The following is a 141559-nucleotide window of genomic DNA, read 5'->3' on the forward strand; positions in this document are numbered from 1 at the left end:
GTAAATAGAGTAATAAATTGTATACCATTTCCATGCACATATTATAATGTAATTTATATAATTATATGTTATATATATAAATATATATATATAATGTATAAGCAGTATATCAGCCTACCAAAGTCAATGCATGGGAATAGCTGATTTGAGGAATATTTTCTTCATTGTTAAAAGACTGACTGATAGTTTGTGCCACCAGACTCGGGACTTGAAGACACATTTCTTGCTCCTTTTACATTAACTGTCCCCAAACTGGCCTAAAATAAGAATGTGGGCCCTGATTTTCACAGGCAGTAGCATAGATGCAATCAGCACTGGGTTTGGGGCACAAGGTGGTTGTATTCAATGAACTCTGTGTGAAACAGTTGGGGATTTTGTGTGTCAGTCTAGCCCAGGCTGCAGGTTCTGTCCTCTGCTAAACTGGAATTCCCTTTCATCGCAGTATGAACTCTGTTCTACCGGGGAGTGCTATGATTTATGCTGAATTCCTGTTCTGTTTCTTCCATCTTTGAACAAGTTTGAGCATTATTTGACCAAACAAAGAGATGAATGACTGTTTTGATGTTAGATTGAAAAAAGTCTTAAGTGTTCTGGCACGGAGAATTTCCAGCTTCAACAATGCTCCAGGCAAAACGGAAGCTTAATTCCTTACAGAAAGTGCTGTATTTATGATTCTATATGTCCCTTGTAGTGTTCTGTAAAGAAAGCTTGATCTCTCATTTAATGAGAGAGAGTGTAGAAAACTAAAGTGCAGCTCTGGTCAGAAGTGTAAGAAACAAATTTACAAGATTTCTCCTCTCAAACATGTACTGTTAACTTTCAACACAGGAGAGTGAAGAAAAGGAGAGTAGGGAAGGGAGAAATCACTTTTAATCTCAGGAAGTTTACCAACCTGACCAAATTTCATAGTACTGTTAATAGCAGTTAGTTCAAATCTGTTTGTCAAGGACATTCAGAAGATAAATTTTATGTCAGTGCTATGGTCTTAAAATCCTACTGAACTAATCTAAGTGAATCTAAGTTAATGAGTCACAGACTGAGTGAAGGAGTACAGGAAGACTTGGCGTCTATCTGATTGTATGCGGACTTGCATAAGAAACATGGCCAAGAGGAAAGTACTCTTAGGACTGTTTTGCAGCCCTACGCAGTGATCCAGAGCTCTTGCTGTCCTCAAACCAGGCTGTCCCAGGGGACAGCGCTGGAAGCACAGCAATGATGAGAAGGGCAGATGGGAGGGAAATGCAGAAACTAGTGGCAGAGAAAGCAAACGCTGAGGGGACGAAAGAAGGTCACCGTCGTGGCTGCTGCTTGGAACTTGAAATGGTCCTCTGTCTAAAACAAATAGATCCGAAAGATAGGCGAAGGCGGGAGTACCAGTTCTGATACTGGGCGAGAACGGCGTAGCTCCGCGGACAGCGGTGTAGCCAAACCAGCAGTGCCGGGTCAGAGGTGGCCCTGTCCTTGAGCCCGTGCCCGGGGCAGCTGCGCGCCCAGCGCAGCCCAGCGCAGCCCGAGCGGGCGCTCCCGGTGCCGGCGGAGCGCACCGCGCTGTGCGGAGCGGCTTCGGCGCCTGCACCGCTGCCGGGCGCGGAAAAGTCCCCGACGCTTCCCGGGATCTGTCAACTTGCTCACGTTTCGCTTCGGGGAAACAACATCTGCTTATTCACGGTGCCCCGCAGTGGAAACGGGACACGGACGCCGTGTTAGACCCGCCGCGCCCTGCCACGTTCCGCAGTGCTCCTGTCACGGTTTCCTACACCAGTATACCTGGCTCACGCTGCGGCCGGGCAGCCGCTGCCCACGCGGTGGCCGGAGCCCCCGGGCTGAGCTCGGGCCGAGGCCGGGGGTGGTCGGAACCCCCCGAGCGGAGCCCGAGCCGGGGGCGGTCGGGGCTCCGGGGGTGACCCCGGGCCGGGGGGGCGGGGCCGCGCGGCTCCAGCTGTCCCCGACGGCCGCCGAGGAGCGCGCTCCGGCCGCGGGCGCGCGCACCACCCCTCACCGCCCCCGACTAGGAAGCGGCGTTGATTGGCAGCCACGGGGAGCCAATAGGCGGTGGGGGGCGGGAGCTTGCCCGCGCTCTCAGCCAATGGGCAGGCGGCTGGGCGGGCGCCAGGGGGCGGGCGGGGGCGGTGGCCGCAGTGGCGGCGCTGAGCGGAGCGCAGGGGTCCGGTCGGTTCCGCCGCGCTCTCGCCGTCTCGTCACCCCGCACCCCCGCCGGGCACGGGCGACAGGCAGGTCCCGGCGCCGCAGGTGAGGGCTGCGCCGCGCTCCGGGGCCCTGCCTTCGGGAGAGGCTCGAGCTGGAGGCCGGGTTGGGATCCCCGTCGGAGCCGTTGGGCAATGGCGGGCGGTGGGTCCGGGCGGGGGGAGCCGCTGGTGCCGCTGCCCATGCTGGGGCCGGGCCGGGCCGGGGGAACACCCCCAGGGACCCCGCTGGATGCGGGCCGCCCACCCCGCCGGCGCTCCGGGGCTGCCGCTGCGGCGGGCGCGGGGAAGGTGAAGCTCTCCTTGCACGGCGCCAGGGGAAGGGCAGGGCTGGGGCTTGCGAGGGATGACGACACTGGCTCGGTTCCTGTAGGAGGGGAGAGCTCCCTGCTCGGGGAAGTTTAGTGACCCACTCGGTCGGTGGTGGTGACCGCTTTGGTTTGGAGAGGGGAGGAAAAGAAGGCAAGGATGGACTCCTAAACTTGAGCAGCTGGGTTTTTCCTCCCAGCTTTGAAATCCCGGCGCCCCGGATGATGGCAGGTAACGATGCTGGTTTGGTGGGAGGAGGTGTTTCTACGGGGGCGAGTGAGGGTTTAAACTGCTCAGGGCCTCCTGAGTACCGGTTATGACCCAGCTCAGTCAAGCTTCTTGGTCTTGCCGTTGCTGCCTTCTGTCTTGACTTTCCCTTTTTTGGCCTGTGGAAAGAATCTCCTCATCTCCTAGACCGAAACTTCTGTGTGAGAGACAGACATCTCTTTATGTGCACTGAGGCTACCTGGTTAGGGAAGAGCAGGATGTGTACAGTGTCTGCCTGGCTTGCTGTATGTCTTTCTCAGCTGTCTCTGCTTGGAGTGACTCAGAAGCTGATAGATTCAGTCTTCTGAGCCGTCATCCTTTTGCCTGAGCAGTAAAGGAAGCCAGAAAGACACAAGTGGCATACGTTGTCCTTTGTAAACTGAACAGTTTGAAAACTAAATGCAGTCTCTCAGTTTTAAACGCTTGGATTACTTGATTAAAATCGTAGATTAGCTAGGATAATTTAAAACTAGTACACCACTGCTCACGTTTCCTGTACCTGTTTGTGTAAGTCTGATCATTTGACCCAGATTTGGGTAAGAAATGAGCCTTGGATATGCTATGCACTTTCGTTTCTGTTGTGCTCTACGACCTCCTGTTCAAAAGGCTGCCACGAGACTGTTTTCTCTTGCTATTGGGGAGTGGGTGAGGGATAACCTTCTGCTAATTTGGATTTAATGCCAGCATCTGATCAGCTCTTCTTTAAAGCCAAAAACCTTTCCCCTGCTTTTAAAAGTTAAAACAGTAGTAGTGCATTATTACAATAGCCATAGTGAAGGCTACGTTATGTAAGCAGCTGAGTTTTCATTCTGATTTTAGTGCAACAAAAGGATCATTCTCATCTGCGATGAGACAAGCACCACTTTGTTGCTTTCTTGGGCAGGGTGGGCACACATGACATTATGACTCTTATTTCTGCTTAAAGGTGAGCAGTAACTACAAGAGTTTGCCAGCTGTGTTTCAGATGGTCAAAACTTGTTAATTGCATTCTTTACTATTAAAGTTATTATTACCAAGGGCTGATGTGCTGGCTGTTTTATACCTGTACCTGCCTGAAATTATATTTTTTCAAACTTGCAATTTGCCTTCAAAGATAGTAGTTATATTCTGCCAATTATGACTGAATCAGCTGAAGCAGGAGCACATATTAGCGTAAGGAGCATGTCTGTTTAGCACAGTGCAGCATCATTTTGGAGATCCCTGATCTCTGATACACCACAGCTTCAGTGTGGTGAGCAGGAGAGGTGTGGAGGTGCCACCTTGCCGTGGCTGTTCTATGCTCAAGTGCTCCAAACTCCCTTTGGGAATGAGTTTACAAATCTGGATCAAATTTTTCTTTTTTATGCCTTTGAAATACCATCATAATAAAATGGCTTTTTGACTGTGGTCTAGATCGTTGTGATCTATGAATGCTTTTAAACAGTGCCTTCAGAAGATGCCTAGATGATATATTTATCTAGTGGGTAGATGTCTGCTTTCTTTCCTTTTGATGAGCCACTTGAATGTTGGTCTGAAAATCAGTGAATCTGTTATTTTTACCAGGTGACATGTTTGGATGATTTAGTGTCAGGCATGAGAAGTTTTGTTCCCCTGCTCTGTCTGTGGAGCATATGGGCACCTTTTCCAGCTCTACAGGTGAGTGAGCTACGTGCTTAAAGATGTCCATATGTCAGCTCTGTGCTTCCCTGTGTGTGGTTAAAATGAGCTTGAAGGTGACTGTGAGTTGAATGCCTATAAATGGAGGCCAAGAAGATGCTGTGCTTATTGCAGGAATTGGATGAAACGCTTAGCAGTGCTGCCAGTCAAAAGTTGCCTGTGCTTGTACAAATCTGTGTCGTAATACAAAGTAGCTAAAAGGTAGCTTTCTGTTTCTGAGTTGGTGCCTGCTTTTCTTAGCGTAGCAGTTCCTGGAAAAAGTGCATCTTGTCATACAATAAACCAGGAGAACAGTAGATGCAGATTGAAGATGGGTTTTGTTTAGGTGGGGTTTTTTGTTGGTGGTGGTTTTTCTTGTTGTTTTTGTTGTTGTTTTGGTTTTTAATATGTATTTTTAAACATCCATATAAAGTAATATATGAGTGCCTTTTTTGGTTCTTGGAATCTCTGCTTTTTTAAAAAAATACTAGGATTTAATGACTTTCTTGTTGCCTGGGACCTGGAATGAAGTATCTAATGCTTGAATTTAAGACTAGTCTGTGAGATGAACAACTTCTTTGTAACATGGGATTTAATTCAAGCTCCCCCAGAAATAATCCCCAGAACTTCAAGAGGTGACACTGTTCTTTTCAACTAAACTCAGTTACTGATTTTTGACTCAATGTAATGATGGCTTATTCCCAGGAGATGAAAAGAAAGAAGTAGGGAATAAAACAGTGAGGTAACTGTGCTGAGATAAACCAAGCTAAGTGTTCTGTGGTTGAATAGAATGCTGTATTTAGTATGAATGTTACCTGGCTGGTTGGCTCACTGGGGTTGAGAAGAATAACCTGGAGTTGACAGTAAAATAGCTGCTGTATTCTGGGGTTGGTTTGCAGTCTCCATAGTCCAATTTGTCACGAGACTTGAATGTTATTCCTTTATGTGTTATCCTTTAAGATGCTTTTCTTAGGGGAGGGGAATAATCCAAATTTCTCTAATAATGTTGGTCTAGAATCTGCCTTGATGAGTGCTCCTTGGAGTGTGAGGGATTCTGCTTGAGCCGCTGGTGCACTTGCTTAGAGTCCTGTGGATCTTGGTGGACAGGATGTGTCAATATTTGAGGAAGTTCCCAGCCCTAATTAGTAAATAGGGGTAGAACTAACATGGCTATTGTAACACTGCACAGTAATCAGCTCCAAGGCAAAAAGAAAATGTCTCTTGGGCTTTAAGTAAGGTGGTTTGCTTCAAATTCTTAGAATATGCAAATATTTTAAAACTGTTCTGGCTTACACAAGGTATTGTAAATATTTTGGTAGTATTGGAAACCTGTATATTGAACTGTTTGGCTCTGGGCTAGTGCATATTGTTAACTCTTTTTGCTTGTGTAGGACTCTTCTTTAAGAACTAATTCCAAGGCATCTGTAGACCAAAATTTTTAAACAACCTTCTGTGCCTTTTATCACATACCCTAGAGCAGTGAACGACAAGCCAGACTACAGTATAACAGCAGAAATGGTGAGAATGAGAACTCTGTACGGTATTATGAAGTATTTCTTTGAAAGAGTTTTACTGAAACCAAAAAGGCTGGATTTTATGTAATCTTTTGACATAAACTTGTAACATAAATGGGCACCACTCAGACTTTAAGTGACACTGTGAACTCAGAGGAGTTCACAAGTATGTTCTAAGTATCTTCTTCTGCCTGTTGTGATTAATATCCTGATGTACTTGCAAGCTCTTAGCTTTTGATATAAAGTAATAAGTTGTTTGTGACTACTAAAACTGGCTGACCTTGGTGTTACTCTACTGTTCATTATGAAGTCTCTTGTTACAGAAGTGTGATATTCTTTCTGCTTTATTTTGTTGTGTCTTTGTGCATGAGTAGCACAAATAGGGCTCAAATCTGACTTTCATGTATGATGGTGCATTAATCTCTCCCACATACCAGGTGAATGTACTGCTACCTAGTGATTGTAGCAACAAAATGTTGTTGACTGGGCTCTGAAAAGACTAGCAGAGTTTTTTGTACCTGGCATCTCACAGCCAGGGTTTTGGGTTACAAAACCAACTTGCACAGAACTTCTTACGTGGCATAGTAATAGTAGCTGAATATTGAAATAAGATTTTTTTTGTTGTTGTTCTCAATAGCAGATGCACAGCCACACTTGATTAATTTAAAAATAATATGACAAAGAATATAATGAGCTGAGTTTTTTTTCTAATTTCTGACTTAATAGGTTAAATAAAAAGTGCAGGGTGAATATGCTTAATGTGCCCTTTTTTAAAGGGGTAATGTGAAGTACAGATTTCAATAAATAATCTGCCATGAGTCACAGCACAGGACAAACGGGACGTGGTTTTGGTTTGCCCTACGTCTCTCATCCTCTCCCTTAACTGAGACTTTCTTAGCAATTTGACAGATACCTACCTCCCTGCTGAGTGGAACAATGCTGCTTTCTTTTTGGGAGAACTGATAAATGGGTAATAAACAGGTATAGATCTGTTAAATGAACTCTATGTATTTAATGGAACCACGTGCATACATCATCAACTTGTAGGCATGCTTACTTCCACAGTCTTTGAATAATATTCTTAAAAACATTTCTTCCAAAGTCTTCAGGTTCTCTCTGTCCCTTAGTAGTTAGAGATAAAAGCTTCAAAACTCTAATTTTTTCATTTACCTGTAATAATCTAACCACTCAAAGTCATCTGATATCTCGTCAACATAGAATTGTGCTTAACTTGTAGGAGCTGCTGAACAGCTTGCTTTAAGCTCTAGAGGGAATTCATCTGAAGGACATTGTTCTTAAATTCTTGCTGTGTTGAATGAGGTTATGGTTCCATTCCAAAATGTGAACATGCTGTTTTACACAGGAGAAACTGGGTAACCATTTCATTTACACAACTTTTCTTTAGTTTTTGTGTGTTAGAGAGCTTCATATAAAGAATGCTGTCGGTGTAGTGTCATTCAGATACAGAGAGAAATAAATTGAGTGGCTAGCTCTTCCTCTTTTGGGCAATTAAATTCTTGGAAACTATTACACCCACACCTGGGAGTATTGCCATCTCACTGTCTGTTATTTTAGGGCTCTGAGAGTTGACGTTTTTGTCATTTTTGAAAGCTTGTGCAACTGAAAGTGGTAACAGCCAGCACATATGGATAAAGTATAATCAACCAATAATGTTTGATTCATAGTGCCACTTCCCAAAGCACACTTCCATGCTGTCTTAAGCAGAGTCCTAAATGGAAAGTTAAGTGAAAAAAAGTTGTATTTTGTTACTGTGTCATTGATGGCCTATGGTGAGATGGCCGTGGTTGGATGCCAGGTGCCCACCAAGCAACTCTGTCACTCTCCTCATCTGGACAGGGCAGAGAAACTGTAACAAAAGACTCACAAGTTGAGATAAGGACAGGGAGAGTTCACACCCCAGTTATGATCATGGGCAAAACATACTCAATTCAGGGAAATTAATTTAACTTACTGCCAATCAAATCAGAGTAGGGTAGTGAGAAATAAACCCAAATCTTAAAACTCTTTTGACCAATCCTTCCTTTTTTCACAGGCTCAACTTCACTCCTGATTTTTCTGCCTGAGTGGCACTGGGTGACAGGGAATGGGGATTGCAGTCAGTTCCTCATACATTTATCTCAGCTGCTCTTTGCTCTTCACACTCTTTATCTGCTCCATCATGGGGTGCCTTCCATAGGAGATGGCTCTCCACAAACTTCTCCAACATGAGTCCTTCTCTCAGGCTGCAGTTCTTCACAAACTGTTCCAGTGTGGGTCCTTTCCAGGGGGTCAGTCCTTCAGGAACAGCCTGCTCCAGTGTGGGTCCCCCACAGGATCACAAGTCCTGCCAGCAAACCTGTTTCAGCCTGAGCTCCTCTCTCCATGGGGTCACAGGTCCTGCCAGGAGCCTGCTCCAGCCTGGGGTTCCCATGGGGTCACAGTCTCCCTTGGGCTTTAATGGCTGCACTGCGGGGTCCTCCATGGGCTGCAAATTTGGCTGTATCCTCAGGAGCATGTGTTGGAGATGGCTTTAATGAATAGGCAGTTTTGGTATGTGGATCATGCATTAGCATTCTGTAGACATTTCAAGATATTATCATTTGATTAAAGAGATTTTAATTGCTGCGGCTCTTAAAATCTTTAAGTAGGTTGATTATCCAGGTGCTAATAGCATGCAGAAGAAATGCAAAAGGATGATTAATAGATTTTAATCCAGGAAAGAACCATTTGTAATCATGTGATCTTTTCTGAAAAAGACCATCCGTAGGACTTGTGTGAATGAATCCCTGTTGGAATTTGATACAACCACAAGGAAAACTTCCTATTTAGAAAAAAAGGATGTATAGTCTACCACAACCCTATTAGGTGCCCAGTTAGCTAATTAGTCCTGCTGTCTCTAACAGGGTAATCTCTCTGATGTATAGTCAGACAATATACACTTCTAGCTGCCTACCTAACAGCACTTTATTTATATCCTGTGATTCATTGAGCACGTTCAACTGAGCATTCTGCTCCATTTCAGAATTCCTCAAACGTGATGCTTAAAATATTCATATTTATGAGATAGGGAGATTAAACTTTGTCTTGGTACAGTCCAATGCAATTTGCAAATTAGGATCTTTAGGTTATGCTCATTTCAGCAAACAGTCCAGATAGGTTTGTTAGCACTGGTTTTGGTCTTATTTACTATTTCCTCAGGCTTTTGTGAAGATTGTCTGGGCAGTAGATCAGTCATGATTCCTGATCTGTTCCCAGGTCACCAGTAATAATGGTAAAGAGCTTAGCAGTAGCTTGGTGAACACATCCAGTTTTGTAATATTTCTTGACTCTGTCTTTTCAGGGCTTAAAATAAACATAACATCAGACTGAGCTTGTGCTATTCTGCATCTTGATCAGAATACCTTGTGAAAGCAAGGTCAGGGCTGTGTTGAGACTTAAGTCCTCAGCATAGTCACCATCACTCAGGATGGTGTCCTCATAAAAAGAAGGTGATGCTAAGAATTTGGTTGTATTGTATTTTTCTTTTTACTATGTAATAATAATTATCAACTTGGTATGCTCAGATGGAATCTTACTTCTTCTATTTTTGACTTGTCCTGGTTCTGGCCAGGACAGGATTAAATTTTGCAGTAAAATTTAACTGGCAGGAGGGGCATGGCCAGGACCTGGAGGTTATTCTGTACCACCTCAGGTCACTTTCCAGGGATGGGGGAAAGGCTCCCTTCAGGAGCGTGAAGGAGGGATGCCTGGGCATTGTTAGGGTTTTTCTGCGTGCTGAGTGTGCTAGAGCATCCCAAATGATATTTTAAAATTCTTGAACAAAAGCTGGTTTGGGCTCCTAAGTCCTTTTAATTTCTAGTTTGAGGGCTAATAATCATATCACTCAAATAAGATTATTTGTCAGTATTCACAGATCTTCTGCCTCTGTCCTACATTAAAGTGAGTAATAGCATTGTTGCAAAGGTTGTTACAGTAAGGATAATAAAGGAGCTTTAAATATGATTGCAGTCTACCAATACAACTATTTCTGTGTTCATTCTGCTATCTTTTGTCATTTCTAGCTTTTGTTATATTTGTTACTGTGCACATCCCCTCTTTTCCACTTCACCTAGAGGTATTTCTGTAGGTTATGTGGTTTTCTTCAAATGTGGCTTTGGGGACAGCTATTAAAAAGTCTTGTGTGATTCCCTGTTATTCTTGGATGGTATATTACTATTAAAATAATACTGAAGTAATATTTTATCAGATCGCCAAAGCTGAGCTTCTCAGGACAGGTAGTCACTCCTAGTTCTGTCATCCATTCTCTTTTGAGGTATGGATGCATGGTGTTCCTTTGTGGTGAATGCAGTGTGCTGTTTGAGTTAGGACATTGTCACCTATGAATCCCATACAAATTTTGGAGTTGGGAAGGTGAAACATGGAACATACATGGATGGGACCAAAGGGCCCCACAATAATGTGGCATTCTCCTTCTCACAGCAGCTTGTTGCAGAAGGAGCTGTGTGTGCTGTGTTGTTTAGTGTGCATTAGTGGCCTCTGGTAGATACCACTTAGTGCTCATGTGGTGCAGAATGTCTGTGGAGGGTTAAATGTTCTTTAAAGTTGCTAATATTTCAAGTGAGCAATGAATATTATTGCAGAAGTGTCACCACTCGTTTCTTGACCAATCCTCTCTCCCTACGTAACCACGTACAAACGCTTCCGTTGTGTGACATGTACAGTGAAGTTTCAGTGTTATAAAATGAGCTTGATTTATGTTCCCAAAGGCAATAATATAATCTCTTACTTGTATGCCTACTGCTTACACATAAGCAATGAAAAGATCTTTTTGCCTTTCTTTCAGGGTGTCAGCCTTTTTCTGAAGGGTATCTTGTGTGTGGTCTTTGTACTTGCCTACTCTTTGTGTTAGCATAACATCTTGGTGCTTGTTAAACTGGCTCCAAAGTTTGTTGCTACTTCTACTCCAGTGATAAGTTACTTCAAAACAAGTGATAGTCTGTGTTGTGACTAAAACAGGAAATCATGTTTTTTTTGGTGGTGCTCAGCTATTTGTTCAGCTATGTGTTCCGTGGTGGTCGTGTTTATCTGGCTGTGCTGTGTCTGGGGTTGGTTCTCTGGTTCAGCAAGAAACCTTTTATTTTTGCAGAGTCATTTTCAGCTGGATAAAGCTTAGCACCTGACTTCCCAAACAGAATCGATGGCATAGGAATGGGTCAGGAGGGATGACTGGGGATGCGGCACAAACAAGATCAGCCACTGTCAGTGGAATGAATTTATGCCATAACAAAGCGATCAGACTATGTACTAAGCGATGTAGAACAGTGAATAATTTCTATAAAGTTGACCTGTAAAGTGAATGTTGAATGTAAACAAGTCTCTGTATAAGTGCTTTTATAATCAGATGTATGCCAAAGATGGTCGGGTGTAATAAAGTGAGGAAAATGGAATGGATATAAATGCAGCATCATTGTTTGCCCTGGCAGCTGAAGCTGTGCTACCTGAGCTGCTGAAATACAACTCAGAAAGATGTGACATCTTCACTCAGACTCTACCCTTACACTGTCCACAGTTAAGGGAATTGCAGATGAACTTTTCTTGATTTTTACCAATTTTAAATGCATGGATGAATACAAAATAAGTATTAAATGATATTAAATCAATAAATTTTAAGGTCAACTTGCTGGTGTTTTCTTGATTTTTTTTTTTTTTTTGCTTAAATATTTTGGAGTGGAAGTACCAGAAGACAATTGAAATACTTTTTCAAGTTAAACAAGTTCCAAGTAGAAAGGAGTCAAAAATCCTTGCCTTTTTACCTTCAAAATATTCACTTGTAAATAGTGTAGGTGTTGCTAAGGTTTAAAGCTGATATTTTATTCTTATGTAATGAAATACAGTATTTGTAGAAAAAAAAAGTGAATGCTAAATAATTGTTTTGAAGCTCCTAGCAGATGATTTAGATTAATCTGTTAGCACATTATTGTTAAACCAAGTTTTGAAGAAGTAGCTTTAAATTTCAATTCAATACTTAATTTCCAAAATTGATGCAATTTTGTGGAAAGAATCAAGTGTGTTTTTATAATGTTAGTATCTTCTTTCCTTTTTTTTTTTTTTTTTTTCTTTCTCCCAGGGTAAAATCTAGGTGTACAAAAAACCCATGCCATTGATGTAGTTTCCTAGACTGAAATAGAAAAACTGCTTGCCTACCTTATTGAAACCTCTTTGGGTTTGGCTTTTTGGGTGTTTGTTCTTTGTTCTTCTTGGTTTTGTGAGGGTTTTTTGTTCATTTGGTTTTTTTGTTTGGGTTTGGTTTTTTTCGGTTGATTGGTTGGTTGGTTTTGTGTTTTTTTAAGAATTATTAGAATTCAAGAAGTAGATTTAGTGAGACTCCTGTTACTTTTGTACTACAATACTGTCCAATCTACTTTATTGGCTATTCTCAGTAAACTACTATTCCAGCAGATTTTTTTTTTTTTAGCAGGTGCTTAGATTGGCTAGCAGAGAACATCTTAGAACAGTATTGCAGAACATTTTGTGGTTTTCTTTGTTTAATTGTTGTCTGCACTGGGAAAGGTGCCTGGGATATCATGAATGTCTTGTCTGTTCATTGAGCTAGGACCAAATTTATTATTTATGTTCATATGCACAAATTTGAGGAGATTAAAGGACAATCCATGTAGTTTTAAAGGATCTGTAGGTGAACCTTAAAATTTATTTGAAATGAGATTTGATCTTAAAATTGGTTTGAATTTGGCTAAGAAATCCTTTGTCCAAAGTAGCATATTAAGCAACTGCTTTTGCTTTGGCTTGTTGTATCCCTATATCAGAGAGCAACATGTGGGTTTAGTCTGTATCAAGTTACTGTATTTTTAGTACTTGGTTTAGCATAAACTATCATAGTTTCTGGTAGAATGTAAATCCTGTGAGTGGTATGGGTGTCATGAGTAAAATCTGTGCTGTGCAATGTTAATCATTGTCAGGTCAGTACCAAGCAGTTCCGTAACTGAAGAACACAGATAAAACCAAGTATCATACAGTGATTCTGAATTTATTTGGGGTTCTGCAAGATAACCTATAGGTTCTTTGCTTTAGACTTTGATCAGTCTGATAAAATATGATGTTGTTTCTCTTTCTACAGAGATCCACTCAGCTGGGGTTTTTTACTAGTCCTGTACAGAAACTAAAATTGTGATTGGAGATCTCTCCTTTATCCCTCCTCCCCTTTCTTGCCAAAGAGGCTGGATAGGAAGCACCTTCGTGTCTACTTGTTGTTAGGTATTGCAGAAACATTTTGTGTAATTAAGGAAAAGTAGTGCTAAATTTAGCATGTAATTAATGTGTTGTGAACAAAATTACTAGTTTTACAGTAATAATTTTAGCAGCTTTTATGCCACCTTATTGCATAGCAGGAAAGAGATGAACAGGTTTCGATGTTTTCAAGTACCTCTGAAGGTATTTTCATTGGGCACCCTTTATGGGTTTTATTTTTTGCACTTGCGGTATTTATTTCACGTATGGATTATTTCATACACATGGATCAAATACTACATTCTCTGAGTGAATATTGCTGTCCCAGTATAGTATCTTTTGATATGATTTGTCTGAGTTGTGAATGATGTAAGTATTTCAGGTTTGAAGTTTATAGTGTGTTTGGTTTTTTCAGTTTTCAGGGATATGTAAAGTATCTAATTTAGCTAGCATACTCACTGGAACACAATTTATTAGGTAGGAGAAATACCATCAAAATCTGTTGTACAAATTAGATCTTTAAAGCTGAAGGTTTTATAAACATGCTTCTCAAAATATATTTTGAATTTGCCAAGGAAAAATGTATCACACAAACTCTTCCATTTTTTTATTGCAATGAATAGTTAGAGAATGAAGTTATGTAATCTCATTTCAGAAAAAAAAGCTTCTATGAAAATCTTGTGAAACACTCTTTGTAATGCAATAGCAATTAACTTGTGCAGTGTTCAACCCTGCAAATGGGGAGAAATGAGCAATGTAGAACTTACAGCTCTTGTTAAATTGCTGTGTCAACTGTTGTTGCAATCCTCCAGGAATCTCTGCATTGCTTCCCAGAATGAATTAAATTTGAGCTACTTTCTCCAGTTATGCAGCTGAAGCGGCTCATGAGAATTATTGGAATGTGCAAAGAATAGCATATTGCACCTAAGCTTTTACGTTAGAATTTCTGTAGCTGTGAATACTGAAAGGGCTGCAGGAAGTCCAACTATATAAGCTTTAAAAGATGTTTTTATATCTTCTTTCACAGTTGTTTTTCTGTCCTAAGGGGAAAAAGAAATCATCATCTCAGGTGAAAGACAAGTACAAGTAGGGATTTGGCATATATGTGTCAAAATGAAAATGCAACAGCTTCAAGTTTTGTCTAAAGCTAGCCTGCTGAAACTTAAATATTCAAGCAAGAAGTTAGGTTTTTGAAAATTCATTTAGCAATCTGTTACTTGATTTCTTCTGGTTTTGTCTACAATTTAGAACTTCATGCAGAATTACTGGTTATCCGTGTTAAGCTGAATAAGCCTTACAGTAGTGACTTGCCTCCAAATCCTGAAATCATTGAATATATTCTGCAATATTACTGTTGAAATGTCCCAACTAGAGGACTGTAAAATGTGAGTTTAAATGTTTTTTAAATTTGGATAAGCTTGCAGTGCCTTTAACTTATAGGCAAAAGTGCTGGCTTTTTACTTGGATATATTGGATCCCTTGAGCCAGAAGCTTTTTGCATAGCTAAAAGAACCCTTTCTATATCATTGTGTCCCGATTACTTTGTATCAGTGACATTAGGAGGACCTTTTTTCAACCTATGTTGGCGCTGCCTTCCATTGACTTTCGCCTTTCCAAACACAAGGAAATGGACAGTGGTGATGCATTTTGATTGTCAATTGGAACCCTGGGGAGTTAGTAAAAGTAATTTCAATGTTAATTTTGCTAGGACTTAGTCACAGCTGTGAGCCAGTACTAAACCTGTTCGAATGGCCTTCTTTATTGCTGAACTATTTTTAGGTTGAAAAGGCTAACTTTAGAAACTTCTTTGGTGAACATTGCAGGGATACAGTTCACATATTCTCATACAAGCATCCAGGGAGAATTTTGAAAAAAACCTTAGGATTCTTCTGATATTACATAACATGCTGCAGTTCTAAATTGTTCCAGTTAGTACCAGGCATCATTATTGAGAGCCTCAGATGGAAGACCAACAGAAGATTTGTGTGGCAGCTACTATATCTTCTTTTACAAAAAGTTCTTGAAACTGAACTGCAGGTGGATGCTAGTTCTAACAAAATGTTGGCTAGACTGGTTTGGTGTCATTAAAATTCTTCAGTCTGTGTATCAATAAGACTAGACAAATATTTCTGAAAGAATAGCTGCCTTCCTTTGAAAGGAGTTTTAGGTACCAGTGGTAGAAATGCAAGTCTGAAGTAGTTTGGATTTAGAGCTTTATCTCATGCCAGTGGATGTTACAATAAAAATATGTTCAAATGATAAGGAACAGATTATACCAGGAGGTACCATGCCCAGGACAAAGACTAATTGTTGAACATGGGTATACCAAATGAATGTTTTTTCAAGCTTAGTTACTTGAGTACCTGCAATTTATGTCATGCAAAATGGACTATAGCAAAAAACCTGTGTCATTACATGGATTAAGTATAATGTCAACTTTGTGTTGTACCAATACCATGAAATTTTTCTTCAGGTATTAGAATTCTTAGTTAAAGGATTAGTGGATGGCTTTGGCTGCAAGATTCAACTGTGTAGCCTTGTACTTCAGCATAAGAAAAAAAGAAAAGTGGACTACAATTGTGTGTGTGCAGAAGGTAAAGAAGCCAATGAAATGTAACTGGCCATGAGAATGGCACTGTAGTTTTTGTCTTTCAGAAGTTGCATGATGTCTTGTGAATTGGTAGATAATTGATTGTAGAGTCCCCATCACGGAAGACTTTGTGACTGGACAGGGTGCTAGGTAATCTCAGCAAGGCTCCCTTTGCCGTCAAAGACTGGACTAGAGAGGTCAGGCTGTTGCATGGTTCTGTGATCCTTGTAACTCGACAAATACTCAGCTGAAGTATTTCTTATGGGATCTGATTACTGTAGGAAAGTGTGGCTGTTGATCACTCTTTGAAGAGATACTGTGTAATCCAGCCTCATCTGCTCCCAGGACTTGTTTTTAGGATCCTGTGACCCTCACTATAACCCTCATCTTTTCCCAGTTAAAATCTGGCATAAAAAATACAAACAGATCTAACTTTTATCTTCTGTGGAACTGAAAAGTAATGCATTTTTTTTTCCTGATGAAAACAAATTCTGGTAGACTGTCCTCTGTCACAGTTAACTAGATCATCGATTGTCAGACTCAAATGAGCAGAATTTCCAATGCTAAAGTGTCACTGGTCCATGACAGGATCAGTAAACATTAGCCTTCTTTGGTTTAAAATTGGTGTTTTCAGCTGGAATTACGGCTACAGGCTTTTTAAGATAGTATGACAAAGTAGATAATAAAGTGCCAAGAGTTGGACATTGCATTTTCAGTTTCATAAATAACAAGGTAGAGAATAAATGTGTGTTGTCTACTGAATCAAGGTTATTCAGCTCTTGAATACTCTATATAGCGCATTCTTTACTAATGCTATTTTTTAGATGCGGTAAATTAGAACTGTTTTTTAAGTGTATTATCTGTTTTCATAATTTTGGGTGACTGATGCATCAACTAGATATTTTGCATCAGTGAAGCAGCTATTTTATCTTTCAGATGTAGACAGTTGCATAAGGTTTTTCAATATAAACTGAATTTCAAGTTAAACACAAAAGGAAAGAAAGAAACTGCTATAGGAGTATTTGTGTGTGTACCCTTTAGATACTTGTGCCACAGGTTAATAATACGTAATGACAAGAAAATCCATACAGCTGGACTCACCATCTCTTTGTGCTTTTAGTGTTCTCCTTTTAAATTGCACATATGTCTTAAACACGACTTTGCCTGTTCTGAGATAACCTTAGTAAATACTCCAAAGTATATTTAAAAAATATTTTTGAAAATTGTTCTTTCATGTGCTCTGTACCCTTAAGCTTCAGGAGTAAGGACAAAACAACTTTTAAACAGCTGTGGTCTGAGACCTGATGTGATTGTGTGAAGGTTCCTTGTGACCCTGACTCTTCAGCTGTTGAGCTGCCTTTATTAGGAGCAAGTGTTACTGAGCTTGAGGCTGGAGTTGCTGAAGGGATTCTCTTCCTGGGTTAGAGAAACTTCTGGCCTTCTCCAGAAAACTTAAAATGACTGAGGAGTTACCATGGGTAGTACTCTTTATTACTGGAGTTGACATTAGCTTTGTGGGTTCAGGAGACTTTCTAGAGGTGGGCCTAATTTTTCCAATAGTGTTTATATTAAGGCTTTAAGCCTTCAGAACCAGAAGTGAAAAATGTCTGTACTTAAGTTTCACAGGTGTTCTCTCCTGAAATGCTCTTGGCTTGAACTGTGATGTTAAAGAGTGTGATTATGAGAAGTATCGTGTGTTGCTTGTAAAATATTATAAATAATATCTTTTAATGTGCAATTTCTGTCATGTATTTTTCATTGTCTAAGGTTTTTTCTGCAGTATTTCTTATATATCTATTTCTATATATCTATTCAAAATCTTATATATCTATTTTATTCCACCATATGATAAAGACAGTTAAATGTGAAATTTATTATTCATTGAGTAAGCACATCACTTGGTTTTCTTATTCTTGGGGAAATAGAAATCTTATTTTCAGTTAAACTTTGAAGTTATTTTTGCATAATTGAAGCTTTCATCATGCAGCTGTTTCAGCTGTTGAACCATTTAATCCTTTTTTTGATTCCTTTGCTGCTCAGCCTCTTAACTCGTGAGCCATATGGAGATACGGCTTTATAATGGCAGTCATATGTAGACAGGTGACTCATTTCAGTAACCACAAACTATTCTAGAGCACTGGCTGAGATGATCCTGAGAGCAGGGACACAGAGCCTTGCCTGCAGTGTCATGGTACAGTTCTGTCTGTGTTCGTTGTCACCCTGCCCTGGCCTTGGACAGGAGAGTGGGGATATCCCAGCTGTCAGCTCAGACACAAACCTTGGGAGACAAATGTGGGATGGAATCTAGTGAGACATTCAAGCTGGACTCAGAAGCACAAGATCACTTGCTAGGTTGTAAAATCCCTTGGAGGTGGTAGTACTGGTAGTGCTTTTTATAAAATGGCTGAAAATCTCAGTGTGTTAACCATTGCTCTAGGCTATAACTCTAGTGGCTGGGTTTATATGTTTGTGTGCAAATAGACCATTATATATGTGGTTTATGCACAAAGTACATGTTAGAAATCCAGCTCAAGCTGTTCCTTTTGAGTGTGTGCAAGTTCGATGTTGTAATTCCAGAACGATTTTATTCCATGATACTAACTTTATTCAGATTACTTCATGTTATTATGCATCATGCAAAAATGAATTCTGTTGAATTATATCTTCATTTAAAAGATGATGTTGCATTGAATATAATGGCTCCAGGCTTTCTGGAGTCTAACATAATGCAGTTTTTCAGTTTGATGATCATGTGTAGAATGATTTGCAGTAAACTAAATAGCTTAAGAAATTTGATCACTTTATTCTGAAGCTACTTGTGCCTGCTTTTCTCAGCTGTTACAACTATCATACTGCTATTTGGTGAATGTAGAGGTCACTGACATATGAATTAAGTTAAATTCAAAAAGAAAAAAGGTAAGTTATTGTACCTTTAGCAGGAATTGTTTCTGGGTTTGAGAATGGTGTAACCATTTAAAATGCTGAAGTTACTCAGCAGTATATATGATGAAAAAAGTCAGTTGAGTAATTGATGCTTTTACTAAGACTTTCTTTCAGTACTGTGATCAGCTTTGGTCCTATTTGATATTAGTCTTGAATTTTCAGCAGTAGGGTTTTTGAGACTCTCGAGAGAGCACTAAATTGAGCTTGGTTGGGATTATCTACCTTTCTTTTTTCTGTCTTCTGATTGTTCCCCATGTGCAGGTTACATGCTGCTGTTTCAATGCTCCACAGTGGTGGCACAGCTTTATTAACTGCAAAAGCACAATGGTGATGGTGATGCAAGAACTGTCAGTTAATGGGGCCTCTTGTTCCACTTTCCTTGAACTTCAGTCCAATTTAGGTTGCAGAGTAGATGGCTGACCTACTTGTATTTTGGTCAAGCATTAATTTAAAATGGCATAAAAAGCTTTCCTTTTCCTGAAAAGCAGGAGCAGGGTAGAAAAGACCACTCTTTCTGAGGTTGGCCAAATTTAAGCATTCATTTCACGTTGTTACGTTTAGGGATTCCACGTTTAAGTGATTTGTGTGTTTGAGAGCTGTATAAGGTCATGTAACATGTATCCAGATCGCTGAAAATCATGAGGAAGACTGGCTGCTCTGCTGTGCTTTCTTTTCTAAACCCTTAATAAGATTAGTGAAACCTTTGCAAACCAAAGAAAAGCTTTCACCTCCTCTCTTGCCTAACCTGGATCCCATGTGCCTCTTTTAAAGCAGCACCTTGTTTTGCACACTGAAAACTCTAGGTTTTTCAGTTGCATTAGGATTAAAGTAGGTTTAAGTGTACTGTGTATGTTTAAAAAAACCCCAAACAAATCAAAACCAACAACCCCTCCCACTTCTGCCTTTGCTTGTCAAATTACATATACAGGGAAGGCCATAAAGTATGATCTCTGATCCTAATATTTAAGAATGACCTTCCAGGTAGCTTAGACCAATGAGTTTAGTACATGGTAAGGAGCCAGTTCATTATATGTATTACAAAAAATAATTACATGTTTTTAGGGAATATTTAATTCTACTAACTTAGAAGCTCATGTTGTCTAGATTACTAAATTGTAAGTAGAGGTATTCTGACCTTGTTGCAGTAATTACCATTTCAGGACCAGAAAATTAAATTGCCTAGAAACATGAGAATTCCTGGCTAAAGTTTAGCTCAGATTCACTGAGCTGAAAATCTGTTTAAATAGAATTCAAGAGTTTCTTTTTTTAGTGACCGTGTTAATGCAACTAAGTATTGAGTAACCTTCTCTCCAACTTTAACACAAGCAAACAATTTAAACTCTCCTAATAGTTCTTCAGAAGCTGCACTCAGTTTGCTTTAAAATCTGAATTAATCTTATTTAATCTTAAATATGAAATACAGTCACGTGCTCTTTTGTACTTTTACAGTATAGCATTGATTTTGAAACACTTGAACAGACCTTTTATTGTTTCTAAATGAATAATTACTTATTTCACTTACTGTAAAGAAAGATAGTTGAAGTTAAATATGCCTCTGGTTGTTTTCTTTCTGCATTTATGAATTGTATTCTGCAGAGGTCTGTACATTTTGTATCAGTTCCAGAAATGAAACTAATGAAATGGGGCATAATCTGATGACTATCACAGCCGAAGATGTTGCTTTTAAGTTGTAAGGCTATCTTCCTTAGCAGTTTTTACATTGATAGTGTTTTCCCCAAATACTGAACTACCCTTTAATGTATTTTGAGGGTTGAGGAATGTTGCATGATTATTTGACCCACTTTTTGTCAGCAGGGCTATGACAGTGAGGGGATAATGACTGCAGAAAGAATTGGTAATTACGGAAGCTACTGTTTAGAGCCTTTTCACAGCTTTGATCTAAGCCAAAAATTATGGCAGGAGTCATTTAATTTCTGCTATAGGGTACAAGTCCTGGGGTACAGTTCTTTGCTAGCTTTGGCTGTCCCTTGCACAAAAGCTATACTAGCAAATAATTTCTGGTGTTACAGGGTACTTGTGTTGAGGAGCTATCCTAGAAAATTGCTGGGTTTGCTTACTAGAGAGTAATCCATTCAGCTCCAAGGAGTTTTGTGTGGAAATGTGATGTCTCTGTGCTGTTTATATCAAGTATAACATGAGCACATTGTGGTCTGTTGTTTTACTGGGTTTGGGGATCTTCTCTTTCACCTTCAGCAATGTCCATCTGAGACAGGAAGGTCTTCTATAGGAAGGTCTGTTATTCTTTGTGCTTTCTCTTTATCCATGGTAAGGAGATCATCACTTCCCCTTTTCCTTTTATTTATATTTCCAAAAAGTGACAGAAAAATTCACTAATATGTGAAGAGTGCACAGATTTTCCTGGGTTCGCCCAGGCAGCTTCCCTGCCCCAGTCAGCCTTCCTAGTTTTTGCCAAGTATAGTCATCTGTATCCCGCTAAGATAAGCAGAAGGTGGGGTATGCTGACATCTTAATGCACAGATTTAGTTTCTAACAGTGATTTAGGCTTTGGAAACAAGTATGAGTTAAAGACAGGGCTGAATTTGGTTCCAATAAGGTATCTGAATTGGTTCTCTTCTGAAGTAAAGAACAGTAGCTCCTCAGTGCAACTTTCAGATTCAGGAGGACTGCCCTGTTTCACCTTAATTTAAGGGTTTAGATCTGCTTCCATTCAATGCATGTCAGTATTTCATTAATTAATATTACAGCCCTGTATTTCCTGAGGTGGAAAAATACAGCTTTTGACTGTGAAACAGTGAAACAACACATCTGTTTCCTAAGTGACTCATCTGCAAAGTGTGCCTACGTGTTTCACTGAGATATTTAAAAACACTCTCCTCCAGTGAAGCCAGTTGTATGATAAAAATACCTTCCCTTAAAATGGGCTATCCATGGCCTTTCCTAAAGGTTATAGTACACCAAATACTCAGCTTTGCAGCTATACAGAACCATATTATGACTGAAAACCCTGTGTTATTTTGAGTGTTGCGGTGTGGAGGGGGGCAAAAAAGACATTGCTTGAGCTACAAGGTTTTCATCAGCCCACAGGAAGTGCTAAAGTACACGCTGATGAGAGAGCTGTGTTTGTGGAAATGGAGATCAGGCAGTGCTGTGCAGGTTCTGTGGTTATCTGTGCAGTTATGCTGCCCAGCTCCAGAGCTGGAAACAATGCAAGTGAATTAAGGCATGCCTTTTCAGGTGAATAGCTTGTAAACAGAATGGGGAATGACTTTCCAAACAACTGTCATAGTTGCTTTTTCCTACCAAAATGTACTCTACTGTGTCACAGCTGATACAAAACTATTTTTGGCTGAGTGTGGTATTTTGCAATGTTTGTTTGAATGTAAGAGAGTGCATTTATCATGTTTGAACTGACGGTTCTGGGCTCATACAGCCTGCTGTCCACAGCACACATCGTTTCTAGAATGGTTATTGTACTGCTTTTTATTTATGTCCTTTTGTGGGGTTTCTGTTTTGAAGTAGAGCAGTGTTCTTGCTGGGTGGTCACATAAGTAAGTTTTGATGTCTGAGGCAGTGCTTCTTGTAATGTTCTATTTTGCTTCTTCATTATATGCCATTTTAGAACAGTTGTGTACATGTCACTTGTCTCTGCAACTGCTTTGCCAGTGCAGCTGTAAATGCTGTTTCATGGTTTCTTTCCTGGAGAATCCATCAGTATCACTCCTCTGCACTGTCCTTGTTTGTGCACTGTTGTAAAATTCTACTTGAACTAAATATTAAGTGTGTATGCTTTAGATATTTCCCTTGACATTTTACAAAAATTAGTTTTCATTATGAGTGTATATAACAAGCCATCTAATTCCACTAGGTAAAGGGTCAATTATTTATTTTTAAAGTATCTGGAGACTTAAAGATTTCTTGCTAACTAAATGCTTACAAAGTGTAATTTGCAATTTGAAGATGTGATCTTTTGCCCCCTTCATGGTTTTTTTGAAACAAATCTAAAAGGATATTAATCTCAATTTTATTTATTTAGGAAGGATGCCAAGATATTATGGTTAATTTAATTTTGGGAGACTTTGACAGGACATATGAATTAGTGTGTGATGTCACAGGCATTACAAAGGTGAACGTTAGAAAAGGGTGAACGTTTGTAATTAAAAAGTTCTTCCTGCGCTTTATCATTTTGATCACTCGATCCAAAACAGTGGAAAACCTCTGATTTGAAAAATCAGAGAGTATTTTTTGATGTTATTTTAACTGACAAATAATCCCGAGTTCTTCAGCTGGTTTTCTGGCAAAATTTACTCAAAGCCAAATTTTATTTCCTTTTTTTTTTCCTGCAGTGAAGAAAATGTTAATGTGGATTTTTCTCTCATACCTCCAGATAAAAAAAAAGTATAGTCTGAAAATGTTAAGGTTTGTTTTAGATATATGCAAGTATTTTAAAGCTCCCCACATCACTCTGTCAACTTTGCATCCTTAGCTGGTAGATCTATGCCATTTAAAGCATGTATTTTGCAGTGTTAATAATTTCTGTGGTCAGTGTCTGTTTAACTTAAAATAGAAACCTCTGCAAAGCCTCTGAAGGCAATTACTAGCTTCCCTGGTTAGAACAAAAATTGCAGAATGAAAGTACTACACCTACACACATTGGCTTGTCAAGCTGAGAATAAAAAATAATTTTTCCCCAAAGTCAGTGTTGTGCTATTTAAGGTATCTATCTCCTGGTTAGTTGGAAAAACACAGAGGAAGGCTGTGCTGGCAGGATGGTTAGGTTGTGAATGTGCAAAAAACCAGCACGTGTAACAGCAACATGTCTAACCAGCATGTCTGGCCACTAATGATGGGGAAGGAGGACAGGAGATAAGAGCTGCCAGCTCCAGGGCTCTGCCAGTCTTCTTTAGAGTGTGAGAGTGAGGTAGTATTTGTACATTGTACAAAATGTGCAGGCTAAGAGTCCTTTTGACTACGTTGGGTCATTGCCTCGTGTTGCAGGTGTGTTACTTCTGCAACACTTCTGTGCTGTGTGTTATTCAAATTGCTTGATCAGTAATTTTAAGTTTCATTTATTTAATAAAGTAATCAGACTGTTATGACTAAAATGGCTGTTCTTACTCCTTTTATTATGCATTGTGAAATTTATATGCTGTAGGATTGCATCACAGAGTGTTAATGTGCCTGAAGAGTTTAATTTTAGAGACTGTCTCCTCACTAGAGTTGTGTGGGATTTTTTTACATGTGGTAATTATCACAGAAGTTTAATCTCTTTAGCGATCTGATGTGTGCTGAAACTATGGCTTAAGTGTGTGTTCATGACTTGTATATTTAGGGCAGTGAATGAGTGCTACTTTCAGTGGTTTCACACACAGCATTTAGCAAACTTGGGCATGGGTGAATATAATCCAATACCAAGGAGGTTGTTGTGGACCAAGCAACCTTCAACTCAGGGGTTTCCTTAATTGACAGAAGTGCAAAGAGTCTCTTGTTAGTCAGGGTTATGAATAACTACTATGAACTGATAGCTTTTTGTTATTTAATGTCATTTTATGTTATCTGCTAACTGAAAAATGTCTAGGTGGCAAATAATTCAGGTATCCAAACTAGAAAATCTAGGAATAAACATTGCTCCCAGTCTCAGAGGAGTGTGCCTGGTAGGAAATAAGCTTGCACAGTCTGTAACAGCGTGCATTTCCTAGATTCCTTCCTTTCGTGCTCACGGTTCACCAAATAGGTTGCTGTCAACTTCTTTCCGAAAATCATTTGGTCCATGGCTCTGCCAACTATAACACAGAGGCTGAATTCCCAAAGAAGTAGTGATTCAATTTCCTTTTACGGACTTTTCTCTGGTGTTTGTTGCTGTAGTTGTTTTCTTGATGGAGACTAAGGGATTATCTTAAATCCCTGTGGAAAAGGGTACTATTCTCCCTGTTTTATGGATTGAAGAAGAACTAGGCCCAAGTCATTGATTTGAGACTCTACCTTTAAAAAGCTAAAGCCTAACTTCTGTTAATAAAATGCAGTCATGTCTGCTGATCGCAATTAGAAGACTTCACAGCACTGAGTAGCAGTGATTAATCATGGTTTGATGCATTTCTTCCCTGCACCCAGGGGCTGGAATTTTTTGGTGTCACTTGGATGTGTAAACCAAAGCATACTTTTTTCCTATGTTTACTTTTCATATTAATTTATGGACTTTTTAGTGTCAGTAGCTGTGAATCTTAACAGCTTTTGTTACATGATTTCACAATATTGCTAAAGAAGTTATGTCACTTTCTTCTGTGTAAATAGTAAACAGATTGAACCCTGAAGAAACTGGAAACTCTTATAGAGCAAGCTCTTTGGACAAAATAGAAAAAAAAGTAATATCTAAATTGCTTTATTTAACCAGGGAATATGAGATTGAGCATATTCATGGTGGGTACACTTGGTAGCAAACCACAGTAGTTTGCACTTAAAGCACAGATTGTATTTGTTTCTGTACAATGGAGTCTTGTTTCCTTCCTATTCCGTGTGGAACAAAACCTGAGACTTCAGTGAGTAATAAGGCAAAATACTATAGCTGAAAGTTCTTAGGAGCTGCTAATTGAAGTTGAGTCATGTTCTTATACATAAGTAGTTCACTCCTTAGTCATGAAACTTGGAATCCTGACAGGTTGGATCCATGGTGACAAATCCTGTCATTCCAAAAATAAGTTTAAAAGGTAGTGTGACCAGGTGCTTTTCTCTTCTAGAGGCTGCTAGACTGTCTCAGCTTGCATCTGTAGAGTCCTTGGAGACAATGCATGGCAATGCCATTTGGCTTTCTAAATACGGATTAATTTCTTTCTTCTGTATGTCATCTTGAGGACAGTTAAACACTGGAATAGGCTGAAGAGAGAGGGTGTGCCATCTCCATCCCTGGTGGTTTCAAGATCCATCTGTATAAAAGCCCTGAACAACCTGGGCTGATCATGCTTGGAAGGTTCTGTCACTCTCTGATTGAGATGTTTCTCTGTTGTGGACCAGTTTGTCACCTAGGGCCACAGTTTAGTGATTGCTGTGCTTTAAAGGCCATTGTACACAGGACTGTAATTAGATTTTTTTTTTTTTTTAATGCTATCTTTTTGAGTATAGTGAAATATATTTTCAAAATAAACATAACCTTCCTAAAGAGATCAGAATGTTAAAATCTCACTTTCAACAACCTCACCTGTTTCACAGTGAGAGTTCATCGGAGTTAATTGTTATTACAAGCTTGAAGGGGTTTAACTGAAGGATTTCTTTAAAAGCTTTTCCCCATCTTCCTGTTGAAAAATGCCTTAAGAGAAATTTTGGATTTCACTGGAGTATTTTAGCTTCTTAATAGTCTGCATTTGTTGCACTGAAAAAAAACCCAAGTATTTCAACATGAACAAAGCAAGGAACTTTGCAAATTGCTTTCAAAGTAACAACATCAAAACCAACTTCTTGAGAGCAGAGGCAGCATATTGTGTTCAGCTGGTTTTGTGTGTGGTATCTGAAGGTCTGCTTGCTCATTATTAGTTAATATTTCCTAAAATCCTTGTGTGTTAAGCCTCCAGGATGTTTATAGCACTTCTTTTCACACAGTAGGGCACTAGCAGTGAGGAAGAAATTCAAGGTCTTTAGTATAAAGCATGGCTAGAATGTTCCCTAAGAGGAAGCTTTAAAAAAAAAAGCCACATTTATTTATTGGTCCGTTTCCTTGTGTCAAAGATCAATGTATCCTAATTTACAAGAATTGCTTAAAGGCCAGGGCCAAGAAACTGGAGCCTTGTTTGTTTGCATCATTTCCGTAGCTATTACAGTATGTACTGTTCAGTATGGAGTTACTTTCTGCAGTTGGACTTTGTGGTTTATTTTTAGCCTATATAAGCTCTCGTGGCTAAAGTGTGCTTGTGACAAAAGGCAGCAGGGGCTCTGAACTGGTAAGGCTTTCTCTGTGCTGCTTTTTTTGGTGGCCGCAGCACTGTGCTTAGCAGTTGGGAGACAAGAAAAAGGTGCTAAAGAGATGGGCCTGGAGTTGTGGAATGAGAAGAAAAAGAGTGGATGAAGCCAAACTGTTGTGGGAATATAGGAAGTGGGCGTGTGCACTGTGCTTTCCTATGGAGTTACAGGTTCTGCTGCAATCCAGCTGACCAAAGAACCCCCGGCCCTGGGAGACACAGGTGATCATTTGTGGAGAATCTATGCAGAACTCATCTTTCTTGTTGTATCTGTCTAAATTTTCTAGATTTTACATAACAGCTGTAGTTGTTCATATGTTTACAGTGAAATGGAAGACCCTGCAAAACAAAAAAAGAGTGCAATGAACTTTACTTGTGAAACCTCTGCAAATTCACTTGGAGGATGGGAGGACCAAACCCTGACGAAAAATGTGCTAAAGGCCTGGCTGCTGTAATAATTCTATTTTGTGAGGGTAGCATGACTCACACCACTTAATGTTCCTATCTCAGTATACAGTTTATTTTTAAGTAGGGCTGTAAAAAATAGTGTTTTTCTGTTCCAGTTGTTGCTATGACTTCACAATATTTCCCTAAATACGCTTGCTCATACTTTCTCACAGCATAGTATTTGGCATATTAAAACCTTAATTCCATCAGTATTTCCTGAGTGCTGATCATTTTCATGCTTCTATGGAAAAAAAGGATAACTCTGTGTATTATGTAGTTCTAGTTGAGGAGGAATAAAAGGGTTTTTTTAAAAACCTAGTCACCACACAACCTGTTCCCTCATTTAAGAAAATATTCCTGTGTTTGAGCTTTTTCAGTTTTTCCATTTGACTTTTCAGGGTAAATTTGCAGGAATGATATAGTTTAAGCTCTTTTGTTAAAGGTAAGTGGACACTGTATTATTACTTCAGAACACTTTCATTGTCTTTTCTATCTGTAATCGGAGGGGAAAAATACTGCTTGTGTGGTTTGGGAGAGTGGGGTGGATGACTTGCTGAAACTTCCCTTCAGGTTTATACTTCAGGGTTTCTTTTACCAAGATGCTGAACTCTACAGCTGTCTTCCAGATCTCTTCCAAATGGCAGTGAACACTTTGGTTGAAAGGTCTTGGTGTAGTGGAGAAAAGCTGCCCTAACCCTTCCTGACAACCTTCAGAACCTCATTCGTCCCTTGTTCCGTGTGGTGTGCCCGGCTGTTTAATTTTAAACTATTCTTTTGAATTTGTCCAGCTAGTTGCAAGCTTACTGCACTTTGATTTCTTCCTTATGCTGCTTATAGCTGTCTAAAAAAGGGCATGAGAAAATATCAACACTTACAAATGAGATCTTTGCTTACCTTAATGTATTGTAAAAATTGCAAGGGACAAAATTTATCTGGAAAGAATACATTCCAGGTAAAGGTGTGCTTCTAGAGAAACTGACAATTGAATAGTGGTTTAGCTTTTCCCTCTTGGCTCAGTAAAAGCACAGGTGGAAATGCTGGTTTTTTGGTAATTACTAATTAAATAATTTGAAGATTGTTACACTAACAAGTAAAAATAATTTGTCTCTATATGATTTTCCCTTCTAGTTTGCCATTTTGCAGAACCCTTCTTACATTTCGGCTGTCTTTTAAAAATAAAATTCTAACAACTGGTGTTCCTGTTGTGGTTTTTAGTTTCATATTCACCATTAAGGTTATGTAAGCTTTTTGGGAACTGCATTATGTAAATGAATTGGATGAAAAACTGGTAAGAAGAAACAGCTTGTCTTCCCAGCCAGAGTAATTTTGTTATGTTTGTGCTGCAACTGTCCAAAGAACTGTTTTGTTTCAGTAGCTGGGTTTTGTTATAAACAAGTGCCTACCCTTATGGCACCATTATTTTCAGTGTATCCCAGAAATGCTAATTTAGTGTTGAATTCTCCTTGCCTGGGAGGCTTTCAATGCCATTTCTCTCAGCAGCTTGTCATAACCACTGGGGCAGCAAGGTCAGGTTTGAAGACGTTTTCTGCCCCCTTTTGAGGGGCCATGGTCCATTAAGGGAAGCAAGATTGCTAGGGCAAAAAAAGAGAGGGAGCTTCAACTTACAGTCTACTGATAAAAGTATTTATCCCACAAAGGGTGGTAAAATCTGTTTACCTGTATGTATCCCTGGTAGTAGTTAGAGATAAACTTGGCAGGAGACATCCAAACAGGAGAACCTGGCGAAGTATCTGTAGAGATCAGACAGGGATTTGTGCATGTGTTTTGGGAGGCAGCTGTTTCCTCTCTCTCCTACCTCTTGGTCTCCAGCCCACAAACTGCATTTGTGGATGCAAGTGCCTGGATTTTTGTCTCAGTTATGTTTTTGATGTTAATCTTACATGTTAGCTTAGGGTAACCCTAACCTTTTTCATAGCTGGTGATTTATAAAGTCATCTGCTTCGATGAGGATAGATTATATTTTTCTTCCTTGCAGCTGTGTCAATAAAAGTGAAAATGCCTGAATTGTTAAAGTAATTACTTACTTCTAATAAAGCACAGAATTCAGAGCTGATGGGAGTTCTGTTTTTTTGTTTTGCTAAAATAGAAAAATGACAAGAAGACATTTATTTTTCTTTAAATCAACAAATTTTGGCCTTAAATATTTCCGGTGGGTTTCATAACACAGATTCCAGTGGAAAAGAAATAGGAGTCAGTGCAGGTGGTTGTTGCAGAAGCAAAGGTCAGTTGATTGTCTCATAGGAATGCTTTGAAAGTGGAGTAGTTAATGAGTAAGCATCTCACTGCTCAATCTTTTCTTTTGGTTGTAATAGGAAATTTTATCATTAAATAAACTCAAGAGTAGTGAAATGTGATATAAGCAGATGCATTGAGTGTTTTCTGGACAACCAAAATCATGATAAGAACCACAAACTTTGTATGGTAGAAGTTTTCTGTTCCAAAATGCCCTGTGTGGTTACTTCTTGTTTTTATGTGGCACCTCTAGATATGAATATTAAATGACGTTGCCTAACATAATTTTTTTCTCATAACTTCATAATTCCACTGCATTAATAATGCTCATAAATGTTTTTTTTTTCCTGTTTTTACAGATTCTGAAGGTGTTTAAGCTCTGAATACTTACAAGCTCATCATACGTAGCAATGTCTGGCTCATACGATGATTCCGTTGGCGTAGAAGTTTCTAGTGATAGCTTCTGGGAGGTAATCCAAATGTTTTATTCAATATTTTGATTTTATTTTTTATTCTCACTGTAGAAAATCTGATTTTTGTGCACTGTAAATTGTGGAAAGAGTTGCAATACAAGACACATTGGTAATTGTGATCTGCAGAAATAGCCTTCGGGGTAGAAATTACCTTTTGGATTTTGACCTAGTTCTGTTGAGGGCTTTAATGGGCACAAACTTGAGGATCATCCATGTGGGTAAGGTATGGAATTCAGAATTGAACCTTTGTCAATTTTTACTGTCAAGGAAGGGCATGTGTGAGTAGCTTTTAAAATGATCAGTATTAAATCTAAAGTAACTGTTCCAGGCTACTGTAAGTGTACATAAGTTACAAATGTGTAAGACAGCGTGTGAATGTACTGCCTGTTTCCTGTTTGTATCTGGATATAAATGTAAACTTTTTTGAGAGAAGTTATGCTTATCTCAGTGTAAAAGGGTACATGCAGAAAGACAATATAAAGTACTTCATAATACCAGTAATTTGTGCTGCCCCAGTCTGACAGAGGCTTTCAGATGCTGTGCTAATTTAAGGTCTAAAGAAAGGAAACTTCAGAAAGCAGAAATACTTTTACAAAACCAGATCTTTTTCTTAGAGCAAAAAGAAAGGTTTGACAGCGCCAACACTGGCACAATTGGAGGTAAGTACACTGTTCAAATTAGCTGTATTCAGTAGGACAAACTTCTGCCATTTGAGAGGGAGCTCTTTGGAGTTTGAACTATAGCAAACATGAAAACAGCTCAGGGGAACCTGTCTGAATATTTCTGTTGCCAGAGATCTGTGTGTGACAGCTTGATTTTGGTGACCTGGTACTGTATTTCCTTTTAAATGTAAGCTTTTCTAGACCACTAAACTGTGCTCTTTGTAATGGCAGCATATTACATTTTGATGCAGATCTCCCATGGTTTTTCAATATATTTTCTAAAGGACCTAATGCCAATGAGGTTCTTGTTGAGTAGACAGGTACCGTTTTTTGAGGAGACATATTAACTATTATGTTAAATATATCTGTCTTATTTATAAAGAAGTTCTTTTAAAATCACTGTATTCTAAGCCTTGACCCCTTTTGTTGTAGGGGTACTCTGTAGGATGACTGCAGAGAGGCTGTGGGACCTCTACTCACAGAGCTGGCTGTGATCCTGAGCAATCTGAGCTATCACACCTGCTCTGAGCAGGGGATTGGATTACCTGATCTCCAGAGGGTCCTTCCAACCTCAATTTTACTGTATGGTTTGTTTTATGCTGAGGCAACTTCCTGAGCAGGCTTCCTTGCTACGAGTGTTTCAAAATAAAATGAGGCAAGTCAGGAAAAAAAGAATTCTGGACCAAAGGGGATATTTTGATGTGTGTTGGGCATCATATACTTGGCAGCAGAATGTGATTTCTGGCTGGCTGTTCCGTACCAAGCTGTTGTCTTCCATCAAGTAATCATGTCTGGAAGCATAAAAGCTGAGTGAATAAGAATGAAAATTCTGTAAACTAGGATGATTATGTTTGGACAAATTTGAACTCAAAGAATTAAATCCAATAAAGGATGATCAGAAATGACAATTACCTTAAATGAGGGCCTTCACGAAGATTTGCTTAAATGTATTTGATGCTTATTATAGGTGGCTTATTTGTGTTTGTGCTTTTGGTGATTTATTTTACATCATTTTGTAAACACTACTACTTAAGTCTGTTTCTTTGGAATTTTCTGTGTATTCTTTCCAAAAGGGCAGGACTGCAGTCTGTTTCATAAGCAATGTGAGTAGGCTAATGTATAATGCATGAGCATACCTTTCTTTATCCTTGGATAAGGAAATGTTAGACTTCTGCATAGCAATCAGTTGGTTTCCATATAGGGTTTTCTATGCTTTCTCTTTTTTGATTTATAACCACAAAGGTTGTTCTTTGCTGTTGAAGTGCTACTTGGAAAGTCATGGCAATCAGGTGAAATTCCAGGTGACAGGAAAGAAATGTTGTACCTGTCTTTAGAAGCGGTGGGAAGAAGGACCCTGGGAACTACGGACCTGTCAAACTCACCTGCGTGCCTGGGAAGATCATGGGACAGACCCTCTCAGAAGCTCTGATAAGGCACAGGGACGACAGGAAGGTTATTTGAGACAACCAAGGGCAAATCTTGTGTGACCAACCTTGTGGCCTTTTCCAGTGGAGTGGCTCCATCAGTGGACAAGAGAAGGGGTACAGGTGTCATTTATGTGGATTGCTGTAAAGCCTTTGACTCCCACAACATCCTTCTCTCCAAATTGAAGAGACATGGATTCCATGGGTGGATTGCTGGATGGAAAAGGAATTACTTGGGTGGTTGTATCCAGAGGGAAGCAGTCAGTGGCTCAGAATCCCAATGGAGATCAGTTACAAGTGCTGTCTCTCAGGTGACCATACTGGGACCGGTGTTACTTAATATCATAATTAATGGCATATTGGGATCGAGGGCACCCTCAGCAGGTCTGCAGATGACACCAGGCTGAGGGTGCAGTGACAATCCAGAGGGACCAGGACAAGCTCGGGCAGTGGCCCATGGGAATCTCATAAGGTTTAACAAGAGCAAGTGCTGGTGCTGCACCTGGGTCGGGGGAACCCCTGGGTTCAATCCAGGTGGGGATGAGCAGAGGGAGCAGCCCTGGCAGGAGGACCTGGGGGTGCTGTGGGTGAGAGCTCAACATACCCCAACCCAGAACCCCCCTGTGCTGGGCTGAGCCCCCAGCGTGGGCAGCAGGGGAGGGGGGATTCTGTCCCTCTGCCCCGCTCTGCTGAGACCCCCCTGCAGGGCTGCATCCAGCCCTGGGATCCCAGCACAGGAAGGACAGGGAGCTGCTGGAGCCAGTCCAGAGCAGGGACACCAAAGGGAGCAGAGGGATGGAGCAGCTCTGCTGGGAGGAAAGGCTGAGGGAACTGGGATTGTTCAGCCTGGAGAAGAGAAGGCTTTGGGGTGACCTCACTGTGGCCTTGCAGTGCCTGAAGGGAGCCCACAGGAAAGATGGAGAGAGACTCTTGACAAGGGCCTGGAGTGACAGGACAAGGGGAATGGCTTCACACTGACAGAGGGTGGGTTTAGATGGGGTATGAGGAAGAAATTCTTCCCTGTGAGGGTGGGGAGGCGCTGGCACAGGTTGCCCAGAGAAGCTGTGGCTGCCCCAGCCTTGGAGGTGTCCAAGGCCAGGTTGGATGGCACTTGGAGCAAGCTGGGATAGTGGAAGGTGTCCCTGCCCATGGCAGGAGGTTGGAACAAGATGATCTTTAAGATCCCTTCCAACCCAAACCATTCCATGATACATCTGGTTTGGAGTCATCTTTCCAAAGTAAATTTGACTGATATTTAGTCTAAAGCTCATCCTTTTTTATATGTTCTAAATTGGTTGTTTTATTTCTGAAGATTGTGACTTTGAATTTTGGTCTTAGTCTTTCTCGATAGGGTTAAACAGCTTTGATCGATGTGTTCTGTTTGATTCCATTAAAAAAGATGTGGTGCATTTGGAATGCTAGCTGAGTGCTTCATGCCTCAGGTCACAGAAGTAAAGAACTCTTAAATCAATTTGGAAGTTTTGTTACTACAGATTCTCTCATTTACATTCTTGTTAGAGGTTTCTCAAGATTTTTGACACAATAAGATTTTTTTCTTTGTTTTTGAAGTCAGCTTGCAGTTTGTTAAAAGGTACTTTGCTATATTTTACTGCCACAGCTGAAAGCAGTGAATGTATTTAAACTGGGCTGTGGCACAAAAGTGACAGTCTGGCAGGGTAAGCTCTTGAGTTTGTTCCCTTGCACTCCAAAATAGCTCAGATTTATTTACCTTTGAACTGTGGTACAAAGCCCATCTTTTTCTTGAAAGGCATTTAGGATAGAGTGGGGTGGCTGGCTGTGGGACCTAGCTGAAAAACTGACTGTGAAAGCTGTTTTTTGCTCACTATATATCTGTTGAAACTAAGACAACAACTTTTAGTTGTTGAAAGTTGTTGTTCTGTTGTGCTGATGAGAACTGTACTTAATAAAACTTTGATAAGTGAACTTCAAAGCTTTTGCCATTGCATTGACAGAAATTTCATTGTGTTTAGGAAATGAAACACTTTGTTCTCTATCAGTTTTCTGACTTTAGAAGGCTTTGTTTTCTTTTGGAACTGTCACTGCCTTTGCTATGGTTTCTTACTGAAAAATATGAATCTAGATTCTGTCATTGCCTGGTAGTAGATGTACTGCTCTAACCTTGTCTGGGTGCATATGCTCAGACTGTCCATGGAGCAATTCAATGCAGGTTACTTCATCTGTTAAGCTTTTTTTATTAAGTTGCTATTTCAATACTGTTCATGGAAACTTCCAGTTCCAGCACTGAGAGTTAAGCTCAGTGCTGGAAATACAATACGAATAGTAACTTGTTTCCTCTAAAGGTCAGTATTTTTTATTGCAACACAGATATTGTTATCAGGTTCTGATTTGTGGTTGGGAAATTGTTGCCTTGTTGAAAGGGAATTGGAGAAGTTGCTGTTTGGACTCGTGTTCTTGGTGATGGTTTGCTGTAGATCTGGCAGTCAAAAAATGTGGGTAGATCAAGGCTTAGGCAGAGGTAGTATATTGCATCAGAACAGCTGATACGACTGAATAAAACAGGCTTTCAGAATTATACGTGTTGTTTTAGCATGCAGTAGAAATAGCAGCAGCTTTCACAATTAAATTGAATCTTTTTTTCTTATTTGCTTAACCCAAGATATTACTTAAAAGCTTTTTGTCTTCTAGCAGGATGATAAAATCCTTTTCAGAAGAACAAATCCTTTCCTTTTCCTCTACTTTCTTCAGGTGTTTAGTCAACAAAACTACTGTAGGAGTGAGAGAATTTTGTACATATTTTAATAAAGGGTGCTTGGAGAACAAAGAATTGAAAAATAATAAGAAAATACTTTCTGAAAGGTAATTACCATGATAACAGTGGAGGATTTCATCAAAGTTTCAGTTGTAGTACTGTCTTAGATTACTCAAGAAATGGAGGTTTCTCTCAATTTATTTTTCTGTCAAGCTTCAGGGTACCTTGATGTGTCTAGTTAAGCTCATAACTCTCTCTAGCTGCAGAAATCTTAAAGACTGAGCCATATTGTTGATAGGATGTTGAAGGAATTCCTTCATCGGTGTTACTTAGCTGACAAGGATATGCTTTGGGTAATCAAAGGTTATTGCTGATAGCCTGAAGCAGGGTGGCAGCAAGTTTTCCAAGGGAAAGCAGAAAATGTACAAATTGAAACCCTTTGTATTTCTTTTTCATCTATTATATGGAGTCTAAGCTTTTGCATGACTGCTGTAAATGCATCTTAGTTTGTCATAATTATTTAGGGCACTTTCTGCATCCAAAAATAGACCGTGGCAAAACTGGTTAGTTCCAACATTGTGTTGCTTTAGTGAAACACGAGAAGTGGGCAAACCTATTGGCCTTGTCCTATTGAAGTAGTTTTGGAATGCCCGTGAAAGAATTTGTTATATTAATAATTAACGAAATACATCATAAAATTTGCCTTCTGCTTATTAAGCCCCAGTCTTATGCTTGGTAATCACTATCAGGGGCATATTAAAAGAAAAGTGCCTTGGGCAAGATGAGACCAATGCTCTTGCTCAGTTACATACCTGTGAAGGTAAGAAAGCCAATGAGTGAGTGTTCCTAGAGATCAAAGTGGAAGTGTATGCATATCTTGCAAGGTAAGACATCAAAAGGAGCAGCTACCCTGTCTGTGGAGGCACTTACTTTAAATGAGCTCTAGGTCCCCCAGAGACTGTGTGCTCCTTATCCCCTAGGTGTGCTTCCTTATCTCCCTGACTTTCTGCTAACATCAGCAATATGGAGCCCATTTATTGCAGGGGTGTTTAAAACACCTACTACCCAAACAGAAATAGTCACTCTGAACAGCTGCTAAACCTGCAGCTGGGATTATTTTAGTGCTGTGAGCGATTCCCTTGGAGGACAGGACCTGGTGTGCATTTCGAAGTGCTGAACACAGGGCTTTTGTTGCATTCTGAAGGATTTGCTGAGAATCCACTAGCAATATAAGATTTCCAGCCTCAGACAGTGGAAGCTGATCCCCTGTGTAGGATGAGTGAATCAAATTTGGCCACTGTTTGCATTGCCATTGTCCCCTGCCCCCTTCTAACCACATTAAAAAAAACAAAACAAACCACTAAAAAAATTCTACCGAAAAAAAACCCCCCCAAACCAACCAAAGCAAGGCCCAAATGAAACACTCTGGATAAAAAATATTTGGACTCTGCAATAGTAGATTCCTGTCACATAGACATTTTTTAAATCTCCTCCTAACTTTGAGCAACAGAATATTTTTCATTTATAGTGCCAGGTGTTTGCTTTACTGGTGTATTTGGCTTAAGATTTTGTGTGTTTAAGAGCTTCCTCAGGATTTTTCTTGTAACCAGTGGTGAATTTATATGCATAAACTTCCCCAGAGCTAGCACTCATAGGTACTGGGACTGTGTATGTGCAAATTATGCAGCAAGATAATTATTTTTATTTATAAAAACCACACAGTGGTTATAGATGTTAATGCTGGTTGAAATGTTTGGAAACTTCCTGTTTGACGTAGCTGGAAAGAAATTTTGCTCATGGTTCAATGGAATGCTGGAAATAGTGTGTGTCCCCATGCTGGCCACTGATGTGTGGGTTTCACTGTGAACCTCTAGAGCTTATTATTCTGTTTCATGCCTAGGAGTATTTGCCCCTAAAAATACCCTTGTTGGCTTTCTTTTGAATGGTTCCAGTTCATAAGGGCTGACTTGTTATGAATAAGCTCTGCAAGCTTGGAAAAAGAGTTGACATCAACTCTATCTTCAGGCATTTGAAACTCCTGAAGTATTTGTGGTTATAGTGATTATCATGATATGCTGAAATTACTTAAGAGGAGTTTAGCAATAGCTGAACGTTTGCCACCTTCTGGGCTGCTAACAAATGAAAATACTCTTCTTTTTTCTCTGTGTACCAGAAAAACCTGCAAAGTATGTTTAACACTCTAGGCTTTTATGCTGCTCTATGAATATGCCTTAAAATAAAAGTCTAACAGTTGAGGTAAAGGAGCCTACATAATTTAAGACTCCTTTGTGTTTAGTGCGTTGAAATTGTAGAATAATGAGGTTGTAAACTCTTAGATATTCCCACTAAAGATCCTGTCAGTGACAGTGCTTGGCTCCCTTGGTCTAAAGAAAGCTGCCTGGACTGCCAAGTATAGGATGATCAATGCCTCATCAGAGGGTGCCTCTGTGTTATTTTCTGGATATTACTGAGTCCCTAAATCTTAGATTTGGCAGAGGGTTTGAGGTGACATTGCTGTGCTCATGCCTGAGAGGAAATTATAAAATCAGAAGGAATGCTTTCTTGATTAAGTTAAGTGGAGACCTGATGCCATCTATAATGCCTGTGAGAGATAAATGGGCAAAATAGGATCAACTGAGGTTTATTAGTAGCAAAGTTCAGTATTTTTTGCAGTGGAAAAGAGTTAAAACAGATAGTTACTTCAAATTAGAACAGGTAGGGAGAGTGACAAAAAACTATGAATCACAATTTTCACAGAATTAACTGATTGCATCAAAAAAGTGACCATTATAGTGGTATTTTTAAGAAATAAACTCTTGGTTATTTCCTTTTGAAGTGTTTCTGAAAAATGAGGGTAAACAGCAACTGATTTTGATATCCTATAATAAACTATCTCTTTCAGATGGATGTAATGTTGATACTAAAATGAAAGTAGGGTATAGTTTTTAAATATCTATTTTTCTTCTTGAAATGGTAAGAAAGTTTGTAATCTTACAATTTACTTTTCTGAAACAAATATTTTATTTGTAGGACATGGAAACTTAGAACGTCATGTCATAATTTCATTCATGTCTTAGTTGTCTGCTGTCTGTTTAACAGGAAATAGCCCAATGCTCAGAATGATCAGAAAGTTATTCTAACTAGCAAAATCACATCTGTTCATGTACTGTAGAGGGCTCACTGAGAAATCTGAAAATTGCCGGGCATTATGTAAATGTGGCTCTGACTGAAACCTGAAACAAAGAAGCACAGGATTTTTTTTTGTTTGTGTTGTTCCTGGCCAGTTGCTACAAATAGAAGAATTTTTCATTTTTAATTTGCTCAAATAGTTGTTGTGAAGGGGAAGGGGGAAGTCTTGCAGAATGTTTGCCAGTAACCTCAGAAACTGGAAAAAGGAGTCTTGAATAAACAATGTATAACATAATGCTTTTCAGAGTTCAGGATGTCTTGAGTGTGTTTCTGGGTTTTTCATTTATTGTTTTAACTTATCTACAGTTAATCTGGTAGTTCCTTGGTGACATAAAAGCTGGAATTCTTTTCCCTTTACTTGGCTCTGTGGTCTAAGGACCTTGTGCCTCAAACCTCATCTCCTACAGTGACAAGGCTGCACATTCCTCTTCTCAAAGATTTGTCATTGCAGCGTCCATAACTTAAAATGCAATTTTTTTTAAGAAACCACTAGGTTTTTAAAGTGTTACATGCCAAGTTATATAACTTATGTTCTCTGTCATGAAACACAGAAGAAATGCTGTATTTCCAAAATTCTAGCATTCTTCATAGGGCAAATTTCAGTGTAAAAGGCTTTCTTTGCAAGACTAGGTTATTTTCTAGTATTGTAGGCCTGGTTGCTCCTTATGCTGATTCTAAACTGTGATGCTGAGTTCCTTCAGTCCTCCTGGGAGGAGGAGGGAGTGTGAGTGAATTATCCGTGGTGTGCATGCAGCTCTTTAAAGGTGGCCTAATGAGATAACAGTGAATGGACCATCATAGGTAAGCTCGGTTCAGTTCTCTGAATACCTGCCTGAAATTTGGCAACTGCTAGATGTTACCATGAGATTAGAGTTTGCTCAGGCAATGCAAAATGAAAGGATTAAATGTACCACAAGGCAGCCAGCTCTCATTCAATATTAGCATTTAAAATGCTAATTTAATAGTGAAGATTTATGAAAGGAAATGTTCATGTTACAGACATAAATCCCTGGGCGCATAGCTGGAGACACAAATTGATGCTGATATAAGGCTTCAGTAGTTGTGCCAAGCTAACCTGTTTTGAAAATCTGCTTGTCTGTGAACCTACAGATGGAGTAATTTTGAGCAGATGAATGATTTGTCTTTCATTACAAAGACTGTAGAAAGTATTCTTGGAGGTATTTAATTTCCTTAACACTTTGATGACGTAGGTATAACTGCCTGCTCCTCGATCTGCACTTCTCCTGAAAACAGGAGGTTATCTTTCATGCTTTCTTGGTAATAGATGCAATCAGTTGACATGGATGCATTGACTCTCTCTGGTAGCTTCTTATCTTCAGTTCTATTGTGGCTTATGTTTAAATGTGCAGGGGGTATGTGTATGCATTTGTTTACATGATTTAGATGAATCAGTGACTGCTAACTAATGCATTACTTAGATGCTAACTAAATTCCTTTGATCTGTTGAAGTGGATCTAGTCCAAATGAAAAAACGTGCTCAAATGAATTCTTTGAAGCCACTGTCTAAGAGAAATGGTTTTGTCATTGATAGTTTTGATTTTATTTTTTTCCCAGATTTAATGAGAAGTCCTAACATCTGTCTGTATTTATTAGTGTAGTCATGTATTCTTCCAGCATTTAATATAGGGATTATTTTCCCTTTTAAGAATATTCCCCTGTATACCATTTTTCTCAAGCAAATGGCTTGCATGTACATCAGCTGACAAAGTTCTGAGTAAATGAACCTAAAAGTTGGATGTATTTCTGTATGTAAGAATGACTAGCGTGCTTTGAGTATTTGAATGTTTATCTACTGCCTTGCTGCTAATCTTCATTTTTCAGTCAGGTGGTTAGGGCAGATAAGAAACTGGCTGTGATATTTAATAGGCTGTGCAAATTCTCTTAACAGAGTTCTTAGGTCTTGTTTAATGTTTACAAAAGCCAGGCTGAGTGACCTTGAATTCAGTGGAAATGTTACTCTGGGAGCAGTGTGTAAGGCTTTTTTTCCTTTCAGACGTTTAGATTTGCTATTCCATGTTGGTGTGTGAAAAGGGAGTGTTAATTATATAGTGGATGTTCATTATATAGTGTGCATTTTGCTCCATGTCCTCATTTTATTGTAGCTTGTACATTGAGCAGCTGTGGGGTTTTTAGTATTTACAATTCTAAGTATGGGAGCTCCACGTCATTGCTGTCAGTATCTTCCCACATTAAATTCTAGAGTATACTTTGGAAATAATTGCTATCTGGTTTGTCAGCAGTGAGTGCATTCTTAAAAACTATTATTATGGTTGATAGAGATGTTGCAATGCTCCTTTGCATGTCTGTGCAGTTTTATTAATCCTGAAAGATTAAACACAGCATAAAATTAAGGTATTAGGTACTTGATAATAAACAATGAAGAGGGGAAGAAATACTCTATTATTTCTCTTCATTTTCTCCACTATCTAGAACATTACCAAGAAATAATAATGCAGAACAATTGTGGTGACTGCCCATAATTACATTGCAGGCCTAATAAAATATAATAAAGCTTTCACTTTTAAAATTAACAACTATTTTTTACAGAGGAGCTTGTAGCCTTTGTTATATTCTTGCAGTTAGGTTTTATGATTAATTGATTTAAGATTAATGAACCGAATTCCATAATGGATTATTTCCTGCTGTATTATCTTACTCTTAGTTAACAGTATTTGTGTTAATTAGAGATTTATCTTGTTTTCAGAGCTTTCAAGCAGAAATTAAGTATTTTTCTCTTGGTAGGTTGGAAATTACAAGAGGACAGTAAAACGAATTGATGATGGCCACAGACTTTGCAATGATCTTATGAATTGTATTCATGAGCGGGCACGGATAGAGAAGGTCTATGCTCAGCAGCTCACAGAATGGGCTAAAAGGTGGAAGCAGCTTGTGGAGAAAGGTAATGCCTTCTGAGTTTGAACTCTGACAACTTTCTCAAATGGAAAAAAATGTTTCTGTATATCTTTGTTTTGGTAAGTACAAAGTAGAAATATTGTGTGTTTTAGCCTATAATGGAGTCTTTGCAAGAGGCTCAGTAATGTGACAAATGACCAAGCTTTTTTTGATAAAAACCCAACCAAGCAAAGGCCTGCTCTTTTGCAAGTTTGCTTGTTTCTTGCTGAAGCAGATGAATCTTGCCTCCAGGGCTGAGTTATGTTCTAGAGAACTGTCTGTTTCTGGATAATTAACTGTATAGTTTGTAAAGGGATTCTGAATAACAAGGGGGCAGTGATTGTGGGGGAAAGACTAGTAATTAAAGACCTAGACATTGCTCTAAGGAAGGCTAAACTGACACCCATTTAATATATTCTGCAATAGTTTGTCCTTTCATGGTTATTCACCCTTCAAAAAGTACACTGAGAAACTGAAGGCAGTTAATAGAGGAGCTCACATGTGGAACACTGAGAATTGTGGTACAGGGGTAAGGACTCCAGACTAAATGAATATTATTTTTTCTGGCTTAAAAGTTTATAATACTCTAAATTTATATGAAAAGCAATTGTTCCCTTTTCTAGGTTTGCATCAACGTTGCTGTTTACAAGTGAATATAAGTCAATAGTTTCAGGTAGTTTCTTGGGAATATAAGTTCCATGTGGGTGATGGTTACTGAGAATGACACTTTTTGTTGTGTTTAGGCCCACAGTATGGAACAGTAGAAAGGGCTTGGTGTGCTTTTATGTCAGAAGCTGAAAAAGTGAGTGAACTACATCTAGAAGTAAAAGGTTCACTGATGAATGAAGATTTTGAAAAAATCAAGAACTGGCAGAAGGAAGCGTTTCATAAGCAAATGATGGGAGGATTTAAGGAAACCAAAGAAGCAGAAGATGGATTTAGGAAAGCTCAGAAACCCTGGGCAAAAAAGCTGAAAGAGGTACAGCAGTAGATTATGTATTAGATATCCTGTGTTATAATATACTAATGTTTCAAATCTCTATAAGGGAGTAAACTCCCTATTCTTTCTGCTGGACCCTCCTTTCTCTTAAAGATCTCTTGCTTTCTGTCCTCTTCTGAAAATAAATATTTTTCTCTTGGTCTCTCCTAATCTTGGTGAGTTCAGTGAAAATCTGGAAAAAGTGGAACTTAAGCTATCATTTTAACAGTATCTGATCTCATGCAATTGAAAATTACAAATTGCTCAAATAAATGAAGGAATAATTGTTTGTGGGTTTTTTCCCCTCTCATGTAACATTATTCTTAAGTAACAGGTTGGCAGAAGAAGGGGAGCAGGTAAACATGGGCATGAGGGAAAAGTGTTCAGTCGGGGACTTTCTGTAAACCTTTTATTGAGTCTGTTCAACACTTCTCTAAGCTGTATGAGTGACCTTTCTTGTATGGTGAAAGAATGCTCCAGTAATTTCCTGATGTTGATTCTTACATGTTGTTCATTCTTTGGCCTAAATGAAAACAATTTCAGCCCCCAAAAAAGAAAAAACATCCTGAAACAAAACCTGACAGTTTCTTCATTGCAACATGATTTTATGGCAAAGATTTTATGATTGCTGTAGACTGTCCCAGATGCAAAGACTCAAATCTCCTTTGTAGGTGGAAGCTGCAAAGAAAGCTTACCATGCAGCCTGCAAGGAGGAGAAGCTGGCTATATCCAGAGAAACAAACAGCAAAGCTGATCCAGCTCTGAATCCTGAACAGCTCAAGAAATTACAAGACAAAGTGGAAAAAAGCAAACAAGACGTACTAAAGGTATATACTGTATGTTTTTTTTAACCTATAGCTTGGTCTTATTGAAGCTCTTTTTTCTCCTGAATGTGCTGTGAACACCAGTTCACATAGCTCTCTGTCAGTTACAGTCCTGCACCAAAGTTCAGCTTTCTCCCAAGAATGTGTTCTTGCCAAATTTTTCTACTCTGAAGATGAATAATGTATGGCCTCCATTTAAGTACTTTCAGCAGGGAACTAAGCACAGTAGGCCAGCAAACTTCTAGGGCAGAGTTCCACTTGTTTATTAGTGAGGGCTGAGCTATTTCACTTGAGAGTCTGAGAGACAGATGCCTAAAACTTGATGACATCTAAATACATCATCATTCTTGACTGCAGAGTGCATTTTTTTTTTTAATCAAGCTGCTATAATTCTTTTAGATCAATGCTGTTCTGTTGCACAGTTTGCTTTATCTCTTCAGTGGGCTGCTACTGAGAAGCTTTTAACGTGTGACTCCTCAAGGATGTCCTTATCCTTTGAGAATGCTGTTCTGGGATCTGGAATGTTATGTTCCATCAGTTGGGATCTTTAAGTTCCTGTCTGTGGACTGCTTCTGTAGATCAGTGCAGAGTCTGAGGTTGTATCTGTTAGCTGAGCTCACAGTGTATGCAATTTATGTTCACAAGGATGTACACAACGTTTGGGGTTTTGGTCATAACTCAGTGCACTATGTAAACTACTAAAGGAGAAAAGGCAGCACTTTAAAAGGTCTCCAAATACCTTCAATAACTTGAAAGACTTTCTGCTCTGATCTACTCCGTAGCTCCTTTGGTTTTTATCTTTGGTGTTACATTAACATTTGTCATGATTTCTGATAAAAAGCCAGAGAAGATGCTTGGAGGTTTATTGTAACTGTTTCTGCAGTTTACTTAGAGAACTCTCGTTGTGCCCTAATGTGGTACAGTGGTCATGGACAGAGATTGCAGCTTGGCAACTTCTGGCCTAAACCTTGGCCATTAGTGCATCGATAAGTCTGTATTGTAGGGCAGTAATAAAACATATTGCTAACAGTTTGGTTTTGTGCCCCCAGACAAAAGAAAAGTATGAAAAATCACTGAAAGAATTAGATAATGCTACTCCTCAGTATATGGAGAACATGGAGCAGGTATTTGAACAGTGCCAGCAGTTTGAGGAAAAACGGTTGCGTTTCTTCCGAGAGGTGCTCCTGGAAGTTCAGAAACACCTTGACTTGTCCAACGTTGCAAGGTAAAGCTGAACAACTTCAAAATTAATGTTTACTATACTTCTCTGTGAAAAGTAACAAATGCTTCAAATACGTCAGAGTTCAGAGTTCTGATTTGTTTCTAATGTGTTGCTTCAGTTTGAAAGTGTAAGATTAATTCTTTGTTTTGTCTGAGATTAGCACCTATCTCTAACATTTGCCAGAACCAGCAAACCTTCATTCTTGTGGTATTTTATAATGAAATGTGTTCCAATTAGAAAGGATTCAGGGCTTAGAATCAAAAAATGCTGGATCAAAGACTGAGAAAAGAGGGTTTTGGTGTATTATGTGTCTTTCATGTTTATTGGAGAACAAACTAGAATTTATTAGTGTAGGACGGCATGAAATTTGTAGTCAATACATTTATTGTTAAAATATTAGAGTTCAGTAATGAAATTACCTTAATCTGGGGATAAATTTAAGATCCATAAGTTAACCATTGCTGAACTCTTGTCCATCTTAATTTCAAAATCTGCTCTTTATACTGTCATATGTATCAAGCGTGTCTTGTACTTTGCTCTTTCTGCATGAGCCCTCACTGTATTCCAAGAAAGCTAAACTTTTGCTAGGGAACTCCAGACACAGGAATACTTGCAGTGAGTGCTGTAACAATAGTGGAATTTTACGTCCCACTTCTAATAGCAGAGATCACATGCACTCTGGTTAGCACTTCAAGTGCAAGGAGAAAAGGAAAAACTGAGTTTGGTTTTAACCCTGAGCAGTGTCCCAAACTGGCTTGCTATGCTGTCACACAAATGTTAAGGCTGGAATGAGTGAAGAGGGTGATATAGAGGCAAGAAGGAAAACAGAGCAGGCAATAGATATGGTCAAAACCACTTATTTTGGCATCATTATCATTTTGGGTTGCTTCAAAGTTCGTATGGAACTGCTGTGGGAGACAGGTTCTTTTTACTCTGAGTAGATAGATGGTAGAATTGCTGCCCATTTGATTCAGTTTCATCAGGTTAAAGGAAACTACAAAACAGAAATAAATGAGAAATAGTTGACTTAATGGACAAGGCTGGGGGAAGACCACAGAAAATGACCAAGTGGAAAGGCAATGATTTCATTTTAAGATACTTAAAATTCCAGGAGTGGTCATAATAAGGTGCAAACAAAGAACAGAACTATTTGGGTGAAACTAGGAAAAAAGCAGCTGTAACTGTTTATCTATTTCCTTACCTTTGCCTCTTTTAGTACAGAGATAAAAGATGTAGAATTAGTCTTGAAAAGAAAGTTTGATTTTTAACTTTAATGATGCTAAAGAGCACAGTCCAGAAAACAGCCTGCTGTGCTTTCTACAGATGTAGGCCTAAAGTTTATTGTTGATTTAACTGATGGCTAGTGAGTCATTCAAAAGGATGTATTCCCTTTCTCAAAATACATGCCTCTCTATTGCTTAAATGCAATGAAATGACTGCTGATGTAGAATAAACCTCATACTGTGCATATGTTAAAGCAGTCAAGTATTATATAGAAAGTGAGAAATGTAGAAGTGTATTTTGAGAAAGTTTGACTCCTTGACAATGTAGCACTAATGAATTCTAGTTCTAAATTTTGTGTGATTTGGTCTGGAAGGATTTTCACAAATTCTCTATCTTGAGTATAATAACAGCTTAACTATGTATATAACAATATAATAGCAGTTCTGTGTCACTTATTTTAAGCCTTGTGACTGTTGTGTTGATATTTTTTTATACTCTGAGTTCCATATTGCACCATATTGGTGGCTTTGATGTAAATGTATTGTCATGTACATTACCATGTGCATGGTCTAGGATCAGGGGATCAGAGTTGTATCTGCAGCATGACTTCTATTCTGTTAATGAAAAACAACTAGAGTAAGAGATAAGAAAAAGTACTGCGGTTCTTTTTCATAACATTTGATATAAATAGTACTGTTAGTAAAATCAGAGAGTACCCAAACCAGTCAGTACAAGCAGTTAGCAGGTATTATACCTGCACAGGAAAATGTGTAACGCATTTACCTCTGCTTCAAGTTTGGGATTTTTTATTTTTATAATTGCTTACAATTCTTATTGGATTAAAACAGGAGTTTTCACAGAGTCCAATGGACTTGGCAAAAAACCAGTTTCTACTGTCCTGTAGATAAGCTTTGAAATTAAAGAAACTTCAAGATTGGCATTCAGTAGTTTAAATAAAGTCCCATATATATATATATTTTTAATGACAGCCAATTAAATTTCTTTACACAAGAGTCATAGTTTTAAAATCTGGCAAACAAGGATTTTATGGTGTGGTGAACTTTTAGCAAGTTTACTTGTTGGACTACTCTTCCCTTTTTACAGGCAGTTAACAGGTCTGTCAGTTTTTAAAAGTCTGTCTTGCTCTAAGTTTTTTCAATACTATTGTGAACTTTGAAATATTAAAAAAATAAACTCTCCAGGGAATTTGCCATGATTCTAAATTAGAAGACAAATTTGTTTTGCAGTTACAAAAATATCTACCGTGAACTGGAGCAGAATATCAAAACAGCAGATGCTGTTGAAGACTTGCGGTGGTTTAGAGCTAATCAAGGTCCAGGGATGTCAATGAATTGGCCTCAGTTTGAGGTAAGGTCACAGTACTTAAACCCCAGAATTGTTTTGTCTATTTTTTCCTCTTTGCTTTTTGTAGTATTTCTTTCTGGTGTAATTCTCAACTTCAGGCTTCCAACACTGCATTTTTTCATTTTACAAGTCATAGTAGTTTTCTTCTCTCAGTTTTCATTGGGCTCTTCTCATCCCACAACTTTTGGAGGTGATTATGTTGAGCACCTATTGAAAGAGAAATTGGGTAAACCAGAAAACTACAGTGACTTTTTTTAAGCTAAAGTCATTACTGTAGTCATCAGCCATCTCTAACACCTGCATGTTATCCTTTGTTTTACTTCTCCCCTTTGGTGGGAGACTTTGGACTTCAATTAGAATTTCCCTGCTGTTAGCAGGTAATTTGTACTGTACGCTGCAAAGACTCTGAGAGAGACTGAATTAAACAGTTCAAAATTTGGAAATTGGTATTTCAAATTCAATACTGCTGTATTAAAAAAAAATCCACCTTGACCCAGTTGGTCATTTTATTGCTGGATGCCATTTTCAAAAGAAAGGAGTTTTTGTAAGTAGTGTTCTGTTAACATAGCCTACAAGAAGTAAGTACAAAAACGTGTCAGTGCAGATCATACTACTTGTGTATGATTGCTGGAAGTGGAATGAGTTGGACCAGAATCATGGGTTTAGTTGAAAGAAGTTCTAGACATTAAATTAATGGATTGGAAGCATAAACTCTGGAGTGTTTCACTGTTCCCTTATTAACCATAATGGAAAACACCACTTGTTTTCAAAATATTGAGGAACTTTAGATTAGAGCGTTTGAGGAAGAAAATTCAGAACAGTAGAATTTCTTTGCCTGAAACACTGAAGTGCAGTTACTTCTGCATGGGGAAATTACCATCCTTTTTCTTAAGCATTGTAATTAACAAATGAAATACTCCTGTTGCTGTTTTCCTAATCAAGTTTTTTCTCATTTACATGCTACAAGGATGACGTAAGTAAAAAAGTCATGATCAAATGACTATGAAATTGCATTATAAACTGCAAATATGCATAGGTCAGTGGTCTTTAAACTATGGTAACTCAGAAATCCAATATGTATTTTACAAAGTTAAAATAATGAGGTATTTGAAGAACTGCAGAAAGCACTGGACTGACCGTGCTACATATATAAACCAGGACTAATAGTAACTCTCGAAACTTCATTTTCTGATAAAAATACTTACCTTAAATGCCATCTTTTGTGTAGCAAACTCTCTCCTGACTCTTTTTTTACCTTTAAGACTTCTGAGAGGAAACATGTCTCAGCATAGGATATTTGCTTGCATCCAGTTTGTTTTCTGTTGGTTCCTGCTTTGTATCAGTATAATATATAGTATAACAGTATAGCAAAGCTTAACTTTGACTTGATGCAGGAGTTGTGTTTAGATCTCACCATGCCTGTCCCATCTGCTCCTGAATGGCTCAAAACTTCAAGGAGGGTCTACAAGTGGCATCATGACTCTTGTCAATACTTGTGTTGATTTGAGCCTTAACTCTTATAGATGGCTTTTTAGGACTATGAATTTCACCAAATCTAGAGTGAAGTACCTTAAGGGCTCAAATCTTAGGGACAGGAGAAGCGATATAAAATGAGTTTAAAAATTAACTTCTTTGTAAGTCATCTGAGAGTGCTTCTTGAGAAGTGAACCCTGTCTTACAAAACCTTTTTTAATTAAATGTAAGAGTTACCTTTTAAATCCAGATGTCTTGGTGTTATTTGAAACTGTGAGCCTTCACAGTACATATTTTAAATATCCGCACTGGCCAGCTCTTTTGATTTCTCCAGTTGTGTACCAGATGTCTGGTATTTTAAGTCTTTTCAAGGGGTTCAGAATACCAAGCAGGGAAGTACAGGTAACCTTGGGATTTTGTGAGTAGCACAGATACCTGTTTGCAGTGCTGGAGCAGGAATTAGATGAGAACTGTAAATGAAACATTTAGCATTTCTCATCTTAAGTAATTATTGGCAGTGTTGTATGTATGGATGTACGTTCCATAACTCAGGTTGAAAATTAAATGTGATAATTACATGTTCAATTAAATTTCTCAATCACGTTTTGCATTCATTGGTAGGAGTGGTCTGCAGACCTGAATCGCACTCTCAGTAGAAGAGAAAAGAAGAAGGCTTCTGATGGAGTGACTCTGACTGGTGTTAACCAGACGGGAGACCAAGTTTCACAACCTAACAAACACAGCAGGTAGGTTTTTTTTATGCCTAAAAACACTAATTGGAAAAGATTGTTGCCTTCAAATACACTAAGCTCTACAGGATCAAAAAGTCACCGTTCAATCAAATGATAATTATCTGCAAGCATTTTTAGTGATGTCTCTGCACTTCACAAATTAATTTGGGAATTATTCTTCATTTTATAGCTCTCTTTCCATTGGGAGCTGAAGGAAACCAAGCTCAATGAGAAACTGAGCTTTCTGTAGCTGATCTGATGGTCTCTTGCTACCTTCCCGTCTCTAGAAATGACAGCAATACTTTGAGATCTTAACTTGCAACACATTTAGTCACATCAGAATTCTGGATGTGATTAATACAAAACTGTTAACATCAACTGCTTTAAAAAGGAGTGAAGCTGGCTAGAAAAATTGCAATGCCTTTTATTTCAGGCAGTAGGGAAAAGAAATTGTGGTCCACAAAGGATATTCTAATTGTGGAGGAATGCTCCATATGTGAGACTTTCCAGGCTTTCTTGAGCCTTATGCTGCACTCAATAGATGTTTGGGTTTTCGTTTAGATGCTTATTTAAATTTTTTTGGCTGAAGGAGGGGTCTTTTAAGAAACTGCTTAGTGGGACACCAGTGACAGTGTTCTCTTATACAGATAGGGTCACCATAATGCTTTTTCTTTTCCAAATTAGCAGTCTTAGTGTCCAGAGTAACACAGTGCAGTCAGTACAATCAAGTTACAATCCCTTTGAAGATGAAGAAGATACTGGGAGTACTGTCAGTGAAAAGGAGGACAATAAGATCAAAAAGTTGGTGAAATGTTGTTTTTTAATTGTTTTCACATTTGCACTTTCTCTATCCAGGGTTTTCTATTTTCGGTTTCTGTAACACTACGCTGGTCAGTGCATGAAGTGTTTTTAAGCAGTTATGTAAGCAACACTGTAACCTGTCTTTCCTAACAGATGCCATATTTGTTGCTTGATCTTTGATTTTAAACTACTGTGGTTATTGGCAGTTGCTAACAGAACTGCTGTTGCTTTTTTTCCTTCCTTTACCAGCCCTATAAAACGTTAAAACTGACGTGTTTTTCTAGTGAAACTGCTTCTGGAGCTTTACTGCTCTGTGTCTTCTCACTGAGTAAACCTGCTTTTAAGATTGCTTTCTTTTTTGTTTAGGACCTTCTCAAACAGCTGCCTGTTGCCTGTTGGTTCAGTGTACACTCTAGGGATATTCCACTCTCTTCACTGGCATGTGCATGCTGAGCAGTGAACTTCCCTTTAAATAATCAAGTTGTTGCAGTATAATGAAGTTTTTTATTGATGGATTGCAATATAGAAAAAGCATTGAAAGCTATTGTAGAGGTTCATAGAGGTTTGGGAGGAAGGTTCTGCAAAGCAATTTAAATACCTTATCCTAAACCAGATAATCCCTCTCCTCAACTACTGCATCCCTTTTACTATTCCAGAATAAGTAATCCCATGGATTATGTGGATTTCTTGATAGAGAAATTTTTCTAGTTTGTGGGGAGATTGATATGTGTTGGTTTTGCCTTTTTCTAACTTTGTAAATGCATTGCAATAATTTTTTTTTTTTAAATGAGGCATTATCAGTTAAAGATAGGTGAGAAAATACCAGAAAGTTAGTTTCCAAACTGGGTCTTAGAGTGGAGTTTAAGCTTGTTCAGGGGTATCTTAGTGGTATTTCTAGTCTCCTATTTTAAAGGCAGTAAAGAATAATTTCAGAATTGATTTTCAGTGTTAGCAGCTATGAGAAAAACCAAAGCTACCCTACAGATTGGTCTGATGAAGAATCCAACAACCCCTTCTCTTCCACTGATGCAAATGGAGACACCAATCCCTTTGATGAAGATACCCCTCCTGCCATGGAGGTGAGAGTACGTGCACTCTATGACTATGAGGGCCAGGAGCAAGATGAGCTCAGCTTTAAAGCTGGTAAGTTTGCAACATTCACTTTAAAATATTTATCAAAAAGGAGAAAGGCAGGGGATTTTTTTTCTCTTCAGGTTTTATTTTCTGAAGTCACCTGTTTCTCTGGATCCTGTATAACCATCACCCCTCCTAATAGTGCTTCTTGGTATCCCCTGTTTGGCAGCACTGACTTCCAAGCTGTTTGGAATGTGTTGGGTTGCCTCTGAGATATTCCTTTCTTACCGTCTTAAGTGAAACAAAATGACCTGCAGACCTGAAAATCCTCTCCCTTTTCTTCCTTGGTGACAGTAACAGGTGCTGCTTTTAGCTGTCTAGAAATGCCAGCTCTACAGAGTTGTTTTTTTAAAGGAAAATACCACAGCAGCTAATCATGAAACTGTATTTAATCAACTGATAGCTTCTCTGTTTAAATGGAAAGCATCCAATTTTTGGCATCCAACTTTCTTCAGTGCTAACTGTTTAGGGTTGAAAATTTAGCCATGGACAGATACTTTCTTTAACTGTCTCTTTCCACCCCTCTTCAGTGTATGTTAAGCAAAGGAATTGTCTTTACCTGGTTTTTTTAGTATTGTGTTGTATTAGGGTACACTTAGTACACCTCTTCCTTCTTAAGGTGGTGTATCTCCCTTGAGCCCTAAACCCTTTTTCCCCCTGTTACAGGAGTTGGGAGAACAGAATAGATGCAACTGGTGGGGGAGGCCCATCACAGTTTCCACACATAGGAAGGTGACATGAGGGTGTGATGGCTGCACACCACAGGTGCTGCTGTCTCCAGCTGAAATCTACCTCCTGTTCATGCTTTTCAAGCCAATTGTTCAATTGTCTTGTCCAGAATTTCAGGAGACATTTTCCAACTAACAATTCCAGGACAAGATTGCTGGAGTAGTTTAGCAGAAGCAAACAGACCTTCTCTTCGTGCAAATGAGAGAGATAGACACTCTTTGAGCTTCTCTCTTTTCCCATTTGCTTGTCATTTATTCCCATCTCCTGTAATAACTAAATTAATTGTAATAGAAAAACAGGATTCAAGTGTTTTAAAACAAGCTCCAGATAGCTTTTGGTTCTGCCTCCCTTTCAGCTGGAGTTAGTAAGAAGTGTGCTATTTCTATACCACCTGCTGTGGTTCTTAGGTGGATGTTAGGGGTAAAAGTTAGGAAATCAGTCAATGTTGTAGCTAATCAGGGAACTGCAGGACATCTGCTCTGCTGATGGAGAAAGGGTGGTGCTCAGAACAGTGTCCCCAGGTCATATTCTAAATGCAGTTTGTGCTTTCTGAACCAAAAAGCCCCCTAGCTCAGGTGGTGCTGCTCTGCCTTTAACTCACCTCCTTCCTTTTTTATTAGTAAAACCACTGAATATCTGACTTCTCTTCTTTGTAGACAAGTATTGTAGGCTTCCAGAGTGGAGAAATGGGTTATTTGTCCGTGAACTTTGCTGAATTGTGCCCTGACAGAAGTACAGTAGTAACAAAACATCTGGTACTTTCTGTGGAATGCACACAAGCCAAAAATTACTTTTCATTCTGTAGACTTCAACTGCTCCTTTTTTCTCAGCAGGGAATGGGAGCATGCTAATCCTCTTGAAATATATGTCTGGTACCTGTGAAGCAGCAAGGGTTTACAGTAACGAGTCTTTCCTTGGCAAAACTGCAATTTTGTAATGGTTAAAGACAAAGTTAGGTATTCTGTGCTGGAGTACCAGCTGTGTGTGCCACTGTGAGGTCTGTAGAAATAAAGTAGAGGAGGTATGAACTGTGAGATGTATGTAGACTTCACTTAAAAAAAGTTTAGTACTTTGAAGGAAGAGCATTAAACAATGTTACACCACCAAATTATGGGATTGATGCAATTGTTGGAAAGGGATGATGTGCTAGACCATTAATCCCCTTACAGATGCTGAATTATAGGATGGCTACTTAGCTTTTAGGCAGAAGTGTTAGTGTGACTAGCTTTACACTGAACACACAGAAAACTAAGGAAAAAGCTCACCAGGCTGGGTGGGAGCCAATTTAAAATGTACTCCATCCTGTGTTCCTCTGTAGATAGGCATAGGCTCCTAAGCAGCTGTCAGCAGAGGATTTAATGCATTTTAAAGATTTGTTCAAATGTACATGGATATTCTCAGATGGGATTTCCTTGGGTATTCAAAGAATTTGCCTACAAAATGCTTCTAGATACGTTACAGAATATATGCTCTGCACAGTGTCCATTAAATGTACTTCAATACATGAAACTAACTTTTTTTAGTGGAGAACTTTTACATGGGGTGGTTTTTCGGGTTTTTTGTCTTGGCAAACAGCTGTGGGAGGCTTCCAAAGAGGAAGAATAACTTTATTCATATCTTGTGAGAGGTTTTATAAGCATGTAAGAGGATGGAACATAATTATTTACAATGTCTATCTCACCCTCCTGTGGCCCTCCACAGCTGAGAATAAATAGGGGCAGTAAATGTTGTCCCTGCAATGTTGTCAGAACATGTTACTGTGTGTGCTGGTTTTATCATCACAGTGGTTTCACTGTAACTGCTGTGCAGATGACACTTAAAAGTGTTAATATTTTCTTAGATCTCCAGCATCACTGGGTTTCCAAGCCCAAGCTTTGATACAAATGCATTTGTTGGAGCTTACTGTCACTGAAATGTGAATTTTTGGTAGTCTTTGTTTCCACTCTTTATTAACACACACTTCATGGAAGTAACAGGAAGGTTTGGAATTGTACTCTCATTCTGCAGCATTAGAAAAAGTGGGAAAAATTGTAAAATGTCTCCGTAAACCAAGTAGAGTCTGAAGTGCCAACATTTGTTCATAATGGTTTTTTATGAGTTTCCTGATAAACTTAAAAACTAGAGGAGATGAAGCTTTAACCTTTTTATCTAAGAGAAAAGCTATAAATATAGATGTCTTGAGAAGATTTAATACAAAGCTTGTCCATTTCTACCAAAGAATTTATAGTCCTGAGGCTAGTTTATATTCTCCTAAATGACACCAAGACTCTCTGCTCTTTGGGACTGTAATAAGTGATTAACATCTTCATCATCTATTTCCTATTGCTGAGATAAAACACAAATCAGTTTTATCTAGGCAAATCACTTGACACAAATAAGTTGCACAGGAGGAAATAATTGTTACTCAGTGTGGCCTTTTTTGCCTGGCTGAGGTGGAGCTTCACTTGCTCCTATGGAGCATCTTGGAGTCTGCAGGCTCTCCACTGTCAAGGTATTCACTAAGGATGTGGAGTATCAGATGTGCACTGTAGTCAAAATGAACCTATGTTATAGTTCATAAATGTCTGAATGGATAGTCAGTAAGTTAGGAAGCAAATTCTGAGTTACTCAATCTTTGTAGCATTTTCTTCCATGTTTCACATAAAACCTTAAGACAATAAGCCTAATGAAATACTTACTTCACTTGCACTGACATAGGTTGGGAGTTACAAATGCAGGGTTATTCTGCTGGTTCAGAGGTAGTTGTATGATCCACAGCTATGTTTTAGTTTCTAAGTAATGATTCTTCCTATTTTCTTGAAATTGGGGACCTCTCATCCAATCTGCAAATCTGTAAATGATAGATACTCTTAGTATCAATGGCATGAAGAGCAGAGAAGGGAGGATTTCTTCTTGGGCCTGGATTGGGCAGGGGAGGAAGAGTGGACATGTAGGTAACTGTCATATAACTTCCTGTTTTACTGAAAAGGATTCAGCTTGTTAACAATATTCCTTCTTTTCTTCAGGGGATGAGTTAACCAAAATGGAGAACGAGGATGAGCAGGGCTGGTGCAAAGGACGCCTGGACAATGGACAAGTTGGTTTATACCCAGCAAACTATGTGGAACCAATCCAGTGACAAAGGACAAAATAAACACAGAAGTGCCACAAGAGCTCTGTAGTCCTGTACAGTGTATTTAGGTAAAGTGAGAGGAAATGGAATGGATGTATAGAGTGTATATATTTTAATGAAAAGGCGAGAGCTTGATACCGAAATAAGGCTGAATTAAAGACAAAAGCTTGACTTTGTTTTCACAACTTGTACACAATGCAAAGGAAAGGAGTTAGGTTGAAAAATAGTATGATAAGAAAAACACTTTTTAAGCTTTTTCTTCCCACATGGTCTGTTATTGTGGATCCTAAACATTTTTTGCATTTTCTATGCTTATGCCTCATCCTACCCCAGGTATGTGGCTTACGCTCACTTTTGTTTAATCAGTTATTTTAAGTGACCTTCAGTAACTTGCAACTTGAATTTTAAAAATTATTAGAGTTAATTTTTTATTTGTTCTTATCAATGTCTGAAAGATGCAGTATTTTTTTATTTAAATGCTATGTAGTTAAGCACCTTTTTGTATGCTTTGATTTATCAATTAATACTTAAATTATGACATAGATTTAGTCACCATTTGACTGAATGAAATCTCTTCCCATGTTGTAGTAATCTTTCTGTCTTGTCAGCATGGCTTGAAGTTGTAAATGGAGTTGTAAAACAAAATACTGTATTTAATAAATATCTGTTACAGAAGGTTATTTGTAGCAGAGGTATCTGCAGGTGTCATAGGCTGGGATTCTATTACAAGTGTTCTTTACGTGGGTTGACACTTTAACTAAGAGTTTTCCATCTAGATCTTAAGTGGCATTCAAAAGAAAGATAAATTGTGCATAAGCCCCAGAAGAGTGGCTATTTCCAGCACATGTTTGCAGGGGGGAAAAAAAAAATCTCCTTTTAACTGCTAATGATTTTTGGGTGATTTGAAATGTTAAATCTGTGAAGGCTGATTATCTTGAACAGAGAAGACTGTAAAATAGACTAAATGCTTTTATTAAGAGCCTATCTATGTTGTGTATATGTACATATAATTTGATATTCCAAAATATGAAGAGCATGGCTATTAGTTATCAAGCCTTTTGGTGTCAATAAGATTTAGACTATTTTAAGAGTTTAAATTTTAGGTATATTTAAATCTGCTTTCCTGCCATATTCATTACTGTACCATAGACAAAGTATTCTGTGATTAGATTTTTCAGAAGTACAGTAAATACACTAATATACTCTAAATCAGTATTTGTGGATCAACTAATGAGTCAAAATAGAAACTAGATTTAGTCCATACATGGATTATTGTAGCAGAACACTGTACAATCTACATTTGTTTGCAGTTACAACTCGGCCAGCTGTAATTGTGTCAAATATGCATTTGTGACATTGAAAACTGGGTTGTAAAATTACAGCAGATTTGTGTTAAAACTAAATATCAGGTAAGTAGATATGCCATGTTAGGAAGCTACACTGTAATGAAGTTAACAAATCTTTTTCCAGGTAACTATAAAACACTGTTGGTAATCTTGGACTTTATCTTTGAGCTTATAGATGTATTTAGTCATCATTTTCAATGAATCCAAGTGTGCAAGCTTAGAAAGTGGATGTATGTATATGTCTGTCAACAAAAACTTACCCACATATTTGTTCATCCACAGGACAGTTACTAAAATTGTCAGGAATTACTGGTTTGGGTCTCTGTATTGTAAAATATTTTAGAAAACAATAAAATCTATTAATCTCTTAAATACACAGAATACACTTTTTACTGTTTCAGTGTATGTCAAAGTAGTCCTATGAAACAAATAATCTGTGCATTTCATTGCAATTCATGGTGACAAAACCTGCATTGTGTAAAAGAGCCACAAACAGGAGTGTGACATGGGTGGATTGTGCCAGTAACAAAAAAAGGGAGGTGCCATGCACAGGAATTCTTGGCAAAACATTCCAGCAAAATCTTCATGGAAGAAGAGGAAACTGTCTTTTATGGGTATGCAGAGTCTACTGTGATGCTGCTTTCTGTGGTGTTGTCAAGTCTCTGATAGTGTGGGTGAGCAGCTAAGCTTTTATTTCTTTTTAAATATAGTATCTGAGTATTTTGTGCCTTTGAGTTTTCTTGTTGGCTGGCAGTGATTAATGCAGTGCCATTTGTGAAGGCTGGCTGAAAGTTTTATCTCATCTCCCCCATCAACACCTGCTGGACAGCAGATCCCAGAGGGTCATAATCAGTGGCACAGGGTCTGGTGGGGGGCCTGTCACCAGTGGTGTCCCCCAGTATTGTTTAATTGTTTAATTTATTCATCAATGCCTTGGGTGAGGGGGTAGGTGGTGACAGAGCTGGGAGGAGCAGCTGATTCCCCTGGGGCTGCACAGCCCTTCCCAAGGACCTCAGCAGGGTGGAGAGATGGGCAGAGGAACTGTCTGAAATCCAGAAAAGACAAATGCAGGGTCCTGCACCTGGGGAAGGACAACCCTGGGCACCAAGACAGGCTGGGGGTGAGCTGCTGGAGAGCAGCTCTGAGGAGAAGGGCCTGAGGGTCCTGGTGGACAATGAGCTGGCCCTGAGGAGACCAATCAGAACTCTGCAAGGTACTTCTGCAGCTGTTTTACACTACTGTGATCATAGGTAACTTATTAAAAAATCAGTAAATAATCAACTGCCACCTTTCTACTTGACCTTTTAATAAATCTACAAGTCCAAATAGGAATCCCTCTGGGGGACACACTGGTATCTTCCCACTGCTTATTACTGTAGTCAGTAACTGATTAAATGTTCATTTATTTCATGGCAGTTTACTTCAGCTTTTATGAAGGACATTAGCAAGGAATTTTGAAGATCAAAGTCACTTGTTACATCTGCGAGATCATCTTGACACATGAAATCTCCAAGCCTGCAAAGTAAAAAACCAGATAAATTGTCAAGTACTGTGGTGACAGACACTTCTAGAATCCCTGTGCAGAAAGCACTGAAATCTGACTGCCCTGGCAGACATGAAACATCATCACGTGGCAAATGCAGGTGGGTTTTGCAGTGGGATGCTACATGCAGCTGGAGCTTTGCAAGTCCCCTGCATTGCTGTGCAAACAGCATCATCACACAGCTGAGTGTTGCTGCTTGTAAATCCCAGTCTGTAGCAAGTGTTTGGCTCTGCACTGGGCAATGGTGTTAGGATGTAGACACTTCCAAGAGTGGAAAGCTCCACGAAACCTCATCTGTTTGAAGTGGTTATGCTTCACGATAGTATCAGGACAAACACTGCATTACTACTAAATAAAAATGTTGAACTGGTTTCATCGACTGGTTTTTAATGTAGATCCTAAACTTCATTTGCGTGTGGTGGGAGAAGCATTTGAACGTTTGATCTTTCTCTTCTAGTGAAGGCTTTTTCTGTATGAATTATTTATGCTGCAGTGATACATCTGTGACTGTGTTATGCCTTTGAGGTTACCATTTGCAGAGGGCCAGCCTGAAACTTGCTGAACTGCAGTTGTCAGGAGGCAACATATTTACATATTGACAACATAGCTGTGAGCAGAGACAGACTGTGCTTAGTGTGACCAAGCTTTCCAAAGGGCATCAAGCAGAATTTATACTTACCTAAGGGACCTTTTGGCACTGAAAACCAGTGAAGATGTAGCTGGCATGACCTGGGACTGTACCTGTATTCCACCATTTCTCAGCAGCACCATGAGGAGAAAGCAAACAAGGAGGGAGGCTTGATAATAACTGGAGAACAGCACTGATAGAATTTTACAGAACTAAAAGCTTTGAATGATGGGAATGGCAGCAAATGTTTTGGAGCTTTGAGAAAGTAGGTGTCCACTGAAGCTGTAATTCCACACAACTCCAGGCAGATGCAAGTGCCAGTTTCTGGTTATCAAGTCAGCCAAAGAACAGACTGTTCTCAAGAGATAACCCCAAATTGTTCTCCTCCTTTGTATTCATATGCCCTGGCAGGGCTGTCTGGCCAGCTCCAGGAGCCCAAGACTTGTTGTGGCAGTTGGATAGGTGAGAGAAGAAGAAAGTTACTTTGCCTGTGCTTCATCAGCTCATGGAGTAGTCCTTGTGCCCAAAAAATGTATATCCACCAAATAATACAGGAAGAACGCCTCCATTTCAGAATGGCTGTGCAGAAAAGGGGGGATTAGCACAGATCAGTCAGGGAGGAAAGGCCTCCAAATGTCTTCAGTCCCATCTCCTGCTCAACACTGAACTAGGAACAGGTTGCTGGGTGTTGCTGAAAACCTCCCAGGACAGAGTTTCCACAGCTGCTGTGAGCAAACTGCTCCAATATCTGTTTGTCCTCATCATGAAATCATCTTCTCTTCATATCACATTGGAACTGTGTTCTGGGTTAGTGTGAATTAAGAGCCCTTGGTTTTTGATTTGCAAACCAGCAATCCCCAACATCATAGTCTGGCTGTGATTTGCTCTCATTTGCATGTGCTTAGAGGGCTCCTAATGCAGGACACGTTGCACTTGCCAGGCATTTGTTTCTGAGCATACACATGTAACAGTGTTCCTCCACGTATATATTTGTCAGATCAGCTGGCATGGAAGCAATTTTTAAGTGATTCTCTCTGCTCTGGGAATACAAATATGTGTTCTGGACATTCTTGGAAAGCACCAGCAAGATGTGATACTGCCACACTGAGGTACCATTGGCAAAGTAGCACTCGTGGGCCACTTCCCCACCACTGCTGCTGTTCTCTCACTGTGCCTTCCCTCTTTCTGCACTCCACTCAAATCACAAACTTGCTGAAGAATGAGACCCACCTCTATTCCCTGGAAAAATTCATCACCTTTCAGGGTTTAGTCTGTTGGCTTCCTTTAGACCAGTTTGCTTCTCCCCTGGACCTGGGCAATCACCATTAGGGGGAGAATAGCATATGGGGGCTATTTCCAAAATTTCTTGAACAAATTGGTGTTCATTCTCATGACAAAAAAATGCCAGCACTGTCCACATGTGGCCTGTGGATAGTGGTACTGGTGAAGGAATCTGTGGCCTTTGCATAGATTTTGTCAAGATGAAACTCTGCTGAGAGTTGAGGACATAAACACTATCAGGCCAGGGGAGTCAGCGATGCTCACTCACAGTGCTGGTCTGCTGCTGGGTCTGAGTAAGGACCTGCACTGCTCACCAGAGAACACTCCTAATCCACAGCCACCCTTGAAGGTAAGCTGCTTGGGATGAGTTGGGGTTTTTTTGTGTTTTAGTTGGTTGGGTTTGGTTTGGGCTTTTTTCTATTTACTCAATGTGCAGAGCAGCCAGTGAATTTTAAGTACTGCCTTTTCCTTGCTGGAGATGAACCAGATCATCCCTTCCTTCATGTTAGCTCCATTCTCTAGATTACCTGTCTTCCCCAGCCTGGAGGCTGCTCTGTGATTGCAGGACCTCCTTCCAGTACCCAAACAGAAATGCTTTTACTCCATCTTGTCCAGAGCTCATCTCCTGGCAATCAGCTGAGCTTGCAGTCTGCAGCAGGAATCTGCAGCATGCACAGCCACAGAGTTGAATTGTGAAGTGTGGCCTTAGGGCAGAGGTGCTGTGTATTTGTGAGCCCTGCATGGGCTCATTCCCCTCTTGCTGCCTGGGCTGCCTGCACAGCAGGGCTTTGAACAGCAGCAGCTTTTTGACATCCCAGCTTGGGACAGAGGTACCACTTCCTGAGGCAGAAGGCCAGCAGAGGAGAGAGAAGCCAGCCCTCCTGTAGTATTACCTGCCTGGGATTCCCAGAGATGCATTTTTGGGGTCTCGGCGTGCTGCAGGGGCAGCACCTTGTTTTTCTCATGTTACATGTTCCAGTTAAATAGCAAGATTGTACCCCTCTCTCTCTTTTTTTAAAAAAACTCTTTTAAATCCTACAGGATAACTAGTGCTGGCTCCTGCGGATAAGCCAGGAGCTCCAAGGGCAGGGCACAGCTGCGGGTTGCCATGCCGAGTGCTCGGGGCTGTGCTCCTCTGTGGCTGCCTCAGGCACCATGGCCAGCACTGGCAGTGACTGGGTGTCACCACCCCCAGCAGCTTCCCCTGAGACCGCTGAGAACTGGGGCTTCTGAGCTGCTGGGGGCCACGAGGAATCTGCTGCATTTCAGGCACTGAAGGTGGTGCAGGGCTGAGGCTGGGGGAGGCAAAGATCTGGAACTCATTATTTAGAGAACTGGATAACCCAGGCTGTGGAGGGGAGGGGATCCCAAAACTTGTGTTTGCAATGGGCTAAAAAGTGTATCAAGGAAAGGGCCTATCACAGACAAGATATTTTACATAAGGTATTTAGCTCCTGAAAGTCACTGGCACTGCGTCTAAGAGACCAGGTAGTTCTGTAAGGCCATTGTGATGCTTTTTCTGTATTGGTAACACAAGAGAATTGGAAAGTGCCACCCACAGCTGGTAAGGGTGGCAAGCCTGAGGATGGAGTGCCTCAGTTCCCCTGGCCTGAACTCACGAGACTCTCGAAGGTGGATATGGTGCCTGGGGTCACTCAAGCAGATCTGTCTCTCCTTGTAGTCACAGCAGATGCCACACAGGAATTCAGTGCTGATATCAACAAAGCCACATTAGCACGTGTTGTGCTGCCACTCACAGGGGGTCAGCGGGACAGAAGCACCTCAGGCACAGAGAACTCGATAAGGGGAGCCTTGCTGACCTGCAAAGACGGAGAGGAAGGAGAGTGAGAAACAGCAGCAGCTTTGATCTCACAGCTCACCCATGAATTGTAATAATTCTGCATTATCCTTGTTATAGACAATATAGCTCCCATCACCAACTTCAGAGCATACTTCTTTTGACCTGTTAAATATCTTTAAAGGTAAGACACATCTAAGTAAATATAATATACCATGTGCATTTAAATTGACTAGAAGTTCCCCAAATGACACTTCGAAGATCCGTGGTTTTCTTGCCTCAGTTACAGATTCCATCCAATTTTGTGATATGGATTGTCTATTTATTATTTTAAAATTTTAATAAAGTTAAATTTTTAGTTATATACTGCAAGCTTAAGTGGTTATGTGGTATCTAAATTGCTGAATGAAATTATTCTGCTAATTGGGTTTAGTACCAGCTGTCCTCTCTCCTGTGACATGTTAAAGAATTCCTTGCCTTAGTGATAGTGTTGATTCTTGAATGATAAGCTTGTACTCTTTTTGATAGAGTTCACTATTTTTGGTTGTTTATCTTCTGCATGTAGTAGTAAAAGCCTGGAGGGGTTATTTGCATCTGGGCAATCTCAGGTTATAGTCCTGTCCTGCACGGTGCTAAGAGTGATCTGTGTCCCTGTGGCACTGCCACCCACCCACCCTGAGAGCAGGCACTGCTCCAAAGCTGTTGGCATCAGTCACAACTCTGCTTTAACTGTAGCTGAGGTTTTTGGACTCTGAAATGAGGTGGGAAAATTGGTCACAGGACCAGACCACACTGGTACAATTCTGAAAACGGTTTCCACTGACTGTGAGTGCTTTAGTTCCAGCTGGGTTTGGTTTTGGTTTAGTTTTTTCTTTTCCTTTCCACCTCACCAGCCACATCCTTTAGAGCAGACAAACACTAAAGTGCCCATAAGAAAAAGTGCTTTATTATTATTATTATTATTATTATTATTATTCACTAAAGCACATAAGAAAACAAAGCATTTATGATATTCAGGTGCTAACAAGACATTTCCTGTGTGCACATGAGCAGCAATAGCCAAGGCCCCTGCTGCTCCTGCAGCATGGGAAGAGCAGCTTTGCTGCTCTGTACTTGAGGGAGGGCTTGGGATCCACTTCCTGGAGGACTGTGCCAATGGGAAGCAGATGCCATCCTCATCAGGGACAGTAAGATGAAGAAGCACAGGCCTGCTGGGCTCTCTCTTCCAGCTTTCTATTCCATCTTTGCTCTTTGCCCTCCTCATTGCACTTCCCAAGTCAGGAACAAGTCAATAAAGCCTTTGCACCTTATTGTGAGACCACAAAAACCAACCCTGCCTGCAGAGAAGGCTTGGGTGGCTCTGTTTGTGCATGACACAAACATAAATGTACATAAATGGAGACCAAAACCCAATGGTTTTGATATTTCCCTGCAGCTGTCCAGCACTTACACAACCTTAAGGGTAGGATTTGCCATTCAGCCACAGCCCTTGTTCCAGCACTGTCAGTTAACCCCAGCAGATCCAATTCAAATGCAAACCTCGTAGCTCAACCCCAGAAAGATCTCTTGTAACCCATACCTTAGCCTGGTATTCACTTTTAACACTCCTCCAGAGCCCTGCTGATCCCCAAACTTCAGAAAGCACCTGGCAAACAAAGCCACCTCCCCAGCAGAGAGCAAAGAGAACCTGGTGACAGGAGACAAGACACTGCTGGTATTAAATATTGCATTCCTACTTTCTACACTGCAATTCACGTTTTATACAAGCACAATGCAAGTGCAGCTCAGACATCACGTGGGCAAGAGACAAGACTTTTACTGAGCCCGTGATGGGCACAGAACTGTGTGAGTGATGGTTGTCAGTGAGTGGCTTAAGGAGCTGCCATGACTGAGACTTTGCTTGCATTCAAGAGCTTTTTGGTTGTCCCACTTACAGGGTTTTATCAGATTTCTCAGCCCTAAAAGAAAATCTGAGTGATTTTATTCAAGTTTAAGTTAGCCCTGCTCTAAGCAGGGAGTGGGACTTGATGACCTTCCCATGTAAATTTTTCTGAGGCTCTAAAGTGGTGATGGTTGTGAAAAGGAGAGGAAAAGAACCAACAGGATATATTTAGATTTTTAATGTATTTTAATTGCACTAACTCTATTGATTCTATATTTAATATAGAATAATAATGGTGTTCATTTTCACTGCACTTTACAAAACTGTTACATTTATCATAGCTGGATCATGATACTACATGTGATAATCTGAGGGTATTTATGAGGTGAAATATGAGGAGAATAAACCAGAGAGTTCTGCTCCACAAGTTCTGGCTTTGTATCAAAGTGCATGGTTTGGGCTTTGACAACCACACTGGCTCAAGGTCTCAGGATGTATTTTTCTCTGTAAAATTCAATTTATTCATCCAAATGCTGCTCAGACATTACTGGGGACCAGTGGGTTCTCAGTTCCTGAGCTGGCTGTGCATATTGCACTCTTCCCTTTCTCCATCAGCTGCTGTGCAGCTGCTGGATCACCCCCACCAGTTACTGCTGAGGAGGAGCTGACTTTCAGCAGTTCCTGTGTGGTCCTACCTGTGGACTGGGTACTGTGCTTGCAACTCCTCTTCAGGGAATCTTATTTGTGGGGTTGAATCATGAAAATATGAATTTACTGAGCAGATACACTGGAGTTTCCTGTGTGCCCAAAGCACCCAGGGAAAAAGGCATTGGACAAGACAAAAATGGCACTCCAAGAAACCATTCCTTTGTGCATGGAAACAGGGCATGGCACCAGTTTGGGGAAGTCTCTGCAGTGAAAGGAGAACTCACCTGCTGTTTCCCAATTACAGGTTTAATTTTTTTTTTCCTTATGCCCCATCTTTTACTGCCATCTACTGGTTCTGACTGAATGGCTTCTTCGTTGGCCCTGGAGTAAATATCTTTGGTGTACTCTATTCATTTATAAAGAGCTACAAGTTTTGACAAGGGACCCTCAGAGAGGGCTTTAGGGATGGATTAACTGAAAAACATAATTAACTGAGAAACAACACTTGTGGAATGGTAAGCTCAGGCCATAACTGGGAAGAAATCATGGATAAAGAAAGGAGAAGACAATACTGAGAAGTCAGCCCTTCAGTATTGCATTTCAGCATTTTGAAAACAAATAATTTTGGATTTGTTTATTTATTTTGAAGAAAAGCTTTTGTTTGGAAAACAACCCCCCAGAACCCTCCCAATGTTTCATTTAAAACAGGTCTATACAAAAGGGGCCAAAATGCATCTTGAGAGTCAATTACATTTTTGTGGCCTTACCTGCAGCCAGGACTTGCAAAATGGCTCCAAGCAGCACCTCAAAGCTCTCCCAGGTGAAGGAAAGCAACTGTTCGCTTGGGCAAGAGTATCCTGTAGTTTGTCTCTGTCTGAATGTGCTGTCAGGGAATAACATCCTGCAGGTATTGGCTGTTTCATGGCTCCAGGAAACTGCAGGTAATGTTATAACTATCAGTGTCTTGTAAATGATCAGTTGGGCACTGAGTCAGGCAGAAATCACGCAGAAAAGCTCAATGCTTTGATTTTGCTGCTGATAAAGGGGGAGAACATCAGAAGGGTTTTTATTATGCTTGGGCCCTGATGAATTTCTTCTTCTCTCCTCTTACACACAGCCTCTGGATAAACCCACCTGAAGACACTGGTGCCCCTGTTCTCAGAACAGGAAAGGAGAGAAGGCTCCAAATCCAGCCCCTTCCACGTTGCTGCAACACAGCCAAGTATGGAACCACTTAGCTGTCAGCAGGTCTCCTTCTACCAGGAGCAGAGCTGGGACCTCCCTCTGGGTAGGGACCATGTGGGCCAGGATTATCTTTTTTATTCCAGTACTTCCCTTCCTAATTATAACCCTTTTGTACTGGCTCAGACAATTCCCCTCTTCACTTGTCACTTCCAACTTTTAAAACCTTTAATGACTTGCTGCAAACCCTTGAACTGACTGTGTCCTGTTATCTCCCCACTCATTTTCCCTGTAGAATGTGCTACATTCCAGCTGGTTGGGAACAGGCTCAGAGGAAAAGGAGAAAGCTCTTTCCAGAAGGGCAGGCCTCAGCTTTAAGAACTGAATCACAGTATCCAAGTCTGCTTTGACACACACCTCCTCCATGAAACTCCTCAAGGACAAGAAAGAAAAAAACCTGATGGCATACTCAGAAGCAGAGAAGGAACTTCTTAACTCTGTGGTCTCTAATCACCACAGGAGGCAAGAGGAGAAAACAGTGCCATAGGGAGATGTCAGAGTATCCTTAACCCCACAGCATCCTTAATCCTGGTATAGTATTTACATAAAACTCACTTTGTACAGCATTCATGAGTAGAGGACACCCACAGCAACAAACACCCTTCTCTGAGTGCATTATTGATGCTGTGTCAGAGACTTGTTTACATTCCTTTTACACTTTTCCACAGAGAACAATCGTGAACATGATGTGATTATTCAACCCCATGGCAGGGGAGCACAGTTATTGCTATTGCCAGTTTTAAAAACAGTGGGGAAAAGAGGAGGTCCACCTCAAGCCACTCCTCTTGGTGGAGATAAAGGGTTTGGATCCACCAGTCTTAACAATGGAGCCAAAGGCCAAATGGCTTTCCCGAACCAGCTGAAGTCATAGCTCTGGGGAAAGACAATACTGTCTGAATCATGGAATCTGGGCAAGAAAAATGGGAATATGTCCCTACAACCAAGTGTTCTATTTGAGAATAACTTAGTGTTGCAGATTCCTGTGTTACAGATCAGCACAACTAAATCTACCTGATTGTTCTGATGCCTGGGGTGGCCACCTAAAAACAGGGACTAGACAAAAATAAGGGAATAAAGGTTGGTATTTATGTGAAGGGCCTTCAAAGGTACACCCTGGGCAGGTCATGAGTTCTTCACACTTTTATAAGTTTGGTTCATTTGCATAGCAGGGTTAATTCTCCAATTAAAACTTCAGTTAATGATGTAATTTGCTCAAGTTTATCCCCCTTCTTAAGATGTTAGTTTACACATTTTGGGCCTAGGACAGTGTGGGTGTCATTGGAGATCAAGCTTGGAGAGGTTTGTTATGTCTAACCAGCATGAGAGAACAGTCGTTACCAGGCTGCAAGAAGTAACCTGTTGGAGTTACACACTAGGAGTGCAGGATTTGAAAAATACACAAGTTAAAACCTAAGGCATCAGTTCCAATAATCCATCTGGAATGGGATATTATCTGTGTGATGGGAATGGACCATGGAGCAGGGATGGTGCCAGCAGAGGGGTGACCATCCAGAGGGTCCCACCTGTCCATCCCTGCTGCTCAGCTTTGGGATGAGCAGGTTGGGGACTGCCCCCTGTGTTTGCTCTGCAGGATGAGGAAGCCAACCCTACCAAGGAGGAAGATGAGGAGGTGTGGGAGGATGGAAACAGCGGCCACCAAAGGCTAGGGAAGGCACAGGCCCAGGTAAGAGCTGTTGCCTTCCAAGGAGAGGGACTTGTCTGTCTCAATTCCCGTTGGAATTGAGGGTGTGAGGCCAATGGAACAAAGGGTTTGAGTCCATCTTCTTACTGGAGTTCTAATGTGCCTTAAGAGAGGTTAGTGAAAAGCTCATTATCCCTGATGGAATCTCTGAAAACCAGGGCTTGAGGCTTTCTGAAGTGGCCCAAACCTGCCTGCATGTATCCAACTGCAGCCCCCAATCCCTGGTTTTGTGTACAGTTGGGATCAGACCTCAGCTGCTGTTACTTGCCAGCTCACAAGTTGTGGAGCTCAGAGTCTGCAGCCATGAAGGGCCAGGCTGTGTTTAAACAGCCTGAGGTACCAGAGAGCTGGAGTCAATTCCTAGCAGGTAACCTGACTTGGAAGCTGCATTCCAAACTTTTGTCCACATTTATTTTCTCTCCTATATGGAGACGCCTCAAGAAGCAGAGGTGGGGTGTTCCTAACAAAAGGACATCCACATTCATGGGTGGTAGAGGGCTTAAAACTAAAGTATGAGAGGAAGTGCCTTTAGGACACTTCCAATTCCTTGGTGTGAATGGAACTCAAATGTTAAGTGTCCAAATCCTGACAAGCCTGTATGAACTCCAAAGTTTCTGCAAGCGTTTTACAGCCAAGGAGGGAGACAAGAGTCTGGAGTCTCTCTCCAAAACCTGCCTGCTGGTTTGTTTGACCAGGCATAGGAATAACTGTGTATTCCCTGGGGCTGGCCTTATGGAGAAAGGTTTATTTATGTGCCCTGGGTTTACTCAGTGTATCTCCAAAACGATGGAAATGGATTTTATTGAAATGCCAGAGGTGCCAAACGCTTTCCCCAGGCAGAGCTCAGAGCCAGCCCAGTGGGAAGGGGTTTAATGCCCATTTTCCCACTCCCTTGAGGCAGCAGCACTGGAGCACTTGCCCCCAAACACACCTGAGGTGCTGAGCGCTGGCAGGAGGCAAAGCCAGGGACTGGGCAGCAGGAGCTTGCAGTGCTCCTGGAATCGCAGGCCTGGAGCTGTGGGTTAGAAATCCCAGGAGATGCTGCCTCACTCAAACCCCATTTAAAGCTCAGCATCCCTCCTGCTCCCTTGGAGTGATTGTTGCTTCTGTTGTTGCTCTTTCTCAATAACATTATGATTATTATTGTCAATTCCCACTCCATTTCTTCCATAGCCCTTTGCTTCCCAGAGGTGGTGCTTTAGGCAACCCCCTCCAGCCTGGGAAGGTGCTTTTGGCTCCGGACACATTCCCAGTCCCCAGGAGCAGCTGCACCTGTGCTGTCCCCAGCAGGTGAGGCAGAGGTGCCTTTCCTTCCTTCCCTCCCTGCTGCACTTTGGCTTTTTGAGGGCTCTCTGGGGGTCTAAGGGAGAAGTTCTTTGTCATTCCAGGCCAGAATTAGCCCTGGTCCCACTAAAAGCAGGAGGAATCATTTTATCCCTGTGTATGGATACACATCTTGTGTTTTCTCTCTTTTGCTGACACCGTGTGGTGAAGCAGCAGCTCCCAACGTTTCAGTGCTGCTCCCTGGAGTAGTTTCTATTTGTAAAAAAATGAATTCCCTGCTGGAATCCCAGTCACAGCCCCCCATACCAATGTGCAGTTTAAGATCTTACACCCTGACCAGGACAAGTTCCTGTCCTTAGACATGGAAAACAGGGGAAAGCTCAGACTGGACTGGAGCCAGACTCCAAAATGGGGAAAGTGAGGCAGCATGCTTGGCATAAACTGGGGCTGGTACAGGGGGTGTTCTTGTTGGATGACACCCTGTGGAACAGATCCTTCTCTTCCTTTGTCCAAAGTCTGATGGCAAAGCATTGAGTAACTCAAAAGTGGGGCCTGGAATAAAAATGGTTCTGTGAAAATTAGGCAAAGAATGCAATAGGAAAAAATGGGCATCCTTTTTGTGTATGAAAAAAGTAGGGGGAAATGCTGAAAAAAGGAGCTTTTATTTGGTGCCACGTCTCATTTTTTATGGATAAAACCCTCCAGTGAGCAATCAGAACAGAAGTGGGAAAGCCAGGAGCCTTTGACTTCCACAATGGACTTAATTTCCATTTTCTCTTCACTTTCAGGACAGGAAAACCCACTTAACTCATCCCATCTTTACCAAAAGCTTTGGTGTTTGAGCAGCCAAACCCAGCGGGCTCCGGCCCTGGCGGAATGTGCTGGAGGGCCCCTGGTGCTGCCCATGGTGTGGGGTGAGTCCCCAGTTGTCCCCAGAGCATTGCAAATCCAGAGGGATCTGCCCTGGTTTCAGGCTGTCCTTGCCCTGGTCCCTGCAGTCCCCTGAGACAGAGAGAGCCCTGGCCAAAGGGCCTTTGGCACCTTGTCAGGAATGTGGCAGCAGCCCCGGGAGCAGGCTGGAGGTGAGAACTGGGGCTGTGTCTGAGACTGATCCAGGTCACCTCAGTGTCTACCTGTGGGGGTTTGGCCCCACACACTGAGTTTAAGCAAGGATCAGGGTGACAGATGCTGCATTTTGGGCACCCTGAGAGTTTCTATCCCCCCTGGAGATTTCCTGCGGGGATGTGGCAGCACGGGGAGCAGAATTAACCCTGCACCTCCCGTGGGCACTGCTGGCCTTTGTCTCTCTGTTGTGCCATCAGGCTGTGGGAATTTGCTGCTGCCGCTGCCACCCCACCTGGGGGCTGCGTGCTCCTGGCAGCCCTTCCCAGCCCCACACCCGAGCTCCAGTGGTGCCTCTGTGCTGTGTTGGGAGTGTTTGCTGGGAATTTGCCTCATCCCTGGGAGCATCCTTTTGCTCCTGAGAGGCTGGACAGAGCTTTTGGGCTTGTCAGCTTCAGAGTTTGGTGGCAAAAGTCACTGAAAAGGGGAATGACAATGAGGTTTGACAAAAGTGCTGCTGTCAGACCCTACCTGACAGTCTGTGCTTTGTGTTGGAACTGGGCGTGAGTCTGCCCTGCAGGGAGTGAATGTCCCCTTCCCAATCCAGCCCAGCAGGTGCCAAGGGCTCTTACAGGAATATTTATCCTTTACTTCCCTTTGTGATAACTTAATATCCACCCTGCCAGGAGCAATTCCTTGATTTCTCCTGTCGAAAACCTCATGGCACAGGCAGTTTGCAAAGGAGCCGACTCCCGGGCTTAGAGCCCCTCGGCCCCGGGGCCCCGCGCACCTGAACCGGGCCCGGCCCCGCCCCTGAGGCCCCGCCCCGGTACCGCCCTGCCCGGGCCGGGACCATCGCTCGCGGCCCCGTCCCTCTCACCTGGGCCGGACCGGGGCTGCTCCCGGCTCTGGGACCGGGCCTTCTGTGTGATCGGCGGTGATTCCAGCTGCTCCCATGGGATTTTCAGCCTTTTTCATTAGTGGTACACTCTAATGGAATGCCAGGTGCTGAGCACGACAGAAAATAATGGAAAAACTCTCTGGATCAGGCAGTGGCCTGAAGAGCTGGCAGTGCCCAGCATTCCTGGCTGGAATTTGGGGGTGCCAGCACAGCCCTTCCAGAATGTTCCTGCGGGCCTGGCACTGCCCAGCATTCCACTGAAATGAGCTTTCAGTGCCTAGCAACGCGCAGGAGCGACAAAGGGATCTGAACCTGGAAATAGGTGAGTTCCGCCTGCCCACCGCTGCTGAGGCAGAGGCTGGGGCTCAGGACAGCTGCACAGCCCTTCCCTGGGGCACCGATCCTGCACTGGGACGTCGTGGTGTTGCCACACTGGGCCTCAAGCCAGGAGAGGAAAAGCCCTGACCATTTCCTCTCCACCCAGGGACACCCACAGCCCTTCCCAGGGTGTTGCGCACTCGTCCCCACCTTCACGGTTTCACTGCAGAGAGTCCGCTGAAGTGGTGCCGAGCTGCGGGCAGGGGGACGGCTCAGGCAGCTCTGGTGGCTGTTCTTTCTCGATGATTCTGTGTTCTCCTGCATTTCCCCGGGCCGGGGAGAGCGCGGGGAGGCGGCGGCGAGGGCCGGGAGCGGGGCCGGGAGCGAGACCCGGCGCCACGTGGGGTCCTCACAGGAGCGGCGAGGCGTGGCCGCGACGAAGGCGTCCCCGCCGCCGCCTGCGCGGCTCCCGCCCGTGACCCCGCCGCCCGCGTTCCCACACCGGGAAACGCCGCGGGAAATCGCGCTGAAAGAGCGGCGTCGGGTTCAGGCAATTGAATAGATGCCTTTGAGAGGCGCGGGGTCCTTCTGGGCGCCGTTTTTCTCGCTACCCAAGGCGCATGCGCAAAATGCTGCCATCTTTGGAAGGCTCAGGCGAGCCTCGTGCCGAATAGCCATCTTTAGTGTGGCACCAACGCGACGCCCAGCAACCCCGCCATCTTGGGTGCTGAGCGACGCTACTTCCGGTTGAGCCGCCATCTTTGGTGTGGCACCAGGAGACTTCCGCCCCTCGTGCCATCTTGGGTGCTGGCAGCAGCCAGTTCCGGTCAGCCGCCATGTCTGGTGCGGTGCTCCTGAGGCCCGCGCCAAGTGCGAAGGTGTCCCCTGGGCTGCCTGAAGCCGCGCCGGCCCCGACGCCGAGCTGGCGCAGGCCGCCGTTCTGCCCCTCATCCTTCCTGCCACGGCGATGCACAGAATGCCACTTTAGACAAGATTGCGAAGGCAGCCGATGGCTTTAGAAATAACCACGAAATTCAAGGGAAAGAGCATTTCCAAGAGAGATGCTGGAGGGGCGAGGGCAGCACGTGCAGTTCTGAGCCGAGCTGCTCGCGCCAAGGCTCTGCCTGGGCTTGGATCTGCAGCTCCCACCTTAGAACAAGATTCCCCACGGGCCCCTGGTGGCTGCTTACAGGTCACCCTTGTCGTCCCTGACCAAGCAGGGAGGTGATGAAGGTTCTGCCCATCTCAGTTCTTGTTCTGTAGTGCAGGCAAATGCATGTTCAGGGCGGTTTTGTGTGTGGTCTCTGTGTTACACGAGTTATTTGTAGAGATGTGGTTTGTGGTCGGAGTGTGCGGCTGAGGAAGGCTGAGTTGAAATTTAGGTACCCTGGACTACGCTTGTTTGTGACTATGCCATAAATTACCACTTGCAAAGCCCTTTGCAAACACAGTTCCTTTGCCTCCTCCCAGGGCCAGTAGCTGGCTGGCATCCAGTCTTTTTCCAATGGTAAATAAAGATCTGGGAGCAAGCCAGAGTGGCTCTCACCACACAATTCAGTGCTCTGGTGAGCTAATTCTTGTCTTGATAAGGTCCTTCCAGCTATACTTTACACTCTGCTAGAACAACACCACCGACTGTGCATTTGCCTCGTGTCACCTTTAGCCCTATGGTGACACAAGGAGCCTTGGCAGGAGCAGTGACACAAAGGAGCATCCAGGGAACAGGAGTGGACAGCAATAACCCCACTTCTCAGGATAAAGCTGCAGCCAGGGACTGCCCACCTGGCCACTGACTGAGCTCAAGAACAGCTTTAACAGGCACAAGTCCAACTCCCTCCTCAGTTTCTTCATTAAAAGTTGTATTTGCATGGCACTACAACAATATCTCTAAGCCTTGTCAGTTCCTAGTTTTTGACATATTCAGAATCTGATCAAAAACTTTGTAGATGTCAATCCAGCAACAGATTTTTCCCTTCACTGACAGCTGGTCAGGTCCTTAATCTCTTAGCAAAGAAATCATCATCATCACCTTTTTTTTCCAGTTTCATGTCTGTCAACTCTGGCCTGGAATTAGGTTCTTCATGTATCACAGACAGCCAGGTACTCAACATTAATTTTTTGCTCAGAAGTTTCTCCTGTGTCTTGCAACACACAAATCCTGATGGCAGTGCCTTAAATCCTTCCATCTGGAAGGATCCAAAATTGCTTATGAACAGTAATTCTTGGCCACTTCAAGTTTGAAACACATCCTCTGTGTGGTAGAGTGAATTCAATCCAGCAATTCCCAGGTTAGTGCCAAGCTCAGGGTTATTTTGGGATGGATTGTTCTTCATTTCCCACAATGGAGCAGATGTATGTAGACCACCTTATACCTACTTAACATATCCAAATAGGTTCTCTGACAAATTTTGAAGTACTTCGTTAATTTTATTTTGCCTAAAATTCTTGACCAATGTGATCTCAGTTTTCAGAATTCTCTCATAAATTGTCCAGTGGGAATTTTATTTCCCAGGTTCAGCTTCATGTTTCTCAGAGTGGGCTGGGAGGTGCTTGCAGAACAACATGAAAATCAAGGAACAATGACTTTCCTCTGGCAGTAACTTTGTTACCTTTTCCCAGATCACCTTTCACAGCTATAATGGGAAATAGTCCTCTACCTGCCTCATGTCTTACTCTGAAGCGTTCTGAAGACAGGGAGGTGGAGCAGCATTTTGCATTTGACTGCTGTACCCTGCAGATATTTAATCTAGAAACCATTTGGACTCCTTTTAGATTAAAGGATTTGCAACATTAGCAATACTTTCCCTTAAAGTCAGTGTCGGGTTTTGGGGTTTCCCCCCTTAATGGAAGTCTTCAAAAAAACCCCAACCCTTAAACATCTCAGTAGATCTTGTAGAACTGCCTCCATTCCAATATTAAAGATATTCTGCAGCTTTAAATGTTCTCCTTTGCAAAAATTGTAAGAAAAATGAATGTTTTGTACAATACATCCATAGAAGAAAACTGTTTACTGTAAAGAAAAAAAAATCAGCATTATTTTTATATTATTTATATTATTTTTATAGGTGAAATAATCTCAGTACATGAAATTATTTGGAAATGCTGTGTTGAAATGTTAGCTTTTGCAATAGTTGAAACAGAACCTTTCTTCTTTATTGAAAGGTGTTACCTCTTTTTTTTATTTTATTTTTTTTCCCAAGAAATACAATTACAGGAATTGATTTGTATCTGCAGAATGTTTATGTGTTGATGAACACCGTGTTTTGTAATTACAAAATCTGGTAGTTCAATCTGTCTTTGAATTACCTTATGGGATCAGTGTGCCCTGCTCCAGACAGGGGAATGCAGGCACCTTGCATAACACCTACCATGTAAAACCTTCAGGAATCCTGTTTTTCCCTTCAGATTACTCACTAGAGCCTGAGGCCCCTGAAGAGACACCTTATAAATAGAAAAAGTTATTCATATCCATAAATGATCAAATAGACTCTACCTATGGGATCCGAAAATCTTATGGGATACTTTTGGCAGTTGCCAGCACTCCAAATTCACTGGGGATGGTTTAAATGATGAAATTTTTAGAACAATGATGAATTTTAGCTTTTCTGATCAGTCTTTTGGTATTTAAGCCTCAAACAGTGCATTTCAAGATCTTTTCTGCAGCCAGCGTGGAGAAAGCTGGAGGAAAGCACAGATTTTCAGGTCATAGCAGAACTCCAGAGGCTAAGGATTGTAAAAGACAGCCCTGCAGGACTCATGTCCCACCTGTGTTTGTAAAAACAGCGAGTTCCCTGGAAAAGAAACTCATGTATGTTCAAGGCAGCTACCCACAATCAGCAGATACAAGAAAACAGTAGCATTAATCCCTTTTTGCCTCCAGAATGGAGATGATAATCCCAGCTGTTGCATGATGGATAAAATGTATTCATTCCTCAGTGCTTGTGATCCGAGGGTACATAATGGTAAAAGCCCCATAGGATCCTGGAGAAAGAAGGGAATGAATAATTCTGCATCCAGTCTGAGGGCTATGTAATATGTTGAATAATTGCACATCAAGTGAGGAGGATGAAAGGGACTATTGAAAACCAGCTCATTTGCTGAAAAAAAAGGCAGCATCCTGTGAGAGGCGGAGTTTGTGATCATCTAATTAAGGAATATGTTATTATCCCTAAACTTAAGGAGTCTGAGCTTCCAGCTTTACAAGTAACTTAATTCCTAGAATTTCTTAATTTTTCCTTTTGTAGTCCTGGAGGTCACCAATGACAAATTCCTGATCCAAGTGAGAGAGAAGCCAGGGAGAACAGAGGCTCCACTGGACTCCACCCTCCTGGACAAGGAAGGGCTCCCTGGGCCCTTGCTGCAGTGACCATGAGATGGTGGAGACCCCGAGAGCAGGGAGAGGGACAAAATGCGAGCTCACCACCCTGAAGAGAGACTGCACTTTGGTCTCTTCAAGGATTTTCTCAGAACAGTCCCATGGGATAAGGCTCTGAGGGGAAGATGGCTCAAGAAAGCTGGCTAATATTCAGCTATCACCTCCTTCAAGCTTGAGTTGTGCATTCTGACAAGCAAGAAGTGAGGCAAAAATGCGTGGATAAACTAGGGGATCCGTGGATAAATTAGGGGCTCCTGGACCACAAAAAGGAAAGCTCACTCAAACTTGAAAATGAAGCAGAGGAAGGGTGGAAGCAGGGATGTGTCATTTGGGGGAAATACAAAGACACTGTCCAGGTACTCAGGGATTATGTTAGGAAAACCAAAAGAAATGCCAAAAGGAAATGAATCTGGTGAAGGGTGTCAAAGGCAAAAAGGAGCACTTCTGTAAGTAAATGGCAAAAGGAACATCAGGGAAGCTGGGAGCCCACTACCAAATGGGACAGGGGACTTGGTGACACAGGACATGGAAAAGACTGAGGTATTGAAGCCACCTTTCCCTCAGCCTTTACAAGGAAGACCAGCCTTCAGGAATCCCAGGTCCCTGAGAGCAGAAAGGCTGTAACGCAGGAGATGCAGCCTTGGTGGAAGAGGATCTGGTCAAGGATACTCAGGCAAATTGGACACGTATGAGTCCATGGGCTTTGATGGGATGTATCCATAAATGCCGAGGGAGCTGGGAGATGTCACTGCAAGGCAACTCTCGATACACTTTGATCATGGCAACTGGCAGAAGTGCCTGAAGGCCTGAAGGAAAGCAAAAGTCACTCCCATCTTCAGTATGGGCAAGAAGAAGGACCAAGGGAACTATGGGCCAGTCAGCCTCACCTAGATCCATGGGAAAGGTAATCCAGGATTTCCAGACACATGAAGGACAAGCAGGTGGGTAGGAGCAGCCAGCAGGGATTCGCCCCTGGCATCTCTCTCAGGACTGCTGAGAAGGCTCAGGGGAATCACCTGAAGGGAGGGTGCAAAGAGGACAGAGCCAGGATTTTTTTCTGTGCTGTCCAGTGAGAGGAGCAGAGGCAGTGGCCACAAATTGGAATTGTTTGGGAAATTTCTTTTTTACAGTGAGGCTGACCCACCGTAAAAAGAGAGAGGCTGTGGAGTCTCCATCCTTGGAGATTGGACCAGATCACCTCCACAGATCCCTGCCAATCTCAACCAATCTGTGATTCTGTATTGTTCTAAATTCTATAAAATAGTAATTTACAAGTTGATGGGAAGTATTCAAAGAATGTAGAGAGGCAGAAATTACTTTCCCCATGCAACAGTCAAGGTCTTTATTACCTGAGTTGGTGGATTGATTTCTTCCAATATAATTATTGAAACGACTTTGAATACTGAAGCAGAGGAAATGTATTGTAATTTGTCAGCAAGAAAAGGAAACATGAGATTACTCTATGATTCTTACTTTTTCATATTACAATAAAAGAAAAAACCCAGGGGAGAACAATGCCAGTTTTCTATCACAGTACAGCTTGTATACTGTAGTTTTTTTGTTGAATGGGTTGGTTTTTGAATAAACTCTAAAGTTAACTTGAGAAAGAAAAACTTAACTAACAACTTCACTGAAAATAAATTTGATGTATCAAGTGCACGTCAGTGTCTTGATTATACATTTGGCATAACATAATAAACCTTCCTCTCAAAATTAATTCCAATGAGCATCCTTTTAGAAATTGGTATGTACCCTGAAAAATGAAAAAGGAAACAGAGTGACTTATTCTTAGAGTAAGGTAATAAACATAGAGTTGAGGATTAAAAGCTATGGGATAAAAAAATAGTTTTTGTTTCTTATGTGTACAGTGGGATGCAGTGAGAACTGCAATAGCAGCAATTTCCACCTGGTACACTGCAAATGGTTTAAGTAATTGCATTGGGAGTAGTGAAGCCTGTCTGGGTGGAAATACCTCTGAATGTGCTGAAAGGAGGTTGAATTTCAAAACAGCTCTCCTGTCCATCATCAGTCTTCACAGTAGCCAAGTTTCTATTTGCATTTGTGGGAGGGTCTGTTTTACAGCGTTGTAGCATTTTTTCCTTTTTGCTCTGTCAACTCTCAAATCCAGGTTTAAGGTTCCTGAAGGGTTTCGGTTTCAGTAGCTTCAAACTTGTGCAGTTTAAGGTCTTCCCAGTGACTGCGTCGTCTGAGACTGCTTTGGAGCTGATGCCGGCACTGCTGTCTGAGGGCTGTTCAGCAAGGGTTGCTCTCCAAAGGCCTTCACTTCAGCTGTAAGAACTATCAAGGAATTGTTGAGAAGTGGAGATCAGGAGGGCAGATAAAGGAAAAAACAACCAGGACCATGCCCTTGAATGTTCAGGTACACAGAGAAGTAAGACAAAACTTTGTGAGTGTAGAAACCCATTTTTTTTTCTTGCCTGTGGAGAGAGTGCTGAAGACCATGTTCCTGAGGCTTCAATTCAGGCATCCATCTGGTAGAAAATGATGGACACAAGCAGAAAGTGATGTAGGGAGAATGTGGAATAAGGATGGGGTGCTGGTGTGTGCAAACTGCAAAAGAGAGCGGAAACATCGCCAAAACGACCCTCGGAGAGGCTGTACAAAAACTGTGAGGACAGGGAAAAGGAAGAAGACACAGAAAAGAAGCCAACAGAGCTATAGGGGCAGTGGCAGGGAAATGCGACAGCAGGGGTGAAAACTAAACACCATGGGGGTGCGAACTGTAGGACACCACGGGAATGAAAGTGCCGACCTGAGAAAAGTGGCAAGAAATAGGAGCGACCGCGCCAATGCGCGCACCCCACAGCGCCTCAGCAGCACCCGCAGCCCCTCGGCACCCGCCAGCCCCTCGGCACCGCGCTCCCACCTCCGCGGAACTCCCGCACCCCAAACCCCGGCGGGACCCGCCCGCCTGCGCGCCCCCGCGCAACCTCCGTCCAGCGCCCGAGCGGGGCCGCGCACAGCCCGAGGCACGGACAGGCACGGACAGCGGCCGGAGAGCGCTCACCCGCGCCGTGCTACTCCGTGTCCCCGAACCACGGAATGTGCCCAAAGCTGGAAGGGACCCGCAAGGATCATCGAGTCCAATTCCCAGCCCTGCGCAGGATAGTTCCCAACAATCCCACACCTGTTCCTGAAAGCGTTGTCCAAACGCTCCTGGAGCTCTGGCAGCCTTGGGGCCGTGCCCATTCCCTGGGGAGCCTGTTCAGTGCCCCAGCACCCTCTGGGGGAAGGAGCTTTTCCTGATACCCAACCTAACCCTCCCTGACACGGCTCGCCTCAGGCCCTGTCCCTGGCCATCAGAGAGCGGAGATCAGTGCCCGGCCCTCCGCTTCCCCTCACGAAGAAGTTGTAGATGGCGTACGAGGAGTTGCAGGCTGCCGCTCTCTCTCTCCCCGTGCCGTGCCGCCCCGCGCGCACCACGGGACGCACACCCAGCACCGCCCTCTGGCTGCCGGCGCGGTCCCTTTAAATGCTAATGAGGCGGCGCGCGTGCCGCGCCGGCCCCCGCTGACTGTGTTAAAACTTCGGCGGGGCCATTTTGGGGGCAGTAAGACCGAGCGCGGCCGAGCCCTCAACACCTCTGCCCGGCACCATGAGCGAGGCGCCGGAGACCAGCGCCGCCAGCCCCGCGCCCGCCGCGCCGCCCGTCCCGGCCGCGGCTGCCGCGCCGCCCGCGCCCGCCGCTCCGGACGCCGCTCCCAAGAGCGCCGCCAGCGCCGCCGCGCCGGGTGCGGCTGTTGCTGAGGCGGCCCCCGGAGCCGCCGCCGCCCCCACAACCGCGGCGGCCGAGCCGGAGAAGAAAGTGCTGGGTGAGTCCCGGTTCCCTCTCCCAACTTGGCGGCGCACCTGCAGCGGGGCTGGGGGTCCGCCCGCGGCCGCCGCCCGCAGCCCGGGCCGGCACGCTCGCCCCCCCGCGGTGAGTCAGGCCGGGCCGCCGCCTCCTCCCTCGCGGGCCGGGGGAGCCGCGCGGCGCCGGCCGTGACGCGCTCGGGAGCTGGGCGGGAGCCCGGGTGTGCCTCATCGGCCCGGAGCGTGCGGGACAGCGAGTGCGGCACAGCCGGGCTCGGCCTCTCCCCGGCACCTGCCGGCGGCATCTCCCCTGGGAAGGGCTGCTGCCAAACCCTCTGTGCCTCCCTTTAATATTAAGGTCCCGGCACAAGTTTTCTATCCGTAAAGAATCCTGCTTGAGTAATGCTTCCAGGTTTAGCGGGGCTTGCTTGTTTTGAGCTTTTGGGGGGGGGCGGGGTTTAGTTTCTACTTTACTATCAGTAAAAAGGTAAACAAAATGCTATGTTGCTATTTCTGTGCTCAAGCCTGGTGCGTAGCAAGTGTGGCTCTTCTTCACTGTAATTAAATGGGATCAGCCTGTTGAAAAGGACAAGACTTCAATCTGCAGGCTACTGCCGATAGGGTCTACTATTTATAAGTGTGTAGCTTCAAGTGTTTGGTAAAGGCAGAGTTGAAGCTGACTTATAGTGTGGAGTCCCAAACTTCCCTAAGGGATAAACAGGACCTTCTCTTCTAAAGGGTAAGACTGAAATCTTACTGCAACAGAGAGAGGAATCAGGTGAAGGATTTCTCTGGAGTGGAGTTAGGAAGAATTCTAGCAAAACAGAGACTGGAGGCACAGCTTTTGTGATTCTTTTTTTTTTCCCCCTTACTTCATTTGTCAGTAATTAGTACACAGGAATCGGCACATTCATACCTGCTGATATATCTGGCTGCTTCTTGCCTTAATGTGGCTTGTTTTGTTCCTGGTAATGTTTTTACCTGGTTCACCTATTTCTGTTGCTTAGAGAGAAGGGGTGGGGGAAGTGAAGGTAGAAGTGCCATTCTTGAACTAGCAGGAAAACGAAAACCACCGTAGTGATGGTTTTGCACAATGGCCTTATTGCTAGGCAAGTTTTTTATTAGGAATGATGAGGAAAATGATCATTGTAAATGCTAATTGAAGATGGACTTATGTTAAAGTCCACCTTGCATGTCCCTGTTAATGGTCACCTGTGTAATTATGTTCACTTAAGCCTTCTTTTACAAAGATCCCGTTAGAAGCACTGTCTTATGCTTGCTCAGGCTATCTAAATGTCTGACTTCTAGGAATATGGGTAAAGGTTACTCAACTTTCTCTTTTCTCCTGGTCACAGGAAGCTTTGGCTCTCCTTGTTAAAAGGCTATTTTGTCATGGGTAGGAGTGGCTGATGATTGTTTCCTCTGATAGCGTCAGAGTACAGCATCTTGTAGAAATATTCGGGCTTCCACTTGCTGGTGGGATGTACGTCAGCCCATCAACTGCCTTCTGTGACTCACCAGTGTAACTGGTTATTGTGTTTTCCTCTGCGCTTGTCCTACTCCTTGCCAGCCTTCCCTGCTCAGGCTTGCCAGTGACTGTGCCATGGATGTTCCGTGTCATGCTGTTGTCTGAGGGTCTTCTGGCCCACAGTGATACTTAGAGGAGACTGTAAATGTCTGCAGGAAATAGTATTTCTCTAGCACACTGTCTTAGGGGGAATGTATTGAACTTTCCCCCCTGGAACAATGTTGTTTTTAAGCTCTGTGCATACTCATCCACTTAGCAGCAGCCAGCTGGCCACAGAGTAAGTTTTTACTACCTCTCCTTCCCCAGCCTCTTGACCCCTCTGAGAGTGTTTGTCATGCTTCCTGGGCTTCTTCCTAATGTGGTTCAAGTAGGCCAACAGATTCCAAAGCTATTTTGCAGGGGAGGGAAAGGATGATGTTGAGGGAAGTAGTGGTATTGGCATTGTTTCTCAAAGCAGGCTGAAACGTGCAGTTACTGTTGGCGCTGTTTCTGTGTTCCCCCTGAACCCCTCCTGTTGACTTGTGTGAGTGCAGGGAGCTCTTGTAGCCAATGCCTTTGTGGTAGCAGGAAGTGTCTGTATGTGGTGATGTCCCTGTGAAACTAAACCTAAAAGCACAGCTATAAATACTGGTGCTGAACACTGTTTACTGAATCACTGTTGGGCCCTGAAACAATGTTTTTCTGTTCCTGTAAACAAGAATTCTTGGGAATGTATGTTGTACTAGGCAGAGTCCTTTCTTCTAAGTAATGTTTCGGTCATGTTAAGACTTCATGCTTCTAAATAAGAACATTTCCTATTAAAAAGTGTATTAAAGGAGACCAAAAACTTCACTTCTAAAAGGGCAGTGAGAAGTGGCCTGTTACTGAAAGTAGTAACAGCAGCAGTGCTACAATGCACTGCTGTTGCCAGACGTTCTTACTTGAGGGGTGTATGAGAATGGCAAGACTACATGAGACTAAAGGTCTGGCTGGCTCTGTCATCTCCTTGTGAGTCTTTAGGAAAGAACACAGGTGTAGAGTAGATGAAGGTAACAATTTACAGTGTGCTCTTGCCTCTAGCAGAGTGGCTTGGACTTGTAAACTGGAGATTCTCTAGTCTGTTTTCCTTTTAATTGCCTCTTGAGTTCCTGCCACCCCCAAAACATGCATGTGAGGTTTTTAGCAAGCAGTCATCTGTAGGTGACTGAACCCTTTTCAAGTAAGTACTGCACAGGTGGTTTAGGTAGTTGTGATCAAGCTGTGGTAACGAGTAACAGCTCTTAAATTACAGAGGCTAAAACTCTTTTACTAGAGGTTTGAAAAATACAAGTTTGTGGTGTCCACCCAGTTGCTGTGAGGTAAGGAGGAGTTGAACTGCCTCCATCAGTGTCGAGTTCCTTCTACACATTCCTGTAAGTTGGAGAAACAGGTTTTGCTAGATCCTATAAGACACTGCAGTGTGGCTTTTAAGTAGATGCTGTTTTACTGTTGAGACAGGAGCTTGCCTTGATCCTGAAAGCCACGGAACATGAAGTTGGTCACTTTATAACTAAGCAATCACAGATTATCTTAGCAGCAGGTGTACTAAAAAATAAAATGTCTTGTGGGGTCTTACTTGGTTAGCATGATGCTGACAATGCAAGAAAGAGCTTTTCCAGAGTAAGGATGTGCTGCCTTTCCACTTGAGAGGGTTGCACAGTACTTGCTACATCTTCTTTGGGCTTTTCTGGTTTCCAAGGAAGAAAGAAGGGCAAGTTTAAGTGAAAGAGAGGAATTTTAAACAGCTTCCTTCAGCTGTGTTTCATGTCTAGCTACTAACCTAAAGAGAACTGAAGAATGGCAGTGGGATTTTCAGGTTTGCTGCCCATTTCTGGGATAAGAAATAAAAAAAGGGTTGGATGGTCAGCTCTGAAAATAGAGCTAGGTTTTGTGCTGTGTGGTAAACTTGTGGCTGAAAAGCAGTGTGTTAAAGCACTGTGTCTTGTTACTGCATTAGAATAAACTGAACTGGGAGGTGAAGGCACACTTTGAGTGTTAAGGGAACAGAGTAAGTCTGGTTGCAACTTCATATGCAATTATAGAAGTATTTTTATAATGTTACTGTGCTTTCTTATGTTTTAGATTAACTTCTTTAACTTTCTTTCCAGCCACCAAAGTTCTTGGTACAGTCAAGTGGTTCAATGTCAGAAATGGATATGGCTTTATCAACAGGTATGTTTAAATTCTGATAATTGTATTTATGCTGTACTAAGACTCGTGGTACATGTGATAGGCCATGTATTACTAATTGTAACAGAGGTCTGAGGACCTGACTACAAGTTCATGCAGTTGATAGTCAGCTTAGGCCAGGCACTCAGCAACTCTTTCTTAAACACCTCAGCCCTCAATCAAAGGTTGTGTGTATGGGGAGAAAACAGAAAGGGTCAAACTCAGTACAGATTTGGTCTGTTACCTGTTTCTCATGTTTACTTCACTACACTCTTAATAAGTTGCATGTTCTTTAGTGGCTGCCTGGCTTTTTTTGAAGGCCTGAGAAAGGTAGGAGGATGAGGGGAAATACTTTCAGGTAAACTTAGTGTTAATTGCTTGGTCAGAATACCTCTTGTGGATACTCATTGAGATTCTCTGATAGTGTCTCACGGAAAATATGCTAGGGCTGTGTTTCATAGAAATTCTGTCTTTGAATCTTTTGGTTTTTTTCCTTCTTCTCTGGGCACAAACAAACCTCTGAATAACATTGAGAGTCCAAACAGCTGTATGTGAGACTGATCATACTGCAACCTTATGTGCAGAAGACCCATGCTTCCAATTTACGGGAGGAAGCTCTGGGTTTTAAGGCTGAAATATCTTTGGGGTTGAGGGGCTTAAATGTCTTATGTGCTTTTTTGAGGAATGAAACTCCTGCATGCTGAACACTTGTCTTCCAAAAATCATACCTGGCAAGTTATTTCACTCTACAAGTCCTTGAGCTGTTACACATCAGGTAGATTTGGGTAAGTTGGACAGTGCAGAAAGGGGTAGAAGACCCCATGTTCATGCATCTGAAGCCAGTTGTGGTATTAATCTCGGTCTCTGGAGATTATTATCCAGGGTTCCACAAGATTGGAAGAAAAGTTTTAATTAGAAGTCCTCTTAAAGTCTGTAATAGCAGTTGATGTAAGAGCCTTCTGCTGGTTATGGTGTAGTAACTTAGTGTTCTTCCTAACATGAAATCTACTGTTGCTTCAATCCAGGACAACAAGTTTGGGATTATGCATTATCTTCACAAACTCTTTGACCCACCTGTTCTGTTCTGAGAGAAGGAATTGAGTGAACAGATGGCAGGGCTTAGGCTCTTTCTTATTGTGTGGGAACACAGATTCAAGGTCTCAGACTTATCTTCGTGTTTTGCACGTGGAAGCCTGAGCTGTCTGGCCTAATCCAGAAAACCTCACATTCATGTCTGGGTTTTCCTCCTGTGGACTCTCCTAACACCTCTTGTGCCTGGTTGCCTTGAGTTTCACTGAAAGGAGATCTGTTAACAGCTGTGCCCAGTCTTGTTTGACCTCTGGGGTAACAGCTCAGGTTGCAGTCCCTCTGGAAGTGTTTTTGGGGAGTTAGAGTAGTGAAAAACAAGCAGTCCAGTCATTAACTCTGCCCTGCATAAAAAGAAAACACTGAGTGTTTGCCAGAAGATTATGGAGAACCTCCCCCGTCCTCTCACGCTTTTGAAGACCCAGGAGTCCTTTCTGTTCTCAAGCAAATGACCACAGAAGTTCAGAGCAGGGTTTTGGTAGCATAGGCTTAGACAGAATGTATGGAATTCAGGGCATGTGCTACAGGCTGAGAGAAGGAGGGTTTCACTTGAAAAGCGAGGAATTTCTAGTTAAGTCTCCTTAGTCTAAACTCTTACGACTTCTCACTTTCTTTTCACAGAAATGATACAAAAGAAGATGTGTTTGTTCACCAGGTAAGACAGCAGTGATTGTGCTTAGAGATGTGTACTATGATAGGTTTCTAATGCAGCTTCCTGCAACAGCTACCCAACCTTGTCCTGGCTTCTCCTTAGAATATTTTCTGCAGATAACTTGAGTGGATGTGCATGTTGAAATTTTCAGGGAGAAATATTAGGTTGTTTTCCTTCTCTGTGAAGGGCTAGGTATTTTAATCCTTCTTAACCCCTTTTGTCTGCTCCAGTTGGAACACTAAAGATGTTTTTTTGGTGTGGTTTTTCTTTGGTTGTCTCCCCTTGGTGAGGTGACTGGTCTGAATATCTTTCTACTTGGTGTCTGTCCTTCCCCTATTTCCTCATGCTCCTTGTGTCCTTTGTTTCTTCCTACCCTCTTTTTGCAGGTCTGTTCTGTCTGCCCTCCCTGGTATTGGAGAGAAAGTGATCTAGTCTGGCTCTTGACCAGCCTGGGTTGCCATCAGCTGTTTCTGCACGAGGCAGCTGCTCTTAGGAAGAAGAGAAGGAAGGCTGTGTGCCAAGTGTGCCCAAGCAGAGAGAGCTTGCCCAGCGGCTTGTTATTGGTTAGCTTTCCTTGGGCTGTCAGGAGGCTGTTCTAAGTTTATACTGTGACTCTCAGGTTGCAGGCAAATAATGGCAAGACAGAGGCTGCTGTCTCCATGCTGATGTCAACTGATTAGTTGGCTTAGATCTGGTTTTGCATCATTCACCAGAAACTGCAATCTTGCCCCTAGAGTTTGTCCTGTATAAAATGTCTGCAGGCTCATGTGATCTTTGAAATCATGCACTTTCTCTGTGGCATAAGTGACACTATTTCTATCAAATGTAACCAGGAAGTTTGTTCCAGAGCTGGTCACAGAGGATTGGGATATGTACACATATCCTTAGCTGATGAATCAACACGGAGAGTTAGTTTAGTTCCTGTGTCTTGATGACTAAATAGTGGTAACTGTTTCTCTGGGTCATAGGGTGTACACCGGTTAGCTGAATCTGGCTGAAGCTGGGAGGGGATAAGTCTAGTGCCTGTTATGAGTAAAGATGATGTTGGTAAGTGTGCACAGTACACATTCCTGGTTCGGCTGGTGGACTTGAGAGCAAGAGCTTTCAATGCATATACCAATTTTCGATGGTCATTTTCCTTCCTTAGCAGCCTGTGCTGTGGGCATGCTGACACATCTGTGGTCTGATGGGATTGTGTCCAGAGGAGGGTGGGAAGAGTTCTGGAAGAGAAATGTGTTCTGGATAGGCAGCACTGCCTTAAAGACAAATGAGGTTTCCTTGATACTTGTGAGACACTGTCCCGGAAAATGGCTGTTGTTCTGATGACAGATAATATGGATTAGTGTTGTTCTGCTTGGGAAGGCTGCCAGCTGAGACCCAAACAGAAAGCTAGTGTTATCTGTGCTGTTTTGTCTCCTTTACCTGTAGAGAAGATTATTCCCCTAAATGTAAACTGGTGGGTGTGTGTGGAGGGGGTGGAGGTGGGCACTTCCCACCTCTTGTGGCTGAAGTCCTTTTGGGGTGAGCAAAACTGGCTTTGTTTCAGAAATACCACATCATGTGCAGGCCTGCATCGGATTAACCCTCCTGGCAGGCTGAGCATGGCAGAGTAGATGCTTCTAGTGCTGCTCTGGCTTGGCTGCAGTCGAATGTTCCTCATCCTGTACATGGATGTGCTCGCTCCCAGAGCCTGGGATGTTCTGGCCAGAGCTCCTGATGGGGCTGTCCGCAAGGGAGGCAAATCCATGCTGTGAGCAAACATCCTGCTTCAAGCTCCCTCTGCACTGATAGTGCCTGCTCTGCCCCTCCCTCGTGCCTGGGAGGAGCTGGATTACACTCCTAATCCCTTCAGAATAAGGCTGACCTAGTTGAATAGATAGAGCTTCCTCCCTGCCTCCCCTGCGTGCATCCGCATGGGGAGGGAACGACGATCTCATGATTGGAATGGGGGTTAGTGCTTGGTGTCTGGCTATTGGATGCTATTTATAACTAGTACAGATTAAAATGCTTTTCTTTTTAGGGCATGCATGGCTTGCTTTGAGTTAACCCTTTGTCTTGCAGGGGCCCCAGGCAGTGTTTTTGGGAAGGGCAGTTCTTCACCTTGCCTGGTTGGTTGGTGCAAGGTGCTGTCCAGGGCGCTGTGTCAGTCAGCTACAGGTGCTGTGAGCAACAGGGATCCATCTGCCTCGCGGGCTGCAGTGTGTCTTGCAATTTAACACCAGGAAAAGTGTCAGCAGCCAGGGAAGTTCCATTTAATTAGAGTTTAAATCAATGAGCAGTGAGGAGTTGTTAATCTCTTTCTCTTGACTTCACTGGCATGAGTTGATTGTGCACAGCCTGGAGTACCTGCACCAGTAATTGGAGTAACAAATTCTGGCTGTTTCTGGGACAATGCTGGATGTGCTGATGATATGATGGTATGAGCATCTGGAAAGAACTCTTTCAAACAAGAACCTGAACTAGCTCTGAAGGCTCTTGTAGCTGCGTGTTAGTCAGTGTCCCCATGGGAAAGGAAAGGCTTTGTTGTTGAGTGTTGTCTGTTAATATGAAACATCTGTCTTCTGAGTTAGAGAAGCTGGAGCCTGCAGGATGCTGGTAAACATAACAGGGAGAATAGTGCTCTCTCCCCTCTGGATACACAGAGTAAAAGTCTTTTCATCAAGCTTAGAGCTTAGGCTTGTTAGAGGCTTATTTCAGCAGTGTTTATCTGCAGCTGAAGTAGTAAAGCTGTATATTTTCTGCTTGGATTTCTAGGATTTATGTGAAATTTTCCTGATTGCCTTTATAAAACAAGCTCCAGCCTACTGCAGCCTCTATCTCCTGTTGGCAATTGCAGATCTGGAATCTCGAAGTTTCTGGCCATAAAGCTGGGAACAGAACAAGTGGAATACTGTTGCTTTTATCTTCCATTATGCTATTTGAAGGATATCTGAGGAGCTTCATCAATCTTAAGTAAACTCTCTGCTGAAAAGAAATTTATTAGTCCTTTCTTCTTCTGTGCTTACAAGGAAGGGGAAGGAGTTTGAAATACAGCTTATTGACATCTGTTGTATGCAAAGCACAAGTCTTCTACGAGTTTTAGTCAGTTGTTTCAGTACAAATAGTACTAAATCATTAACTTTGCTGCAGATTAAGTGTTTTAGTACTAGTATATAACATTTATGGAAAAGCAAACACCTCTTTCTGATTTTTAGAAATGGGACAGTTACACTAAAAGGTCAGCAGAAAGCAAACAAAGTTATCTGAGCTAATTGTGGAGTCTCTGCTTGCTAAAGTAATTCCCAAAGGAATTGACTTGAACAGCTCATTCTGTTTCTGTATTTAAAAAAAAATAAACCTCTTGGAATGTTTTTGCTAATAATAGTATGTACACTCTTGCATCCATCCTTAGGCTGTTCAGGGATGCTACAGGATACAGGGAAAGGTATGGCATGAATGACATGCTGGTCTGTCGCCTGAAACACAAAGGAGACTCTATTCAGCAGCAAGGAAAATAGGTTTCCTAGACTAGTCAAGATGGGCTTTAAACTGAATAAATTTTTCTTTCAGGTGGAAATATTTTTGGGCTGTTGTTGGCTGAATGTTGTTGCTATGCGAAGGTAACAGCTCCATTGATGGTCATGCTGCAGTTTTTCTTGAACTGCAGACAGATAGGGCAACTGGCTCTTCTGTTTCTGCCCTACGTCCCATTTCTTAAGCCGGATTTATGCCCTGTGTTTCCACGTGTGTTTCTCTCTGCTGGCTCTGCACCTCCCTTCTTCCTGCTAACTAAAGATTCCCAGACCAGGAAACTTAATGTGAATTGCTATTTAATAATCTAATGCAAGCTAATAATCTTTCAGTAAGAAAATAGCTACTGGATTAGCTTGTGCAATGCATGTCTTGGTCTTTTCTCCCTGACATCTTCCAGTTCATGAAGCTTTGCCTAATGAACAGATTGTAGGCTTGTCTTGCTAACAGCCTGTTGTGAAATCCTAGAAATACTCCACAGAGTACAAGGTATCTGTAGTTGACAGACTGAAAATTGCTCCTGGAGGTTTGAGTGTTCCTGTGGGTCTGAGGTGGTGTACAACTGGCTTTGATCCAAACCCATGTTGTTATTTTTATATAACAATAATAGTATTATTTATAGCTATTATTGTGGTGCTTTGTGGCTTCTGTCCAGGAGATGGCTAAAATTGCATTTGTCTGTTCTGGTACTATTGTTGTGTTATATAGTAGGAACATATAACCTGAGTTATACTGGGGTCTCCTTTATGATACTTAGATAAAATGCTAATTCATGTTACACCAGAGTTAGAGTAATTCTTTCCTAGTTACCATGACTTGCCATGATACCATATAATTAATGCTTCTACAAAAATGCTCTGGATCTTAAGTTCTCTCTAGATGGTCTGCAGGTCTCCTAATGACTGAAGGCAGGGGTCACACTTGCTGCTAGAGCTGCCTTGGTACAGCTTGGAGGAGATCAAACACTCAGTATGAGCTCTATTCATGCAGGAGATTTGTAATAATTTCCATATTCAGTATGCTGGACAGAACAGATCCTGGGGCAGCTGCTGATTTATAAACTCATAAATAGTGAGAAAAGAGGAAACCTTGAACTGGGTATTGGTGGGCCTGTGAAATAAGAGATGTCTATGTATTTGAAATATCTTGGTGTGGTGACTGCTCTCGTGTGTAGAGTTGGAATTGTAGCAGAAAAATACTGCCCTTCCCTCACCTGTGGGGCTATGAATGTGTAAGATAAGTAACATAAAATAATATATTTTTATGTATCTTCTTCCTTTCAAGACGGCCATAAAGAAAAACAATCCACGGAAGTACCTGCGCAGTGTTGGTGATGGAGAGACTGTAGAATTTGATGTGGTCGAGGGAGAGAAGGTGAGAGATAATGGAGCCTCAGGGTGTGGTCCAACAGAGTTAACATCACACAGAACCTTAGTTGTGTCTCTAGTGTTTCCATCTGATGTGTTTATCCCTGGGTAGATGGCATTCATACAGCTTTTCTGGGGGAGATCTGTTTTTTTAAGACTTCATTAAGACATATTTCTAGGTATGTATCAAAACTCTACAAGTAAACTGCATCCTAGCGTGTCTAGAATCTGCAGTTGTTACTTGATAGAACATTTGAAGCCTACAGCCTGCCCAGTAATTACTAACTGAGGCATATATGGCCCAGAAGAATTTGTCTTGGAGTGTGGTAGCTTAATAACTGTAAGAGCTTTCAATTTCCTTATGCTTCTTTCTTGAACATTTTTGAGGGTTATGAGGTTTTGGGGTTTTTTTTGTCTCTGTAATCAGTTACTTCTTGCTTCCTCTTCTGAACTCAGCCTGTTAGATAGGATTTCAGTATCTTAACTCACGATGATACCCTCTTGGTTAAGGGGTTGGGAATAACAAACCTGCTTTTGCACTCTGTGGGAGAAAGGAATCACTGTAGCTTAGAACTTAGGCAAAAAAGCCTCTTCCCTGTTGCAACTTCTCCCTGTAGATGGTTGTTCTTTTCTTACACCCCCCTGGCTGCCTTTCTTTTGTCCTTTTAGGGTGCAGAAGCAGCTAATGTCACTGGCCCAGATGGAGTCCCCGTGGAAGGCAGCCGCTACGCTGCAGACCGGCGCCGCTATCGACGGGGCTATTTTGGCCGACGCCGGGGACCACCTCGGAGTGTGAGTTCAATTTCCCTGCATTGCTGCTGCCACACACAATGCAGGCAGGGCTGTTTCTCATCTGACTGTCTGAGGCACTTCTGACTGTGCAACATAGGTCTAATAAACTTTCAAGTTATGGTGTACAAAGCATCTTGACAAAAACAGAACAGATTGATGTTGCAAAGTGGATAAGTAGTATAAGGCTGTTGTAAACTGAGAAGTGTAATTTTTTTGAGTTCTGAATCTCTCAGTTACACCTTGACTGCTGTCAAATGCTGCCTGTTCCTACTATCTATCCTAGTTCCTTTGGATGTTTATTTATCCTGATCAGTTTTATACATGAGAGAACATCACAGATGATTGTGGGTTTTTTAATTGAGTATGGTCGTGGTGGTTAAAATGGCTGTGCAGAATGGGAAGGATACATGTCAAACTGAATGTAGACTACCAAGGGCTGTCAGGAGGCTACAGCTTTTCCTTCCTACTGGATCAGATGCAGAAGATGCACTTCTTTTTCTAGATCTCTTGTTAAATTCCTTCTTTTAAAGGGAGGAATACAGTGGGAACTGTAAGTCATGTAACATTTTGTGAAACAGACATTACTGGTGGCTGGCATTTGAAATACAAACCACAAAAAAAACCACTACCCAAAAAAACCAACATGCAGCTTTATCAATTAACAACTAAAGGAGAAAGATAACCACTGTATCTCTGAAAGGTTGAAAAGACTGTGTAGAAAGAGTGATGTGAGGTAATACAATTTTTCTATCTTAAATTTTCTTGATGTTTTTGTGGGGGTTCCCTGTGGAATGGGGCTTTGTGTAGAATGTGAAGTGACCTGTGTTAAGTTTCTGTGTGATGTCTTTGTTAGCTTTCCAAATTCAGAAGTGTCCTGATCAATAGCTGCCTCTCCATAACACATTTACCCCTTACAGTGCATTGTCATTATTGAAATGCACTAAATATGCATCAGAAAGAACTGTTTCTAAGAAGAACAGCTTCTTAGTCTGTGAGGAACAGGGGCAGGACTGTTGGCTCTTGTTTTGTCCTCATTCTAACTTTGCCCAAATTAAAGCCTTTTGAGAATCTGCTGCTTCTTTTTACTCAATATGCTGGGGCTTCTGTCCTGATACATTGTTTTTGGGCTTGCATTCAGGGTTATGGTTACTATACTGCCTGTCAAATATAACACTTTTGTTTTCTTTTGGTGGCAGGGAGGTGAGGGAGAAATCAAGGATGGGGTCACAGAAGGAGGGCAACTTCAGCAAGTGCACAGGAATCCTACCTACCGTCCCCGCTATCGCAGGTCTGTACAGTTCCTCTGCTCAGTTACACAGATGCTTTTGTGTTCTATACAGGCTTCCACGTGTGGGAACACCTACACAAATGGTAGGGACAGTGAGAAGCATTTTGATTACTAGGAGAAATTTGTCTCATGTGCTTGTATGTTCAGAATCATAATGGCCCAGAAAAGGCAAAGAATTCTTTGCATGCCATTACTTTTCACAACTGAGCAGCGTATTGAAGTGAGTTGCAGGGTCCATGTCCTCCCAGCTGAACACTCATTCTTTCCTGGACAAGCAATAAACCAAATCCTTGATCTGGGATGGTGCTCATGGGTGAAAACTGTGTGTGAGCTGGTAAATGTGGAATTGCAGCCCAGAAAGCCACCCACATCCTGGGCTGAAGTCAAATTCCAGCACTGGATTTAGAGATGAACTACAGAAATGATGTAATCCTCATTTTTCATGTGCATGTCTGTTCAAAAACAAAGAGGTAAATAACAGTGCAAGAGCAGCAACAAGCTGAATTTGATAGGGATAATAAGGTTGTTCTTAATTGTAATGACTTGCCTGTTCCATGCACAATGGATCCATCATTTTGGAATCTGGGTCTAAAACCACAAGCCTTCCACCTCTACTTTGAGCTTTTCTGTTTATGAATATTCATGTTCAATTTGGCTCTTTTGTCTAGGACTGTGGGAAATGGGATACCGCTGATGCTTGCTGCTTGTTGGCATTTGAGCTGAATACATTTAATTCCTGAAAGTCTTCATTAGTTTTGGGGAGTCAGAGATAGCACCATAGCAAGTCCAGTGAGTCTTTTGCACGTCATGTGGCTGAATCACAGGCTGAGTAACTTGTCCATGACTAATGGAAACTTGCGAGTTCCTGATGTATTTTTCCTGTGAGAGGAATGGTACGTCCTATCAGTGAGAAATGCTTCTGTTTGAGTTCACAAAGTATTGCTTTTGTTTACAGGCACTAAATCCAATCACACTAGTGCTTTTGTTATGTTCCTTTGGAAAAGCTAAATTGGCTTTTGGGACTAGGTAGCTGTGGATTAGCTAATGGGAATTCAGCTGTGTTTGGACAATTTATAAATATACTTTGTTTATACTGGAAGTGAGGTGAAATGCTCTGTATGCATCAAGAACATGGACTTGGTAGCTTACTGTTAATGAAGTCCAGCTCACCTGTGATAGGCGCTTTTCCTAAATGGTTAAGAGGGACAACATGAGGCAAAGAGGAAAGATCCAGGAATGGTCTGCAGGTAGAAGTGAGGAGGATTGCAGGAACTGCACCATAAATGAGGAATAGAACTGGGCTGGTATATTGCCATGCCAAGGCTAACTTAGCACAATCAGCCCGTGTGGCCACTACTGGCTTGTTTCTTCTCCTAGCCAGCAATTCAAAAGGTCTCACAGCATCTTCGTTGCAGGATACAGTAGAATATGGTGATGGAGCTTCAGCAGGGAAGAGACAACCACCTTCCTAGTCTTTTCTTTCCAGCTATATGCCAGCCAAACCCCAAAGGGATGGTCTGTCAGTGCTCAAAACTGTTGAGGATGATACTTGGTTATGGAAGATTTTGCTGGGTTATAATTACTGTAGTTTAGCCTTTCTTGGGCTTCTTTCATACTTAACACCTCTTTCTGCCCCGTCAGAGGGCCCCCTCGCCCACGCCCTGCCCCGGTGACTGGAGAGGCCGAAAACAAGGAAAACCATCACGAGGCCAATGCCATGAGCCAGCAGCCGCTGCGCCGCGGCTACCGGCGCCCCTACAACTACCGCCGCCGGCCGCGCCCTGCCAGCGCTCCAGCACAGGAGGGCAAAGAGGTAGGGACACCAAGCTGCTCAGAGCCACAAGCACCTCTCCTGGGAGCAAAGGCTGGGAGAATTGGGATGGTTCAGCCTGAAGAAGAGAAAGCTTCAGTGTGACCTCATTGTGGCCTCCCAGTGCCTGAAGGGAGAGATGGGGAAAGACTGTTGCAAGGGCATGGAGTGACAGGACAAGGGGGAATGAGTTAAAATTGAAAGAGTAGGTGTAGATTGGATATGAGGAAAAAAATTCTTCCCTGTGAGGGTGGTGAGGCCCTGGCACAGGTTGCCCAGAGAAGCTGTGGCTGCCCCATCCCTGGCAGTGTCCAAGGCCAGGCTGGATGGGGCTCTGAGCAACCAAGGTATCCCTGCCCATGGCAGGGGGTTGGAATGAGGTGCTCTTCAAGATCCCCTTCCAACCCAAACCATTTTATGACTCTGTGTGGCAGAGACTGAGGTTTTAAGGGGTGAATGCTCAAGACCTTCTGCCCTGTGTGAGTTTTTAATAAGTGAATTCATGTACTGGGTAAGTCTGATGACCAAATCTGATGTGCTGATGTCCTTGTCCGCTTTTTCTGACCTTCTTGGAGAATAAGCACCGTATCTTAAAAGAAACCACCAGTGGGATAGGGATTGCTTCTGGATAGTTCTTAATTGGGGGTCAGACTGTGACGACTTTTTTTTGAAGTGGAAGCAGTTGTGTTTCCCACTTCCTTAAACCTTAATTCTGTATGTAGCATGAGAGATGGATTTGAATGCTCTAGGTCTATTTCTTGAACTGTTTGAACCAGATGATTTCAGGAAACTTTTTTGCAAACACAGCTTCTACTTTATTGAGGAAAGATTTTTTCATCCAGTGTCTACTTCAGGTGTTCCCTTGACAGAATCTGCTGGGTAATACTCAATTACAGGAAATTCAAGAAAAATGAATCTCCAGAAAACACTAAAGTTTAGTGTTTGTTTTAAGACCTGGGTTATGCTGGCTGTACCACTGAATAGAGGAAGGGTGTGGAGGTCAGCCTTTTCCTATAATAAGAGTTTGTTGTGTCTCAGACAAAGGTAACTGAAACACCTGCTGAAAATCCTGCTCCAGTGACAGAGCAGAGTGGTGCTGAGTAATGTCCGGCTCCCCAGGCACCTTTACCATCGCTCAGGTAAGGAGTATGGCTAGTTCCTGTTTTCCAATGGAAGCAGTGTTGTGTATGCTCCTAGGGTTCTGGCCACATCCCCTTATGTATGGCTTGGTATTTGTGATAAGTTCTGAGAGTGCTCTACAGGCAAACCAAGATGCTGCTTTTCTCTTCTTTCTCTCCTCTGCCTCTGTGTTTGTCACAAAGTAAGTTTTGCTTTATAATTGATTTCTTTTTTTCTTGGAAGCTCTCTGATCTGTATAGTAATAGCATCTGCTGATGAGTTATTTTATTTTTGAAAGATCCTGATTATGGGCAGGATAGGCCAGTTATGCTTATCCTGCCTGTTGTAACTATCTTTTCATTTGACATCTTGCCTGTTTAATGAGAGAGTGAAACTTAAATTGCATTGCTTTTTTTAAATTTGGCTCTTCAACAGGTGTCCTAAAATACAACTCAAAAGTAACACCAAAGAAACACACAAGCAATAAATTATCAACAGTGATGACGAAAGCAAAGATTTGAAATACCAAAATGTAAAAGAAAACAAAATTTACCAGCAGCTGAGATCCAGGGAACGCCTACAAGATAGATGCATGAAGAGAGAAAGAGAGCGAGATTCAGAAAGAACAACCTCCCTAGTTTCAACAGCAACTGTGGGGCTTTTTGTTTTTTGGGGTTTTTTTCCCTAGAATTTCACTGTTTTGCTAGTACTGATTTTTTTCAATTTTTCTTTTGGTATCAAACTGAAAAGGGAAAAAAAACCAACCAAAGAACTAAAATTGAAATAAAATGCTTTTTTTATTGGATGCTGGTGCTAAACCTCCCAAGTGTGAGTTTTTTTTTTTTCTGTGCCAGTCCTGTTCACTGCAGGACATGGGGAGGACAAACTTCCGCGTTCCTTGTTAAGATCTATTTGAAACTGTGCAGCATGGGTGACGTTCCTCACAAATAAAAGTGATTTCAACTACCAAAAAACTCTGGTTTAGTGTGTTTTTTCATGTTAGCTTTTAAAATAATTCATTATTTTAATCTTGTTCCTTTGGCATTTATATGGGAAGAGAGCTGCCTCTTTAGTGTGTCCTGCTGGATGATATGTGAGCATGGTTAGGTGGATATACTTCAATACAAAACAACTTCTGCAAAGAAATCACAAAACAGAGCTATAACTTACTCTGTCCTCTCTTCTCTTCTGGCTCTAATAATGTTTAATGGTTGGATTTTCTTGTTACTGTCTTGTCGCAGGAGTTTGGGGGATGTGGAGTGAGTTCCTGGAATGGTTTTATCCTCATCTGTTTTGGTAGGCTTTTGCGTTCTGTAAACAGTAGAATCCAAGTTTTGAGACTCTTCTGCTCAAGAAGGACACTGGCTTAATAACTACCACTTTATGCAAGCTTCTGTTCTGAGTAATGTTTGACTGGCTTCTCCACTCTCTTAGTGCAAACCAGTAAAATCTCAGTACCTGTGCCACCTTGTGTTAATGAGCAAAGTACTGAGCTGTCTTGCTAACATCAGTGGTTTTCTAATATTCTTCCCTAAAACTTGGCTGTCTTCCAGGTGTTACCAGTCTACTTCCAGCTCTTGAATATGGGTGCATATCTTTTGTCCTTCATTGTCTAGTCCAGTGTTTCTCACATTCCTGTCTTGCAGTTGCTATTCCCAAACCTTAGATAAGTATGTTTGTTTCTCAAACAAATATTCCTGTTACTCTTCAGGAAATAAGCAGAGAGTACAGGGCATAATTACACACAAAAGCCCTTTGCTTCCAGCTTCTGGGAAGGTGAGGAAGGACCCTCACACCCTGTTGCCGTTGCCTTGGGGAGAGGGAGGGTAACAAGAGGCTTAGTGGTGCATGAGTTGCACTGCCTGCAGCTGATTGAATTGCAAGGGATTAGCAACCTCTAATGAGTTGTGAAGTGAAAGCCAGAGGCTTGCTTGAGGAAGAAGTTTTTACTTGGAAGATGAAGAAATACATCTGTTTTGACACAAAATAAAATGTAATAAGGTGAGGAAAATGTAAGGAATGGCACCTTTTAAAAATTCTTAAGCAGGATAGATCTTACTAGGCTTAAATTTTGTTCAGAACTAAATGCTCAGGCACATTGGGGAGAGGTTGGTAATTTCATCGTAACAGGTGCAAGATATTCATCAATACTGAAACATTACTGCAGAATTTGTCATAAAAAACTACTTGAATTGCCTTCAATAGGTATTTTTTCTTAAAGAGATTTGACAGGCTAAAGAGAATTTTCTTAATCTCTGCAAAAATGTAGGTCAGATTGGATCAAGTTAACAAAAGTACCTAACTAGCTTTTTTTTTTTTTTTTTAAATGGAAGGAGAAACTGAAGGAGAAATGCAAGGAGTGTCCTATCATTGAGTTCTCTTTGTTACTTCTGTCCTGCCTCTGTACTAAGAACGTTTGCATAAAACAAAAGCTAGTGACTGACATAACCTACTTGATCCCTCAATTCCCTGGTTATGAAAATACAAGCTTCACTCTAGCAAAGTTTAAAGCACTTACTAAAATTACATTTTTAGATGTCTTGGGCTAGTTCTAAATTGTTCCTTTACTAGGCCACTTGTGCTCTTGTTAGCTGAATTTGGCAGGAAAAAAAAAATAAAGTTGGTGCTCAATAATGAGGGTCATTTCTCTTGGCAGCTGGTGCTTATATACCTGTAAATAAGGCTATGGGTTATTTTCAGATGAGGGCTTAGTTTGAGTTTTGTTGGTTTGGTTTCTTGGAAAGACATTTAGCTCCATGGATTTTGAATTTGCAGAGCAGGTACTGTGCTGCAAAGACAGTCCCTGTGGCTTGTGGACTTTTGAGGAGGATAAAGAAAGGAAGAAGAAAGTTTTGTAGGCCTTTGTGCACTGTTTCATTTGAACATAATTGCAGTTCAAGGCACTCACAGTCTGGAGGGATACACGTCCTGTAAGCTTCTGTATCCATGGGAGGACTACACAGGTGCAAAAAATGCCTTGGAAGTGAAACATCTTCTGTTGCAGTTGGAAAAAACTTTGGAAATAAAGCCCATGCTCCATAGCTTGCTGTAAGGGTTGTGAAATCAGCTGTGCGTGTCTGACTCTGTTATTCATTGTAGCTTTTTTAGAGAGTCTCTTTGCAGATCCCGAGTTCAAAGCCATGGTCTGAGACATCATTCTGCTTTCTGCTGGATTGGCTTTTTTGGAGAACCAATGAGCCTTCAGCACCACAGTGATCCTGTAGAGAGGAAGTGCCTGCTCTGGAGTTGTAGGGAAAAGCAGCTGCACGAGCCAAGTGGCAGTGGGATCCTTGCTCAGTGTAAAGGGGATGAGAAGATTTTGGAAGCTATGTCAAACAATTGGTGGCTTGAACTCTCTGAGCTGTTTGCAATAGTGGAGCAAGGCTGCTGTGATTGAAATTTGAGTCCTAGAGCAGGACAATGATGTACTGAGCAGACAATGGATCTTGATGACTTAATACCACCAGCTGATGAGATGAATAATTAATATCTTAAGGTTTTAAAATGTCACAGAAATTACTCAGGGCTTCATTATATTTCCTGACTAATGTCAAAATATAGCCGAACTTTGAAGAATAATGTAAGTTTTGACTTGTAAATGGTGACTTTAGTAGGACCACAAAGGTCCTTACAATTCATCAATTATACACTGCCACTTTCATGCCAGTAGTGCCTATGTACAGTTCTTGTTCAGAAAAAACCCACATTATTTTAATAGTATGTGTAAATAGAGGTGTTACAGATTCAATTTCAGGAAAAATTGCTGCAAGAATCTGGACTGAAATTTTGAAACTGCTAAAAGGTAAAACAGCTCGTATGGACTCCTGAGCCTTTCTGAGATAACCTGAAGTGGGGCTATAATAAAGAACTAGAGAGCAGTAGTAGTAAATGAAATAAATATTCTAAACAGAGCTGTAGGTCATGTCCTGACCAGGTCAAGATGCCCGAGTGGATGTGTGAAATGTTCACATTTCAGCCCCGTTTCAGTTGTTTTACACTGGAGAGAAGGGCAGAGTTTCAACCATCAGAATTTCCATCAGAATTATACAGGAAGCTCTGTGTAAGTCTCATGTTTCTTGGTAAAAAAATTAATGGAAACTCCAAAACAGAGTATTGAGAGTATGTGTGGCTCCATTTGAGGGCTCTTGGGCATCACTTGCCACAGGTGCGGTGCATAACTAAGATCAATAAATTCTGCTGTGACATGGATGGTAAAAGCATTGCACTGTTACACAGCACACGACTGCTGACACTTTTCATCACAGAAAACGGGGGCTGGGGAATTAAGAGATGGCAGCAATCCAGTTTACTGGTACAGTTACGTGAGCACTAGATGGGGCTGTTGCTCCACATAATTTTCTGAAAATTCACGGGCACACCCCTGTGACAGGAAATAAAGGTGCTACAATGTGGGCTATCTGGGCTCTGCTGCAGGCTCTAGGGGGGCTGAAATGGGGTAGATGGTGAATAATAACCCAATAAATGAAGAAATTCAACCTTAAATTAAAAAAACCCAACAAAGTAAAAGTATAAATAACTTGCTGTATAGCTTTTCTAGGAATAAGCACTGCTGCCTATCCCTAACTTTCCTCTCGTAATCATCACATAACTGGGAAGAAAATCTTGGGGAGAAGTGAAGACCTACCCACTGGAAATTCAAGTGTGGCGTTCAAAGTTTGTTCTTTACCATTTGTACCTCTGTAAATACTTGGTGCCATTAAAAAAAGAAACAAAGTTAAATTGCTTCCATATTTTTTACTTCAGTGTGGATAAACATTCTGTCTGAATTTAGTTCCACCAATCTCAAAGAAATACACAGTCTAAAAATTGCCAAACTTTTAGAGATCATTTATATGTGATTTAAATCATTAAATACCTCTTCAGAGGAGATGGAGATACTCTCACTTGCTACATGGTACTTACTTTCTAGTTAAAAGAGACTGATTTTAATGAAAGGGAAGATCCTTAAAACTTGTTGCACTGATTTCCATCTCAGATAAATTACTCATTTATGTATAACCACAAGCCATGAGGTAGTGCTCTTAATCCACATCCTGACTAAAAAAGTAATTTTTTTGTCCTTTTCTCATATTGCATAGTAAGAACATATGGAGAGAAGCACGTTTTATAACATGGTTAGTTTGGTTTCTGCAGCAATGCCACCACACACACTGCAGTCTATAATGGTACAAATTTTTTAATTCAGTAAGTCATGCCACCTTCCGAGGGTTTGAGAAGAACAATCTTTCTGGGGAAACCAGTTCAAAGAAATGGTTAAAAATCTAATGGAAGAAAATGAAACACGTGCAGATGATCTATCTAAATAATAAAGCTATGTAATTGAACACCTAGATGATCCCAAATAAAACCAACACAGTCTATCTGCAAATCTAGAATTTCACCTGCTTTTCATTTGGAAAAACAAGCAATTCTTCAGTGTTCTTTGAAAGGCATGGGCTGGTGCAATGGCACTGTGATAGTCCTCTACAGCACCCCTGCTCCCCATCCCCCCAGCTTGTTCAGGTCTCAAAGAATTCACTCCAGACCATGGAGTGAGTATGATCTTCCAGGGAAAAGGACAGAGGGTGTGTAAATTGTGAGTGCAAACACTACAGGGATTACTGATGGGCATCATAGGAATACAGACATTGCTGCCTTTTACCCTCAACAATACAAAGCTGTATGTGTAATCTCGTTAAAATACTTCCACAGATGTACACAAATAAGTAGTTCTTAGCAAGAGGAAAGCCAATCCATTTCCCACAGTGGCTGGGAAACCTCCACAGCTGGAAGGAAAAAAGACCTAAGGGATTTTCCAAGAGTTGTTGTTCTGCCAGTGTGACCAAATTCAGTTTATTCCTTTTTTTGCCCTTCACCTCTAGATTCCATCAGCACCTCTTGCCTTTTCTTCTCCATGTGCTCTTTGCACCTCAGGAAGGCATCTTCCAAGTGCTGCATGGTGGTGGTCAGGGCTGGGTTGGTCCGGATGGCTGTGCAGTCATAGACTATCTGGGTTGCCCACACTGCAAACACAACAGGTATTACTAAACCAGGAATTCTGGCCAGAAAAAAAGCAATGGCTGATTCAATACACAAAATTAATTATTATCAGTTCAGATCTCAGAGAAGACTGTAAGATAAAATGCAAACTGCCTGCAGTAATACTCAAGACTAAATAGACTGTTCAGTATTACTTCTTTATAAATACCTCAAAATACTCCATAATGGAAGTATACTGATGTAAATTACAAAAGGGGGATGGACACTTCACCTAAAAATCACAAGCAGATAATCAAATAGAAAGAGTCAAGAGACTGTTGTAAAATATATGAATATTATATAAGGAACCCTCTCTCCAGACCAGTTACAGCTTGGGTTAGATGAGGAAGAGTAAGATCAAGGAGACTGCAACATAGAGATGAAATATTTTACGGGCAACTTAAGTAATGAAATTGATCTTGAAATAATGAATAACTTAAATAATGAAATTGATTTTGAAATAATGAGTATCTGATAAAGCTGAGCAAATAGTTTTAGCACTTATGTGCTAAACTTATGTACACTTATGTACATTCCCTCTTATTTTACCAAGAATTCACTGTAGTGCACTGACCTGGGAGGTGGTATGTATCAATTTTTGAGAACTAAGTCTCATTTTATATACTGTATTTTAATAATTGTACATAAAACACCTTAGTAGTGTTTCTGTTTTTAACCAACACTCTGAACTGCTTAAGCATCCATCACCTATCGATTTTTCGTTCTGAGCCATCTGAACCATCTAAATTATTTGCATACTTTTTCACAATTAAGAACAAGGGCATTAGTTGATGGTGATTGTCTTCATTTACGTTTCTATCACACAGAAGTTTACGGAAGAAATATAAAAAAAAAATCTTCAGTATCTTTAGTACAAAAATCTATGTCATTCTTAATAAAGACCTGCACCTGTTAGATTTTCCATTTTCTCCAGAAGTTCCTCTATGCTCTTTTTAAAGTTCTCCCTCGTCTTTCCATCATCGTTTCCTTGCTGAAATTCTGATTCAGCCATCTATAAGGAAACCAAGAATTTCCTACTTTATTTTACTCTAAAATGAGTTGATTTTCACAGTTGAGACAAAGTAACATTGCAATAAAAAATAAAAATAAGCATATACATTTTAGATTTACAAGTGAATTCAGCAAGAATCTGACCTTAAGGCTACTGGTCATCACCTGTATGCTGCATATTATTTTCAATCTCTTTTGAAATTAATTTAAGTAGAAAGAATTAGCTCAAATATGCTGTGCTTGTGCCAAATAAAGATTTTTTGTATCAGTAATAACAGATCATTTTGTCAAACCCTTCAGTAGCAAACTTCATTACCCTGTTACAGTTGTCTTCCAGCTTCTCTCCCAAATACTCTGACCCAGGGCAACTCCTAATTTTCTAAGTTATTTGTAAAATCCCCATTTGTAACCAGTATTTATTTCACAATTGCAGGCTCCAGCCAGGTTAAGTGCAAACACTAAGTTCTGTCACCATACAGGCAGATAAGTGATTATGATTCCCTAACCTCTGTTTAGTTGTAGGGGTGAAATTCTAGGATGTAAAAATGCTTGGGGCAAAAATAAAGTTTAGAACCTCAGTGTTCACCGAAAATGTGACGCAAAGCATTGCCTTTAATTTCCTATTCTGAAAACCACCGATGGATGGGACAGAACTATGAAGAAGGAAATGGAAGAACTTCAGTGTGGCGCCTTTATCCATCACACTGCGTAGTTTTTATCCTATGATTCCTCAGACTCAGTGGGCATCTGTTTTCCGGGTTTTATTCCCGATGCGTGCGGAAGGAATGCGACGGGCGGTTTGTAATGGCTTGACAGGATTTTAAACCGGTGCCAAACCTCAGACGCTGGGTGCTCTTCATACAACGAGGTAAAACTAAGGTTAACTGGGCAGCCCCTTCCCCGGAGCCCTTGGAGAGCCCACGCCCCGCTGCTGTCCCCCACCACGGGCACCCTTCGGCCGTGGCCAGGGCCGCGTCCCCCGCAGCAGCGGCGGCGCCGCCGCCCGCCCTCACGGACAGAGCGGGCGGTAACGGGACACTAAACCCCGCCCGCCGGCCGTGCCGTCCCTCCCGCCCGCTCCGCCCTCGAGCTCGCGGGCTCGGTTGATTCTGTGTTTTACGAAAACAAGCGCTCGGGAGAGCTCGGCGGCCCCGCGGCGCCGGGCTGTGCCTGTGTCCTGGCACCGTGTGCCGGCTCCGCGTCCCTCCTGCCCCTCGCTTCCAGCGCCGCCGTGGCCGGCTCTGTGCGGCATCACGGACCGAGCCGTGTGTGTGGTTTGGGTGGTTTCTACGTGTGTAATAGCTGTCCTGGAGATAAAGGGGATGGTTATGTTAATAAAACTGCCAGTCAGCTGCCTTTCAGTGTGCTTAATCATAAGGAAAAGGCAGAGACGGATAGAGAATGTCAAACAGGACCACGCCGGTCTCCCGCGCCTCCGGGGCCGGGCCGGGTATCGCCGCGTCCCCTCGGCCCCTGCCCGGCCGGGCGCTCGCCGCCAGCGGCCGCAGCAGAGAAGGTAAAGTCCTCCCTGCCCACGGCCCCGCCTGCAGCACGGACCGGCCCCGCCTGCAGCACGGACCGGCCCCGGCCCCGGCCCCGGCCCCGGCCCCGGCCCCGCACCGCCCCCGAGCCGCAGGAGCTGAAGCCGTGGCGGGACCGGCCGCTCCCGCTGGGCCGTGGTGGTTTCAGGAGCTTTCCTGAAAGTAACGCCGAAGGTACATGTTAACCCCTAAGTTTGAAAGCTGGGTGGTGTTTCTGCTGCTTTTCTCAGGGAGTCTCGCCCCGCCTTCAGGATAGAGGGAGGTGTCAGAGCAAGGTCGGCAATAACAGCACAGGGAGCAAGCGTGTTCACAGCTGAAGAGAGTAGGTTTATATTAGATAGAAAGAAAAAAATACTTGGCAGTGAGGATGGTGAGACATTGGAACAGGTTGCCTTGAGAAAGTTGTGGATGCCCATCCCTGGAAGTGTTCAGGGTCAGGCTGTATGGACAAGTGGAAAGTGTCTCTGCCCACGGCAGGGGGGTTGAAACTGGATGGTCTTTAAAATTCCCTTCTCAAATTCTTCTGTGATTCTATGATCTTTGCTTCCACGAAAAAAAAAAATACTGGAGAAGGTGTTTGCAGGACTAGGCAAAACCAGGTTAGAAATCTTCTGGAGAAAAAGCAACGAGACTCAAAAGTTTGTCAAGAGTCTGCTGATACTAGGAATTATCTGGTTTATAGCAGAGTGAGGATTAAGTCCCATTTCTGAATTGTCCATGCTCCAAGTCATGTCTCATTCCAGATCAATATCCAAACCTTGAATGGTTTGGGCTGTCTCTTGTTCTCCTTTTTCATCCACACAAACACAAACTTAGTCCTGTTTTTAAATTACTTGGTATATTAGTATTCTCATTATACAGCAAACTTGCTCATCACTTAGCAACCACCACTCATTTCACTGCCAACTGAGTAGCTGGTTTGAAGATAAGAATCCGTCTTCAAAATAAACAAAAGTATTTATTCACCCAAGTCGAATGAATGCTGTATAATTTATCATAGAGCATTGTGTTGCTAAAGTTTTGCAGGAGTTCAAAAGCAGTTGAGTAAAATCTGTGAATAGAGGAAGTGCTAGCGAATTACTGGACCTTCAGCTGGCTGATGAAGATTGATGCCTAATCACTAGGTCATTTCAGTTTTCTACTTTGTTTCTTTTCATATAGTGCTACCTTTGGAAATTTTAAGTAACAAATGCTGCAGGAATGAACTGAAAAATCACAATAGAATTGCCATTAAAAAAAAAAATAGGCTTGTAATTTTTCATGATTAAGAAAACCTGCTACCTTGAGAGGCAAAGGTCATGAGGCAAAACAGAGACTTGGGATAATGATAAGAGGTTTTTTTCACTTTTAGATTATTCCTTTACTGTGCCATGTTGTGCTTATCTGCAGAAACTACATCAAGGATGTTTGTCACAGAAAAGTCCTGCCCTTCCTCCCCATGGCCCCTTTCCCAGCCACATTTTGTTCTTTCTCACAGTGGGTTCTTACCAACAATTCTTGGTATTAGCCACAATCCTTGGCCGGCTCTGCAGCCATCTGGCTGTTGCTGTTTGTGACTTACACATTAGCCCCTTATCTTCTGGGTTTTTGCCCTTATGGGCTTAAGCTGACCAAAAGATCACTCACAGTCTATCAGCTATAAGCCACAGTTTTAAGTCTTATATTAGAATGTGAAAGTAAGTCAAGAACTTTACTGCTTAATCCCAGAACCCCATCTTGAGGTTATGGTGCAGCAGCTGTGTGTGGTTAGGATGGTTTGTAGGTGTGCTGTAGCTGTCCTGGAGATAAAGGGGATGGTTATGTTAATAAGACTGCCAGTCTGCTGCCTTTCAGTGTGCTTAATCATAAGGAAAAAGCAGAGAAGGATAGAGGATGTTAAACAGGCAATGTTTTCTTTGTGGATGCACATACAACACAAGACGAAGCAGGAAAAGTCTGTTTTTCACAGGACAATAAATGCCTTTTGTCACTTTACTAAACAGGGGGAAAGGCTTGTTGATGAATGAGGAAGATTATATAGGCCGAAGCTTGAACTCCGAACCATTAAAATACCTTATCCAACCAGTCAGACTGGGAGCACAACTGAGGGACTGGTGGGGGAAATTAAAAGCAGCAGCCATTGCTGCTTTTGCATATGCTTACCCTGAATATTTAACCCTTTGCCTTTCACACTCTCTTCCACAGTAGGGAGGTGTAGAAACTGAAAGAAGGGGAAGATTTTCAGTTGTCATATTTTTAAACAGGAATCTGAATAGGTTTTCCCAGGTGCCCTTGAGGAAGGTGCCTGTGGAGTGTAACTCATTTGAATGAGGAACTGTTATTTGCATTTTACCTACTGTTTAGTGGAGAATGAGGTGTAAGACACATCCCCTGCTCCTTCTTGGAGGAAATACTGCAGAGTCAATGCAGGTTAGTACCAGAATGGGAGGGAAGCTGAAGCCAGACTCTAAACCTACACTCTGCACCTGAAGTGATCTTTCTAATCTGAGAAAATATTTAGTCTAGAAGATGTCTCTCCTGGTTTCTCAGGCGATAAAAATCCATATCACAGGACTATTTCACTGATGCTATTTTGCCCACTCTTGCCAGTCTCTGTAGAGAGATCAAAGCAATGAAGAAATCACTCCTGGTTTTCACCATTTTGCACACATGGGTAGTAAATGCCAGCCAGAAGAATAATGCTAAGGAGAAGTCTCTCTTAAATTAACTATTGTCTTTTGATACCCAAACTATTGATGGTTCCACAGCTAAAATTTTCCCCACAACAACATGATTATATGCAGCACCAAAATGTTAAGAGGAGTAGGTGAGTTTGGCTAAAACAGTTGGCAGAGATCACACCATCTGCTGCATCTTCCCAAAGCCACATGCATCGAGTTGCTGACTGTGAAATAAAGTTTGTCTCTCAACATGAGAATGTTGCTACTCTTGAAATGCAACTGCCTCTAACTCCTATGAAGTAGGTAAGCAAATAATCTTGTGGAGACTCATATAACCAGGACTCATGAATTGAAAACTCTTAACACAAGATTTATCAGTGATAGGGGAGGGCAGGCCAACAGCTGGGACTTGCATGCATGGGTTAGTTGGGAAGAAAGCCCCCAGAACTAAAATGCTGAGATGCAATGAAGATTATACCCTCTGGCTGCTGAGGATACCAGCAGAGCACAGTGGAGACCCCAAGGGCATCGTGGCCAGTAAAAGGTCACAGGAAAATTCAGGAATATTGTCCAGTCTGGTTGGGGAGCTCAGGATGGTGTGAGGAAAGGGCAGGGGGAAGCTGATGACAGGGCTCCAGCCATTTTCCAAAATGCTGGCAGAATGCATGGACAGCCTGAGCAGGAGGGACACCAAGGGGCAAGGCAGAATGTGAAAAAACCCTGTGTTCCTGCTCTCTGCTGTAGTGTGTTTTGCTAATTGTTAGTCTTGTATCTCTTTCTTCATTTGCACACTGTGTTCCCAATGGAAGACTTTTTCAGCGTCTGGAGTCCTGGGGGTTTTGTACAGATTTTCTGTTCCAAGAGCCCATTTTTTTCCAACATGAACCTGTAACCAGAAGTGTATGAATTCTGTTTATTACATAACCTATCCTTCTTGGTCTGTTTTGGTCTGCCTTTCAAATTCCACTGCAGGTGTGTGCCCGAGGGCTCCTTGCTGTGCCTGTCTCTGTAGTCAGCCCATGAGCAGCTGGTGTGTGGAAGCCAGGCAGACCCGTTCTGCAAGTGTGTGCCTTCCTGTCAGCTGTGTGTTGGACATCCCTGGGGAGACAGCTGAGAAGACCTAGAGAAGCAAAGAACTGAAGCTGGGCGGGACTGGAGTAGAAAAATCAGTGAGGAGGAACTTAGTCATAAGAATTACAGCCGTTCCAAGGTAATCATCAGCGTTATTGGGAGTGGCCTCACAAACTGGGAACTCGCAGCAGGAGAAGACAACTGCAGGGCAAGGGAAGTGGTGTCATTCAGGTAAGTGAGAGAAAGCACTTCTGGAGGATCAAACCATGAATATTTATTTTTTAAAAGACTTTCATTAACATAAATGTGATCTGAATTAGAAGGTAGCTGTACTGTAAAGTCTGTGTGTCTGTGTATGTGTGCATGTACATATGTGCCTGTGCTTACTGCTTGTAGTGAAGCTGCTTATAGTAATTTCTGTGATCATAATGGTATTGGGGTTTTGAGAAAAAAATAAAAGAGGGATGTCCTGTACATGCTGGCTGATTTGATTGAAATAGCTCATAGGCATTTTTTAAAGAGGAAGACGTTAACAAGATAATTAAGTTTTGTAAAAATTAGTCTCAGTTCACTGAAACAGGGTGATGCTATGCATTTGTGTATAAATATGTCCAGTCTTTAGTTAAGTAATACATGCCTAGGGCTGAATTCAAGACTAATTACCATTTTACTCCCATCACTGTTGCTTGATTATAGGGCAGTGAACTCCAACCTGAGGTGGTGCAGATATCTAGATTTTCCTGTATTTACCTGTGTGTGCATGAGCTACTGATTAAATTATAAACAAAATCTGTGTTAAATCCACCAAGAAACATCCAGAACTTGGGAGACTGAAACTAAAGTTGTTTACACAGCTTCAAGTGGCTGTGAATTTATGAAAGCAGATTTTTGTTGGATTTCTTAAGCCATTAAGCAGCAATGTGATGTCATGCAATATTGTTATCACACAGTAGGTTTTGCACAATAAGAGCTATATGTATGCATGGTCCTTTGGAAAAAAAAGTCCTTCATTCTTCTCACGTTCTGTCACAGTTTTTCAGAATTTCTGTATTTGTGCTGGGGTATGATACAGGCTTAGTCCAGGCAGCTACCAGCTAAATCAGAGATCAGTCAGCAGGGAGACATTTTCAAAAGTAGAGTATGATTTTGACTTCTTAAAAGGAAGCCATAGGTGAGAGTGTGCTGTTGAAAGTTTGGCCTCTAGACTTTTAACAGCCCACTCATTAAGGGCTTCAGCTTAATGTATTCCTCAGGGGTTTTTTATCATTTTGATTTATTCTGCAGATTACTTGTGAGGAATTACTTTCGGTGGCCTTAACTCAGTGGGAGTGATCAAGATGGATGTTAATTTTCCAGAAACTGTAGTAGGCCATGTCTGTATTAGAAGAAATATTTTTGTCTTAATCTCCATTCAGCTTCTGTACTATTTCACACTTCTGTACTTAGATTTCCTTGTGCAGCACAAATAAATTAATTTTTTTACATGATCTGAGTTTAAGCAAAACCTAGCACCGTAAGAACCCGCATATCTCCACTGAGATGAAATGGTGCCAGTTAGGACTAACATTTTTAGCATAAAAGCACAGCAGCACTGAGTCCTCCTGAATCGTTTCTCAGTGCAGTAGTGACTGTTAACTTTGCCTGTTTTTTCTGCTATATTGAAAAGGAGCCAAGTTTGCCCTAAGTAACCACCTGCTCAAATAGCAGCATGGGCCTCATTATTTGCTGTTTTCTCCATGGTCTAGCTTTTCCAAAGTGGTCAGGCTAATTTTCTTTCACTCCCTTATTATGCCTCTGTAGCAGCTAGCATAGGTTTGATACTCAAATTTTTGGACCAATCTTGTGTCTCTGTATGTGATTTTTGAAACACTTTGTTTTCTTACAGGGTGTTACAGCTACCAGCTGTTTCAAAAGTGAGTTATACTACTAAGTCTTTATAGCTGAGACCTTCTTTACAAGGACAGAAGTGACTCTGGTGTGGCTGGTCAGAATTTCCCATTCTCACAGTTGAAGATGCTGCTTGGTACCCACATGTGCCTTGCAGTGAGAGATGAGATGACTCCAGGGGCCAGGAAAACCTTGCAAAGATGTCGTGGTCTGCCAGGCTGCTGGAAATAGTCACTAAGGTCTTCTGCAGGCAGAAGAGACAGAATATGTAGTCTAACAAATGCATGGCTGAAACCTGTCAGGCTCGTTTTTTATTTGGTTTGAATGCTGCTTTTAGTAAACAGTGGACATGGCAGGGGAAAAAAAAATCTCTTTTTCACTGTTTGCTTTACAATGGTGCTTTGCTTCTCCCTCTTCCCTCACATTCAATGTCCACAACCTGCCACACCTGGTGGTTTCCTGCTGTTTTGGCTCCTGCAATTCCCTGGTAGCTCCTCTCCCTTCCCACTGCACAGCCAGCACAGTACGCTTGTGCAGAGCAGTTGACAAAGCCTTGACTGTTGACCGTGTTCAAAGGTCAGATAAAAGAGGAGGGAAATAATAAAAGCAGCAGTGAAATGCTAACTGGAAAAGCTGGAGAGCAAGGTTCTGCCACTGCAAGAAATTAAGTAGAAGACATCATGTTTAAGGATTTATTTTGTCTTTTATCAGTCAGGCAGTGTGGGACTGAAGTTACTGAATTACTCAGCTGCTCTTTATGTGCCTGTAGCTGTGTTACAGCTGGTCCTCACAATTAGTGCATGAAAAACAAGTGTAAGAGTATTTTTGTAATAAAGTGGTGTGTAGTTAATGTGGGACAGGATGTCTGGAGAAATAACTACATTAATTCCATATCAGCTCATAGCACTTTTTAAAGGGTCTAATGAAGATCCAAATTAATCTTAGCCTATATTTTTGTCATATAAAATTAATCAGCTGTTTCTTTAGACCTTTAGCTAATCATTACACAAGGCTTTAGACGTTTGCACTGATGATGGGAACTGCTGGTAGCCGCAAGTCAGACATCTTCAGTGGCAAAACTGTGTATTTGCTGTGAATATGGACAACTTACTCTCCTGAACATGGCAGGAGCAAACAGCAGGCAGCTTCTGTGTGGGCAGTATTCAAGCTGTCTGTTCCCATATATTCCATGGGCATATAAGTCTTGATATTTTTCTTTTCAGTCTTCACCACAATGTTTGTCACTCAGGCTTCTTAAGTCTTAGTCCTGGCACTTTAAATAGGATAATTTGAGCCTGATGGGAACTTCAAGGCCATAAAATGTGAGAGAGGATTGATTATTTTAGGGCAGATCACCTTCCTGGTTCAGTTTACCACACTGCCATGTGAATGCTTCTGCTATTGCTAAGGGGACAGTATACATGTGAGAATGAATGACAGAGGACTGGAAAAATCATGGTAAGGCTTCTGCTGGCACAGAGTGCCTGTGGATCTGTGCTGACACAGGGAGTGGTTTCACAGTGCAGCTTTAGATGAATTAGCCATTCACCCCTGACTAATACTGACCACTAAAATGGCAGGAAATCACCATGGCAAAAGAGCAGTGAATTTTTCCTGCTGGGTTAGTGGTTTGAATCAGTTTACCATGTGATGAATTGCACAACTGAGAGCAAAACAAGCAATGAGAAGACAGCAGAGAGAAGAGATAATCCCTTCTTTTGGTATTGGTGAGCACTTAATTCAGCTCAGCTACATTCACATTCAGTATTTGGGCTTCCCGAACTGGTTTAAGCAGCCTTCACAGCTGCCATCTTCTAGCTGCTTATTCCTGTCCCTCTGTTGCCCTCTGTGCTTTGTCTCAATTGCCAGGGCAGCAGAACAGCTTGGCAAGCAAACGTGAGTGGAAACAAAATGCCACCTTTCCCCAGGTGTTCATCCTGTTGGCAAATGTGTGCAGAGGAGCAGTGTTGGTGTGGGGCAGGTATGGGGGCTGATTAACCTGTCCCTGCTGCCGGGCTGTGGCACTGCTGTGCCACATGCAGTGCACCAAGTAGTCTGCTGGGAGCAGTTTGCAAATGCTGGTGACTGCAGTTTAACTTCTGCTAAGGTTTTGCTTTGTACTTCCCATTGTCTAAGAGCAGCGGCTTCTGCTATTTTTAGGTACCATGATCTTTGTTGTGTATTTGGCTTGGACATCAGGCTTTGGGTTCAGGTTGAAGGTCAGAAGGCTCTGCAGAGGGATCTGGACAGGCTGGATCCATGGGCCCAGGCCAGTGATTTGAGGGTCAACAAGGCCAGGTCCTGGGTCCTGCCCTTGGGTCACACCAACCCCCTGCAGCTCCAGGCTGGGGCAGAGGGGCTGGAAAGCTGGGAAAGGCCCTGGGGCTGCTGGGGACAGCGGCTGGACATGAGCCCAGGTGTGCCCAGGGGGCCAAGAGGCCAATGGCACCTGGGCTGTGCCAGCCATGGGGTGGCAGCAGGGCCGGGGCAGTGACTGTCCCCTGTGCTGGGCACTGCTGGGGCCACACCTCAGATCCTGGGGCAGCTCTGGGCCCCTCCGGACAAGAAAGACATTGAGGGGCTGGAGCGTGTCCAGAGAAGGGAACGGAGCTGGGGAAGGGGCTGGAGCAGCAGGAGGGGCTGAGGGAGCTGGGAAAGGGGCTCAGCCTGGAGCAAAGGAGGCTCAGGGGGGACCTTCTGGCTCTGCACAACTCCCTGACAGGAGGGGCAGCCGGGGGGGTCGGGCTCTGCTCCCGTGGAACACGGGACAGGAGGAGAGGAAACAGCCTCAAATTGTGTCAGGAGATATTTATATTAGGAAAAATTTCTTTGCTGAGAGTCATTCAGCATTGGGATAGGCTGCCCAGTGAAGCTGGTGGAGTCAGCATCCCTGAAAATGTACAAGAAACCTGTGGATGGGGCACATGAGGACATGGTTTAGTAGTGAACGTGGTGGTGGTGCTGGGCTGACTTTTGGACTTTGTGATTTTAATGGTCTTTTCCAACCTTAATGATTCTATGGTTCTAGGAATTCCAGTGAGTGGAATTCAGTCTGGGTAAGAGGGTATTAAAAAAACCAGTGGAATAAATAAGCTGACATTCAGTTGAAATTGCACAAATTCTCTAATGCAAATTCTAAATTGGAGTAACACAGTGTATGTGTGCACATGATCTAGACAGCACTGATTTTGGTACAGTGTAACACACAGGCAAGGAAAATCAGAATGCCAGTGAGGTACAGGTTTTGAACCTTTTAAGGTATTTTTGCCCCCTCCACTGGCTTGGTGCTGGAAATCTGTCTTCATCTAATAAAATAACTAGTTGAGCACTGTCAGTAGTCCTGCTCTGTGTTGAGTATGCACATGAACGTGTTAGTTCCGCATAACTTTCATGTGTCTCCCATTGCAAAAAATATTCAATGTATTACGTGAGTTCTGTGGATTTCTCAGTTACCATTCTCGTTGTGAGGATAGAAATGTAAGAGCTGCAATAACGTGACTTAAAAACGTAAGTTGCAGAAACAGCCTAGTACAGGAATTTATTTGCTCTTGACCTGAAAAGTAGCTCTGAAAGGTACTTCAGAATTATCTTACTGAGTACAACTTCTTTTTCTGCTTGCTGAGTTTTGCAAGAGGACAGACACATAGTGTAAATGGGCTTCTCTAGTCAAGTTTTTCCAGTGATAACACCTCCACAAGCAAAAGCAGCAGTAGGAGTGCCAGGGCAAATAAAGTGCCAATGGCTGCCAGTGTTTTCATTCCTGGATCCCATAGTTCTGCCCTGAGTGTGGTTGGAAAACATGGGTGCCACCCACTGGCATCACTGCTGGGAGGTGTATAAAGGAGTAGGGAGGAATCCTTTTTACAGACAGGGACCAGTGTAGACATGGCTGCTGTGTCAGAGCTTTTTCACATGGATCTTTGCTGCTCTCTCTGTAAGCACAAACTGCAGTGTGTGTGCTTCTGTGTGCCTGTGCATGCAGGGTGTTTAAATGCTAGTGTGCATTTCTGGTAAGCACCTGTACAAAGCCATTAGCAAGTTTTAAGATGGAGCTTGGACTGTTCATGACTTAGATTATACAATATGATTGCTGGCTAATGGTCCTAAAGTCTGTGTGTACCTGAGAATGAAGGAAGCCAGGACTGCTCCTGTGTATTTGTGTCTAAGTGTGTGTGTGTGTTAGAGGTGAGGTGGGTTATTTTAGTGTGCTTGCTTTCAGAGTGTACCTGAAAAACTTGATATTATTGCTGGGTTATTACTCCTTTGACTGGATTCATGGTGTAGCCACACTTTGGAACCAGGTAAATTTGCTAGCATATTAAGAATGAAATTAAAAAAAAAAAGGAAACAGACTTTTTGTGATACCTTAAAGCACAGATATATTCTGTTTTCCTCTACTGCCTCTGTTGTGCAGCTGGTAAAGAATAATTTCACTCATTAATTTTAAGCATGAGAACAAACTCTGTTAAATGTTTAATCACCAAATTCCATAAAAATCAATGCCCTATATTTGCCACTGAGGTTAATTGCCTTAAACTTACAGCTGAAAACAAAATAGGTACTTACAGGGTAAAAGTCACAATTCCTATAAAATATTCTAGATGATACTGTTTGCGAAGCTGTTAAGTCTTAAATTTTAGCAATGTTTGTAAGAATCAGTGACTGAACAAGGTGCATGCTTGCATCTGGATTTTCAGCTGCAAATGCAAAAGAGTTGCAGATGTTGTGCTTCAGAATACCTACAGATGTGGCAGTGCTCAGAAGTTGGTACCAGAGAACCCTAATGACAACTCTTTTTTCTCCTTCTCTTTGTGCAGCAACAGTAGGAGTTGTGGCAAGGACTGTAGTCAAGAATGACCTCTTCTATGCATGCTGCTGATCTGTTCACTTGTAATGGACCAGAAGATAAAATGCTGAGCCATTCTGGCATCTAAAAAGTGTGTTAGCTAGGAGTGTATTAGCTGTTCTTTAAATGTAATTAGGTTTGTAACTATGGATTTTTGTACATATGCCATTTAGGCCTAGGGGTCCTCATTTGTTTATGAAGTGCTGTAGAACAAGCTTATCCCTAAATGCTCTGTAGTCATGCAGTGCATCATCCATAGGATGTGATAGTGGATGTCCTGTGCCATTCTCTAAACCTCCAAATCCCAGTGCTGCTTCATGCAACGACTGATTGTAAGGGGCAGAAAGCTCCATATTCGCTTCACTTGTTGTTTCATCATCATCCTTTCTCCCAATAAATTTTGTTGCTATTCTTTACGTCTGTGCAGGAGGTGGGGATTGGAGACCTGCTTGTTTTTAATTGATCATGGCAGGGGACATGAAAAGACTCTCACGGATGCTGTTGGAGTGCAATAGCAATGACAGGCTATGTGGTAAGATTCACACATTCCTTTAGTAAGCTTTCACATGCTGGACAGGAAGGCCAGCCTCACTAAGTGTACCAAGCCCTTTCTTCTCCTCCACCTGCACCCCAGTCCACACAGAAGGACTTGATGGCACTTTCCCTGCATTGTGTTTCAGGGGAGAAATGTTTATGGGGATGCAGGCTCTGTGGCAGGATTCATCTCACATAATTTCAGCCATTTTAGAGAATTTCTACTTTGAATGAGGTGTACAGCAGTCATTAAAGATTCCCTGCAGCTTTCCAAAGGACCAGTTTTGTGAGATTTTGATTTCGCTACTTTCTGCCATCTTTGGGAACTGAAAAAATGGTCTTGACCACCTCCACATCTGGGGGACATGAGAAAGATAGTTACCTTCACAAGCCTTGCTAATTGCAATGTCTTTCAGTCAAATTCCAAAGGTGACCACTCTGTTTCCTTTAAAATGCTCCGTGTAATTTTACTGGAAGGAGCTGGAGCTGTAATTGCACATGTATTTGTGATGACATAGCAATATCCAGCCCTTCCCATCTCCCTGCTGTCCTGCTGCCAGTGCCGTTTCTGTTTCACTGGTGTATGGTACTTCAAATGGCTGCAATTTCTGGCCTCCATATTAAGGCATCTAAATGAGTGACCTTAGGTGTGGGAGTCAGTGATTTCATGCAGTTTAGGTACTCAGCACCTTTGAAAAATAGGGTGGCAGCACTAACAGTGTCCAGTTGCTATCCCAAGGAGCAGAGGAGGGAACACACACTTTTGGTGTTGAAAGTTACTGAAATGGATTGTTGCTGCATGGTTATACAGAACCAATGTGCTGCTTATTCCTTGGTTTTGCATTTTCTTTCTCTGCTGCTAGTTGTGCGTGAATATCAAACGGAAGTGATCGTTGTCCCAGTTCTCCTGGTGGGACTTTTTGTCATTGTGCTCACTGTAATCCTGTGGCTCCACTGCCGCGGCCTGCGAGCAAAGCAGGAGCAATCAGCACCAGCTGGAACACAAGGTAAAAAAAGTGGTTTTCAACCAGAGGAAAGAGTAGTGGTTTCGCTGGCTAGAAGTCAATTCCATTTCCCCATTGCTTGAGCTGTTAGGCAAAACCATTTATGAGGATCCTGAGTGGTATTCAGCAATCCAGTAAATATTAGAAAAATTGGGAACCCTGATTTATTCCACTTTGCAGCAACAGTAGTGGAATCTGTAGTATAGATGGATCTGAGAAAATTGAAAGCAACATACAATGTAGGCTGTTTGATGTGCTGTGGTAGCATCACAAGAGCTGCAAAGTGTATTTATGTAACAGCTTCCTGGAGGCTGCTGCAAGGAGAGTTTTACTGGGGTAGTTATGAATGATAGTAATTTTGATGTAGATCATACCTAGTTAATCCATTTTCTATACTGCCATTTAAGAAATTTAATTTCAAACTGCTGTCTCCCTCTTCCTATGGAGACAACATGAAGTAGAACAGGGACTGGTGAAGAGGTAGGGGAAGGTTTGTTGATACATACGTGGCTGTGTGGAAATGAAAATACAGTTCTGAATTAATTTTGGGTATGCAGAGGGGAAAAAAGCCTCTTGAGCCTATATTAAGAGAAATAATTGAGAACTGGTAATAAAAGAAAATGTTCATTGCTTGAGCACATGGGAATGAAGTCCAAATGTGTCTTACCTATAAAGGTTATGTAGTTAAACATGGGAGAAATTTCTAGACTGGTTCTGTCTTTTTATCAAATAGAGGGGGAGATAAATTCTTTCTCCTTTTCAAGGGCCAGGATAAGTAAGATACAGTAACAGTTCCTTACTTTGCCCTGATTTCCAAAACACTGTGGAGCAAAAACTAAAGAGGATAGAAGGATGAGCATTGCCACTTATTACAAGAGTTCATCTGTCTGTTTTTATGCGTCATATATATTTGCTTTTATCAGTGAAGAAAAAGAACCAGCAGGAACCCTGCTCAACAGAGAACCACTACATCCAGCTGAGTGAGACATCTGTGGAGAGCCTTCTAAATTCTGCATCCTTGACTCTAAAAGAATTAGAGATCCCACGAGAGAAGCTCTCACCAGGCACCTTGCAGCTGATAAAACATGGTGCCTATGGGAGCATCTACAGAGCACAGTTGGAAACTGGGAGCTCTGGGAAGACTAAGACTGTGGTATTGAAAGCTTTGCAAGGTAAGGCCCATGGTCAGGATCCACCTTGGTACAGTCTCTGTATCCCAGATATGATGCTGGGTAGAGCTTTTCCATCAGTACTGGCAAGAACATGTTCAGTGTAGTAGGTCAGAGGTGTTCTTGTAGGAATGTCTTTGTAGGATTAAAGATTGCTGACCATGTTGATTTTAGCTGTCAACCTGTTCTTTGCTGCTTCCATTTGTTGTTTGGTTTTTAATCTGTTTTCTTTCGTTCTTTCAGACCTGGCTAGTCCCCAGAAAATAAAGGATTTCTTGGGAAGGATTAAATTCCATCAAAATCTTGGCCATCATGAGAACCTGGTTGAATTGGTTGGATGTTGTGTAGACCAGCTCCCACTTTATATGATCATGGAAGATGTGTCTCTAGGTGACCTATTGACATTTCTGTGGACATGTCGGAAGGTGAGTCAAAAGAAGTGATGACAGAATAGCTTCTTAAATTCCTTAGGTACATACCTAGCCATGAATCATAGATGATTCTTTTCATCTCTCTATGCATCCCTCTGTATCACTCAAAACTATTTCCATACCCCAAAGAAGTTCTGCACAAAGGTCCTACTTTGCAGACCACTGAAGGGCGTAGCAGGCACTGGAATTAAAGTGAATTCATACAGCCACCCGAATTTCTAAAGTTTTAAATCCCGTCTCACTCCAAATGCTTTTAAGAAAGCAGAGCAATTCCCACACAGGGGGAAGGTCATGGGAGGATAACAAATTGGTAAGAGACAGGAAATAGAATATAAGATGAAAGGTTGGTACTTGCACTGGAGGGAGGTCAGCTATCTGGGACATGGTGCTGTTCACTGCATGTGTTAGTAACTTAAAAATGGGTGACAGTGATATGATGATATTTGCTGATGGTTCCAGCCAGTAAAGGCAAGGGCTGACCCAGAGGAATTGCAGAAGGATCTTCCAAGATTGAAAGACTTGCCAATAAAAAGAACAGATGAAATTCAGCATAGTTAAAAATTAAATGATGCACAGGTTAAAATTTCACATGTGAATGATGGCTTCATGTCTGCCCATTGCTGATGAGGAGTAAAATCTGATGGGATGAGGTCTGATAGTATAAAAATACTCAGTCCATTGAAAATGTTAACTCAAGCTAAAACAGACCCCAAATATCAGGGGAGGTTTAGATTGCATAGCAGGAAGATATTCTTCTCCAGAGGGTGGTCAGGCACTGACCAGGCTCCCCAGGGCATGCTCACAGCTCCAAGGCTGGCTGAGCTCCAGGAGTGTTCAGACAATGCTGTCAGGGACAGGGTGGGAGTTTTGAAATGTCCTGTGCAAGGCCAGGAGTTGGACTTGATGGTCCTTGGGGGTCCCTTCCAACTCAGCTTATTCTGTGATTTTATGACTCCCTGTTACAAAAAACTCTGCCGTGTTACTGTGTAAACCCATCACTCTTACATCTGAAACTCTAAATGTAGAATTGCTTCCTGTCCTATTCAGCAGAAGGTCCAAGCAGAAGCAAATAAAGCCAGTACATGTCATGTTCAAAACAAACAAATGGAGCTGGTTCTCCATGAAGTGAGGAGTTTGACTAATGGAAGGTCTTGCCACTGACTGCTGTGGATACTGGAACGTCATATGAGGTCAAGGCATGACGGAATGCAATCATGGAAGGTAGCCTTTCAGAGGTTGCTGAACATGCTGAAACCATAACCATCTCAGGAAGTTTTTAAATAGAAGTTATCTGTGGTCTGTAAAATGCCAGGAAGAACATTGTGTGCTACCTTTTTCTCATCTGGGCATCCAGCTAGGGTTACTGTTACAGGCAGGGCAGTATGAGAGATGGACTCTTAGTCTCATTTCAGGTAGCCATTCATATGTTAGAAATGTGCTTTTCTACTCAGCATTCTAATTTATAGTATATCTGTCATTCACCTGTGTGGAGTGTCACTCCTCACTGTCATTCTGACAATTTCTGTCTAACCTATGAATTTTTCCCCACCTTTCAATTTTCCCACCAGTTGTCTCTGGTGTACTTGTCTTACTCAACACACCATCAACATCACCCATCCATGTCCTCTTACATTGCAGTCAGTTTGTGATCAATTGTGAGGAGGAGGAGCATAAGATTCGATAGACTAGAAGGAAATATTCCCCACTACCCTACTGCTTTGGCATTTGTTTGAACCAAGGTCTCCTGTCTTGTCTCTAGGATGTAATGGCAATGGATGGTGTCCCCTATGACTTCACTGAGAGGCAGGTGTATGAGGTTGGACAGCAGGTTGCAGCAGCTCTGGTAAGTCTGCTCACATTGGCTGCATTTTTTCATTCTTGCTTGATTGCAACACAAGTTTGCACGGTGGCCTAAGCACTGGGAATGAAGGCTTTGTTAAAATATGCTTCCATTGTGTTGGTGAGCACATGCCTCTACTGCACAGTGTGGAAGACAAGCATACTCAGTGAAGATTTATATCAATTAAATTTCCTTTTAAAATCATCTGGATTTCTTTCTTTCTTTTCCAATTTCCCAGGCTTATCTTGAAGAAAAGAAGTTGTTCCATGGTGACATTGCTGCCAGGAATGTCCTTCTTCATCACAACTTCACTGCTAAGCTCTGTGGTTTGGGCCTGGCCTACGAATGTCATACACATGGTGCCAGCTCAGTCACACGGAAAGTGCCAGTCAAGTGGCAGGCACCAGAGAGGCTCCTGAGCAAACCCCCTACCATCAAGGCAGACATGTATGGCTTCATTTTGGGACTAGAAGTTCACCTGTCTGTCAGATCTGTCTCTTTCATTCCTTTATGTATCATTTCATGTCCTGAAGTTCACAGGAAGGCAGATGTAGTTTCTGCATAACACTCCTCTTTTACAGCTCATACTTTCTCCTGTCTGCAGGCCATGCCTAGTTGTTTTTATGTATTTAAGCCAGCAAACAACTTTGCTTTGTTTACTTTTCTTGCAGATGGTCTTTTGGAATTCTACTGTATGAAATGATTACATTAGGTAAGAAGACTTAATGATAATAAAAAAAAAAATATGTAAGGAAGCAGCAAATTAACAAGACCCAAAATCTCGAATTTTAGAATGTAAAGTTGGGCCATTTAAATAAGCACCCTGGTTTTTTTCCAGCTTGCAAAGTCTTGCCAATTCCTTTTAAACTTTCTGTTATTGTGAACTGTGGTAGGAAAAAAACAGATTTTGGTAGGGCAGGAAGCCAGTCTTGCACAGAAGCTGCTATCTGCAACCATTGCCATAGCGTTTTCTACCATTGCTCCTTCTGCCTTTCCAGGTGCTCCACCATATCCTGAGGTGCCGACTTCTGACATCTTATCATATCTGCAGAAACAGAACATTATGAAGCAGCCCTCGAGCTGCCAGCAAGCCATGTAAGCCACTTGCTTTATGAACAATTGAACATGAGATTGGCAGAGCTAAATGGAAGTGAGACAGAGAAAACGAGATCTTACACAAGATTTCTAAGTCTAGACTATGCTAAGAGTAACCTGTTAGCTGAGAACATTTGTGTCTGCCACATCTTCTTACTGGGTTCTGCTGCATAAAACCTCTGTGGCCAAAACCCTTCTGTCCTTCTTTTGAAAATGACACTTGTTTCTGTTTCCTTCTGTTGAAAATTACACTTGTTTCTGTTTCCTTAAGTGCCGTTGCATTTTGCTGCTCCACTGCTTCCTTGCAAGGTGCATCACTGCTGTGGAATGATTTTTCTCCTCTAGGTTGTAGGATGTTCTGTGAAATGATCAAAGCGTCCACAGGGAAGATCTAAGGTACATTTCTTTGTGTGAAGACATAGTTTCTTTTAATATTTGGAAGTTTTTTCGTTCCATAATGCTGTTTCAAAAGTGGATTTCCCATACTCTCAGCTGACATCCTGGCAAACAGCTTCATGCCCATACATCATTATGTGGCTGCAAATTTCAAAGGGTCATTGAAAGAACTTCACATGAAGGAGAAAAGGAGGATTTTTCCAGACATTTTAAATACGAGATGGTTTGACTGTAGCAAAACTTTGTGTTGGTGCTTCTCGTTCTTCTCCACCTTACAGGTACTGCATCATGAAGTCCTGCTGGCAGTGGAGTGCAGCTCACCGGCCTTCTCCAACACACCTCTTGTGCTCTCTGAAAACAGCAATGAAGACCAGCAATGGGCACACAGTGCTGCAGGTGCCAGAGCCAGTGGTGCCTGAACTCTATGCTGATGTTGCTGGTGTTGATGTGCACAGCCTAGTGAGGGAATACACAATCCTCTGAAGGGCCCTTTTATGTTTTGGTAAAGGAGAAGAAGTCGCAGAATTTTCCATTTCTAAATATTTTGCAAGCTCAGAATGAGGTGTGCATGTTGGAAGGGATCCCTTTGTTCTTCAAACATGTATAAAATCTCTCCTCCATGCCAGACACAAGAAACTGTTATCATTATTGTTAAATCAACCTGTTGGTATCATTCTGCCAGTGGTCATTTGGGAGTAAAGTGTGTTTAGGAAGCTGTAGAAAATGTAACGAGAAACTTGAGTTAAAGGAGTGTGTTAGGTTTGTGTGGCAAGGGGTGGACTACAGGGGTGACTTCTGTGAGAAGGTGCCAGAAGCTTCCCCCAGTTCCATGATGGACCTGCTGCTGGCCAAGGCTGAGCCCTTCAGCAACACTGGTAGCACCTCTGTGATTATGTATTTAAGAAAGGGTTAAAAGTACTGCACAACAGCAGGTGGAAGAGAGGAGTGTGAATGTGAGAGGAACAGCTCTGCAAACACCCAGGGCAGGGCACGAGGAGAAGAAGGAGCTGCTCCAGGCTCTGGAGCTGAGATTCCCCCGAGATTCCATGGTGCAGCCCATGGAGAGGCAGCTGAGCCCCTGCAGCCTCTGGAGGGCCTGGGGGTGCAGAGATCCACCTGCAGCCCCTGGAGGAGCCCACGCCAGAGCAGGGGGATGCCTGAAGGAGGCTGTGACTCGGAGGGAAGCCTGTGCTGGAGCAGAGTCCTGGCAGAATCTGTGGAGACAGGAGCCCTCTTTGGAGAAGGACTGCATCCCATGGAAAGGGACTCATGCTGGAGCACTTCATGAAAAACAACCCTTGGGAAGAACTCATGTTAGAGAAATTCCTGAAGGACCTAGTCTCCTGTGGAGGGATCCCACACTGGAGCAGGGGAAGAGTGTGAGGAGTCCTCTGCCTGAGGAGGAAGGAGCAGCAGAGACAATGTGAGATGAACTGACCACAATTCCCATTCTCCCTGCTGGATGAGAAGAGGTAGAGAAATTGGGAGTGAAGCTGAGCCTGGGAAGAAGGGAGGAGTGGAGGAAGGTGTTTTAAGATTAGGTTTTATTTCTCACTATACTTCCTAATTTGGTTAGCAATAAATTAATTTTCCCCAAGTTGAGTCTGTTTTGACCGTAGCAGTAATTGGTGAATGATCTCTCGCTGTCCTTATCTTGACCTGGGGGTGTTTTGTTATATTTTCTCTCCCCTGCCCAGTTCAGAAGAGGAAATTACAGAGTGGTTGGATGGGCACCTGCCATTCAGACAGAGTCAACCCACCATGAGGTATCTGGAAATGTTTCCCCATCCTTTCTGTCCCAGGAAAATGCATCAGTTGGGTATTTTAAAGAGGAGATGTCCTGGGGAATATGCTGGGGTGGTCAGTAAAGGTCTGGGATTTCTCCAGTGCTTTATACTGTAGTTTCCCGTGGGAGAATGGGCACTGTATTCCAACAAACAAACCCACAGACAACCCCCATGCCTCCTTTCCCAACAACAACAAGAAAACAAAGCAAAACCCTTCATGTCTGTGGATTCAGAAGCTGTTACATAAAATGTCACACATCTTCATGGAGAGCGTGCTTTCTGTGCACATCAGGTGAGTACTCGAAAGCTCATCTGAAATTATTTGATCATTGATTTTAATGGACATGCAGACTAAAAAATTAGAGGCACTGGAAGTTGGGGCTATTCTGCTTTCTTTTAAAAAGAAGTTGAATCCTTCTGTGAAACAAATTTTCTCACTTATGTTTGTGGTTTCTAAACTTGAGAGTGCCTTAAGGTTTTTTGCCTCTTATTATTTTGGCACTTTGAGCATTAAAGATCCTTGTGAAAAAAAGACTAAATGCACATTAAAGGAATAGTTTTACCATTCTGTGTGAAGAGTGGATTCAGTGTTCACTCAGCATCCCCCCAGTTAGCATGGCTCTTTCTGTTCTGGTTTCCATCAAAACTTGTTGGTCTTCTTCCAAAGACAATGGTGAGAAGTTTCCTTTTTATAATGCAAAATGACAGAAATGAAATTGGGTTTTTTTGTCACTTAAGCTTTATAGGAAATGATGTTTCTTTCCATAAATAAATGTCATGTGAGTTCATACAGCACATGTGTGACCACTATACACTGGGACATTGCAAAGTCCATTCCAGAGGGAGTGGTCAGCTTTCTGACTTTTCCCATGGTGTTGGCTAATTGCCACCTGGAGCTTCCTAAACCAGTTGGTGTAAGTCTGACCTGGAGAATTGAGGTATCTTCTTTTCCAAATGGTAAAATAATAACACCCTCTTCTCTCTCCCTCACTTGAAAACAGTTTCAAAGCTACCTGCTCAATTACGTCAAATTCACAGTTATCTTTGGTGAATAAACTATTCATTTAAAAAGTATTTGATTGCTTCAAACGTCCTGCTCAAGAATGGGATATTCAGAAAGGTCTTGCCTGTGAAAGATGGGTGTGTTTCAGGCAGGTAATACAATCCAAGAGCTGTGAAAGCATCCCCAGTGCTGCTGCAGACCTGACAAATAATGCACAGGAAACCTTGTTAAACAGAGAGCTAAAGGTAACAATTGCAGCACTGTTCTTAGAGCACAGAAAGCAATGCTCCATTTTACACAAATGCTTGTATTTTATTTCTGTTGTGAAAACTCTGATCAAGGAAATCCATGGGAATTCAGGATGCTGAGCACCGCACAACCTCTAACCAAAGATATGGTTTGGTTTCCCCTGAAAGCAAATCTCCAAGACCCTGTTTATGAATTTGCCCACAGAAAGACATTTTCCTGCTATATGATAAGATCTAATTGAATTTCCCTTCAATAAAGTGACCTTACTCATTCTAAGAATGTAAGCACTCTGATTTGTCTTCCCCAGGTTAACTTATGTTGGTTTGGAAGTGACTGAATCTAAATTAAAATAAGTTTTATAGTGGCATAAGTGTAATTGTACATGTGGAGTTGCCCTGGTTTAACTACTCTTCCTGCTTTTTAAAGTAGGCTATACAGAAGTCTTTTCCACACAGCAGTCTCCATTTTAGGATCAGTGTAGACTCACCCATGAATCTCCTCCTTAGTGAACCCACTGAGGGCTTTGTGGAAATTATTCACAGTTGTTTCATGGAGAATCATGGCTTTTCAATTTTCAGAGAGAGACTTTGTTTTAGTTGTTTAACTGGAATATTTTGTTCCCATGAAAAATATTGACTTTTAATTATTATATTTAATTTTCTCAAAGATGACAGGGCCATCTGCATAATTTAGTTATTTTCTGGTAGATTGTTCTCTGTTCTTCTCAAATGTTACTTGTCTTTCATTGCACATAAAGGTTTATCTCTGCTACCTATCTTCTTCAGCCGTCTGATCACTTTTCAGTGAGAGACTGAATTAGATCCAATAGATCTCCTAAGGATGAGGAAATCCTGTCCAGAGCAGGCAGAGAGTGAAAAAAATCTTCCAAAAAGTTACAACAGACAGGAGGCACAGACACTAAATATTCCTGGTGTGATTTGGGCTCCACCATGCTTGGAATTTTCTGAAACCACATATGAGCAGTATGAGCTTTTTAAGAGGCTTTGAACTCCAAAATCTTTTTAGTGCTACAGTGGGTATGTTTCACAGGATTCCCATTCAGTCACACAGAAGCAGTAGTCTTGCTTTTCTGTGTTCACAGAATTGCATTTTTGGTGAGTACTGTGGTTTGGTCATGGGGATGTGAGTGCACTGGTTTATATGCTACCTCCTACAGGTTGTGGTTTTATTTATAGCAGGTGCTGCACCATCAAGAAATAGCATTAATTTCACACCCCCTCCCCCCCCCCCCCCCAAATCTTCCAGGCACATAAAAAGGCTAATTTTTTTTTACATTGGTTTCACATTAGTCTCATATTTTTGTATGGTTTAACAGGTCTTTCTACCTATGACAAAAGGAGGAGGTGGCCTGGGGTTTTCCTCTTGCCTTGTTTTTAAACAGCCCCCACTTCCCCAAGAGGCATTTTACTTCATAGAATCATAAGTAGAAGTCATAGAACGCCCCGAGTTGGAAGGGATCCACAAGGACCATTGAGTGGAATTGTTCCTCATGCTGATCTTAAACCAAAGATAAATAATGAGGGCATTAAAGACAAATTGCCTGTCTTGATTTTTCATTTCATTTTGCTCATCTTTTCAAGGTGTAGTGGTTTGGTCCAAAATGCTCATTACTGTTTATCTGCTGTGAGATAAGAATTAGGAGAAATGCAAAGCAGGCACCAAACTTGAAAGAATATAAAGAAGTTTATTAACAGACCTAAAAGAAGGGAAAAAAAGAGGAAAAAAAAAAATTATACCACCTTCAGAACTCTCCTCCTCCCCCCACCTTCCTCCCTTCTCCCACTGACAATGTAAAAAGACAACCCTTAAGATGTTCAGTCTGTTTACCACTTCCACAATAACCTTGTTCAGTCCATTTAGAAAGAGAAGTCTCTTCTTGCTCGTGCTATGAAAACATTATCACAACGAGACAGCCTCCCACTTCCAAATATTGTTCAGTCCATTTAGGAAGAGGAGTCTCCCTGCCTGCGTGTGAGTCCCTTCCCCCGACTTGCAGCTTTTCCCGCAACTGCTTTCGAGGGTCCACTCTTGAAGTTTTTTGGGGTACAATTTTAAGGTTGAGCCGTTCAGAAACAAAAACAGAGGCCCTTCTCCTTCCCTGGGAGCAAAGGGTCTTCCTCATCTTCATCGTTAGGACTATCTCTGGGAGCATCTCTAGGAACTGAGGTTTTCTCCTTTCTCATTTGGAGCAAAAGTCCTCATCTGGTTCATCTCTCCCTGTCCAAACTTCTCATGAAATTACAGCTGCGTCAGCATCTGCCTATCTCAGTGCAGGTGCTTTTGTTCACAAGTTGAACACTCCACCCCCCATATCTTCATGAAATTACAACAGGATACTCTGATATATCATAGCTTCACAACAGAATTTCAGCTTTAAGCATCTCCTCTCTCTCTTCCCTCAGGTTTTCGGCTCTTCACAGCATTAAAAGGGTTACTCTCACCTTGGCCTTGCAGCTTTGCAGCTGGAATGTTGAATGTTTCTTATCGCAGTGGAGAGGGGGGAGAGCCGAGCCGCTCCGGCTGCCCACGGCAAGGCAGTGGGGGGGGTTCCACGGCTGGAACAGGTCCATGGCTCCAGGATGGCCGTGGCCCGGCCCGGCCTGGCCCAAGCAGGGCCTGGCCGGGCCCGCTGGCCCCCACACGGGGCCCGCAGCCACCTGTGCCAGCGCCGGAAACGAGAGAGAGCTTGGAGGGGGAGTTTGCCTATTCTTAAATGTGGATCACAGAGGTGATCACAACTTTAAGTGGCTTAGAGAATTGTCCATATTCAAACTGGCCAGCTGGTAGGTTCTATCAGGTCCCAGAGAAAACTGTAAGCACCCCTTAGCAAGGACATCCCTTCCGGGACTATGCTTGCTAACCTATGACACAAGGTCAACAGCTTCAGAAATAAAACAACACAGAATTTCACATCCATCCTCTGATATTATGTGGAAAATGCTCTCTCTGTTATTTTATGTGTACCAGGTTTGTGTCTCTGTGGCTTATTATGCTCTTGTGCATTTAAATGGACCTTGACTGTAATGAAGTGGATGTACTCAGCTCCCACATGGCCTTGAAGAAGCATTTTATTTGTTTATTTGATCAGCTTCCTATGATTAGTACTTCAAAAGTCAGTACATGGAGGTGAAGGATGACGCTTGGGTGGGTAAAAAGAGAATATTTTGATGTGGAAAGTCTATAGCAGAGCTGCTGCCACTGAAGACATCTTTCTTTTCACCTGAATCATTGCAACAAGAGTGAGAGCAATTAAATATTTGTGCCTGAGTCTGCCTGTGGTCAGTTGTTACTTTCTTCACTGTACCAATAGCACATCCACAGCTGAGCTGGAGCTCTCAGCTCTTGACCTCATTCTGTCTTCAAGACAAGCTGATGTTTCCTGCCTGGTTTAAACTAACATCTTCAGAAGAAGCATTTCCTGTGAGCTGGTGTTACATTTTCAAAGTGTGGATTTACTGTGGTTTACTGTTTGTGAGAAAAAAAGAGGAACCAGATACAAGTTGAATGGTCTGTGATCAAAGTTTTTTTTGAATGTGTATTTTCAGAACAAATATACTCCAGCTCCAAGCTCGAGGGGAGCATTTAGTTTGATGAGTTAGGTTTTAATAAGTGTAATTACTTAATCTCTTATGCTGAATTACTGATTTTATTGATTTCATTGAATTCAATCCTGCATTCTGTATTTAATTTTTTCGATAGAGTATACAGTCAACGACAGCAGCACAGTGAAGAAATTAGGAATATGGGAGCAGTATTTAGATCCAGCTTGCTGGCAAGTGGGAGAAGTCTGATGTTTATGTCAAAAATCTGCCCACAAGGAGCCACAAACTTGTAAAACAGGGCTAAAGTTCTTCGGTCAGTGTTCATCCTTTGTGTGATTTCTGCTGTGTGCACAACTGATTCTGATCTTGCAGGTTATACTGCATGGCAGAATTACTAGGAGGAACTGTGCTAGCTTGTTTTGCCCCCTGAATCACTACCCTGTCTGGATGAGTTTGAAATATCAAAAGCCACAGAATTAGTCTATGAAAATGGGTTAATAGCATCCTGGAGCTCACTCCTACAGAACCGTCCCTGAAGATGGCATGGACCTGCCAGCCCCTTGAACCACACACCACACAAAGTGCAGTGAGGGAGGAGGAGGAGATCTTTGGATGTGGAGGCTGTGAAAGATCTCCTTTAGACCGTATTAGGCCACACAGCACAAGACAGAGCAACCTGTCCAAGCCCAAGGGGTCTGCTTCAGTAGCCAAAAGTTTATTGTAAAGATTTATTTTAAAATGTCAGTTCCTGATGTCAGACTGGCTGTCCTCTTGTTCCCTGTCTTCTTGAAGACATTTGCTGTCTTCCAGTCTTCAGGGACCTCTCCCAATCAACTTTCAAAGGCCATTGAGAGTGCCCTTGCAATGACATCAGCTCCACTCGTGGGCTGTGGGAACTGGTGGCCCATGGACTTGTATAGGCACATTTCACTTACATGCTCCTCCACCAAGGGTAAGTCTACCTTGCACTTGACTTTATTACAGTTTTCGTGTACCTGAGATGAAGAAGGTGCTGAGTCTATGTCCATTGTGACCACTGCATATTCAGCAGCAGGCCCACATTTTCTCCCTAGTTTTTGTCTTTCTTATGTACCTGGAGAAATCTTTCTTGCTGCCCTTCACATTCCCCCACAGATTCAAATCCAGGTAGTCTTTGGCTTTCCTAACCCCATTTGTGCAAGTTATGGAAATCTCTGGGTTTGCTGACGCCTTGTACACTTGTTTTTTGTGTTTGAGTTTAGTCAGGAGCCCCTTGCTCATCCATGCAGGCCCACTGCCGCCTTTGTTTTGTATCCTGCTTTTTGGGATGGACCATGTTCAGTTCAGAGCGATCCTTGGAAACCAACCAGCCAATTTCTCTTTTCCATGTGAAGCGAAGTCCCAACTTATCCTTAAGCAAATGTGAGCAACTTTTTTCTACACAAATCAAAGAGTTGAGTGGAAAGGCTGATACTGTTGGACGGGTCAGAGAGACTGAAATTTTTGTTGTGGAAAAAGACTGGCAGTCCAAGCATATGATTTTAGTAATGGATTCTACAGATAGAACCTGTTCAATATATTCTCTTGCTCCGTGAACATGGTATTAAAAACCAGCTCAAACAGCATTTGGTGCAACTATGGCAGGAACAGGTTGTCATGGTTGTCACTACAAGTCTGAAATGGTAGAGCTTAGCTCTGGAGTGGAAGAATTCAAATTTCCTGTGTGGGTCACCACAATACTTATTTCTCATCTCTCAGCTGCCCTCTTTCAGTCAGATGGTAATGGTTGCTTTGTCATCCCACAGAGTCACATAAGGAGAGTAGCACAGAGGCACCACCTGTTCTGCTATTACATTTCAGCTTCCTCCTGTGGAGTTAAGGTAATCCTCCCTCAATTTTCCTGTCCCAGTTCTCAGGCTCTCGTGTTTTGCTGTGTTGTTGATATAAATAAATTGGTATAATTAAGGATGTTGATACAGATCAAATGAGCCTGCATTGCTTTCGTTAACGGGGCTTGCAGTGAAAGAGAGAAATGCAATCTGTTAATTACCCCACTAGAATTACCTGTTTGCCACATGAGGAAATTGAATTCTTCACCTTTTTCATCTTGGTCAAGCCTAAATTGCTTATTTATATGATGTGAAGAATGCTAGATGGCTTCACTCCCCTGTCAAAGCAAGTTTCCCTGTCTAACAATGATTTATGGAGCATCCATGAGAGCAGCAGTTTAATCAAGAAAGATTGACTTCTTTGTGAGCTATTGTCATTGCTTAAACCATTTTGTATTCCAAAAAGCTGATGTATGACATTATTCCTTATGTATATTACTTTTCTGCTAATAATACGCTCTGTCATTAGATATGATTCCAAAGTGCTGTGAGGAAAGCTCTAGTGACCCCAGCCCAGGCTTTGTGGTGGATGGGACTTCTGAATTCCAAGTAAAGCAAAGTAAAGAAAAGCAACACTTAAAAGCATGTGTCAGGAATAAAAAGGAGCACATCTATCTGAATGTGAAACGCAGAACTGCCGAGAAACAGAGGAGGAGACAAAGAACAGAGGAGGACAAGGACACCAAGAACAAAGGTAAAGTCTGTTATTAATGGAAAAGATACACACGTTAGTAAATAAGCAGTCTAGCAGATTTCATGTCTGAATCAGAGATTTACATTTGTGTACTAAAAAGTTTTCCTTTCTTTCCTGCTGTTTGAGATTGGGAAGGATGGGCAGTTCAAGGTAGGTTAAAATTGGAGACTTGCAGCTCCAACAGAGTGATCTAAGAACTTCTGTTGATGCTGTATCAAAACACTCATTGTATTTGGACTTCCCTTCAGACGTAAACCTGAGTTGTGACTGATCAATAAGCCCCTACAGTGGGGTAAGTCTCAAGGGAGGGAGTCTCAGGGGAAAGTGCAATGTACTCATGAAGTATGCAGTGACTGAATATGGCTGGCAGGAAAAAAAAAGGGGACCAGAGAGATACCACTTTTTTGATTAACGTTTGTATCAGTTGGGTGGATCAGCTGATCACATCAGCTTGTTGTGTAAATTTTTGTCCATGAGTTAATCAAAAGAACGTGAATGTCTAAGTTAGCCAGACCAGCATGGGGGCAGTGTATATATTGCTCAGCCTAATACATATTTCTTCCTGGTGCCAGCCAGCGTTGCAATGGTGAGCAAATCATAAATTCTGCCACTGAGAATCACATTTGTATTGTGATTCATCTGTGTATTGAAATGGCTACATTCTGCTAATTTGCACTTGTGCTTCCAACACATAGCTGTGGTTGATTCTGCTAAATCAGAATCTGATGAAACATCACATGTCTTCAAATAAGCAAATTTGTTATTAAATGTTAAATTACCAATGTGTGGAATATTGAAAAGAACCCTGTCAGACATTGCTGGACTCTGACATGAGTGCAGGCTGAGGTAAACTGACACTGCAGTTTGACATGAATTATAGCTTTAGAGCTGATCCCATTGAGAAAACCTCACCTTTCTCACATTTATATTCTTTTTCTTCTTGTTAGGTTCTCCTGTTTCCTCTACTACCTGCTGGATTATTGCAGTGATTCTAGGGATCCTCTTCTTGGCATTGCTGGGAACAACAGTGGGTTTTATTACCAAGGGTAAATAAATCTCCTTCACTGAAAATACTTCATTTGAATTTAGAACTTTGTCAGGGAGCACAGTAGAGTTCTTGAAATCTGCTCATTGGTCCAAGAAGAACATGAACCTCTTCTTTTTAGAAGAAGACTTGCTCTCTCACCTATTTCCATCTGGAAAATGGATGCCGTTCACAGATTCCTTCAGAGACTGATTCTTTGCCTGTCTCAGAAGAGCTTTGGGGATGGCTTTACTGTAACTGGGGAGAATAATCTTCTGAAAGAACATATTTGTGAAAAGTGTTTGTAAGGAACTAGGCTATGACTATGAATGGGAAGAGACATGTATGATTCTTTTTCAGGCTGTCCATGTCCATGCTGCCCTGAGCAGTGGGTCACCTACAGAGGCAAGTGTTACTCCTTCTCCAAGGAGAAGAAGGACTGGAATTCCAGCCAGGAATCCTGCCGGGCACAGGGGGCTCATCTCCTGGTGATCAGCAATACCAATGAAATGGTGGGTGCCTTTGCAGGGGCAAGGGCAGCATGAAGTGGGAGCAAGTCCCAGGCAGTTAGGGCCAGTTCCTCCCCTCTGGGAGGAAGGGAGAGTGTAAAAGGCTCCTGGGACCCTCCCACCACCTTCCTGCATTGAAAAGACAAGGCTTTCCCTTAGACACTTTGCAAGAGGGACTTGCTTCTCTCTGCCTGCCGCAGCTGAGCTTCGTTTGTCATGAGTTCAGCCCTCAGAACCCAGAGCTGAGGAAGCTGCCTGGCTCTCTGAAATGCTGAGTCTCACAAAGCAGGTCCCTGTAGGAAGGAAGGCAATAGGTGTTCACATTGAGAGACGGCCCCAAAACTTCCTCTCTCACACAGCACTCCTTTCTTTGCCCTTCAGAACCCAGGACTTGGCTGGGTTTCTCCGTTTTAGGATCAGTTTCTCCAAGTCTACTGATCTCTCTGCCTTTGCATCCCTCCTAGGACTTCTTCCTGATAGAACACACCAAATCCCACTGGATTGGTTTGCAGAGGAGCACTGATGGTGACTGGGCCTGGGAAGACGGCTCAAAACTGAGTGACAAAAAGTGAGTATGGTGTTTCCTTTGTACTTTTAGATAAAAGGTTTGAGATCCTTCCCCCCTCTTACATGAAAAGTCCCATCGGTATTTGACAGAAGTCAGCCAGCAATGAACACAGCTGCTAAGGGATGTTCAGAGTAGCCATAGGCTCTAGCAGATAAGGGCTTCCTCCTGCCCAGCTGCCAGATCCCAGCTGGGTGCATGTAGACCTGGGAGTCTCTATCCCAGGCTAATGGACACAGCTGCTACATTCCCGTCTGTAGGTCCCACCAGTTTTCTGTCCCAGAAACATAAACACGGTTACAGGCACACATGGAAGCGAAGGACTGTGACACAGCTGCCTGCAATCATCAGCTGCTCCCAGAGGCTCAGACCCATCCCTTGCTTTACCTGATCCCCTCTCTTTGCTCCCTGTCCTCTGAAAGTTCCTCAACAAGTTTTGCACAGGCACACAGGCCCACCTTGAATGTACTCAAATCCTCCTGCTCCGCTTTCACCCCACCTTTCTTGTCAGTTACAAAGCCCAGGGTGCCCCTGTCCAAAGCTGTGCCTGGAGGTTTTTGACTGCCCATCAATTAGTAGCTGAAGACTTTTAGTCTTTGCAGTTTTGTGTTACAGTGGGGATTACTGTAACACACGTATCAGACAACGTGGCCTGTGGAAAAGAAATATATATGGACAGATTCTTGGTAGATGTTTCAGAGATGTTTATTTCTCCAGCCTCATGGCTGGGATCAGCCAAGGAACTGCGGCAATCACGGGACCTGAGGGTCCCTGCCCGCGCAGGGAACACAAACCAACCAATGGGGAACGAGGCTGACCAGGGGCAGGGAAACCCCGTGTCTCCCCTCAGGGCCCCTCTCCCAGGGCTCCATGGCAGGGGGAAGGGCCCCAACATTTCACCCGTTTATTTTAATAAAAGAAGATTTAAAACTTGACATTGAAAACAACTGGATAAACATAACAAGAACAGTTTTAAAACAAAACAAGCCACCCTCCTGAGCCTTTAAATGTCCAGACAGATTCTCTGGAACATCTTAAGGCTGACAGAAGGGAGACAGGACTCTCTGGGCATGCTTTGTGGGGAAACTGAGGCAGGAGAGGGTTTAATTTCTTCCCTCCCCCGTTTCATCCCCTCCTCGGCATCGGAGAGGAATTGTAGGGAAATGGAATTGTATAGGGAAGCCATGGGGTGAAAAACGGATTAGGAATAAACCAGGGATGGGGTGAATTTAGGAAGGGGTTCATATTGGGTATAGGGTAAAAGGGGAAAGTAGGCTGTGGGTAGGGAAGTTGCTGGGATGGATATTGTTTATAATTTTGTGCATAACGGCTGCCTTTGACTGGAATACCTCCAGGCCCAGTGACATTTGCTGCTTGTAAACCCTTCTTTCCTTGCACTATATCAAATTGTACAACTTCCCCATCTCCTACACTTTGCAGGTAATTTTTAGGGTTATTCTTTTTAATGGCAGTTCTATGGATGAATAGATCTTCCCCTGTATCATCTCGTGTTATAAATCCATAGTTGTTTTTTTACGTTGTACCGTTTCACAGTTCCTGTGATTTTCGTTGCTATAACGCCTCCTATCACGTGCTTGCGTGTTCGTCGTGGCTGCTGGTCCCGTGTGGCCACCGCCTCGCCGACTCCAGCGTCTCGGCCGGGCCCCCGCGTTGCGGCTGCTCCACGCTCTCCGAGCGCTGCTGCTCCGGCGCGTGTCTGGGCTCTGCGCGGCCCCGCGTTGCCATCGCCGCTGGCTCCGTGCCCTGTGAGCGGTTCCGCTCCACCAGCTCCACGCTGCTTTGAGAGCGGCCCCGTTTCGGCTCGGCGCTGCGCGGCTTCTCGTGTCGCTGTGGAAACCGCCGCTTCTCCCTCCGCAGAGCTCTCCGAGCCGTGTGCTCAGAGCGGGCTGCCACGCCGATGCCCGGTTCCTGGCTGCTCGTGGCCCACGGCACCCGCGGCGCCTGTGGCATCGCTCCCTCACTTACGGTCGCGTGGCCGGGGACCCCGAGACAGGGATGGGGTCCGCGATAAGGCGCGCGCTCCCGAGGGGGCCGGGCGCATCCAGCACAGGCACCTCCGCTGGCACGGCTGCAGTCACGCGTTCCTGGGATGGCGGCCGCGCGGCCTCGGCCATGGGATTATGGCCATCTTCTGCTCTAGGGGTAATGGGACCATGCAAATGCTCCTGAAGAGCTTCACTGATTGCAATTGATCCATGGAGAGGTTCTGTCGCTAGTCCATGTTTTGTTTGATCCCTTATCTTATCCCAGATCTCATACCAAAAACACTCAAGACTAGTTCCAGGAGGATTAATATCAAAAAGTAAGTCTCGAGAAATATAGAAAAAATTTTTGAAAAGTCAGTTAAAAAAATGTTCTAGATCTCTCGGAACAAGTACTTTCTTGTTTTGTTGTTCAAGGATTCCTTCAACTTCTAGATACATTTCTTTCTGTGACTCAGAGCCACATTTCCCACGATTCTTCCATAGTCCAGAGAGAATATCCAAACCAAGATGAGAAGAGAGAGATCTAGAGTGGCTTTTACTCACGAATTTTCTGTCCTTAGGGATCGGTGTCTTGCCCGCATTCTCTACCATTTGTTACAGTGGGCATTACTGTAACATGCGTATCAAACAAGGCGGCCCGTGGAAAAGAAATATATATAGGCTGATTCTTGATAGATGTTTCAGAGATGTTTATTTCTCCAGCCGCATGGACGGGATCTGCCGAGGAACTGCTCAATCACGGGACCTGAGAGTCCTTGCCCGCGCAGGGAACACAAACCAACCAATGGGGAACGAGGCTGACCAGGGGCAGGGAAATCCCGTGCCTCCCCTCAGGGCCCCTCTCCCAGGACCCCATGGCAGGGGGGAGGGACCCGAACAGTTTTGTCTGTTATTTCTTGAATGTTTGTGTCTGCGGATTTCTGTTTTATCACTTTGTCCTCATTATGCTCTTTTGCACTGAAGGAGTCCTTGGTTGGATAACCTTAATGAGGCAGAGGCTTCCACCTTTCACATACCCATAAAGATGATTTTAACGGGATACTTTAACTGGGATATTTTATACTTTCTGTCCCAAACGTGTTTAGTAGAACAGCAGAAAATCCCTTGTGGAACAGAACATTTTGCTCTTTAGCGATGGGAAATGGAGAGCCCAGTAAGAGACTGGAAAGACTGGCAATCTGCAAGTCTCCAGACAGGTCCCACTGCCAGACCTCCCGTGTCCCAGGATGGATCCTCCCTGACATCAGCTCATGAAGTCTAACTGCAGCAGATCTCTTCCCTCCAAAGCTGTGAGATGTTCTTCCGTCTGCCAAAGTGGAGATCCCTCTCTAATGCGCCTCTGCTTGTGTGCTCTGTCTCCCACAGGGTTAAGTCCAACAGCCATGTGCAGAACTGCGCTGTTCTGATGGATGGTGCCATCCATGCTTCCAGCTGTGAAGTCCCTACCCCATGGATCTGTGAGAAATCTGTTCAATCACCTCTGTGGACCTTGCCTTAGGAGATATTCTTTGGAGAGCTGTGCTAAGGCCTGATTCCTGTGAAGTTTCTGTGAGAGGAGCTCAGAGAAAGCTCCTGAGAGCTCCTGGCTCCTGTGCCACCTGCCACAGTGCAAGGAATGAATGCAGCTGCCACAGGAGGTCTGAGTGCTGCTGGATCCTGGCTCCATTCAGGATCACTCTGGTGATGTTCACATTCATAGCCCTCACCTAGTGACAGATAGTCTTCAAAGTAGTAGAGAAGGGGGAGGATAGATTTCTCTGAGTCTCTCAGTCATTTTCAGAGGTACTTGAGCATTATCACTGCTGTTTTGAAATCCTAGGGAGACATGAGCTTGTAATCTGTGAGCTCACACAAGCTCTGAGTTTATTTCTCTCTCGTGAACCCTAGTGACGTGCACCAAAACTGAAAGCTAGCCTGAAGTTTGAAGTTGGCCTGTTTTTGCAAGTGGTCAGATGATACCCACAGGACCATTCTAACCTAAATTCTTCTGTGGTTTATGTTTGTACCTGGAGAAAACTGGAGCAAGGCTTCTAGTGTTTCATTGCTGTGTAAATAGCTGCGAAGGAGTAAACCTGCTACCCTGCTGAGATGTAAATAAACATGAATTGCTTCTAACAATTTCTTCAGTAGTCACTTTTTTTGTTTTCCGCTCCAATATTATTGCTTAATGCATTAGGTAGTTAATAAATGGGCAAAAGGAAGCTGCTGGCAGGAACAGAGTCAGGAGAGCAGGGGGTGAAATACTTTGCAATAACACTGCAGCAGAAGTTCAGCTACAGCCACTGAAGTTTCCTACCCCAGCTCTGCCCAAGGGATTCAAGACTGACAAATTTACTTTTTTCTGTAACCAAATGAGTGCAGCCCTTTGTCTTCCAGTCCCTTTGTCCTAAGACCCACCTTGGCCATGGTTCAAGTGCCCTGCACCACCCCTAAATGGTCTGTTTGCCCCCTGCTCAGAGTTTCTTCCAGAACAGCTCTCTCTCGAAAGAAGTCTTGCCAGACCCTTCATCCAGCACTTCTTCCCATGGGATTCAGTGGACAGATAAATATAGTTCCCATTTTTGTGACAAGTAGGCCACAGTTACACAAAGTCCTGTGCTGTGCAACAACACCTTGACTACCTGACAGGATGACTGTGATAACTTTTTAGGGATAAACTGGTGTTATTTTATGACAGTATTTCTTAAAATACCAATGATTATTTTGTTAGGTTCATTGCCCTAAGCAGTGACATAATAAGTTATTAGAATTAGCTGGGAGAAGTATATTTGTTACAGCAATAAAGCTGGTTTTTACCAGTAAAATTGAGATGCTAGCGTAACACCCAGGAGGTTTGAGATGACAAAACAGTTGTTACCTAAAGAATATTTCTGAAAATCTCATCTTTAGAACCCCTTTAGTATTCAAAAAAATGTAAGGTTAATTAAAATTATGCAAGAGTAATAGATTATTATTTTCCTGCATTCTTCATTGATATCTTAAAGAATGTTTAGTTCTCATAATACATTAGTTTATTATAAAATTGTAACCCATTCAGAAGCAATTAATTAACATGTTGCAAAGTTACTTGTTTGTGTTCATTAGTTTTCTTTAAGAGCTATTCACTTCGAATTACAAAACCCAACACAGCATGTGAGAAAAACAGCAGAGGTGCTCCAAATACTTCAGTAAATTCTGTTGTTTTCTGTATTTCTTCCTAGCAGAATGTAAAGCAAATCAGGCAGGATTCTTGGCTTTTAAATTTCTCTCACCTGGGGTGTTGTTTTAGCCTCTGAGGAGCACTGTCCTGTTTAATATGTGTGATGGCTCCTCATGAATATACAAGTCTTTTCTCTGCACGTGAAATTTGTGTCCTGTTCTCCCTTTAGAGTCTGAGGCACGAAAGAAATAGGATTGTGTTACTTCTGCAAGTTTGTGACATTTCCATAATCAACTATTAGGTTTATAAACTATACTGACAACACTGGAGATGTGGAAGATTATTTGGGCTATGGAGTGAAACCAGTGTTCACACATTAAAAAAAAATATATATATATATATGTAGCACAGCTTTCTTTTAAAGGCACTGTACATTGCTAAGGTGCTCATCAGAAAAACAGAGGGAGAATATTAAATATATCTGCCTTGCTTTTTGTCTTGGTGAAAACCCTGTTAGCCTTCTGTTCTATGGTGCCTTCAGGGATAATGACTAAGCTTTTTCTTAGGGTATCTTATACAATTTGAAGGCAGTTCTGCTGTGTACACAGTGTCAGGAAAAAAAAATGGGGAAAAAACAAGTTAGATAATCAGCATTTTTTAAAGAACTTGTATCTCTAGTCTATTTTGTTTAATAATATTAATCACAGAGGCAGAAGGGAATTTTTCACTGTGATCTGACTTCTTTTGTATTGCCAGCATTTTGGGTATTAGAAGGGTGAAATATTCAGTAATTCCACTATTCTGGTTTGGGGTGGAACTTTCAACTGATTTTCATATGAGAACTTCTGAGAATAGATGTTATTTTAACCAGCTAGTTTGGAAAGCAGAAGAAAATATCATGTGTGTAAAAAAAACCTGGCTTATCAACTTCCTACAGGAGCAGATGCTTCCAGATCTGGCAGTTCTTAGCACTTTGAACCTTTAAAATATGCTTTGCAACAGTAATTAGCTAGCAGCAAGTAATATGTTTGAAATAAACTTCCAATTAAATGTAATATTTCTGCAGACTTGCATTTTGATATTTTTAATACATTTAAATTCCTTTAAAATATTTTTCATTACTTCTTGACTGTAGTCTTGTCAGTTGTCATCAAATAAAGCATGTGGGTGAGTCAGACCTGCTAATTAATTTTGTTGTTCTGTTTGTTGTTTGGGGTTTTTTTCCAAATTCCCAAGTATTTTGATGAAATGTGTTTGATTAGTGTTACATCCTCCAGGAAAAAAAAATTGCTTAAAGGAAACCTGATTTTATAAAATTACTTGTTTTGATGCCAGAGAAGGAGAGAGATTTTAAGTTGGTGCTTACAGACAAGGCAAGATGTTACTGTGTAACTCTACCAATCTCAGTGCCATGAATGTAGCCTAGAGCAGAATCTTGTCTCAGATTTTAGAACAGAGTATGCTTTGATAGAAACCAAACTGAAGCTTTTCTGTAGCGCCAGTGAAAGCAGAAACAAGCAGCTAAGATTTTTCTTCCAGCGTAAATTCTTAAGGTTCCTTTGATGCTCTTTCCTAACCTTTAAAGACTCCTTGGTCCAGAGAAGTGTATGAGTTACTTTGTCATTGTTATCCAGCTGGAAGGATATGGTTGTTCTCATTGACACTGCAAATACTTTCACAGGATTGTCAAGTTTTTGGTTAAACTTCATAGCAGGGAATCCTACTTCATGTTGTGGTCTTGGGTCTTGCACTAACGTTATTGAATCTGTCCCATCTGGTGACTTTATAATCTCTGTTCCACACTTCAGAGATTCATAGCTCCCACACCCCATCAGGCAGACAAATAAATATCTTACGTAAGCAGTGGTTATTTGAGTCCTTTGACTAAGACAGGAGTTTTTTAATAGAAAATGCTTATGGCAGTTGTTGAAAGTGGAAAACGAGAATAACTGGGGGTTTTCTGTCTCACACTAGGTTAGACTAGTTCAACCCATCTCTGTTTCTGTACTTTTTAAGAGGCAATGCAAAACTCCACAGAAAACACACTATCCCCCAATTGTAGCCATCCTAGAGATTTTTTTCTCTGCTCTTTCCTTATCTAAATTTGTCTTTCATTTTTACTGCTTTCAAAACTCCCACATTAGGCATGGCTTACATCTTTCATTTTTCCAATCAAAACCATGCCATTTGGAAACAGAATAAAATTTTCAAACTATGCTTATGAGTGAATTATCTTCAGTATTTCTGCAAATATTGATCCAGTTCCAGCAGAGAGTATTCCCCCTCTCCTGCTTCAGAGCCATGATGTTTTAATGCTTTTTCTACCCTGCAGGTAGGTGATCCATGATTGTTTTCTGCAGCTCAAAGAATGGCTGCCTTTCTATAAGCAGGATGATCATTTTAGTATCAATCTCTGTAGATTGCTTTGAGATTCTTTGAAAATGAAAGTTAGGATTGTCATGTGATGCAACTTGCCCAGAACTCTCACTCAGACAAAATGAGACCTGAATCTGGTAAGTCCTAGGGAAAACAAGGAAAGCACAAACAGCTGTTAGGGGGAAAACTCAGCCAAGGCTCTGAACTACATCCTTGCTGCTCCAGATAATTCAGGTACAGATCAGAAAGAAACACAGAGGAACTCATAACAACCTTACATCCTTGTAATCTACTAGTGACACCAGAAATGACCATTAATTAACATTTAGAGAAAGCTAAAGCAGCCTTGCCTGACCTGAAAATGAAGAAATTGGTGACTTTCTGCCCATCTCCATTAGGTAGCAAAACAATTGTTGCTGAGGGCAGGACCCCCATCACACAGAAGACTAAACTTGAGTTGGAAATGGTACATGAACAAGCTGTGCCACCAGGCTGCTCTTGGATACTTTTACCAGGTGGAGTAAGGGCCCTTGTCATGGCCAAAGCAATCTTGACTTGGGGAATTTTATTTAATTTAACTTATCAACAGCCTATAGAGCAAAATTTTGATTACTGACTCGGCCATTGAGAAAAAAAAGAAAAACTAAACAATTAAACAAATATTTAGGTAAACACCTTTTTTCTTCCTCTTCCTCCCAAATCAATGTCAGTCCAATACCTCTCCCATCCTTCTGGGTCCCAACTTACCTTGGTTTTGCCATGCATTACACTCAATCTCTCCCAGTCCCTTCAAGGATGTGATGGGCAGTGCAGGAGGCTGAGGTTGGAATGCAGCGGTTTCTCTCTGCCAATCCATGCATTTGGCTCATTTTCCTCTGCTCTGATATGGGTTTTCCACAAGCCACAGTCCCTCAGGCGTGTCCTTGTTCTGGCATGGGGCCTCTCCTTCCAAGGGTGCATCTCCAACCATGTCCCCAGCAATGAATTCTTCCATGTGTCTCCTCATGTATCTCCCTTTTGTGGGTGTTGCTCTTTTTAAAATTTGTTTGAGCAGGGGTGTCACGCTCTCTGTCGTGGGTCTTCTGACTGGCTTTGACAGGCTGAGGTTTCTGGAGCATCCTGGGCTGTTCACATCCATATCAAAGTTAGCTGGAAGTTGCTGTGAGGCAGCTCCCTGGCTGCTCCAGCACATGGCAGCCTGGCAGTCTTGCTACAGAAACCCTGCTCAGTATGGACTTGTTGCCTCTTGTACCACTGACAGACACAAATGGAGTTTTCAGTTGGATTATTTGTGCATGTGTGTGTGTTTCACAGCTAGAAATTGCCAGCCACCCACTAATACCACCTCCCTTAGCAAGCAAAGCTTAGATTTTAAGTCACTGAGTGGTGTTCTTTTCTTGTTGCTACCTTACTCTGAATTGCCCAGCTTACTTTCCTTTGCACAGCTTACTTTCCTTTTAGAATTGTTTCTTTATTATCTTGTTCAAGAATATGCTGCTAGACCAGGTGGCATGTTCAGATCCTCCCTGGGGAGCAAGATCTGACCAAAAATCCTTTGCAAATGAAATTTTTGTAGTTTTGTAGTTTGGACAACCCAAAACCAACTGCACAAAGGGGAGAAAATGTCCAAGCTGTGGGAGCAACTGACCTGTAATGGCTGAGTCAAGAGAAGTGTGAGTGCACCACATCAAATTACAGCTCATTCTACAATGAATGAGATGTCCTACTTGTGTTTTCTGCTTTCTGGAAAAATATGAGAATATTACAATAAAAGAATATGCTGAAATATGAACCTGCCTTAGCGCTTTGTGATTTTTCAAGAGCTCAGAAATTGGTCCAAATACCCACTTCATTCTGCCTTCTGGAATAGTCAAAATTTGCAAATTTTATGAAACATGTTCATACTAAAATAGGACACCAGATACTAAATACTTTTAAGTTGCCAAAAATCCAACAAAATGCCAATGACAAGAAGAAAATGTTGGGTTTTTTTTTCCCAGGCCTGCACTGTGATTTCTATTTTGTTCCAGAGAAAGAAGGCACAGATAAATGTATCAATGAGCTTTGAAGAGAGCTGTTGCTCAAAGACAATTCAGCAATGTTTCCTTGGCAGTATGTCAAGAGGAGGAACTACCTTATTGTTGCTGCTTCTGGCAAAGAAATCAGAGCTTTCCCAGTCCACAAATGGCAGAACATCAAAACGTTACAACGCTGTGTTCCTAGAGCTAATGAGGGGGTTCTTTCATTAATGAAAGATAAATGGATGTACAGAATCCACATTTCAGAGTGTGCTGTGTAGAGAGCAGAAACTTGTTATTAGAAGTTCTAGAGATCAGGGAGACAAGGCTTTTTTTTTTTTTTTTCTGACTGTTTCATTGAATGGCCTTGAGGCAAGCCAGTCCACATGTCTGCACCTCCATTTCCCCAGCAGCAGGCTGGAGACAATAAGAGCTACCCCATGGGGCCACTGTGAGTATGAACAAATCATTTCTGAAAGAACTGAGACTGGCATATAGAACTTATTATAATAAGTGTGAAGTAATGAAATGCAAACTAATGAAATATGATCAGACCTGTCACTGCTCATTTCCTGCCGTGTGCCCCTTGGAAAAAATGCACCAAGTGAAATCTGAAATATTCCAATGTTACATCTGAACAACCACTGGAAAGTAGAACAATACTTATTTCAGATTCTAATCTGCATTACCACCTTCTCCATCATTTTTATATACATTTTTGCACAGTACATTGCAGCTTCACTCCTGCCTTTCTCGGCTCTCATTCTAAAAGTCTTGTTTTGCCCATTGTTTTCTACTTTTTCTTTCCTAAATACTTTATTCAATTGCCAGCATATCTGCATTGTGATACCACTCCTTCAATTATATGTTCATTTTGCTCTTGAGCTCAGAATCTCTCTAAAGAAAAAGAAGGATTATCTCTGTGTGAACTGTTCCCTTCTTGCTCTGCCACGAATTTCCTATGTGATACCAGGCAAAAGCATTTAGGATGTCCTGTACCTGCAGCCTGAATGCCTGTTGGAGCAACCACCCACCTAATCTGGAGGAGTTTTTTCTGCAATACCTTTGGCATTAGTTTAAGTCCTTGTCAGTCCCGCCTTGGATGCCTCAGGTTTTAACTTCTGTATTTTTCAAATTCTGTACTGCCTAATGTGTAACTCTGAAGTTTCCTGTGGCCTGTTAACTTCTGTTCTCTCATGCTGGTTAGACATAACAAAGCCTCTCCAGGTTTCCACCTCAAGGACACCAGGTCTCAAAATGTGTAAACTAAAAGCCTCTGAGAGGGAGACAAACTTGGGGTAATTACAACAAGAACTGAAGTTATAATTGGAGAATTAACCCTGATATGCAAATGAACCAAACTTATAAAAGTGTGAAGAACTCATGACCCAGGGTCCATCTTGGGTGTAGCCTTTGGTCTGCCCGGGGTGTACCTTGAAGGCCCTTCAAATAAATACCTACCTTTATTCCCTTATTCTTGTCTAGTCTCCTCTTTTTAGGTGGCCATTTCAGGCATCACCTTGGCAACCAATGTGTTATTTCAGTGCTGGGCCTCCCATGCAATTCTGCCAGGTTCATCTATATTCTGCAGTCTCCTCACTTGTCTGTCCTTACTCCCCTCCCACATCTTGTTCCACCATGCTACTACCTCCATCTGCACTCCACAAACTGAAAATACACCAGCTTTGCCTCCCTCTTTTTCATCCCAGGACAATCCAGTCCTAGCCAGGAGGATCTTTCTTTTTCAGACTCTA

General features: G+C 42.2%; 5 protein-coding genes and 2 long non-coding RNA genes across 17 annotated transcripts; 4 read left to right on the top strand and 3 right to left on the bottom strand.

Moving 5' to 3' along the window:
• Positions 1 to 2122: 2122 nt before the first annotated feature.
• PACSIN2 (protein kinase C and casein kinase substrate in neurons 2) lies at positions 2123 to 56036 on the top strand. Of its 8 annotated transcripts, none has more exons than XM_048300848.1 (12): positions 2123 to 2250; positions 29692 to 29802; positions 40575 to 40731; positions 41468 to 41703; positions 42375 to 42530; positions 43577 to 43752; positions 46221 to 46341; positions 47306 to 47311; positions 48433 to 48557; positions 49227 to 49343; positions 50290 to 50486; positions 54212 to 56036. In XM_048300848.1, the coding sequence occupies exons 2-12, from the start codon at positions 29743 to 29745 to the stop codon at positions 54322 to 54324; spliced, it is 1464 nt and encodes a 487-aa protein (XP_048156805.1). In that variant the 5' UTR covers positions 2123 to 2250; positions 29692 to 29742; the 3' UTR covers positions 54325 to 56036. The 8 variants fall into 8 exon arrangements, with proteins under 8 accessions (XP_048156805.1, XP_048156810.1, XP_048156811.1 ...); XM_048300853.1 differs by having other exon boundaries at positions 49230 to 49343; XM_048300849.1 differs by lacking the exon at positions 2123 to 2250 and adding an exon at positions 2604 to 2744.
• A 1015-nt stretch (positions 56037 to 57051) lies between these two features.
• On the bottom strand, positions 57052 to 64453 carry LOC125324679. The gene is made up of 2 exons (XR_007203079.1): positions 64212 to 64453; positions 57052 to 60936 (listed from the first exon to the last, which is right to left on the bottom strand). It is a non-coding gene; the product is annotated as an uncharacterized LOC125324679 (long non-coding RNA).
• Positions 64454 to 73150: 8697 nt separating this feature from the next.
• On the bottom strand, positions 73151 to 77894 carry LOC125324874. Its single transcript, XR_007203142.1, has 2 exons — positions 77477 to 77894; positions 73151 to 76820 (listed from the first exon to the last, which is right to left on the bottom strand). It is a non-coding gene; the product is annotated as an uncharacterized LOC125324874 (long non-coding RNA).
• Positions 77884 to 94071, top strand: YBX3 (Y-box binding protein 3). Its single transcript, XM_048301335.1, has 9 exons — positions 77884 to 78161; positions 81796 to 81859; positions 83564 to 83597; positions 88389 to 88478; positions 89141 to 89263; positions 90460 to 90551; positions 92193 to 92364; positions 93400 to 93500; positions 93916 to 94071. The coding sequence occupies exons 1-8, from the start codon at positions 77945 to 77947 to the stop codon at positions 93463 to 93465; spliced, it is 858 nt and encodes a 285-aa protein (XP_048157292.1). The 5' UTR covers positions 77884 to 77944; the 3' UTR covers positions 93466 to 93500; positions 93916 to 94071.
• Positions 94072 to 98583: 4512 nt separating this feature from the next.
• SYCE3 (synaptonemal complex central element protein 3) lies at positions 98584 to 100531 on the bottom strand. Its single transcript, XM_048302470.1, has 2 exons — positions 100429 to 100531; positions 98584 to 99503 (listed from the first exon to the last, which is right to left on the bottom strand). Exons 1-2 carry the CDS (start codon positions 100529 to 100531, stop codon positions 99334 to 99336), a joined length of 273 nt encoding a protein of 90 aa, XP_048158427.1. The 3' UTR covers positions 98584 to 99333.
• A 1428-nt stretch (positions 100532 to 101959) lies between these two features.
• Positions 101960 to 120031, top strand: STYK1 (serine/threonine/tyrosine kinase 1). Of its 4 annotated transcripts, XM_048302333.1 has the most exons (12): positions 102141 to 102245; positions 105704 to 106033; positions 107688 to 107852; positions 112963 to 113067; positions 113933 to 114076; positions 114997 to 115245; positions 115486 to 115667; positions 117433 to 117516; positions 117752 to 117960; positions 118185 to 118225; positions 118512 to 118608; positions 119283 to 120031. In XM_048302333.1, the coding sequence occupies exons 4-12, from the start codon at positions 113001 to 113003 to the stop codon at positions 119485 to 119487; spliced, it is 1278 nt and encodes a 425-aa protein (XP_048158290.1). In that variant the 5' UTR covers positions 102141 to 102245; positions 105704 to 106033; positions 107688 to 107852; positions 112963 to 113000; the 3' UTR covers positions 119488 to 120031. The 4 variants fall into 4 exon arrangements, 3 of the variants coding, with proteins under 3 accessions (XP_048158291.1, XP_048158290.1, XP_048158289.1); XM_048302334.1 differs by lacking the exons at positions 102141 to 102245; positions 107688 to 107852 and adding an exon at positions 101960 to 102046; XR_007203300.1 differs by lacking the exon at positions 107688 to 107852 and having other exon boundaries at positions 118512 to 119004; positions 119283 to 119366.
• Positions 120032 to 127378: 7347 nt separating this feature from the next.
• On the top strand, positions 127379 to 134357 carry LOC125325479 (killer cell lectin-like receptor subfamily G member 1). The gene is made up of 6 exons (XM_048302545.1): positions 127379 to 127465; positions 127944 to 128168; positions 129116 to 129214; positions 129553 to 129704; positions 130166 to 130269; positions 133638 to 134357. Exons 2-6 carry the CDS (start codon positions 127946 to 127948, stop codon positions 133768 to 133770), a joined length of 711 nt encoding a protein of 236 aa, XP_048158502.1. The 5' UTR covers positions 127379 to 127465; positions 127944 to 127945; the 3' UTR covers positions 133771 to 134357.
• The last annotated feature ends 7202 nt before the right edge of the window (positions 134358 to 141559 follow it).

The sequence above is a fragment of the Corvus hawaiiensis genome, chromosome 4 (genome assembly GCF_020740725.1).
Source record: "Corvus hawaiiensis isolate bCorHaw1 chromosome 4, bCorHaw1.pri.cur, whole genome shotgun sequence".
Lineage (NCBI taxonomy): Eukaryota > Metazoa > Chordata > Aves > Passeriformes > Corvidae > Corvus > Corvus hawaiiensis.

Bases quoted from the DNA above. Each gene is read 5' to 3' on its own strand.
- STYK1 (XM_048302334.1), top strand. From the start codon at position 113,001: ATGGCAGGGGACATGAAAAGACTCTCACGGATGCTGTTGGAGTGCAAT. The intron at 115,668-117,432 runs GTGAGTCAAAAG...TCTTGTCTCTAG, and splicing joins TTCTGTGGACATGTCGGAAG to GATGTAATGGCAATGGATGG. The intron at 117,961-118,184 runs GTATGGCTTCAT...CTTTTCTTGCAG, and splicing joins CCTACCATCAAGGCAGACAT to ATGGTCTTTTGGAATTCTAC.
- YBX3 (XM_048301335.1), top strand. From the start codon at position 77,945: ATGAGCGAGGCGCCGGAGACCAGCGCCGCCAGCCCCGCGCCCGCCGCG. The intron at 78,162-81,795 runs GTGAGTCCCGGT...CTTTCTTTCCAG, and splicing joins GCCGGAGAAGAAAGTGCTGG to CCACCAAAGTTCTTGGTACA. The intron at 81,860-83,563 runs GTATGTTTAAAT...TTCTTTTCACAG, and splicing joins GGATATGGCTTTATCAACAG to AAATGATACAAAAGAAGATG.
- SYCE3 (XM_048302470.1), bottom strand. From the start codon at position 100,531: ATGGCTGAATCAGAATTTCAGCAAGGAAACGATGATGGAAAGACGAGG. The intron at 99,504-100,428 runs GTGCAGGTCTTT...TTGTGTTTGCAG, and splicing joins GAAAATGGAAAATCTAACAG to TGTGGGCAACCCAGATAGTC.
- PACSIN2 (XM_048300848.1), top strand. From the start codon at position 29,743: ATGTCTGGCTCATACGATGATTCCGTTGGCGTAGAAGTTTCTAGTGAT. The intron at 42,531-43,576 runs GTATATACTGTA...TTGTGCCCCCAG, and splicing joins GCAAACAAGACGTACTAAAG to ACAAAAGAAAAGTATGAAAA. The intron at 49,344-50,289 runs GTTGGTGAAATG...ATTGATTTTCAG, and splicing joins GAGGACAATAAGATCAAAAA to TGTTAGCAGCTATGAGAAAA.
- LOC125325479 (XM_048302545.1), top strand. From the start codon at position 127,946: ATGATTCCAAAGTGCTGTGAGGAAAGCTCTAGTGACCCCAGCCCAGGC. The intron at 128,169-129,115 runs GTAAAGTCTGTT...TCTTCTTGTTAG, and splicing joins CAAGGACACCAAGAACAAAG to GTTCTCCTGTTTCCTCTACT. The intron at 130,270-133,637 runs GTGAGTATGGTG...TGTCTCCCACAG, and splicing joins TCAAAACTGAGTGACAAAAA to GGTTAAGTCCAACAGCCATG.